At 40.4% G+C, this 132,500-nt stretch overlaps 13 protein-coding genes across 17 annotated transcripts in view; 2 read left to right on the top strand and 11 right to left on the bottom strand.

Moving 5' to 3' along the window:
- Positions 1-10,866, bottom strand: part of LOC146313644 (phosphatidylinositol 4-kinase beta-like) — a 15,944-nt gene extending 5,078 nt beyond the window's left edge. The window contains exons 1-5 of one of the 2 annotated variants that reach the window (XM_084739568.1): positions 10,346-10,866; positions 8,783-9,372; positions 7,974-8,402; positions 2,077-2,304; positions 781-1,044 (exon numbers count right to left, since the gene is read on the bottom strand). In XM_084739568.1, the coding sequence (XP_084595694.1) occupies positions 781-1,044; positions 2,077-2,304; positions 7,974-8,402; positions 8,783-9,372; positions 10,346-10,832 (1,998 nt within the window). In that variant the 5' untranslated portion in view covers positions 10,833-10,866. The remainder of the gene's footprint in view (positions 1-780; positions 1,045-2,076; positions 2,305-7,973; positions 8,403-8,782; positions 9,373-10,345) is intronic. The other variant, XM_084739569.1, reaches the window with a different exon arrangement.
- Positions 10,867-29,452: 18,586 nt separating this feature from the next.
- Positions 29,453-38,551, bottom strand: rfx5 (regulatory factor X, 5). The gene is made up of 11 exons (XM_084739581.1): positions 38,003-38,551; positions 36,078-36,232; positions 35,545-35,578; positions 35,366-35,448; positions 35,107-35,229; positions 34,886-35,002; positions 34,272-34,350; positions 33,801-33,999; positions 33,625-33,707; positions 33,381-33,527; positions 29,453-32,116 (listed from the first exon to the last, which is right to left on the bottom strand). Exons 2-11 carry the CDS (start codon positions 36,197-36,199, stop codon positions 30,971-30,973), a joined length of 2,133 nt encoding a protein of 710 aa, XP_084595707.1. The 5' UTR covers positions 36,200-36,232; positions 38,003-38,551; the 3' UTR covers positions 29,453-30,970.
- A 183-nt stretch (positions 38,552-38,734) lies between these two features.
- On the bottom strand, positions 38,735-44,585 carry psmb4 (proteasome 20S subunit beta 4). The gene is made up of 8 exons (XM_084739639.1): positions 44,425-44,585; positions 43,110-43,236; positions 42,945-43,024; positions 42,705-42,851; positions 42,466-42,547; positions 40,210-40,326; positions 39,892-39,980; positions 38,735-38,893 (listed from the first exon to the last, which is right to left on the bottom strand). The coding sequence occupies exons 1-8, from the start codon at positions 44,553-44,555 to the stop codon at positions 38,881-38,883; spliced, it is 786 nt and encodes a 261-aa protein (XP_084595765.1). The 5' UTR covers positions 44,556-44,585; the 3' UTR covers positions 38,735-38,880.
- Positions 44,586-45,325: 740 nt separating this feature from the next.
- Positions 45,326-50,396, bottom strand: LOC146313641 (saxitoxin and tetrodotoxin-binding protein 1-like). The gene is made up of 6 exons (XM_084739648.1): positions 50,165-50,396; positions 48,594-48,736; positions 47,465-47,541; positions 47,078-47,203; positions 46,840-46,959; positions 45,326-45,461 (listed from the first exon to the last, which is right to left on the bottom strand). The coding sequence occupies exons 1-6, from the start codon at positions 50,285-50,287 to the stop codon at positions 45,412-45,414; spliced, it is 639 nt and encodes a 212-aa protein (XP_084595774.1). The 5' UTR covers positions 50,288-50,396; the 3' UTR covers positions 45,326-45,411.
- Positions 50,397-51,589: 1,193 nt separating this feature from the next.
- Positions 51,590-55,119, bottom strand: LOC146313640 (saxitoxin and tetrodotoxin-binding protein 1-like). Its single transcript, XM_084739646.1, has 6 exons — positions 54,924-55,119; positions 52,982-53,127; positions 52,775-52,860; positions 52,052-52,177; positions 51,818-51,937; positions 51,590-51,699 (listed from the first exon to the last, which is right to left on the bottom strand). Exons 1-6 carry the CDS (start codon positions 55,038-55,040, stop codon positions 51,650-51,652), a joined length of 645 nt encoding a protein of 214 aa, XP_084595772.1. The 5' UTR covers positions 55,041-55,119; the 3' UTR covers positions 51,590-51,649.
- A 3,353-nt stretch (positions 55,120-58,472) lies between these two features.
- On the bottom strand, positions 58,473-62,833 carry LOC146313639 (uncharacterized). The gene is made up of 6 exons (XM_084739649.1): positions 62,357-62,833; positions 60,696-60,841; positions 59,294-59,358; positions 58,871-59,032; positions 58,684-58,788; positions 58,473-58,589 (listed from the first exon to the last, which is right to left on the bottom strand). Exons 1-6 carry the CDS (start codon positions 62,474-62,476, stop codon positions 58,549-58,551), a joined length of 639 nt encoding a protein of 212 aa, XP_084595775.1. The 5' UTR covers positions 62,477-62,833; the 3' UTR covers positions 58,473-58,548.
- A 77-nt stretch (positions 62,834-62,910) lies between these two features.
- Positions 62,911-66,586, bottom strand: LOC146313638 (uncharacterized). Its single transcript, XM_084739647.1, has 6 exons — positions 66,413-66,586; positions 64,965-65,110; positions 63,738-63,802; positions 63,364-63,528; positions 63,177-63,281; positions 62,911-63,082 (listed from the first exon to the last, which is right to left on the bottom strand). The coding sequence occupies exons 1-6, from the start codon at positions 66,530-66,532 to the stop codon at positions 63,042-63,044; spliced, it is 642 nt and encodes a 213-aa protein (XP_084595773.1). The 5' UTR covers positions 66,533-66,586; the 3' UTR covers positions 62,911-63,041.
- Positions 66,587-69,898: 3,312 nt separating this feature from the next.
- On the top strand, positions 69,899-110,857 carry LOC146313635 (butyrophilin-like protein 2). 3 transcript variants are annotated; one of them, XM_084739620.1, is made up of 10 exons: positions 69,899-71,023; positions 72,388-72,729; positions 72,824-72,934; positions 73,901-74,224; positions 90,101-90,424; positions 105,632-105,955; positions 107,178-107,507; positions 108,693-109,016; positions 109,574-109,934; positions 110,093-110,857. In XM_084739620.1, the coding sequence occupies exons 1-10, from the start codon at positions 70,987-70,989 to the stop codon at positions 110,178-110,180; spliced, it is 2,565 nt and encodes an 854-aa protein (XP_084595746.1). In that variant the 5' UTR covers positions 69,899-70,986; the 3' UTR covers positions 110,181-110,857. The 3 variants fall into 3 exon arrangements, with proteins under 3 accessions (XP_084595746.1, XP_084595745.1, XP_084595747.1); XM_084739621.1 differs by lacking the exons at positions 69,899-71,023; positions 72,388-72,729; positions 72,824-72,934; ... (1 more) ...; positions 90,101-90,424; positions 108,693-109,016 and adding exons at positions 102,671-102,710; positions 104,088-104,429; positions 104,531-104,641 and having other exon boundaries at positions 109,574-109,930; positions 110,089-110,857; XM_084739619.1 differs by lacking the exons at positions 90,101-90,424; positions 105,632-105,955; positions 107,178-107,507; ... (1 more) ...; positions 109,574-109,934; positions 110,093-110,857 and adding exons at positions 74,782-75,126; positions 75,351-76,715 and having other exon boundaries at positions 69,905-71,023.
- LOC146313637 (uncharacterized) lies at positions 77,673-82,818 on the bottom strand. The gene is made up of 6 exons (XM_084739654.1): positions 82,624-82,818; positions 81,146-81,282; positions 80,176-80,240; positions 79,738-79,902; positions 79,549-79,653; positions 77,673-77,796 (listed from the first exon to the last, which is right to left on the bottom strand). Exons 1-6 carry the CDS (start codon positions 82,741-82,743, stop codon positions 77,756-77,758), a joined length of 633 nt encoding a protein of 210 aa, XP_084595780.1. The 5' UTR covers positions 82,744-82,818; the 3' UTR covers positions 77,673-77,755.
- LOC146313636 (uncharacterized) lies at positions 94,099-98,290 on the bottom strand. Its single transcript, XM_084739652.1, has 6 exons — positions 98,121-98,290; positions 96,620-96,756; positions 95,659-95,723; positions 95,221-95,385; positions 95,032-95,136; positions 94,099-94,222 (listed from the first exon to the last, which is right to left on the bottom strand). Exons 1-6 carry the CDS (start codon positions 98,238-98,240, stop codon positions 94,182-94,184), a joined length of 633 nt encoding a protein of 210 aa, XP_084595778.1. The 5' UTR covers positions 98,241-98,290; the 3' UTR covers positions 94,099-94,181.
- Positions 110,858-112,313: 1,456 nt separating the features above from the next.
- On the bottom strand, positions 112,314-116,557 carry LOC146313634 (uncharacterized). The gene is made up of 6 exons (XM_084739653.1): positions 116,398-116,557; positions 114,879-115,015; positions 113,910-113,974; positions 113,472-113,636; positions 113,283-113,387; positions 112,314-112,437 (listed from the first exon to the last, which is right to left on the bottom strand). Exons 1-6 carry the CDS (start codon positions 116,515-116,517, stop codon positions 112,397-112,399), a joined length of 633 nt encoding a protein of 210 aa, XP_084595779.1. The 5' UTR covers positions 116,518-116,557; the 3' UTR covers positions 112,314-112,396.
- Positions 116,558-118,400: 1,843 nt separating this feature from the next.
- On the top strand, positions 118,401-126,741 carry LOC146313633 (uncharacterized). 2 transcript variants are annotated; one of them, XM_084739623.1, is made up of 7 exons: positions 118,401-118,462; positions 120,730-120,779; positions 122,144-122,488; positions 122,576-122,677; positions 123,648-123,971; positions 124,529-124,867; positions 125,133-126,741. In XM_084739623.1, the coding sequence occupies exons 2-7, from the start codon at positions 120,743-120,745 to the stop codon at positions 125,222-125,224; spliced, it is 1,239 nt and encodes a 412-aa protein (XP_084595749.1). In that variant the 5' UTR covers positions 118,401-118,462; positions 120,730-120,742; the 3' UTR covers positions 125,225-126,741. The 2 variants fall into 2 exon arrangements, with proteins under 2 accessions (XP_084595749.1, XP_084595748.1); XM_084739622.1 differs by having other exon boundaries at positions 118,411-118,462; positions 119,412-120,779.
- A 1,015-nt stretch (positions 126,742-127,756) lies between these two features.
- Positions 127,757-131,937, bottom strand: LOC146313632 (uncharacterized). Its single transcript, XM_084739651.1, has 6 exons — positions 131,771-131,937; positions 130,273-130,409; positions 129,311-129,375; positions 128,873-129,037; positions 128,684-128,788; positions 127,757-127,880 (listed from the first exon to the last, which is right to left on the bottom strand). The coding sequence occupies exons 1-6, from the start codon at positions 131,888-131,890 to the stop codon at positions 127,840-127,842; spliced, it is 633 nt and encodes a 210-aa protein (XP_084595777.1). The 5' UTR covers positions 131,891-131,937; the 3' UTR covers positions 127,757-127,839.
- Between the last annotated feature and the right edge of the window lie 563 nt (positions 131,938-132,500).

Here is a 132,500-nt window from a genome sequence, read left to right as displayed (position 1 = left end):
ACACACACACACACACACACACACACACACGGGTTATAAATTATATGAACAAACCAAAGATCTTCACTCTGAATAAAAATCTATAATTATTTTGACTGATAATTGAATTCTGATGTGATTTTTCATGTCAGAAGGAAACAGATGATTTTTCAGTTTCATTGTAAAACATGAGAACAGTGACTTTGATGTTTTCACAGAATGACGTGTCGTCATTTAAAATGATATTTTGACTCTGACCTTTGACCTTTGACAAACATTACACGTCCTGTGATTTCAAACTGCAGCAGACTGTCGTACTTTAGAAAACATGAATGAACGTGAATTTTTCAGCCGTGTGGTTCACAAACATTTTCCGTTAGAGCGCCCCCCTACCTGTACCTACAGAGAACTGACCCCCCAGCCTGAACTCACTCTTCATCCAGGTGCTGGAAAACCTTGGAAACTCTTGAATCTGAATGTTTTCAAGGTTTGAAAAGTGCTTGGTTTTGAATAAAATGCTTGAAACTGTAATCAGATTACTTTGATCATAAATCGCTGCCTGACTGATTTAGTTAGTTCACTTTTTAGATAAAGAAATAAAACTGATCAGATATTTGCTGAGCCAGATTGTACAGGAAGTTAAATAAGAATTTCTCTGATTAAACGTGTTATTTGATAATGGATCAATAGTCTAGAATTGATATTAATTGTTTGTTTTGTCTTTTTAATTTCTTATTCATATAAATGATGGTGCTGCACTGTCAAACCACCACAGAAGAAGAGTTTGTGTCTCCGTCTCACCTCCACCTGCAGCTGTCCGATGTCGTCGGTGGCCCACGCCTCGTCGTCGTTGTCGTAGTTCGGGACGGTGGAGAAACTTCCCGCTCTGTGCTCTGATGTCATCACGCTGTTAGCGTTAGCATTAGCCGCGGCGACGCCACCACCGCAGTCCAGGTTCTCTGCGGAGCGAGCGGTCCGGATCCTGGTCTCTGGGATCCTGACAGGAACCGGAGACGTCTCGAAGCTCTCGCACTCCAACACCTCCACATAGATGATGTACGGAGCCTGAGGAGGAGGAGGAGGAAGAGGAAGACGAAGAGGAGGAAGAGGAAGAGGAAGGGGAGAAAGAGGAGGAAGAGGAAGAGGAGCAGGAAGAGGAAGAGGAGGAGGAGGAGGAGGAAGAGGAGGAGGAAGAGGAGGAGGAGGAGGAGGAGGAAGAGGAGGAGGAGGAAGAGGAAGAGGAAGGGGAGAAAGAGGAGGAGGAGGAAGAGGAAGACGAAGGCGAGAAAGAGGAGGAGGAGGAAGAAGAGGAGGAAGAGGAGAGTTACTGTCTGTACATGTGACATCAGACAGATTTGTTGTTTTTGACAGAGCTAACAGTTTCCCTCTGTTTCCAGTCTTTGTGCTAAGCTAGGCTAATCATAGATACTGGATGTCAGTGAATGCATCACTGAGGCCCTGAAGTGTTCAAAAACAGGTAAACAAACGTGGGAGGAGCAACTCTGACTGTAAACAACCAAGTTTACCTGCAGGTGTCTGATGATGTAAACATGTTGTTTATAAGTTCGACCAGAATCAAAAGATTTCAGGACTGAAGAAAAACAACAACAACACAAACATGAAATAATAAAGATAAATATTAAATGAATAAAACAGAGTTCAGGAGCTTCAGGCTCATTTGTCACAAAGTCTTCTCCCTTATTTGATCTGTTTTGATTATTTCTTTATTGGTTTTGTTTAATATGTAAGATATTTATTTATAAGGTACTTTATTAATTATTTAGTTTGTTACTATTTTTGTTACATATCTTACTTACTATTTTTAATTTATTAATTTATCATTTTATATTTATTTTGTCCCTTTTTTTATTGATTTTTATTTATTTATTATTTTATTAAAAGTTAATTTTATTTCATCCCTTCATTTGATTTCTATCTTATTTACATTATTTGGAGTCACAGCTTCAGTCCACAAGGGTTCAAGGTTTAAGAACTGAGTCTGTCTGCACTTAAACTTCAGCTCAGGTTTAGTTTCCTGTCAGGTGTGTGTGTGTGTGTGTGTGTGTGTGTGTGTGTGTGTGTGTGTGTGTGTGTCACCTTGTCCTTGGAGTTGAGAACCACCGCCTGTGTGTGAGGGATCCTGCAGACGTGATGTTGGTGCTCGGCGGTCGGCAGCCAAACTCGAGCTGGCAGTTTGTGGTTGAGCAGCGACAGTTCTGAGATCAGCCGCTGAGTCTTCTGCTCTTTGGTCGGCAGCGTCGCCAAACGCTTCCCGATGACCAGCAGAGACTTGACGAACTCCCGCTGGGGACGCAGACGCTCCGGCTGAGACACAGAGAGACACAGAGAGTTGGAGTTTAAATACAGAAGAAAAAGAAAAGTCCACAGCATCATTATTATTATTATTATTATTATTATTATCATTATTATTATTATTATTATTGTTGTTGTTATTATTATTATTATTAGATCCTTCAAATGCCAAAATGCAACAATCAGCTGAAAACGAATCTGCAGATATTTAGATGATTGATTCATTTTTTTCAGTCATTTCTTGAGAAAAAAATACCAAAACAAAATGTTCACAGTGAACTCTGAACGTCTCTGATAGAAAAATAAAGTCAAAAGCATCTTTTCAAGAAATAAAACATAATCTTTTTTTTTTTTTTTTAAACTTGAACATCTTTAGGATGAAATTTAAATGTCAGACGTGTCATTTAAACAAACTACAGTTCATCAGTTTGTCCAGCAGGAGGCAGACTGTCTCCACCTGAACAACCAGGTCAACATGGTGTCCAGTTACCGTGGAGACGGAGACAGCAGCCTCATGATGGTGTGTTCACTGACCAGCCCTGTTTACAGGTGAACTTGTGTCGCTCCCGGACCTGTCGTCTCTATGACCTCATTATGACCTCATTATGACATCACATGAACCTGAAGGTTTCAAATGAAGCTGAGACCTTCACACGTCTCATCCTCATCTTCACCAGAACTGAGACACAAAAAATAAATAAACCTGAGAAAATAAAGCAGAAAGGAAGAAGCTGAAACTTTCTGTTTGTTCTGAGTTTCTGTCTCGTCTTAAATGTGAAGGACGTCTGTAGTTTGTGGACGGACGCAGAGAGACGTTTGAATTAAACTGAAACTTTAAATGAGTTCAAACTCTAAAATGTTGAAAGTTTTAGGTTTTGGTTCAGAGGAGATAAAACTCTCCGTCTGTCTCCGCCTGCAGCTTGTTAAACATTTTCCGTTGTCACATGACCGAGCTGCTGTTTCAGCATCACATGGTCTGAAGTCCTCCTCCTCCCTGTCCCCCCTCGTCCCTCCTGGTCCAGAAACCAGGTCTGAGAGGAGGAGGAGGAGGAGGAGGAGGATCAGCTCCGCCTGCCGACACATGGAAACGTTTCAGAGACGTTTGGGAGGAAATCAAAGACGGGACAGATGTTTACGTGACCCAGATTCTGCTGCAGGAATCCCCCGAAAACACAAAGAGTCGAGAGAGAGAAGACGGACTGGACGGGCTGAGCCTGAACGCACCGAGGAGACGCTTTACGCTTTAAGATGAAGAGTTTAATAAAAAGTTTGACTTTTTAAATTCCTGAACAAACTGAGACTGAACAGAGTTTAAACTTTAGAACAAGAGTTTAACACAGTTTGACTTTTTAAAAAGTCTTAAAGAAGCAAGAAAATAATTCATCTGAAAAGAAAAGTCTTTGGATCTGGAGCTGCAATGATTAATCAATTAATCAATTATTAAATTAATCACCAATGATTCTGTTAATTGATTAAAATTTTTAATGACAGGGTCCAAATTCTCTGATTTCAGTTTCTTAATGTGAATATTTTCTGGTTTCTTTCCTCTCTGACAGAAAACTGATGATCTTTGAGTTGTGGACAAAAAGAGACATTTGAGGACGTCATCTGGGACTTTAGGAAACACTGAGGAGCTTCCCTCCCTCCTCCTCCTCCTCCTCCTGTCCTCTCCGTCACCTCCTCCCCTCTGTCTCCGTGGTAACCCTCCACCAGTCCAGGACACAGAGGAGTCAGATGTCTGCTGCGTCTCTGCAGCAGGTTTTTTATTTCACTGCAGGTTTTTTTTCTTCTTCTCTTTTTTCCTGATAAACAAACCGACCGTCTGTTTCTGTCTTTACATCAAACTTTAATCTGTTCATGACGTTATTCAATCAGATGAAACAGAGACAAAGACAAGACCAACAGCTCTGGTTTTAGAGACAGGGACAGTCCACTGGTTCTAAACCTAGGGCTCAGGCCCCTCCAAAGGGTCACCACAGAAATCTGAGAGGACACAAATCTGTTCTCATCTAAATCTCTAATCTTTGAGTTTTAGTGAAATACTTCAGTTTCAGGGCTGACACTTTATGTAAATAAATAAATAAATAAATAAATAAATAAATAAATAAATAAGGCTATGAACTGAATAAAGACATAAATAAATACTAATAAACTAATAAACACTTTAATTTATTTAAAGGGTTTTTATTTCATAATTCCACAATTATTCAGTCATTCATCTATTTATTTATTTATTTCATGGTCATGTTTATTTATTTATGTAACTAACTAATGATTATTGCCATTGTTGATTAATCTGCTGATAATTTTTTCAATCAGTTGATTAATTAATTCTGTCACAAACTTGTCAGTTGAAGAATATTTCAATCTGTTGATAATTTTCTCCACTCATCAATTAGTTGTTTGGTCCATTGAATGTTGATCAGAGTCCAAGATGACGTCCTCAAATGTCTCGTTTTGTCCACAACAACAACAACAACCACCACCGAGCGTTCACATTGTTGTTGACTAAAAGTTCATGAACACAATGAAGCCTTAAGAATCACACCTGAATGCATCATTAGTCTGCTGTTACCGTGCTGTTAGCCTGCCGTTAGCCTGCCGTTAGCGTGCTGTTAGCCTGCCGTTAGCCTGCCATTAGCGTGCTGTTAGCGTGCTGTTAGCCTGCCGGTTAGACTTGTCCAGCCTGAGCTGAGCAGAGAGAAGGAGGCAGCTGGAGGGTTTCACCTGCTCTCATTATTTTATTTAACAGTCAGGGTTTCCCATGAAAATGTCAGAAAATGTTTTCAGCCTCTAAAACATGATGATTTCCTGTTTTTCTTTATTTATTATCTTATTAAACTGAACATCTTTGAGCTTGAGACAAAATGAGACATTTCAAGACGCCATGTTGGACATGTTTCACTGTTTTCTGACCTTTTATAGACATCATGTCTCTGGATTAAACATTACTTTGGTCTTCTATGATAACAGCTGATAAATAAAGCTACCTGTTCAGGGGGAAGTAAAACTGCACCTCAGGTGAGTAGATCTGTGATCCATTTGTCTGGTAGTTCAGTTTTATCAGGCAGGTTTTAATCTCTTCAGAGTCTTTTTGTTCAGATATTTTAATCAGTTGAACTCAGAGCTTCAGTCTCTCTGTCATCAGTCAGGAAAACAGCTGATTCACAGACAAATAAATGCTGCAGATTTTATTTTCACAGTTAAACAGATTTTCTCCATAAAAAGGTCACAAGTTCAACATCAGTGTTCCACTTTTATTCTCCGTCTCTCTGCTGTGGTTTAGTTTTTCCACCATCTGACCGACTGAGAGGAAAATCTGATGAAACCTCAGCAGACCGACACGTTTCTCTCTCCTCTTTTTAATTCTCAGGTTTTATTTAATCCAGATGAAAAAAAACATTCAGGTTTCTTTCTCTGTTTGTGAACGAGGAGCCAAACGTGGCTCTCAGCCAATCACATCGCACTCTGACTCTGGCTCCCAGCCAACAGAAAGCCTCGATCTGCATGTGACTGAAGAGCCGGCCAAGAATGTGACAATACACACACACACACACACACACACACGCACGCACACACACACACACACACACACACACACACACACACACACACACACACACACACACACACACACCTCCTTTCTCCCTCTCATTAAACAAACTCCTCTCCAGTCGTCTTCAGAGTCACAGACCAGTTTAAATTCTCAGCAGAGGCTCTGATTGGTCAAATTAAGCAGTTAACATTTTGTCTGCTCCAGATGTTTCAGAGTTTGACCATCAGGAGGAACAGAAACACTCTGAACCTCTGCAGCTGTGCAGAGACGACCCCACATGTCCAGAGAGAAGACCGACGTCTCACAGACCAAAACAAACATGGCCGACAACAACCAGCAACGTTTTATGTGCTGAAAAGATCCTGCAGGAACAGAGTCTGCAGAGAGAACTGGAACACAGCCAGCTGTCCCCCCCCTGAGACACGCCTGTAACATCACACACACTGAACAGGTGTGTGTGTGTGTGTGTTTAAACAGGTGATGAATGCAGACAGGTTCAGTGGCTCATCACGTGTCGCTGACAAAGATACAGAGACAGCTTCTTTTTCCAACAGAGGAGTGACGTGAGAAAGAAAAGAAAGAAGACAAACAAAAATCACAGTGAGATAAGATCAGTGAAAAGAAAAGGAACCTCCAGGTTCTGTCACCATCACAGTCTGAAACACCAAACCTGACATTTAAAAAAGTTCAACTGATCAGTCAGTGATGTGAAAATATGAACTGTGAAACACCTCCGCTGTGTTCCATCAGTACTTCCACTTCCTCTTATTCACTCGCCGACACAAACAAATGTCACACTGAGGCTACAGAGAGAGCAGAGCTGCAGAGCTGCAGGGCCACAGAGCTGCAGAGCTGCAGGGCCACAGAGCTGCAGAGCCACAGAGCTGCAGAGCTGCAGAGCTGCAGGGCCACAGAGCCACAGAGCCACAGAGCTGCAGGGCCACAGAGCTGCAGAGCCACAGAGCCGCAGGGTCACAGAGCCACAGAGCTGCAGGGCCGCAGGGCCACAGAGCCACAGAGCTGCAGGGCCACAGAGCTGCAGGGCCACAGAGCTGCAGGGCCACAGGGCCACAGAGCTGCAGGGCCGCAGAGCCGCAGAGCCACAGAGCCGCAGAGCCACAGAGCCACAGAGCTGCAGAGCTGCAGGGCCACAGAGCTGCAGGGCCACAGAGCTGCAGGGCCACAGAGCCGCAGAGCCACAGAGCCGCAGGGCCACAGAGCTGCAGGGCCACAGAGCTGCAGGGCCACAGAGCTGCAGAGCTGCAGGGCCACAGAGCTGCAGGGCCACAGAGCCACAGAGCTGCAGAGCCACAGAGCTGCAGGGCCACAGAGCTACAGGGCCACAGAGCTGCAGGGCCACAGAGCTGCAGGGCCACAGAGCCACAGAGCTGCAGGGCCACAGAGCTGCAGGGCCACAGAGCTGCAGGGTCACAGAGCCACAGAGCTGCAGGGCCACAGAGCCACAGAGCTGCAGGGCCACAGAGCCGCAGGGTCACAGAGCTGCAGGGCCACAGAGCTGCAGGGCCACAGAGCTACAGGGCCACAGAGCTACAGAGCTACAGGGTTGTATAATGATGGATGTATTTTCTTGCATCAAATCCAGTGACTACAGTGCATTGTGGGTAAGTGATCAGCTGTCTGAGGGACGATCTCATCAAATTCACATCCGTTTTAGAGGTAGAGGTTTGTAGAGGTTCTGAAAAGTAAAATTTCTTCTTTTTTTGTTACACATGAAAAACTGAGCAGTAAACTGCAGTAATAAATTTTCATTGACAGGATTTAATGTCATCTGACTTCATTCATTAAAGTTCCTGTATTATCTATAAGAATTTAATTATTGTGATTTCAATAAAATTTGATTAATTATTCAGCTCTATTGAATATTTACAAATTTACTTACAAATCTTAAAGAACAGCTGATCTCCTGTTTGTAGTCACGTTTAAACAAACCTGCACTACTGAAGCTGTAAAAACGGTGTGACGCTTCAGATCACCAACCAGGAAAAATCTAAACTACACCTTCATCCAATCAGATCCTCTCCTCTTTTCTTGTTGTCATGACAACAGTGAAACACAAAAACACAAAAACACAAATAACGACAAAATAAAAGCATGTGGTTCTCACCTCCTCGTGCACAGCTTCCACTTTGGGGTTACTTCCTGTCCGTCGGAGGACAGATCCTGGCCCGCTGCACGCCGTGGTGGCGTCCGACTTGGACCTCTGGTGGGTCCTCCTGGACGGGGACACAAACACCTCCACCTCCGCCGGCACGGGGGCCGCGTCGGGGGCGGGGCCGGCCGTGGACTCCACATTGCTGCTGTGGTGTCTGCGGTGACAGCGGCGGTGGGACGGCGAGGACGCGGGGCTCTCAGAGACAGAGACCGACGGCGCTCTGGGAGCGTCGGAGGGTTTGAGTTCGTCCGACAGGATGAGTTTCCTCAGTTTGGTTCCTCTGGAGTGACGCTGGGTGGAGATGTGCATGTCGGAGGAGTACGCGCCCAACAGCCACGCCGTCAGCAGGGAGAAGGTGATGCTGCCTCTGCACCGATGGATCTGAGACACACAGACAGAAAATATTACACTTCTTATTTAAGTTGTAAATATTATTTGCAGTTGTTATTTTATGGAAAATGTGTCTATCATTTATCAAATCATGAGATCAATGTCTTGTTTTGTCCACAACTCAAAGATCATCAGTTTCTTGTCAGAGGAAAGAAACCAGAAAATATTCACATTTAAGAAAGTTTCAATTAAAAACAACTCTGATTGATGATGAATTAATTATCGAAACCATTGACGATTAATTCAATAATTGAGGACGACTTATCATAGCAGCTCTAATAAATACAGAATCAAATCAATGAAATGAATCAGTGGTGAATGATCAATGATCAATAATCAGCTGTTTGTGTCTGACTGATCATGTGACTCACCAGGTACGGTCTGATGGCGTCTCCCACCTCCGTGTCCATGTGCACGTACATGTTGAGCAGCTGTGGCAGGTAGAAGTCCACCTCGCCGTCCAGGAAGCTGAAGAGGCGGTTCCCGATGTACGCCTGCACGCCCGGCTCCTTCGACTTGTACAGGTAGGAGATCGCCATGGAAACGTCAAACAGTTTGGACTCGAACAGACGCAGCAGCCACGACTGTTTAGACGAGGACGAGGAGGACGCTGCCGGCAGTAAAGACGAGTCCGGCCGGGCTGAAGGTCGAGGGTCCTGGTGGGGAGAACCGCCTGGTTTCTCTCCGTCCTTCACAGAACTCCCGTCCTCGTCCTCCTCGTCCTCCTCTTTGATGGAGCTGGTCTCGGGGCTGATGTGCCACTGAGGACTGGAGCTCTCAGTTAGCTCGCCGTACTGCTGCTGCTGCTGCTGCTGCTGCTGATGATGATGATGATGATGATGATTGTCCTGTTGTTGCTGTTTGTTGTCCAGTTGCTGCTGCTCAGGAACGTCTCTGTTCTGCAGCTGAACCTTCAGGAGAACCTCCTGACAGGCCTTCAAGGCCACTTCAGGGTCGATCACTGGAAGAGGAAAACAAGAGGAGATCAAAATGATCGTTAACTAAATCTGGAAAAGACGAAGCAAATTTCCCTAAAATAAAGACGGACTTTTCGATCTTTGTTGAACATCTTTGATGCTCCTCTCAACGCTTCGCTAAACTTTCCCAGTAAGTTCTTGGAACTGTTGAGTTCCTCCACAGACTCAGATTTTCTGCTGAGGGTTACACGGTCCTTCAATTTTTTTTTACTTTGAAGAAGGCTTAATTTACCCAGAGTTCATTGTGCTGTAGTCCTACTACAGACAGTCAGGAACTAAACTGCTTTGTGTCACAGATGAATTTATATTTGAAGAGTTCAGCTTCTTCAGCTTTGAGTGAGACGATGTTTTCACTGAGTCACTACTGTGACTGACACACTGAATTTATTATTATTACATCCATAAATGATGTCACTGTTAGACCGTAAACTGTAGCGCTGCTTCCACGTCCTGTTTACAGTTTGAGATTTCTCTGATCAATCATTTATTAGCCACATCAGAAACTGGAAACTGTGCTATCTGGTAAAGTGATCTTAAGACCAGTTTAATCACTTCTGGGATTCTTGGATTAAAGATACTGGGGACATTTCCTGGAGTTCAGACTGGGCTGGGCGAGGACTTTGCAGCAGGGCGTGAACTGAACAACCCGCTAACAGACACCTGCTGTGTCAATATTCAACAAGATTCAGTAAACGATCGGTCAAGTTTACCCGCCCCCGTTTATACGTTGGGTTTTCACAAGAAGTGGATCACAAATCAACACAACAAGAAACTCTGCTGATTAAACATCTTTGGAACGTGGACCATCAGCAGCCGTTGCAGACCGGTCAGAGAAAATCTAACCTGCTTCGTTTGGAGACGACGTCAGACCTGGACGATCCCGTCTGACATCAGCAGGATTAGAAGACAACTGACGGGACATAATATGACAGTAATTAACGTCTCTGTCTTCGTTACCTTGGTCAACGCCCAGGTCCATCTCCATGGCGTCTTCTGAGATGACATCCAGTGGGGGGCTGGGTCCTCGCGGGTCGCCGCCGCTCGACGTGCCGCTGCTGCCAATGCCCTCGCTGGCGCTGCTGCCGAGGCTGCCGGTGCTGCCGATGCTCCCACTGGGGGAGGAGCTGCGAGGGCTGGCGCTCGGCGAGGACGGCTGCTCGCTGTGGGGGGGCGGGGGCAGCTGCAGCTGGGGGCGGGGATGGTGATGGTGATGATGATGATGGTGGTGGTGGTGGTGGTGGTGGGCGGGGCAGTCAGAGGAGCTCTCAGAACAAGAGGAAGATGATGAAGAGGAGGAGGAAGAGGAGGCACTGGAGGGGGAGGAGGGGCAGGAGAAGGTGGTGGGGGAGGAGGAGGAGGCTGGTGGAGGGGGCGGGGCTGAGTGTGAGGGGCTAAGGTGGAGCGGCCGCAGAGCCGGGGACAAGGAGACCTCGGCGTCGGCCATCTTGGACGAGCAGGCCTACAGAGACAGAGAGAGAGGAAGTGTGGGTACACGGAGGGAGTTCACTTCTGGGAAATTACTGGAAGAACCTGTTCACACTGCAGCATAATCTCACTTAACCAGACGACACATTCTGCTTGTTTACATTTCTTTAAACCAATCACAAACATCTTGGGCGGAGCTAAGCTGAGGATGCAGCGATGGTGCTGCTGCGAAACAGTTTTGAGGGAGAACTGGTCTACATGTCTGGAGGCGAGTTCTGCTGTTTACATTCGTACTGTTAGCGTCCCACGCGCTGACGGTGGCAGGAATGAAGAATTTATAGATGCAAACAGCCATAAAACTCACAAACAGAAGAAGAAGAAGATGGAGGGCAGGAATCAGAAATAAGGCTGCATGATACTGTCATTATTTTGACTGACACTGCAGATGATTGGTGGGAATAATCATTTATGTGTTACAAGTAAAAACTAATCAGAAATATTTGATAGATTAAAAGGCACATTAAAAAGAGCGTTGGCAGGGTTCTACATTAACCACGTCCTCCTGTCCTGATGGCAACAAAAAGTGACTGTCTGTCCTCCACGTTTTATCTGAGACTCTTCATCAACACAAAGTTACAAACGTCCCGATTCCTTCAAACCTTTCAGTTCAACATCGTCTGAAAACAGTGAAGCGACAGACGTGTCAGAGTCTGAGTTCACTGAGCGACACAATTCTTACAGAAGAACCACAAACACACACAGTGATAACCTTCATCTCCTCTTCCTCAGTACAGGAGGCGTTATTTGTTCCCAGCCTTCATCCTCTCATGGACAGTCACAGATGTTCTACTGCGCTGCTCATCATCACACAACACACTTCGACTGAGTATCACTTCATACTGCAGTCTGTTTAAACAGACAGCAGATGATTCAACGCTCATTAAAACAAAATATGACTTCTGATGACTGTCTGAAGTATGAGAGTCTGTTTCAGGGTTAATAAATGATGTGATGTCAGACCTGATGCCTCAGTCACACTTTGATCCTGTTTCACAAACATCTCTGATGCTGCTGTCAAAAAAAACAAAGAAAGAGTTTCTCAAAATGTTCAAATGCTCCTTTAAAATCTGAAGGACTTTGTGTTTTGATGCAGGTTTGTTCAGCTGTTCTGTAAACAACACAAACACAAACGTGGAGAACGTCTGCAGCATCTGAGCTGATCTGTTTGTTTGCATGTTCATGTGACTTCACTTTGTCTCCCAGCCCTGCATCACTCTGTGTGTGTGTGTGTGTGTGTGTGTGTGTGTGTGTGTGTGTGTGTGTGTGTGTGTGTGTGTGTTATGTAACGTCCTCCTGCCTGCACACCAACCTGTCATCATCACAGCTCAACAGGAAGTGGATTATATCCGCCGCATCCAATCACAGAGCTGCTTCTTCCTCCACACTGATAAATAAAAACAGTCTGACGAGGAGCTGAACGCTCTGCGACCGACACACTGTGAGGAACCTCTGCTGTGTGTGACATCACTGTGAGTGACGCGGGTCGTCATCATCATCATCATCATCATCATCCTCCTCTCAGTGAGAAGAGGAGGAGTCTATTTTTATCTCCTCTGGTTTCACTTTGTTCTCAGATCACCGTCCAGCAGCTGATCCAGTTTCTGTCTGTCTGACCTCCTGACACTCAACTCTGTTTCCATGACGATAACTTTAAAAAAGATCCCGTTTCCGTGACGACGATGACTCCACACAGACGGGAACCTGCTGCCTCCTCAGCTGCAGGATGAAGGAAACCCGCAGCGTTTTAAAACCAACTCACTTATTTTTCACGATCAGTTAATCAGCTGAGGATTCATCAATTAATTGTTTATTCCATAAAATATTTTTTAAAATGTGAATGTATTTATTTATCATTTGACTGACATCATCAGCTCAATATCTGCCTCTTATCTCTTTATCAGTGTTTATGTTGCCTGATGTGCGTCATTATGAAAACTGTTTCACGCAGATTCTTTCTGTATCTTTCTTTATATTCGATCCATTTTTCCTGATTCCCCTTTTCCAGGTTTAATATAAACAGAATTTTCTCTATTTGTGTTTTTATAATTATTAAAAATATTGGTGGAAGTTTACTGTAGTTTACTGTTTCAGAGCTCTGATGTCATTTTATGGATTTTATGATTTTAAAGGTGTATTGATATGAAATTATTAATCTATGCCCTTACTTTAAAGATAAACCTTTATTTTAAAAATAACAGTATGTCTGTCTCATAAACGTCTGTGAGAGTTATGGAGTCATAAAACTGTCCAATCATAATTTATTCATTAAATACTCAACTCTGATTGGTCAATTCCAGCATTCTGAGGTCTGTTATTTCTTCATCGCAGACTGTTGCTATGAACACAGTTCCTTTTTAAAAATCAATATTTTGTTTCAGTTTATTGATTTATTTTGGAAAGTAACCGTGTAATAAAGAGGATAATGTACAGAGAGCAGCTCATTATCGTCAAATAAACCCTGACAGGCTTCACTTCATCCCTCACATGTATCATCATCTGAACTGAATCAGATCAAAATCATATCATGGTAGACTTTGTGATATCGATAAATATCGTATTGTTTTCCAAAGAATTATTTTAGTATGATATGTAATGAAACCCGTCTGTTACGCTCCTAGAAGATATTCTATAATCAGCATATTATATTCTGTATAAAGAACACTGGTCGATTTATTGATTTAGGAATGTTTTTACTTCCTAATATTAGTATCAGCATCGGCCACAAAAGTCCAGTATCAGTCAGGATCGTCTTCAAATGTCTTCTTCTGTCCAACCAACAGTCCAAAACCCAACGACTCCTCTTTACCATGGCTGAACAATTTATAGAAATTTTTATTGAAAACTCAAATCTGGTCTACTGCAATTTTCAAATAGCAGGATCCACAATATTTATTCAAAGTGAAATGAGTCAAAATATGATTTGAAATGAAATATTGTGAGACTGCAGAGAAAACAACTGAAAAAACAACTCACCCTCATCTGAATGTGTTTTTCAATCAACATGATCTTTTCCTCTGATATCAGTTATAAGATCAAGACATTTAAGAAGCTGCAACCAGACAATAACTGACTGAAACATTCACTGATGATTATCAAACTATTTTCTTTTGATCAACAGATTGATTGATTGATTACTTGAACACTGAAGCTCTACTGAAAGAATAAAGCAATCAAACAGCTGCAGACTGAATCTGCTCCTCATCAGCTCATTGATCAGATCTCTGTAGAAACAGTGTGTGTTCACTGATCTGGAGTCTGCTTTTATAAACTCCAGTTGGCTCAAACGTTTTGACTCCACTCTGCAGTCTGATGGGGACGAAACACGTTTCAGTTTGGATCCAGATGTGAAACATAAACGGAGATATTTTGGCACAGAGCCACAGACAGAAACAGAGTTCCACCCTGAAACATGTTGTTCACATTTCAAACTGCTGTGCAGGCGTCCTCTACTGCAGTAAAAGTACTAATACACACTGTGAAAATACTCCAATACAAGTCCTGCAGTCAAGAGCTGACTGAAGTAAAAGTATGTCAGTTTTATTTATGTTCCCGCTGCGTACGTTTAACGTACTTTATCTACAGCAAAGCATCATGGTCCTTCACAAACAGGAAGCTCAGTTTAAAATGTGTCACCTGTCTGCTAAACCACCTGACTGAGCAAATATACAACTTACTTTACTTTTGAGTCAGATTTATTATGAAAGTAATGTGATTACAGTATCAAAGTCTTTACCTAAAAACCTCTCCAGGATTTCCAGCACCTGGAAATATGGAAATCTCCATCAGATCATCGATCTGTTGACATTTAAAAATCCTCCTGATGACATCATCATCATCATCATCATCAACTTTATCTGACACACGTGTGAAGAGCAGAGAGAGAATGATGTCATCACACAGCAGAGTGTGTGTGTGTGTGTGTGTGTGTGTGTGTGAGTGAGATGGTTTCCAGATGTGAGGTGTGGGTGGAGGCTGGAATCACTGAGCACACACACACACACACACACACACACACACACACAGTGTTTATAGAGGGCTCGTGTGTGAGTTTGTGTGTGAGTTTGTGTGTGTGTTGTGTTTGTCATGTTGCTTTTGAGTGTCTGTAAACATTCAGACATTCAACAGAGAGAAATCTGAGAACTTCAGTCAGTAATAAACAGTCATAATATAATATAATATAATATAATATAATAATCTATTATATTATATTATATTATATTACATATTCGCCTGTGAGCTCCACCTGTTTTCACATTTGGACCTGTTTTTCAACTACTGATCAATCTGGCAATATTTTTTTCCACTAATCAATTAGTTGTTTGGTCCATAAAATGTAAAAAAATGTTTCTCAAAGTCCAAGATGACGTCCTCAAATGTCTTGTTTTGTCCAAAACTCAAAGATCATCATTTTACTGTAAGAGAGGAAAGAAACCAAAGAATATTCACATTTAAGAAACTGAAGTCTCAATCAATCTCAAAGTGATAAACCAGTTATCAAAATAGTTGGCAATTAATTTAATAATTGATTGATTGTTGCAGAAAATGTGTGTGTGAAGCTCCTGCAGGATGAAAAAACATGAACTTAATCATCAATCAGATAATCTGTTATCAATAAATCTGAATCTGATCATTTATCTGTTAGAAAATGAAATACAGTCAACTTCAGCATGACATCATCATCATCATCATCAGCAGCAGCAGCATCATCATCCTCCATGTGGACACACACACACATCTGCAGCTCTGTCCAATCAGGAGCCATCAGCTATGTAAACAGGAAATCACTGTAGCATGACATTGTTGTTTATGTTATTTTAGTGAAATAAAGTAATTTGATTCTTTATTAAACAGCACTAATTAAGTTTCAAGTGGTCAGGACGTGTCGACTGTACTCCAGATTTCCTCTGTTACTGTAAACCAGTCGTTCCCAAACACTGGGTCGGGACCCACAGGTGGGTCACAGGAGGTTTTGTTTGGGCCCTTAAATAAATCAAAGACTGTGGAAGAAGTTTGAGTTTTATATCAGCAGTACACTTTTTATAAAGTGTGAGAGGATAAAAAATGAGAGCCTGCTAATTTCACCTAAATGCACTGAATTTATTTATGAAACAGACTAAAATGTCCAACACTGTAGGAACTCAGAATTTAAAGGAAACTTACTTCAAGAGATTTTTGAGCCCAAACTCAAGTTTAAAAAAGTTTTACAAAGTTTGAAAGTTTTACAATCAAATAATGTTTTGTTGAGAAAATTTACTTTTCTTCTTTCTATAGACTTCAGTCTTTGAGTTTTACAAACCCCCAAAATTGTATTTCAAAGAAATGTGAATAATGATTAATATTTACTTTTTTTTCCAATCAAAACCATTTAATATTCAAGCACCGAAACACTGACAAATCAGGTTCAATACTTTTTTTTGAGTTTCTAAACTTCAAAGATTCAAGTTTATCTAAAGAAGAAGAGTAAATATTCTCAGTTAGCGACACGACTGTTAAATCTGCAGTTTTTAAAAGAACTTAACTCTACAGGACAACTAGTCTGTGAACTGCAGCCTGTTTGACTTTCAGTACTTTAGTCAAAACCAATTTTAGCAAACGCTAACATTAGCATGAGGCTAAAAATGAGGCTGAATTTGAACTGAAGATCAGCTGGACTGAACGCAGGAAAACTGACCTACATTTAGTGAAACAACAAATTATTTTTGAGTTGTTTTTTTTTTTACATAAAGAGTCTGTAAAAGTTGTTTTCTGGTGACATCATTTGTTTTGTGTTATCTGAACAAACAAACAGTTCAGAGCTCAGATAAAGTGATGTGAACAGAGTGTCAGTGAACGCAGCATCTGCACTGATAACTGACTGGTAAGTGTGTGACGTGTGCAGTTCAGGGCAAAGTGTGAAGTTTATCATCACAACATCACAGCTGACTGACACACACACACACACACACACACACACACACACACACACACACACACACCTCTTCATCTACTGAGTCACATAATTTTAAAAGTAAAACCAATAAAATAAGAAATAAAATCAGAGTATAAGGCAGATGAGGTCTCACTCTGTTACAGATGTCATTGAATTTTAAATTACTGATCATTTAGACTCGAGCTGAATCAATAATCAGAAAAATATCTACCAGCTGTTTAGAAAGTTAATGAGTTGTATCACTGTTATGTTTTGATGGGAACCCCCTGGAACCTCCTGTGGAACCTCCGGGGGTTCCCGTACTTCACTTTCAGAAACTACCGGTGTCCGTTACACGCTGCCTCGCTCAAACCTTCCTGTTCCTCTTGAGATCATCATCATCATCATCATCATCAGCTGCTGCTGCAGCTCAACCACAGACTAACTCTTCTTACACACTGAAAGAAAAGCAGCTATAAAGGGACATTACACCTAAACTTTTATTGTTTGTCTGTGTTCACTCTCACATTCTTATGTTGTATCATCTCACTTTCAGATCACTTTCATTATCTCTTAGTCTGTCAATCATTTTTATGATTCATCAATTAGATGTTTGGTCCTTAAAATACCAGAAAAAGGTTGAAAAATTAATCCTGTCGGGTTGTTTTCACTTTTGGACCTAAATTTCAATTAGTGATCAATCTGGTAATACATTTTCTACTAATCAATTACTTATTTGGTCCATAAAATGTCAGAAAATGTTGATCAAAGTCCAAGATGAAATCTGAGAATTTGGACAATTTCCTTTACAAAAAACCCCCTTCCAAACTGATTAATCGATTATCAAATTAGTTGGTGATTAATTTAATAATTAATTGACTAAATGTTTCAGCTAATTGTTGTAGATGTATTACTAAAACAATGTTAATATGAGCAGCGGCAGTTAAAGAGTTAAAACAAGAAAACTGACCAAAAAGTCACGACTGAGATCATAAAGCAGCATTTAGGCGCCATTATTATTCTATTATCTAATATTATCTCAGTGTTATCGAAACATTAGAGTGATTTAATCACCACAAACAACATTAATCCAGATGTGAATTCATCACATGACAGTTTAAAAATCCAGATGTTCATATCTGAGGTAATTTAAAGAAAAACTCCTACAGATTAGAAGCTGAAATCAGAGCTGAAGTGACGGAATCAGAGGATTTTAAAGATGTTTAACAGTCAGTTCACAGGAGGAGGAGGAGGAGGAGGAGGAGGAGGAGGAGCAGAGGAGCCGCTCCCTGCTGATGAAAACAAACCGGAGGAAGGAGGAGGAGGAGGAGGAGAGCCGGGCTGCAGCAGGCCCGCAGCCCGCAGCCCGGAGGCTCCAGCACCGGAGAACTCCGGAGAACAACCGGAGAACACGGCGGCTAACAGCTAACAGGCTAACAGTTAGCTAAACCGAGTCCGAACCGACAGAAACACCGACACGCAGACAAACACCAGCCGGAGGAGGAGCTCACCTATCCGGGGACTGAAGCGTCTTCACTCCGGTTTCACGGTCCCGACTCTCGGCCTGTAATCCCGTTCGTGTCCCGGTAGTTTTCCGGGTTAGGTCGAGGTGTTTAATCCAGGGTTTAGTCCGGGTCTCGGTCCTGGTTCTAGTCCGAGTCTTCAGGCTGTGACTTGGTCCATCTGGTCCGGTTTCTAAGGTCTGGATCTGCTCGGATCAGATCGACTCTGCTGCAGCTTTAAAGAGGCTGTGACGCAACATCCGTCAAAACCGCCGCAGCGCGAGACCTCCCGAACATCCGGGAACTACGTACAAAATAAAAGCACCAAATTAAAACCGACGATATGAACATGAAATGTGATTTTTCTATTCTCCTTTTTCTGTCTGTTATTTGAGTGTCTGTTTTTGTTGTTGTTGTTGTTGTTGTTTGTTAAAGAGAGATCACACAAAAATTGCATTAGCAAAGTCATCAATATTTCTGTATTTGTGCATTTATTTAATTACTGTTTAAAGAAACTTAAATATAAATTTATATTTACAACATTTAAACTTCACACGATAATAAATCGTTGTATTTAATAGTTTCAGCTCCATTTTTTAATATACATGTTCATATGTTGTACAAATGCCAAAATAAAAAATAAGTATCTCAATAAATAAATTTATATGAAACCAAAAATACCATTAAAAATAAGTGTAGGCGATTTTATTTAATTTATAAAAATGTGGCATAATGAATATTTCTCTTTAAATTTTGCTTATGTACATATTTACCTTTGCATTAATTCCCTTTTTTTACTTTCCCATTTACATTTCATAAAAATGAAAATTATAATACAACAAATTAATCCTTCCACTGCATTCTTCAATATAATGGACAATCATTTTGAACTCTATGACTGGTAATTTTACCTATTAATATTAGTAATGTGACTCAGTATTATCAGTTTATCAGTATTGATTGATAAGCCACTGACTGATTAATGACGATTAATCAAGAAAATAATCAGCATATTAATCATCAGTGAAAAAGTAAGTCTGAAAGGTAAAACTCCATGAGTTATCTGTACATAAAAATAAATTCAAATACATGCAGTGAAAAACATTCAGAAAGTAAATTAAAGATGTGATAAGCTGACAGATGTTAATCTTTACTGCAGGTTTCATCACAACTTTGAGTCACCAAACAAAACGATGGGAATATTGTAATTAAACTAAATCAGTTAAGAAAAAATAATTTAAATTAATGTGTTAATTTAAATAATATTGATAGACATATTTCTTCATATTTGCGTTTTAGAGTTTTATTTAATTCCTTTCAGCCTGACAACAATTTCGCCATTTTCACAAAGCTTTTATATTGAAGAGGTCACTGTATCAGTTCCTGTTTCACTCCAGGTAATTGGACGAAATTTCTGGTTTTGGTTCTGTTTCCGTTTGGACCAAAACATTCCGCCTGCCTTCATGTGAAGGATTTCCTGAAGAAGAAAAAAATGTTTCTGTTTCATCTGAATCCTGTCAGATTTATATTTTATTTTTTATCAGCTGGATTTTGTTAATATTTGATTCTTTTTTTCTATTTGTGAAAATCTTTTTCTTTTTTAGGTTTTATTTGAACCTCAGCTGATGAAAACAGTACAAATTATTATTTTTTTATTATTTATTATTATTTTCATGAAATTATATTAACATGAACATATTCTTTATATGCAATTTATTAATAATATTATAATCTGTGTCTAGATCTTATTTATCGTCACTTCTATCACAGTAACAGTACAGTACAGATATACAGACTGCAGTACACACAGTACTATTATCTGTTTGTACTTCAGGACTGAATGAGACACTTGAGCACCTCCTGGTGGCTGACAGAGGAAACAACAGAGGGGGAGAAAGAGGAAGAAAGGAAAAGAGGGAAGGAAAGAAAAATAAGAGTACAACGAAAAGAAAGTAAAGGAAATGGGGAAACGAAAAGGAGTAAAATTGCATGAAATAACAAGAAGAAAGAGAAAAGGAAAAGGTCCAAAAAATAGAGGAAGAGAGGGACAGAAAAACAAAAGGAAAGGAAGAGAGGGAAAAGAGGACAAGGAAAGGAAAGAAAGAAGAGGAAAACAAAGGAAGAGGGAAATTAAGAGTGAAAGAAAGGAAGAGAACGGAAAAGAATTGAGAGAAAAATAAGAAAATGGCATGAAAGGGAGAAGAAAGTGTGGAAGCCCAGGACTGTCAACTTTTTAATCTCATAATTGACCACAGGGATAAACTTTTTCTTTCAGTGGCAGAAATGACCTTCCATAAGAAAGAGAGAAAAGGAAAAGATGAGAAAAAAATGGAGGAGGGACAGGAAACAATGAAATTATAGACACATGATGGAGATGAAGTAAAGGAAAACTAGCAAAGAGAACAAAGAGAAAAAAGGACGAGTGAGGAAAAGACAAAAGACAAGAAACAGAGTCGTTGGTGTTTTTTCTGCCAGTGAACGTCACCTCCTTTATTCCAGTCGTCAGTGTAGGAAAATAGATTCACATTAATGTTCGGAGTCTGGCTTCTGTCCTCTGTCACTTTTCTGTTTCTCTTCACAACAAACAAACAAACAAATAAACAAACAAACAAAACAAAATAGAACAGGCTCCAGGAAACAAAAAACTCACACAGGTAAAGTAAAGGTGCATTTCACTGATTATTGTGGTTTAAAAACCAAAGGGCAAAAGGGGGGGGGGCATTTCTTTTGGACTGATCGATGTCGACCGTCAACATTTAACTTTAACAGCAAAGTGCAAAAAAATACAAAAGCCAGCAGATTACAGGGAACAAAAAACAAACGTTTAAAGTTAATAATGTACAAAAACAGTCACAGAAAACCATGCAGGAAGCCGGCAGCGTCTTCCACAAAGAAAAGATACTTTTAAAAGATCTTCATAGCAACAGTAATAATAATAATAATCATAATCATAATAAAATCTGCACATCAACAAGCTGTACAACAGTATGAAAGAGCAGAGACAGACGTCAACAACGAGACAATAAATTAAAAATAAGATTCTGTAAAAACATTGATGGCAAAACAACTTGATTGCAATTCTTGTATTTGCACTGAGTGAACAGAAAATGGCAGCATGAAGCTCCAAATATTGCTGCTTGATGTCAGAAGCCCACTCAGGGTCTCACTATGGACGACCAAGGACTTCATTACCCAGAGTTCCTCAGCCTGAGAGGTAGCAATGCCTGGAAGGCTTCACTCAGGGAAGAAAAAAATATTTTTTTCTCAGTATAAATTGGTGTTTTTCTTAAATTTTCAGGACTTCAAACGTCAGAATTCAGTGATTTTAGGAAATTAAAAACTCTGAGTGGGTCTCTGACAGGAAACAGGGCTACTTTCAGTTTAGACTGGGAGTTCACCATCATCATCATCATCATCATCATCATCATCATCATCACAATGACTGCAGCGCGTGACCAGGATCAGCTCAGGTGAACAAACGTCTCGTCATCTCATCACCTGAACTGTGGATTCACCTTCACCACGGTCAGAACTAATTCATTTGTTTAGAACAGTGATTCCCAAACACTGGGTTGTGACCCACAAGTGGGTCACAGGAGATTTTATTCAGGTCATTAAATAAAAGACTTTGGAAGAAATTCTGCAACGTTTTCTGCTTTTAGTTTATTTCAAAACTTAAGAGTTTGAATTGGGCTCAAAACAATGAGATAGCTGAAGTATTTAAGGTATGAATACAACAAGATAATATACGGTGATACAGAAATGGCAGCAAAAATGGTCAGGAACTTTTATTTATACATAAAGGAACTCTTCAAAAGATCTATTGAAAAGGCAGTTGTAAATTTAGTCACGATGGTTTGTCATATCTAAGAAGTGGGTTTTTGGTTCTTCAATTTTCTGTCTGTTGACTTCTGGTGAGAATTAATCAACGGAGACTGAATTTAATTTAAACTCTTCTGGTCATTCACAGGTTGGTGTCAGAGGAGGGTCATCGAGGTCAAGACACGAGAGAGTCGTCACCACCAAGTTAATCAAGTCATGAGTTGACTGAACATCTTCTCACGTGACTGTCATGTGACCTGAATGAGCGTGAGGTCGCAACCACCTGAATGAGGTTTAGTTCAGAGACGTCTTTTTGAGTCTGTTCACACCTGGTATTAACATGTGTCGAGGCCAGTCCAATCAAAAGTGAGCGGCTCTGAGACACAAAGACCCAAACTGAATGTGGTGTTTCTGGGGGCTGGGTCTGACTCATCACCGTACAAAAACAAAACTTTTTTCACAGGTTTTGGTGAATCTGGATCATATTTTAGAAAATATTTTCTGATGTCCTCTGGCTGCTCCGCCTCAATTCTCTGTGATTCCTGAAAATTTTCTGATCGACAGACAGCTTTAATTGTTGCTAAAGTCACCCCTAACTGCTGCTAACTGTAGCTACCGTTAGCTGTAGTAGTTTTCCTATTAGCTTCAAAGCTTACATAAACCTGTATTGGCTTTATTACACCTCCTCTGGCGGTGTAAACTTCCTGTGCTGGCGGTGTACACACCAACACTCCTCCAGAGCTCCCTGTCCAACCTTACTTGGGTATGTTTACAAACAAATCTATTTGGGTTGGTTAAGGAAAAGACTGTGGTTTATGATTAACATAGACCCTTTCACAATGTTAGAAAGGCTTTGTGGCATCACAAGGACATGTCATTCAGGCAAGAAATACTAGCCAATCATAAGGCGGAACAGTCTTGTGAAGGAAAAAAAGCATCCAGGCAGTCATCAAAAGGAGTGCATGGCTAACTGAGCTGACTAGCTAACTGTGGCTACAGTTGGCAGTTACTTTAGTAACAAGTAAACAGAGAATTGAGGCAGAGCAGCCGGAGGACATCACACATGTTTTCTATGCACTCCATCTAAGATAATCCATGTTGTCTGTTTTGGTGCCGTTGGCAGCTTCCTCTTACACAGAAGACATCAGTTATGTAGGCGGTCCCTCAATGTGGCCCAGGATGCAAACACTACAAAAGATGTGGTCAAATGGGTCCCAGACCACCAAGACAAGATGTATTGGTGGTTGGTGGTTGTTTAAACAGTGTTTTGTTTTTTTTTAGTACTGTTACTTGTTGATACCCGGTGTAAACAGGCTCATAAAATAAAACAAAAATCAAGTTCCCTCTGACTTTGTACCTCTATAAGTCACCTGACTGATGATCACTGTAGTTGTTGTAAAAAAATCTTTGAGGTGTTTTGCTTTGATCTAGCTGACTTGAAGGTGAATAAACATGAAGCTGTTCTGAATGTAATTTTAACTTCAATAAATCAAATTAATTTGTAAAATTATAATGAAATGAGATTCAACAAAACAGTTGAAGTAAAAAATGATGCACGTAGCACCTTTAAATGCCACAGACAGATCCAGTACAGGAAGTGACGTCAGAGGACGCTGTGTCATTGAATCTGATCCATCAAGGTCAGCGCACACCTACCCGAATCCCGATCCTTTATTCTTTGATTATCTGACCCGTTTCTGTTTTTTTTTTTTTGAGCAGCACGGCTCCACAGTGAAAAGATTCCCAAGACTGCCTCCACCTTCAAACCTGAGTTCCCACTGCAGGGCCAAACTGGGTCAAACTGGAGGTTTCCTGACTTCACACTTCAACCATTTTACAAACTCATTTCAGATCTGGACTTTCTCACTGCTGTTACACATCTGGACTTTTCTGCAGGGAACTCAGTTAAAGGCCAAAACTGGGTCACACTGGCGCTTCTTGCCATCACTGACTTTCACTAAGCAGCTAAAAAGTTTTTTGCAGTGAAATCCACAAGTCCAGTCAGACCAGTCAGACCAGGACATGGGCCAAACCGGGACTTAATGTCACCTCTGACATTCTATTAATCATTTATTGTTCTCTCTTTAAATTCTGACTTCCAAAGTACTTCTGATCTTCCAGGATTCCTCCAAATGTTTACTCAGTCTTTGATGGAAACTCCTCCTGGCCCAGTTATCCCAGTTTCAGAGCTAAATTGAGACAAACTGGCACTTCTTACAATAACTGACTCTCTCTACAACATTTCCTAAACTACTTGTAGATCTGGACTATCACAGACTCTCTTTAGGGAATTCCAAACATCCAGTAAGTCTATCCTTTCTTTCCATGATCTTAACTTCTAGTGCTGCTGATCTTTCAGGCTCCTTCCAAACATCCACACAGTTATTGAAGGATTTACCACTTTGGCCAGTTAAACAGCCAAACTGAACCATTTCTTTCAGTCTTTTTGGATGCGGATTTCAAGCCCCTGGACTTCAACCCCGCCTTCCAAACTTTCAACCAATGTCCACAGGAAATACTGCATATCCATTTGGCCCAGTTAGTGGTCCAAACTGGTCCAGACTGAGGCGTCCTCCCATCACTGACCTACACTGAAGCATTTCTTGGACCCATTTTAGAACTATTTCATTCATTTTCATGTCCAAAACCTTTTCCATCTTATTTTATCTTTCCAGTTTTGCCCAGTTTAGCTCAGCAGGTCCTGAAGAGGGAACATGTCAGGTTTCACTCTGAGCCTTTTACATCAACTCTGGATTCCCAAGAAGACACTCAAAGCAACATTTCACTTTGATATCGTGGCTGGGATACATCCCAACATCTCAAAAACTTTCTGGATGATTTTGTCTTAGGGTGCTGTCATGTCACACTACAACTTTTCAAACAAGCTGTGAAGCTCTGACACAGTATAAAAAAGTCATTTGGACAGTATGAAATCATCAGAGAACAATTAAGTTAGAGGTCCTGCTGATGACAGGGCAACTTGTTGGGTAACATGGCAAACAACTTTGCCATGACAGCTGCTCTCATTTCTTTGACCCTGCAGGAGGAAGGCCTCAGTGTTTCCGTCATCTCATCTATCTTTCTGAAGGTCAATCTGACAATCAACAAGTCAAGATTAGCAAGTCCCTAGCTGAGACCAACAAGTCCTACTGTCAAAGCCAACAAGTCCCATATCAAGTTAAAGTCAAGAATGACAAGTCCAAAGTTGTGACCAATAAGTCCCAAGTACAGTTCAAACAAAGTGCTCGTTGTATCACCCAACAGAACCTAAAATCTCCTTACCACTGCTGGAATTAAGAAAAGTTAAATACCTTAACAAGTCCAAAGTCAAGAAGAGGTTCCCTACTACGTCCAAAGTCATGACCAACAAGTCTATAGTCAAGTCCCATGTTGTGAACAAGTCCCAAGTAAAGTTCAAACAAAGCGCTTGTCAAATTATCCAACAGTACCCAGAAATCCCCATTCCATTGTTGGAATTAATAATATCATTACACACAATTGCGAGTCCCTGACCATGTCCTAAGCCGAGAATAGAAAGTCCCCTGCTATGTAAGTCAAGACCAACAAGTCCCAAGTCAAGACCAACCAGTTCTCAGTCACATTCCAAGTCAAGACCAACAACTTCCAAATGAAGATCAAGAAGTCCCAGACCGAGACCAACAAGCCCCATTGTTAAACAACAACAAGTCCCACATAAAGAACAAGTCCCAAGTCAAGCTTCAGTCGAGACTGACATGTCCGAAGTTGTGACCAGCAATTCCCAAGTACAGTTCAAACAAAGTGCTTGTTGTAACATTGAACAGAACCTAAAATCACTTTACCACTGTTGGAATCAATAAAAGTTAAATACATTAACAAGTCCCAAGTCAAGACGGGGTTCCCTGCAAACTGCCTAGTTAAGTCCATGTCCTAAAACTTGTTTCAAGTCTTAAATAGGCTTTCACCTCCTGCGCGTGAAGTCTTGAGTCAAGTTCAAGCTGTCAAGTCTTTTCTGATTTTGTCGAGTCTTTAGTCACCAGAGTCATGACTCAAGTCCAAGTCACTGAGGCCTTTACAAAAGTGGTTTGTTACTGTATATGTTGCCCATCAAGTGAAATGTTGCTTTAAACTGTCTGTCTAGTTTAGTCTCTCCTATCCCTCCTGTTACTGCACCTTTAATATAACAGAATGTTTCCCTCTGTATTCACACTGTTAAACTCTACTAAACAATTTAAACAAGGATTATTATTTTGACCAAATTTTTTGCATTAAAAAATAACTCTGGCACCGCTCAGTCGGTCTCTAGCCGAGTGCAAGCATAAAGCAGAACGTTACATCACTCATAAATACTTGTCAATGTATTTTCTCAATGCATATAACAATAAATTCATAACATACAAGGACTTTCTCTTGTTTTAACTTTTTAACAGTGCAACTTTTCATTTGTTTCAGTTCTGCCTGAAAAGGGCTGAGGCTCAGCGGTTAAAGGGAGACAGAGACATCATTTTCCCTCCAGCTTGAAGAACTGTACATGTATTGGCACTTCACTTTAGTGATAAAAATGACATGTTAGCATCTTTAGCTCTACTTTTAATTAGAAGTTACAGGCAGTGCTGCACTCAATTCCTGGCAAAGGACAAGCACTTAAACTCACTTTCCCATCATGCAACAGGTATCATTTTAACAGTCATAAAACGTCTCGGTGTCCCTTTAACCGACCTGAAGCTCTCGTTGTCACAGGACGGAGGGAAACAAGGACACACACACTCAGAACACACACACACACGGCTGTATTCACACCTCAATGTGTGAGTGTCAACAAAAAGTGTTTTTGTACAAATCTGTGATCACAGGATGGAAAACAGCAAAGGCCAACAGCGGCGCTGAGCCCCGCGGTCTGTAGCACCAACGATGAAGAAGACGCCCTCACACGGAGCGAGAGGCAGTTTGGCAGAGGTGAAGAACAACCGTCAGCAATGTGACATCACCATGGCGACAGAGAGTCAAACTCCTCCACAGGAGAAGATGAAGAGGAGGAGAAAATAATTTTGTTTGTTGTCTGACTAACAAATATAAGAACATTTATTTTTGGTTTGAATGATGAGAAAAAGAGATTAGGAACTAAAAAAATCAGGAACATTAAATGTCCTGCTACTTCTTAAAACTTCTTAAACTCCCAGTATATTTTGTTTTTAGGTTAGTTGATTAATCAATTCATAGATCGACTTAAAAATAATCAGCAACTATTTTAATAATAGTTAATATGATTCTTAAGCCAAAATGTCATGAGGATTCATTTCCTTTGTCTTAAGTGATAATAAACTGAATCTCTTTGGCTTTTTGACTGATAGTCAAATAAAATAAATTTAGCTTCAGGAAATTGTGAAGGACAATTTCCACCAACAGAATAAATAATCATCAGATTATATTTTTTAAAGTATTTTCTTTAAAATTGTGTATCTTATGAAATGGGGAAGTTTGTATAAACTGAACTGGGTTCTCCAATTGTCTTAAACCAATTAGTTTGAAAAGGTGTGACACAAAGTTAGCTTTAAAAAGTCACATTAAAAAATAGAAAATGAATTCAATAACTGGTTTTATTTTTTGGGATTCCAACTTTCATATAATTTCTACATGAATTCATCTGATTATTTTCTCAATTTAAAGTATCACTTTATAAAATGTCTAAAATCTTCAAATGTCTTTCTTTTCTCAGATGAGCGGTCTGACACCCGGCTGACGTACACGTGTCGTTTTATTTTGGTGGACATGTCACATTGCTGATGCAGACAGTGCTTCAGTGGTGATGAAGAGTTAGTGCAAAGGGTGCATGGCAACATACAACAACAGCTAAGCCAGCTAGCAGGCTAATCACTAAAGTTCAGTGCTACAGAAGCTAATTTTCTGCAAATATCCCTCATGAATACATTACTTTTTTTTTACTGCATCTTAACATGTTTTTAGCGCTACGTGGCAGCTAACTTTGTGCTTTGCTCTTTGTGCCTGAGCTGTCGCCATTTTCTTCAACAGGAAAGGACAAACTTCAAACTTCTACCTGTGTTTCTGTTGCCTCGAAGGCTGCAGTTAGACGCCACAAATCAAATCGTCATCCCAGCGAGCGCCGCTGGAGGCAGATAAAGTGTGACGGACTGAGGGGAGACATTTTGAGGCAAAGTAAGTGCTAATGTCTGTCTCACAAGTTTGGCATCGAAAGCACTCGGGGTTAAAAAAGTTAAAAAGGCCGATGAGGAAAAGAAAAAAAACAAAACAGCGTCAGGTCTCAGTGTGGTCAGCAGGGCCTCAATCTGTCTGTGACATACTGTCAAAGCTGACATCAAATTTCTGGACAGATTCATACAATCTTATTGACTTATTCTTTGATCAGATAGTTCCTGATCTGAAGAAATTTCTCTGGGTTCAGACTCATTTCAAACTTCTTGTACGACCAATTTGGTGTAGAGATATTCTGATATAATTTTTCCTTCCCAATACATGAACTTCTTGCTGTTGTTTTTGTGTTTTAATGGCGGGGCGGTATACAACTAACTTATTAAATTATATCAACTAATGTATAAATGTAATATGATTGCTATCATTGTAGTATGGCTGACCCTGATACTGCTAGGGGTGGGGGAAATTTCCGATTCTTAGATGCATCGCGATTCGGACGTGGACGAATCTGAATCGATTCACAAACGTCCAAATTTCGATTATTTAAATCTGTTAATTAAAGTGATACAGAAGCTTCTAAATAATGTGGAACTAAGAAGCGCGGTACGCGTCATCGCCGGGACACTTTGGGACGCGCACCTGGAGCGACACGCGCACAGTGGAAAACAAACATGGCCGACCGGCAGCCACCTCGCCATGAGGTCCGAACAGCTCCTTCTAATTTAAAAGCAGCTGCGTGGAAACACTTCGGCTTCTACAACGTCGACGGCGGAAGCGAACTGGACAAGAGCCACGTTATATGTAAGCTGTGTCGAGCTAAAATAAAATACTTTGGCAACACAACAAACATGAGAAGCCATAACTCGATTCCACCCGACGGAGGAGTCGGGGAGACGGCAGGCTGCTGTTGCTGCGGCTACTAGTGGCTACTGTTGGTACTTTCCAGTTTGCACATATTTCCAATAGTTTAATAAAATATAATCGAAATGAATTCTTATTACAAATGCGCTGTTTTTAAAAATTGCAAGTGACGAATGCTTATTCAGTGAGACAAAAAGAAATGTGTTTGTGAAAAAGTGCATCAATATACATAAAGATGCATCAATAATCGTTTTATAATCGAATCGTAGCCCCTGAATCGTAATCGTAATCGAATCGGCAGGTGCCCAAAGATTCCCACCCCTAGATGCTGCTATCCTGGAGAAATTTGGGAAAGTGGCAGGGTCCCATTTTGGGGCAGGACAATAAAGTCTACTGCGATTTTCAAATCGCAGGAGGCGCAATACATTTTAAATGGAAAATGTGTGTCAAACTAAATTTTAAATATTGTTATGCTGCAGAAATATCCAGAAAGTAACGGTAGGAGCTCTGGGTGAACAGGAACTAGATCAAAAATGGAACCAGTTGCTACCTGGTACAGTAGTAAGATGAAATTTGCACTAGCACAGAAATATTGGAAATGATGCGACAGGGAAACAGGCCTTTGAATGACAGACAAACATGGCTGCCACCGAACAGACTGGGACCCAACGTGATGTGTATTTGAGCGATTTTAAATAATGTCATTTTAAATAAGTTTTAGAGAAAATGATAAAGTTTCTGATCATTCACCTCAACTAACCTGAATAAATAAATGACTGAATTTTATATGAACGAGGCTAATTTTATTCTAATATTTCTGGGTGTTAAGTAGTTAGAAAAGCCTTGAAATGTCGTCTCATCCCTCTCTGTCTCACACACACACACACACACACACACACACACACACACACGTTCATGATCAGAGATATCTACTAAACCAACACTGATACAAACACAACAAACCAAAGCTGTTTAGAACAGAAGAACTCTTTAAGAGGAGAGCAGAGCCGATCTTCGATTCACATTCAATCCAAAACTCAAACTGAACACGGTCTCTATCCTCACCTCCAGACTTTTTGTTGAGTGAAACATCCCATTTTATTGCCCTGCAATCGCAGCTCTGCCAAAAATGTGCAGCTTTGTGAAAAGCTGTCAGCACAACAATCTAAAACTGAGTTTCCATGAAGTGAAGTGAAGGTGAATCGAGGTCGAACTCTGTTAAAGAGGTCGTTTTTTTCATATTTAGCTCGAAGAACCTTCACAAGGCTCTGACCCGTAGTACCTACTGTATCTGTCCACGTCAGGCTGAACTCTGGGGCGTCTGGGGCCTGATTCAATACTGAACACGTCTCTTTATCCTCTAGCTCTGATGTCTTCCCTCCTTCCTTTATGTCACTCTTTCCTCTTTGTCTGTTTTTCTTCTGAAGCAGCAGAAGCGACGGAGCAGACGACCAAACCTCAGCACAGAAAACGAGAAGTCTGGAGATGAAGGATACGAGGAGGCAAGGAAGCGAGGAAGGAAAGAAGGAAGGTTTGATTTCAGGCCCGGCCACTTTTCCGCTTTCAGCCACAGTCGACAGACAGACAGACAGACAGACATGCAGTTAAAGATCACAGGTTTCTAAAAGCGTCCAGTCTGTTCACAAGTGCAATGGGAGCTGATGGAAGGACAGTTGAGGTTTTGGCTTCATTTATCCTCCTTGATTGGCTCTCTGGTGTCACCAATCTGGGATTTCCACCAATCAGAGAGAGGAGAGGGGAGGCGGGGGCAGGGCTTTGCAGCAGTGAGGTAAAAGCTGAGTGAGGGAGGAGGGCTGATAAAAAGACAAGGAAGAAGAAGACGAGTGAGGGAAGCTAGTGTCCCTCTCTCTTTGAGGAGGTGCTGCTGCTCTCCTCAGCCTCCTCCTCCTCAATCTTCACCACGGTGACAGAGGGTGAGGATTCTGGAGCAGCAGAAGAAGAGGAAGTGGAGGTGGAAGGCAGCGGCGGGTTGACGTGCAGCTCCACCGGCGTCAGCGTGATCTCCACCTCACCATGCTCCTCGTGCAGCGTGGGCAGAGGAAGAGGAGGAGGGTGGAGGTGTGCCGCGGGTGGAGGAGCAGTGGCGGTGCTGTTGTTATTGCTCGGCCTCGGAGCTTTCTGGATGACCTCCACCATTGGGGTCCGCCCCGATGGCGTCAGCTCCCAGCTGGGCGTCCCTGGACTCTGGAACAGCAGCAGCGGCCGGCTGTGGCGGTCCGGCTCCACCGGCCCACCCGGCTGACACTGCACCACCACGCCACGGTGCTCCATCAGCCGCTGAGCTGGGTCCGACACCGCCGGCAGCGGACTGAGAACCAGCCCTGGCTGGTCCTGGATCACCAGCTCCAGCACAGGCTGCGAGGAGGAAGAGGAGGAGGAGGAAGAAGCTTTCTGGATGACTCCTCCACTCAGGGAGGTGATGATGGGAGGGTGGGAGGTCGGAGCAGGAGGGGAGGGCTGAGGAGGAGGAGCAGCAGGAGGGGGAGGAGGCAGGGTGTCCTCCGGCCGAGGTTTTCTTGGTCGTCCACGTTTCCGTTTCACCGGAGGAGCATTGGTGGCAGAGCCGCCGGACACGCCTACAGCGCCACCTGGCGCCACCACCTCCAGGGGGCGCTTGCTGGTGTTCCCTCGTGCCTTCTGGACAACAGAGGTGGGGGCTGCAGGGGCGTGCTGCTGCTGAGGAGGAGGTGGTGGCGGGGCAACTTTCTCCCTCTCATAGGACAGACAGCCCTGAGGCAGGATCATCACTGGGACAGGTCCACCCTGCTGCTGGGGCAGTGTCGCCATGGCGATGACCTTTACCCCACCGCCACTGGCTGCGGCGGCAGCGGCTGGGCCTCCGGGTCCAGACGCCCCACCAACACCTGAGGCATCTTTGGGAGCCAGCGAGGGCGGAGAGGAGCGGACCGAGAGCTGGGCCTTATCGGGGATAGAGCTCCGAGGGAGGATTCTGGGTAATTGCTTCATAAAGGCCTCCACCTGCAGCACATCAATCATTTATGTTAGTGGTGGATCTGTTTATTAGTAACTGAGGAAAGAAAGAAACCTCGTTAATAACTTCACCAAGAAAATTTAAAGCCTCTGGAAATTTGGCTTGAAATAGTAAAATTAATATATGATATCTTAATTTAACCATCAATATCAATTTAAGTGCGTGCTATATTTAACATAATATTTAATATTTTCATCGCTGTACCTTGCATCAGACAGCCGTCGGACAAAAACAGTAGAACACAGAAGTATGTACTGAACAGCAGCTCAGGACTCTGCCTTCTTTGAGTGCCAGGGTGGCACCTTAGAAATGGTACCATCTAGGGACTTTATAGCTCTGTTGGGTGACTTTTATGCTTATGTTGCCAATGATGGAGAAACCTGGATGGGGTTGACTGGGGGGACTGACTTGCCTGATCTGGAATCAGAGTGGTGTCAGAACACCGTATCATCAGACTTGCGGTTGAATGTCTTGAACAAAAAGTGAAGAGAGGAGCAGAGCTGTCAACTCCGCTGATCACCACCTGGTGGTAAGTCGGATCAGATGGCCAGGGAGGAGGCCGGACCGATCGGGTAAACCCAAACATGTAGTGAGTGTGGAGGCCCTTGCCTGTGAGGTCTTCAACTCCAACCTCAGCTTCAGTTCAGCTGTCTTGACTGACCCACCTCTTCAGTATCACATGGAGGTCAGGAACAGTACCTGTTGAATGGAAGACCCAGGTGGTGGTTCCCATTTTCGGAGGGTGTGCTCCAATCGTCTGGGTATCTGCTCTGGTTTTTTCATCATGTGCTTTACGCTTTATATTCTGGAATATGACATATAATTTGTCTGTGTTCTCTAGAGCTACATAGTGGAAACAGCAAGTGATGTTAAATTCTGTCACGCAGTGACCAAAAGTCATCTAAATTCAAAATCCCATCAACCAGTTGGTGTCCTGTAACCAGTCCCCCTGGCTGACACGTGCAAGAGTGCATCGGTCCAATCATGCAGTTTGCAGCTTCAATTTGATTCTGATATTGTGGTTCTAACAATTCAAACCCAAAACGTGGAAACTTGATTGCCAAAATGTAATCTATTTTGATGACTTTGACTTTTTAGATGTCTACTATCGTGTGTAGACTCTACCCTACTGCAGTCAGAGGGCTGGTCATCAAATTTCCAGATGCTTTAAAATAAAGAGGCCAATTTTAACCATTTTAACAAACAGGTGAGGTTGAATACAGATGGAGATGTGCGGAGGTTTCAACCTACAGCAGGACGCAGAGAGGAGGAGGAGGAGGAGGAAGAGGACGGAGGAGCAGGCTGAGTGTCTAGAGAGGAAGGTTTGGCTGCTGCAGCTGATTTGTCTCCAGACGGCAGCTTCAGTGAAGATGAGGATGAAGAGTCTCCGAGTTCTCTCTAAAAAAAAAAAAAGACAGACAGGAAGTAGTGAGCAGCAGTGACATCATAGTGTGTATATGATCAGTGATTGGACAGAAACCTGTGATGCCATCACCTTCTGATCAGCAGCTGCATCGCTGTCAGCTTTAGAGATGACAGGTGTCTTCTTGATGACCTTGTGGGGTTTGGCTGGACCTCCTGCAGACACACAGACAGACGACAACAGCTGTCAATCATCTCAGAACACACACACACACACACACACACACGCACACACACACGCACACACACCTGCGAGTGCTGCAGAGGTGACCAGCTCAGCCTGGCTGCAGCGAGGGTTCACGATGTGCTCCTGGATCAGGTAGCGAGCGATCTCCACCACCGTGTCAAAGGAACGCTTCAGGATCTTCTGCGCCCAATCACAAATCAGCTCGCATGCTGCCTCTGTCACTTCCTGTTTGTATGTCTGGACCAACTCGGTCAGCTCCGCCTGGAGACGAAGGGGAGGAGGAAGAGAAGGAGATGTCAGTGGAGCTACAGGTGCAGTTTCTTTGTCTGTTCAACCATGATGGCTGTGCTGTAGTCCAGTGATGATGTCATTTTGTAGGCCAACATAGAGGTCAGCTCAGTCAGAGCTCCAACAGCAGGTTGTTGATGATAAAAAACATTTCACTGGTTGTATTCATGGGTCAAGAGAACCTGAAACCCAGCAGAGTCCGACTCTGTGTGTGTGTGTGTGTGTGTGTGTGTGTGTGTGTGTACCGGGTCGTTCTTCAGGTCCAGGTTGGGCAGCAGAGGCATGTTGAGAACCGTCTTCCTCCTGATGCCGCTGTAACAGTACGTATCAGCCAGACAGGTTAAGGAATTAAACGAGTAGGCTCATTCATAAAACTGTGCTTCAAAACTAAAACCCTGCTCACTACACTCCCAAAATTAACCTTAAATACTAAATAGATAATAGATGAAATAGATATGGTCATTATCATAAATCTTATGAGGTATATTAGGCTTCATGAATGAACCACTCTCACATTTGTTTTTAAGTGGTTTGTATGAGTGATTTAGGAGAATCTGCCTCATTCACCAGTTTTCTTGTATATTGCATTTTTTTTCCAGGTAAAAAACACAGTTAATGAGTCTAGACCTGTCACAGAGTATCAATCGATAATTGATAAGGAGGGCTTTAACTTTGTTTTTAGAAGTCTCACTGTGGGAGGTGACAAACATGACTTTCAAGGAACCAGACGTTCATATGAAACCAGTCTGAACCAGAAGTTCATGAGAAGTGAGCTACAGATTGACACATATTCAAACCAACAGGAGCCCTGACTGTAGGACAGTCCTAATGGACACTGTGTCCAGCAGCTAAAGGATATTTGGACTGTCCTCTGCCTCCAAGCCGTCGGGCCTTGATGTTGGGGAAAATGTCTCTGATGATCTTTCCAAAGTTGGCGGCGCTCAGAGGACGATGCTGCAGGTTCTCACAGTATCTCCTGCAGGACAGACGGAGACACAAACAGACAGGAGGACAGTCAGGGATCACATGACCCAACAAATACCCCCAGAGACTGACGTGTATGTGTGTGTGTCCTCTGACTTGTACGTCTCGTAGACGTCCTGTTTGGGCAGGCAGGTGTCCGAGTGCTCCTCCAGGTGACTGCGGATCCAGTTACAGGTGTGGAGCTGATCAGCTGTGTTGAACGAACTGGAGTCACCGCCACTGCATGCGCACACACACACGCACACACACACACACACACACACACACACACACACACACACACACACAGAGTGAGTGAGCAGGACACACACATGTCTGTCTTCCTGATATGTGACTGAGCAGCAGCAGGGCTGACCTCTTGTCTCCGGAGCTGGGTCCAGAGGGCAGCTGGAGGTACAGATACAGCTTGTCGTTGTCAGAGAAACGCTGAACATCTTGCTATTAAAACACACAACAGAACCAATCACAGGTGAGCACTAACATGACATCACTGCATCAGTAAACTGACATGAAATTAGAGAGTTTGGTTCTTACCAGGATCTGATCCACTTTGGTCTGAACACTCTTCCTGTAAGACACAGAACAGACCAATCAGAGACCAGCTCATAGAGTCACAGTGTTAAACTTTAAGCTCTAAGCTTTAAGCTCTCTCAGATTGTGATCAAGTTTAAGTTCATCCATAAATTCAATCGCACCCAACTGTCACCTGGACTTAATTTATTCACTACATCAGTCCTAAAAATAGAATTTAATTTAACCACTTGTTTGTATTCATTAAATCAGTGTTTGTCAAACTTTTTACACCATGTACCACCTCAGGAAATACTGGGCTGTCCAAGTACAACCATTATGTCCAACAGTAAAAAGGACCAGGACTTTGCAGGGCTGTTTTGGGGGATTGTTTCAGCCTTAAATACCTGATTTCACGGCAGCATTTAGGTGCTTTTTTGCAATAAAGTTGCAGAAGGATAAGACAATTGCAAAAAAAAAAAATATATATATGTAAACATCTGTTTATATTCAGAAATAAATGTAAATGCTGTTATTTGACAGTGAAGTGGACTCACGAGATGTTACTCTTGAGTTTCTGCAGCAGCATGCTGGGCTCCGTGTCGCCCTCCCCCGCCTCCAGACTGGCCTCCCCCCGCCGGGAGGCTTCAGTCCGCTGGTGCCGCTGGTCCTCTGACATCTGGACCAACTAACCAGTGCTGAGAAACACCATCTGACAACAACACACAAACACACACACACACACATAAAAACACTAAAGCATCTCCATGGCAACCAAGTAAACTAGTGCTGCAACATTAATCATGAAAATATAGAAATTGTAATAAGGTCTGCAGGATGTGCAATATTTGATAAAATCCTATTTCTGTTCGTAAATGTATTTGTAGGGCTGCAACTAATTATTATTTCCATTATCAATTAATGTGTCAATCATTTTTATGATTAATCAATTAATTGCTTGGTCCATAAAATATCCAAACATGAAAACAAGCAGAGCACACGGATGTATCCAAACACAGTAGCGCTTAAATCATAAAGTTGAGCCCGTTGAGGCCCGATGCCAAAAAATTCTGTCCCAAACCAACCTGAAGCCAAGCCTCATTAGCATATGTCAGCCCGAACCTGATTACAGCCCGACATTTTTCTTAACAAGCAAGAGTTTTCAGATAGGGACAATACATGCAAGGAAGTGACTAAATTGGGGAAAAATGAAAACAATAATAAATAAATAAATAATTACAGTAGAGCCTGAACCCAGTGTCAGCCCATCAGGTTCTACTGGGTTCAGGTCCAGATCTCACACAGTCCATCAACACTTCTGACACAGAACTTTTCACCACAAAAGTTTCCACACAGAAAATCCATGTGAATCAATAAAGAATCGTATCAATAAGCACAATTGTTAATGGTATTGGTGATTCCCATCCCTAATCATGATACAATATAATATCAATATACTGCCCATCCCTAATCCATAATAATTCTATAACTGCATCACATCCCTCTGAGTCAAACTGAGACATGGAGGAGGAGGAAGTTATAATATGATGAGTTTAACAACGTTATAGCAGCTTGAGGAACCAGAAAACCGCATTTTAAAATCTATAGATGACTGAGGAAGTAGCAGAATTATTATGATATAGATGACAGTTTCTCTCAGCACAGAGACAGTAACGCTGCTGTCAGACAGACAGGTCACTCCCACCTGTCTCACTCTCTGCTGTCTCTGCAGTAACACTAAGTTTTTTACATTAAACCTGATTTTAGCGCTCAGCCTGCAGCAGGTTCCTGTCTGACAGGCGCTAACAGAGGCCCGCTGCCTGCTGGGTACTGACACATGCCGGCTGTCACGGTGCCGTTAAACATTACTACAACCGGAGCGCGCGCATGTGTGTATGTGAAACGAACACACACTCAGCACAGATACACACACCGGCTAATGTTAGCCGGAGATGTTCATGTAGCCTGTGTCATGTCTGTCTGTGTCCGTGTGTGTGTGTGTTTACAGCAGCGGGTAGAGCTGCTGGTCATGTGCTGCCATTTACTATTACAACACACACACACACACACACACACACACAGGGAGCAGCTCAACATGTTAGTTAGCTAACACACACACACGCAGCCTGTGTGTTAGCTGACTGAGCAGCGACACACACACGTCAGCTGGACGCTTCAAACACACATTTAACGATGATTCAACGTGTCCGCCGTGACGGACGCTCATCTTAGTTTTGCTAACGGTCACATTTGCTCCTACGTGGCTAGCTACGAGCTCGGTGCTAACCGCTGACTAGCCTAGCTAGTTGCTATCAGATAGCATTGGCTAGCAAGCACCGAAACAGCCCGTAAACATGTTATTACGCGCTGTTTGTCACTTCTAAATAATTCTCGGTAACAGTTAATTAATTGTGGTGTTAATATGTGATCGCTCCGCTGAGTCTCGTGTGAGTATTTATTTTAAAAAAGAAAAAGAAAGTACCTGAGCCAAGATACAGCAAAAATCCCCCTTCAGATTTTTTTGTGATTGGACGACTTTGTTATGTCTGCCTGACTACAAAGCCAGTGTCTATTCCGATTGGCGCGCTGTCACGAAGCTACCCGGATACCAAAAGCGTCTAAAATTCCATTCGTCGAGCAGAATTATTTTTCTGACAGGGATTATTCCGATTGGACTCGTTTTCCTGGTCTGCCCAGTTACAAAACAGATGAATTTATCTCGCAAAATCTGCATAGCAACAGCCGTCATGTTCAGACAGTGAAAGCGAAAGTACTTAAAATGCACATTTACACCAATTTCACATGTATGTGTTGAATAAATGTGATTATACAGTCAGACCAAGGCAGGGGAGTACAAACACTGTATGACGCGATACAGAAGTTAATTATAAGCATAAAATACAAGTTAGTACAAATCATTATCATTAAAATTGTACTTCTTTTGTGAGATTTTCACAAAATAAATCGCAACACGCTTTCTTATCAGGCCGATTTCTTGAATCATATGGTCCTAAAGAAATGTGAAAATGAAACACTTTAAAACACTCTGCACTCTTTGAATCACAGTGAACAATGACAGGTGGTTATACTGGTGTGACGTGTTATTAACTGTGAAGAACTGCAATCTGCAATTTCTAGTTCAGAGTTCTTAAGTATTGATCACGTTAATCTGTACAAAAAACAAACAAAAACACAAATAAAACCACAAAACAAGTTTTTTCTATTTATCACATTTATTTTCCATTATACAAAAGTTGCAGTGAACATAAGAAAAAACTAAACTGATAGATAAATGTGTGAGCAGTTGCTGTTTTTGAGTCAGCAGAGAATCAGCGATGCTTCATCAGTCGCAGCTCGTCTTCATTCAAACCCACTGCAGAGAAAAATCAATATTAAACACATCAATATCATCTCAACAAGGAACTTTTACTATGTCAACATTTATCAGAAACATCTGAAAAACGCCTTTAACACCTGCTCTTTAATGTTAATTAATATTAATTAATTAATTCAGAGGAAGCTAAAAATGATTACTGAGGCGAGTCTGGGGAAAAAATGTGGAGAGAAATGTTTCTGATAACACGGTTTTTAATTTGTTTGGTTCAAATTCTGTTAAATTTACTTATTCACCCACATTAAAGCTGTGTTAAAAAAAAAACACGCCCTCAATTATGCTGAACTTAAAGTCTTAGAATATTTTAAAACAGTTGCATGTAAATTTGTCAGTCATGTTTAACATGTTTATTTCTACTGTAAAGTTGGACATTTTAATACGGGAGTCTATGATGACTGACTCACTTTTGGAGCCTCAAGTGGCCATTTGAGGAACTGCACATTTTAAAACCTGTGCGTTTCATTTCTTTCTATAATTTCAGCCCCGGCGGTTCCTGTCTGATGAAAACCGGCTGGTGGCGTTAAAATGGCCATCATCATCTGAAGAATTGCTAACAGGATGTAGAATTATTGTGAAACCGTGGAAAACGACCACGACATTGGATCAAACTAAGTAAAGTCCCGCACAGTGAGTTATGACCGAGTCACATGTGGACTCTCAGGACTCGTTCCTGAAAGTTCCTGAGTCTCTCACACATCACAGAGAATGAATATCAGCTGATGAAGCTCGCTGTTCATGTGCAGAAGTCTTATTCTCTTTGGTTTTACTGTTTCTTTTCTTCATGTTTATTTACTTTTTAAAAATGTATTATACTTTGTTAATGTTTGCTGATAAATGTCAGTTTTGGTTCTGTTCTGTTGTATGATTATTGATATTAGTGGGGTTTTTTTTAGCCATGGACATACAGAGAAATGTCTTACAACGTTCATGTTATGACAAAATGTTGGACTGAAACTGCAGATGACCTTTGACCCTACCTGACCATGTGAGCAATGTCCCAGTTGGTTTCAGAAGACAGAGGACCAATAATCTCCACACCCTCTTCTGTTACTATGGCGATCTCGTGCTAAAATTAAAACACACCACTCATTAAAACAAAATGTCTCATTTAACAGATCAAAAAACAAACTTTATTATTTTGAATTGTAACTGATTAAAACAACTATTCCAAATAATTCATTTCCAAAAAAACAAATAATGTTCACAAGTTAGTGTTTCCCCATTAAAGGGTGTTTCTGTGGAGTTTTTCTGTCTCTGAGTGAAGGTGTGAAGGACAGACGGTGTCCTGAACTCACCCTGTTGTAGGAACGAGCGTCTCTGTAGTACAGAACTTTGAGGCAGCGTTCCACCAGGTCCCGAGCCTCCTGCTTAGTGATCTCCACCTTGTTCTCCACCACCTCTCTCATAAGAGGCTATACACACACACACACACACACACACACACACACACACACAGGTTAAACATAACCAAAGATCCTGTGTGAGGGAAGAAGCTCCACTCTGTACCATTTTTGTAGAATCAGTGTCTCTGTAGTTCAACAATTCAAACAGAGTGAGACCTCTCCTCTATAGATGATCTCACATGAGTTCTAGGAAAATCACATTCTGTCAGTTACTGTGACTTTATTTATTTCATCAGCTGTTCATATATTTATTTTGTATAAATTTTAAGGCTCAGAGATCAACAGGACTTATTGAGCTATAAATCAGTGGTCCCCAACCCCCGGGCCGCGGACCGGTACAGGTCCATGGATCAATTGGTACCAGGCCGCACAAGAAATAATTAATTTTTTCCGTTTTATTTATTATCTGAGTCTGAACGATCTTTTATTTTGAAAAATCTTTTATTTTGAAAAATGACCGGATTCTCTCGGTTACATCTCGGTCACTTGAGCGCAAAAATTTAACCCAGCTAGCACGACGCGTGAACAGAGGCATATTGGACATGTTTCTAACATAAGCGGGGATTTTGGGTGAGACTGAGCCTGCGTCTTCATTCACCAAGCTGGTGCACGATCACCTGTCTTTGCTTTTAAAAGAGTTCGAGCGTTACTTCCCAACCTCAAAGGACCCACGAACTGCCAAGGAATGGATCCACAACCCATTTGTCAACAAACCAGGTGAATCCAGGTGAATCCAGCATGTCTGTGCAAGAAGAAGATCAACTGCTGGAGATCGCAAATGACGGCGGCCTTAAAAGTGTGCTCGAGACCACAACTCTGCTGGTGTTCTGGATTAAAGTCATGGCAGAATACCCCGAGATCGCCACCACAGCACTGAAAACCCTGTCGCCATTTCCGACATCCTATCTGTGTGAAGCGGGATTTTCTGCAGTGACAGCAACCAAAACAAAACAACGGAATAGACTGGACATAAGCAACACACTTCAGGTGTCTTTGTCGTTACCATAGCAACCAGAATCAGAGAGTGTAAGGGCAGTGGTCGCCAACAGAGGGAGGTGAGCGAGAGGAGGAGAGGAGAGGAGGAGAGGAGCAGAGGAGGAGAGGAGAGGAGGAGAGCTTGTGAGTCTCGGCACACAAACATGCAGGAACCTTATCTGACGGTTCAAACTGGCAACTTTATTTCAGCTGTTGAAAAATAACATTCACAGAGAGTTTAATAATAATATTAAAAGTGGTGTGTAGGTTTATTTAGATAGAGAAAGAAATGTGGAATTGCTGGTTCTTGCCATTTATTTTTCCACATGAGTTTTTTTTTATTATTATTCATTTAATGGGCAGAGATGATTTTACCAGAGACTTTGATGTCATACTCATGTTATGTTGTTGGCACAATGTTACGAGGAAGCTGCTAATAAAGTTGCATACGAGTACACAGTGGATTCACGTTTATTGTTATGTTATAACAATCTATGCACCCACCCCCCCGGTCCACGGTAAAATTGTCAAGCGTTGACGGGTCCGTGGTTACAAAAAGGTTGGGGACCACTTCTATAAATGACAAATATTAAAAGATTTGTTGGTTTACATGACTGAGTGCATCGATGAAACAACAGATTATATTGAAAACTGGACACTTTTCAAGCAAATTCAAACATTTTCAAGTATTAACTAGGGCTGAACAGTGAATCAAAATTTGATCAAAATTGCAATATGGCCTACGCCAATTTTTAAATCGCAGGAAGAACAACGTGTTAAATGCAAAATGTGTGTCAATCTGATTCTGATTTAAATATTGTGCTTCAGAAGTGTCCCGACCTGCACATCGTATTTTTACTGACTGAAGAAAACATCTTTGTTTGATGCAGATCCAAAAATCACACCATAATGATGTTTAGAATGAAAATGAGAATAATGAGGAAAAAATCTGAATTCTTTCTAATATCACAAATCATATCATTAGTGCAACCACCGAAAATAATCCTGATCAGATATTTAATCAATATTATGATATTTATTATATGTTATATTATTCAATTTAAATATTTTTTAAAAATGTTTCAGGTTAAAAAGAAGCATTTCCAAACCTTCAGGTCTTTGTATGAACCCTGCAGAGTTTTACACCAGGAGGAGGAGATCTAAGTCACTCACCTGAGCCAGGTACGCTCCAAAGCCTGTGGCCACTGTGGGCGCCTCGTAGGCCACGCCCAGCTTGTCCACATAACCAAGGAAACTAGAGGGAGGCAAGATGGCCGACTGGTTAATGTAGCTCACTTTCAACAAAATTAAGAACAGGAAGAAGAACAGGACGGTTGATGATGCAGCTCTGTTAAACAGTGACATCAGAACAGAGCAGTAGTAGCAGAAGAGGAAACAGGAAGTGACGTCACCTCTCTCCATTGTAGAAACCTCCAATCACCACCGTGTTCCACAGAGGGTTCATCTTGCTGCGGCGGTTGTACATGACTCTGGTGAGCCAGGAGTGGACGGCCTTCGGACTGTAGCTGTGACCGTCGCCCAGCAGCTCCTCATCAATACTGAAAAACATAAAAACCCAGAGTGAACGTCCGAACACGAGCAGCTCCACCTGCAGGACGGGAGGTGAGGTTACTGTGATCGCAGCTGCTTACACCATCTGTTCGATGATCTGCTTCAGGTACTGGTAGTCTGCGTAGTCACCTGACGCTCCCAGGATGGTGTTACTGTTCACCTGAAACACATCACTGACTGTTAAATCCTTCTGTTTGTTTCCTCCTACAGCTGATGTTGTTCTGTCTGCAGTGTCTGTCCGTTACCTTCATGAGACGCGAGATGTTCCTGAAGCGAGCCAGAGAGCCATATGAACCCAACATGTCCGCTGCGATGATGACGCCGCCAGTAAACTTCACACCCAGCACCGACGTCCCAGTGACCATCGGATTTCTGCAGAGAGACAGAGAGACGAGGGACAGACGAGGTTTAGGAACTTATAATTCAAGAGGAACACTTCTGCAAAAAGACTTCAGTTTCAACTGAGGACAGAGAATCAAATCACACGTCAGGATGAGTATCATTTAAAAATCTACGATACCAGTACCAATAGATACTGATGTAATACCATGTTTTAAAGGTTCTTATTTATGAAAGAACACGAGGTGATTGGCTTCATGAACGATTTTGAAGATCAATCATAGAAAACTTTTGTCGTTTGAACATTTTGGAAACATCTGGAGTAACAAAGTCCACAACTCAACAAAATAATTTTGTTATTTTTTTCAACATTTTACTGCAGAAATGTTTCATATTAAAGCTTTAAATGACTGATATAATTTACATTCTTCATTAAACAAGCTGAATATTTATTTGTTGGTCTTAAATCTGATTTATCAACATGAATTAAAGCAGGGCTCAACGACTTAGAAGAACTATCTAACTGCAATTATTTTGACTGACATTGTTACTGTGATATTAGAGAAAAAGATCATTTTTCATCATTATTCTCACCAACATTGATAAACTCTGTAAAAAAGATTATGCTGTTTTTTTTCCCCAGGGATCTGTACTAAACAGTTTAAATCAATCAGTAACATTCAACTTTTTTCTAAAATCACTTTTACTTTTCAATAGTATTGCCAACATTACTTTTCTATAGTTTACTAAATTCATCTAACTTTTATTGTTATTTTATTAAACACTGATTTCTGCATTTACCCCTTAAAACACAATTAAAATAAATAAATAAAAGAATTTAACATTAACGTTAAACAGCAGGAGCTGAATAAATACTAAATGAACTAAGTTGAAACCAGCAGCAGCTGAGTGAAGCTAACACACACAGCTAGCTAACAGTTAGTCAGCACAACACACACAAACACCACAAACTGTCACATTTATCACTTATTAGTCATCAATAAAGATTTTATTCTATTAGTTATGTAAATTCATTAAGTCCCACAGTATCTGAGCTGAGCTGTAATAGTGTTAAACAAATATAAACCAGCAGTTAGCTTAGCATCAGTTAGCTCCTGTCTCTCCATGATGAGACAGCAGAGCGGCGGAGCTCAAACCGAAACCGACAGCGGAGCTCCGGATCAAACTGACGGTCAACAGTCCCGCTAGTGACGGACTCACAGTGTGTGTCTGACCGGCCCGCATGATGTCCCCAACCCGCTGCTGCTGCCGCTGCCGCCGGGGAAAGAATAAAACTGTCCGGGCTGTGGTCCGTTCTCCCAGAAACTCAGCTTCAGACCGGAGGACTCCATGTTGAATTTCTATAGGAAGTGACGACACAGCGTCTACTTGTTGGGATGACTGTTTGACGTCACGTCACGGAGCTGTACCGCCTCCTACCGCTGGGATGAAGAACTACAAAACTACCGCCTTTATTATTATTATTATTATTATTATTATTATTATTATTATTATTATTATTATTATTAGTATTGTTTCTTCACAGTAATGAAAATGTAATAATTAATAACATTAAGTATTTTAGTTCTTGGTCTTTTTTACTGGCTACTATTGTGGTTCGTTTGTGTTTGTGTGTGTGTGTGTGTGTGTGTGTGTGTGTGAGGTACTGAAACAGCCTGTAGTTGAGGACCACAGTCGGTGAAGGTGGTCTTTAAGACCATCTGCCGGTGGTTTTATTTGGTTTCAGTTTAAAAAGACTTGCAGCAACATCATCCTCACTGATAACTAGAGATGAATGGACAGGAAGCTTTTTGCAGAACTCATCACATTCAGCTCTATCATCTGTGAATATGGATGTATTCTTAATATACTGTATTTTTTAATGCATTTAAAAACCAGTCCGGATCCTGTCCACCTGCACGATCCAACCATTAACAACTCAAATAAGTGGAAAATTGCCAACCTGGCAACTCTGATCCTTTAAACTAAACGAAGCACTGATAAAAAATGAGTGACAGTTCGGAGCACCAAGACTTTATACTGTTAGTTAATACCAGCAAGAAGAACCAAAGAGATTTAACTGGATAAAATCAGAGTTGATGTGAAGAAACACACCTCCAGATTTGAATTTGTCCTTTTATTAGGTTTGTGAGTGACAGATCTGACAAATGTGGACACTCTGATGTTGGTTTGTTCCCACACGTTCACTCAGGACAGTTCAGACGTCTCAGCTGAAGCAGATTTTTCAGGACAAATATCTGTGAGGAGACAGGAAGACAATCATTATCTGTGTTTATTCATTTATGTCTGCTGAAACACCGAAGGACCAGTCCCACACATCAGCATTAGTTTTGTGGTCCTGGTTTGTCTGTAAAACAAAGGTCACCTGACCTGTTTGAACCAATGACAAACCACCTGAGCTGCAGGCACCGATCCAAGTCAAGGAATTTTCCTCCTTTATGCTAAAGGTAAGATGACCAGGTCAAGTCTGGGGTCAGTTATAAATCCTGAAAATATATTTCACCTCTCTCTGCCTCCTCTGTGTCTCTGGGTCGGTCAGAGCAGCCGTCCTGATAACATCGTCTCCCAGAGACAAAGGCCAGAGGAGGACATGTTTGTACTCGACTTCAGAGCAAACAGACAGACACAGAATCGGAGTAGAAGGTCAAGTCAGGAGGTTAAAGGTGGTTTAATACTCAGGTGGAAGTTCCCCAGTGATTCACTTCATGTTGTTCCTCTATTCTACTCAGTCAAAGTCCAATAACTGCTTCTGTATTAGACCAGTTCACAAGACATCCTTCACTAAATGACGTCACGAACAGGATTTCAGTTGAAGAACAGCTGGTTATTATGTCTGTCTTTGATGCAATCAAAAAGAAAATGTGTGTATTTTCTGCAGTTTGACTGCATCTAATGCTTCAGTCATGAGATAACCAACTAACTAACTCTCTTTTCTGCTTATTTTAAACATTTCCATTCGGCGAGAAGTTTGTATGACACATTAGTTCTGAACAACGTTCTCTGAGAATTTAGCCGGGACATTGTCCCCAGACACTGAACCCTGATCTTATCCAGGTCTTAGATGCTGCCAGATTACAAAAACTGCACACAGTTTCCTTAAATCAAAGTACAGATCAGTCGTTGCTCTATTTATAATCCTGTTTGTGATGGAATTTTCAGAAGAAAATCTTGTGAGCTGGTTAACTTATGTTTGAAAAAGTTTTAGGAGACCTTAATATATTATGCAGATGAATTTGCTGAAGTTTGACTGAGTAGAATACAGGAGTAACACTAAGTGTATCTCTGTGTAACTGGGATCCTCCTGTATTTAACCTCTGTACTGTAAACTTTTCCTGAGTCGACCTCAGTCATGTTTGTCACATGCAACACTTTCTCCTCCAGGGCTGCATCAGACTGTTTGTTCAAAGCTAAAGTACAATCATTTCTGCTTAAAGGAGGAAATTCCTTCACAGTTCAGACGTTTGGAGACAAGCTGTCAGAGGGATTCATCCTGTTCGGGTCACCAGTGTATCACAGGAAACTCAAATATAGAAGAACTGTAGCGTTTGAGGTCGAGCTGAGCTGCAGAGTCCTAAAAAAAAAATTCGACATTGAATGTGGTTGACAGAAACTGACCTGCAGCTCCGTCGTAGCTGAACGGTTTGTCGACAGGGAATCCCAGACACTCGGCCAGTTTCTGATGGTCGCTGTGGGCGGCTTTCAGCTGCTCCACATCCTGATGGTGACCGTGTCTCTCTGACACACAAACAGAAAACACACAGGTCACTCAGAGTCATTTCATTCGTTAGAATATTTGTGAATAAGTTGTCATAGTTTTAGTAAAAGAAAATATTTGTGTGTGTGTTGAGGTTACTGTAGATGAGCAGGTAATGTCCCAAGATTCCTCTGTAAGTCATCACCAGACAGTCGGAGCAGCTCTCAAAGAAATACATTTCACCTGAATCATTCAACTGACTAACTTCTCCATTGCCCTCATACACTAACACACACACACACACACACACACACACACACACACACACACACACACAGAGTTAGTAACAATGACAGAAGATACACAAAAGTAGGTTTGAACAGTTTTTATTGGCTGTGCTTTTATGATACGACTGATAATGTGATACAATATGATGCAATACAAGACAATGCAAGGACAAGGATAAGGACATAAAATGTGTGTGTGTGTGTGTGTGTGTGTGTGTGTGTGTGTGTGTGTGTGTGTGTGTGTGTTAATGTGACTCACTGCCACTGCCAAAGCTCAGTGCGTTGTTGTCAGAGGGCATCGACATGTTGAGGACGTACCTGGAACACGACTGATCCCTGAAAATGACACAAACCGGTTAAATCAACAACAACGACCTGCTGACTCACGTCTTTTAACTTTCAGTCCCTGAATTCATCAAAATTCAACCTGTGAATTCTCTGTGACATGCAATGTTCTGCAACTTCTTTGCAGATTTGACCAATCACCATCACGACTTCCTGCTGTTCCACCAATCACAGCAGCCTCCCGTGCAAACATCATACATGTATGTTTCAATCTACTGACATAATGTTTCATTCATTTTTTAAAATCTTGTCACAGTTACTGAAAAGAACACAAGCTTTCTGGTTTTCACTGTTTATCGAAGCTCCATATATATTCTATCATTTATTGTTTGCTTGAGTTTGAGGTCCATTTTTAAATGAAGCAGATTTTGTTTGTAATCTCCAGCCTCTTGGCTCAGTTCACTCAGAAGACTTAGACTTTCTCATGCTCTTACAACTACAGTGCAAAAACCACCTAAAACATCACAATGTGCATCGCAGTTTATTTTATAAAAGCTAACGTGAAATCTGAGCTGATCTTCATGACGGTGGCGCCCTCATGCAGACTGAAGGTCACGTAGTTTTTTTAGTCCATAAAACCAGTTTCACAGGAAAACAGAGCTGCAGAATCTCTCAAATACTGGAAGTGAATGGGGACCAGTTTTCAACATGATAAACAACCGAAAAACAACAAAACAAAACAAAACAAAAACCTTTTTTATCAAACTATTGATGCTGAATCAGTTGTTCCTGCTGCACCGGACATCAGGTCTCGCTGATGAAGATCCAGCTTCCTGTCTCCCTCCAGCTCCAGGATGAATCACTACCAAATCTAGATGACTATTGATCCCATCAACTCTTCAGATCATACTGGATCGTATCTCGAGGGCAGGAGCTACGTTGTTGTCATAAATCTGAGGGGTTCCAGGTGATATCTGGATCTCCCTGAGGCTCGGTTCTGTCGCTCTCAGGTCTGTTTGTTAGATATGAATCCACCAGCAGCAGCCGACTGACTTAAACCAACCTGAACCGCTGTTAAAATCATCAATGACATGAGAACTCACTGTAACATGATCCTCTCGTTGAACTCGATGGTCTTGTTGTCAGGGAGGAGGCGGAGCTTAATGTGGGAGCCAGAGAGGTTTGCAAGCAAGTTGTAGCTGTTTTGGTCAACGACGGACCAGACCAGAACCCAGTCCCCGAAGACCTGCAGGAGAAGGACGGGGACGGGTCAGAGCCGGACAAGATTTCTCTGAGCATTTTGAAGGTTTTCAAAGTGAAGACTTTATATTCTATTCTTTAAGACTAAAAACGTATTTTCCTCCATGGTGTCCCCCAAGGCTCAGTTCTGGGTCTCTTCCTGTTCATATCGTCCACATTCATAACATTAAACTTTCACTTCTATGCAGACGATCCTCAGCTTTATGTTCCTGTCGTCCCCAAACTAAATGATTACAGATTTCATTGATCTAATGTGTAACATGAAGCAGGAAACATCATGACGAGGACGTTTCAACAACGTGACTAGTTGTTATGTTGTAATTGTAATTTTTATAGCGAAGTTGTGACAACATCATAAATGATCTGTTTCAATCCCCACGCTGCAGGGACGTACTGTGTTTGTGTACATGTATGTATGGAAACATGACAGTTACAGCTGTTTTTACAGGTGGAGATGCATCCGATATTAATAATTATTAACCAGTTTTCATCATTTGTACTACTGTCAAAATCTTTAATGAGCTCATTTCGAAGCACTTATTGCAATACATCGATCTCTTCAATATTTTATCTCCCAATCAGGTTTTACACTTAGTTTTTCTTCCACCTCAGCTCCTCGAATAAAATCTACTGATGTGTTCATGTTCTTTAATGGAGGAAAACTCACAGATGCAATTTTATTGTAAAATTTATTGGAAAAAAAGGAATTTAAAATCCCACAAGGGATCATTAAAGTTCTGCTTTTCTTTAAAGACTAAACACTCATTATTCAGACTTGGGAACATTCACACATTATTTCGAGGTGGTTAGCCTGATGCTAACCTGACAGTCACTATAAACAGCACAGATTAGCTAACACAAACATTTGTTTATGTTACCATTTATAGCAACTTGTTACCAAGTAAACAAAGTGTGCAGCTCCTTTAAACCTGCTGAGAGGCTGAGAAGCTGAATAGATTGTGTGGTTATTAAAGCTGGACAGTGTAGTGATGTCACTGTGGTGCCTGACAGTGTAGTGATGTCACTGTGGTGCCTGACAGTGTAGTGATGTCACTGTGGTGCCTGACAGTGTAGTGATGTCACTGTGGTGCCTGACAGTGTAGTGATGTCACTGTGGTGCCTGACAGTGTAGTGATGTCACTGTGGTGCGTTTGCAGTCAGATTGTCAAGAGTTTGTTGATGTGTTTGTGGTTCTTTTTCACCACGTGGCAGAAATTGTTTGTGTTAGAAGTTTGTAATGCAACTAAGTCAGAACTACAAGTCAGAGGCTGATGTGAACATTTTTTTTTTATCATTTTGTAAGGGTAATCTGATTACTTTTAGACAAACAAAAAGGACAAAAACATTAAATGATTAGTCTGTGCAGAGACTCGTCCCCCTCAGGAGAGACAGTTGGACTGACAGACAGACTCACCTTGTGCAGGTCTGCTGTCGGCAGTGTTTTGTTCAGACCGTCACAGTCCTCCGGCGCTGCGTTGGTGCCGATCGCCGCCAGCAGCAGCAGCAGCAGCAGCGTCGCTCGCTTCACGAAACTCATCCTGCTCCGAGACAAAAAACACACCCTGCTCTGATCTCTGTCAGGACAGCAGGGGGAACGGGGGAACCACGTCAGTTTATACCGTCCTCGGGCCCCCAGTGGCCCCCGAATCAGTCCAAAGTGTTTGTGTGCTCAGTGAGTTCTCAAACTCTGATTGAACCTTGGCCTCCACACTACATCTGTTATATTCAGTTTGGTTTATTTTATGTGTAAAACGACTCAGCGACAGAAAGAAAAGGTCACAGCCTGAGTTCTCACATGTTGTGGACATAATGTGGACATAAGTCATTTAAGGACGTCATCTTGGACTTTGGGAAACAATCATCAACATTTTTCACCATTTTCTGACATTTAATGGAGTGAAGTGTGACATTAAAACTGAATTAAGACAAGAATAATTAAAAACCAGACACGTAAAGATCAAGGAACGTTTTATTTGAACAGCTCAAACGTGCTTTTGTTTGCTCTCCATCTCTGAACTGCGTCAGTGTTTGACCCGTGCAGGTTAGCATCTTCTTCTCAAACACTCATCGTCTTCTTTTCGTCCAGTTCTGGTCTCACAAAGGTTTCCAGGGCAGCTGTCCTCCGCTCTGCATGAGCCTGGTTCGTATGATAAAAGGACGGTTTGTCCAGATGTTCGTCCTCTGGACTGGACAGCAGTCGAGGGACCAGGCTCTCCACCCCAGACTCACAAAATATTTCATCCATTTTCAGTTTAGGTGGACGCTACATTTAGAATATTTTCACCTCTTTACTTTTGTAACTTTACATAAAGACTTTAACAGGGTTCCCGTTTTAAAACGTGTCAGATGGAAACATTAAAACTTCTCAGCTGACTCAAGTCAAGTTAGCATTAGCATTAGCTTACATCAGACAGCTACACTTATGAAATCTGCTTGTGAGTCATTTCTTTAGTGATAAAAGTCACCGTCATCAGCTGGAAATAAGAATCTGCTTTTGTTTAACTTCTTTAAGGAATCACAGACCTCGTGTTTCAACAATTTCTACCAAAGTCGATCTTAAATCTGCCACCATTATCACAGTGAACTGCATAAATGCAGTGTGAGAATGAAAAGTTTGGCAGCCTTCCTCTCTGTTCCTCCCTGTTCCTCTGTGTTCCTCCATGTTCCTCCATGTTCCTCTCTGTTCCTGTCTGTTCCTGCAGCAACACAACCGTAAACTTCAGGCTGATGACTAAATTTGCAGTGTGGACTTTGGGTTTCCATCAGTTTTCTGAGCCTGAGAGACTTTGCAGTCGACCCCCTCCCACCACCAGGTGATGTAAAGAAACACACCTCCAGGTTTTAGTATTTTCTTTTATTAGATTTGTGAATGTCATAATTGATGATGTTGTTTGTTCTCTCAGGACTGTTCAGAGGTCGCAGCTGGAGAAGATTTCTCAGGACAAAAATCTGTGAGGAGACAAGAGGACAATAATTATCCAGGTTTATTCATGTATTTCATCTACAGAGACAGTGAGGTTCATCCTGTTCGGGACGCCGATGTTTAAGAGGACAATCAGAAACTGACCTGCAGCTCCATCGTAGCTGAACGGTTTGTCGACAGGGAGTCCCAGACACTCGGCCAGTTTCTGATGGTCGCTGTGGGCGGCTTTCAGCTGCTCCACATCCTGATGGTGACCGTGTCTCTCTGACACACAAACAGAAAACACACAGGTCACTCAGTCATTTCATTTGTTAGAATATTTGTGAATAAGTTGTCATAGTTTTAGTAAAAGAAAATATTTGTGTGTGTTGAGTTTACTGTAGGTGAGCAGGTATTGTCCCACGTTTCCTCTGTAGACCATCACCAGACAGTCGGAGCAGCTCTCGAAGACGTCCACCACACCTGAGTCATTGTACTGAGAAGAAACTCCGTTCTTCTCAAAAGCTAAAACACACAAACAACACAAGTCAATAAGTAACCAAACGCACTACAACCTTCTGCTCCCTAATTAGCTGGTAAAGGTGTAAAAACAAAGCAAAAAGTCATACTCGTAAATTTTGCCTTGTAGCTTTGTCACTTCAGGGTCACAAAAAGAGATGGGAAGTTTGAGTGTCTGTCTCTCAGACTTTGTGAAACCTAATTGTTAAAAACATTTCTGTACAAACTTTAATTACAAATACACAAAACTTACAACTACAAAACCTTTGTACACATGTGCAAAAAATATCTCCGCACACAAAACTCTTTCAGATATGCACAAATTATTTCTACAGTTAAATTTTTTATCTGTGTGCACCAAACTTTTTTCACATATGTACAAATCATTTCTACAGCTGCAAAACATAATTACACATTCACAGACTTTTATATATGACTGAATAATTTTGCACATGCCCACAAAAAGTGATACACACCTGCAGGCTGTGAATTATTTGTGATCATTTGTGCAAAATACAAAAGAATCTTATTTGACTCCATACAGGAAGGTCATTGCAGAAACAAAATGACAGATATGTGTGTGTGCATGTAATTGTGACTCACTTCCATCGACGGTGTGCAGCGTGTGGTCATCAGATGTCTCAGAGGGCATCGACATGTTGATGAAGTACCTGGCGCACGACTTGTCACTGAAAACGACAGCAACACAAACCAGTTAGACGAGAACAACCTGCTGACGTCACATGACTGAGTGGACTCATGCTGAACATGATAATCTGATTTAAAGTTCTGTATCGTGTGAACGCTCACTGGAACAGGTTCCTCTCGTTATACACAATGGTGTTGTTGTCAGGGCGGAGGCTGAGCTCGACGCGGGAGCTGGAGAGGTTTGCCAGCAGTTCTGTGCTGAGCCCAGAATCAGAGACGGACCAGACGAGAACCCAGTCCCCGAAAATCTGCAGGAGGAGGAGGGGGACAGGTCAGAGACACACCTGAGGACAAGTTTGTCTCCTGATACTGATGTTTGCCTCATTGTGAGCATGTTGGTATGCTAATGTTAGCATTGTCACTACGAGCATGTTAGCATGCTAATGTTAGCATTGTCACTACGAGCATGTTAGCATACTAATATTAGCATTGTCACTTTGAGAATGTTAGTATGCTAATGTTAGCATTGTCACTACGAGCATGTTAGCATGCTAATGTTAGCATTGTCACTACGAGCATGTTAGCATACTAATATTAGCATTGTCACTGTGAGCATGTTAGTATGCTAATGTTAGCATTGTCACTGTGAGCATGTTGGTATGCTAATGTTAGCATTGTCACTGTGAGCATGTTAGCATGCTAACGTTAGCATTGTCACTGTGAGCATGTTAGCATGCTAATGTTAGCATTGTCACTTTGAGAATGTTAGCATGCTAATGTTAGCATTGTCACTGTGAGCATGTTGGCTGATGTGATTGTATGAGCTGTTAGCTAAGGTGATTAGCCGTAGTGCTAACCTTGTAGCCACACCAGATAACCAGTAAATTATCTATTTTGTTGTGTTAGATATTTCTAGCAGTTATGAAAACAACATTTCTCATGTTCTATCTTACTTTGGTTAAATTTGAGAACTTTTGTGCAAACAAAAAGCTCAGTAGAGAACTGTGAGACTGTGTGGATCAGAATCATTCTTATGTTCTCTTGTATCAAACATGTTTTTAACCAGGATCAGACTCAGACTGACACATCACCCAGACAGCACGCATACGTCCGGCCGACGTCGGCCTCAGATCGTGCGTCGGCATTCTGCTCCTGACGTCTGTAAATGCATCTGAGAAGCATCGGCCCACAGCAGGGGGCGGGTTTATGTGCTCCATTTCAAAGTCGGCGATAGGTCGGCTGTGGATCGATACATTGCATTTTATCCAGTTGGTGTCTTGTTGTGGTGCTTTTTAACGCCTTTAATAGCTAAAGAGCATAGAGGCTAATACTATTAGCTACAGGTCTCTTATCAACTACGGTGGCTCTCTAAGGTCAGACAACGGCCGGGAAAAAAGGCACAGCTACGTTTTCCTTCCTTGGTGTGTCTATTTGTACGTGTTTATTTGTGAAGTATGGGTATAATACTGTATAGTATAAGTTAATTGAACAACATGGGCTCATGTGTTTTGTCTTTTTCTCCCCTTTGCAGGCTCATAAGTCTGCCAGCAGTCCAGACCGTGCTGTCCGTGTGCGTCTCCCGACCGGCCACCTGTATGTTTTTATATGTTCTGTCTTGGTTATCTTTTCTGTGCTGGAGTTGTCTGAATAAATGTATGATCATTAACTTGAATCATTTGTGTCTCTTTATTTTATTCACACACAAAATTAAGAAGCTATTTTGATGGTCAAGCATATTGTTCTTTTTATTGTCATTTTGCCATATTCCTGTCACATTATAAGTAAATAGGTGTTAATTTGGACCACAGATAGTGAGATATCTGCTGATAGAATGATTCGACTTGAATAAATAAAGGTCGTAGAAGCTGTAGAGAGGCTGCGCTGTGCAGCTTTGATTCATCGTCCAAACATCGTCTGGAGAACATTTTTGACCAAATGCCAATGAGCAAACTCTCTATATGACGTCTTGCAACTTTATTCATCGAGCCGACGTCGGCCAGACGTGTGTGTTCTATCTGGGCAGACTGTTGGTTGTCTCAGGCTGAATGTGCAGAGACTCGTCCCCCTCAGGAGAGACAGTTGGACAGACCACCAACAGACTCACCTTGTGCAGGTCTGCTGTCGGCAGTGTTTTGTTCAGACCGTCACAGTCCTCCGGCGCTGCGTTGGTGCCGATCGCCGCCAGCAGCAGCAGCAGCATCGCTCGCTTCACGACACTCATCCTGCTCCGAGACAAAAACCTAAAAACAAACACACCCCCGCTCTGAGCTCTGTCAGGACAGCAGAGTGAGACGAGGGACGCAGGTCAGTTTATACTGTCTTCGGGCCCCCCGGGGGCCCCTGAATCAGTCCAAAGTGTGTGTGTGCTCAGTGTGTTTTCAAACTGCGACTGAACCTTTGCCTCCACACTGAGTCTGTTTACATTCTGTTTGTTTTACTGAAGTGTAAAAAGGTTTAAGACACGTGTAATTCTGTGAACTGGGGATGAATGAGCTTCTTCTCCACAGTCAGTGTGTTTCCTCCAGTGGATGACAGTCGACACGCCCACAGTTTACAACACGTGTTTTAGATACTTAAAACAGTATCAGTTTAAATGTACACTATATTTATAATATTTTCACCACTTTATCTTGATGTCAGTCTTTTCTGAGAGGAAAGCACAAACAAACCAAACTCCATTCACAAAATCAGTGATTTTATCTGACAGATCACAGGAGTTGTTGGTCTGCTGCCGCCTCCATCTGTTAGTTTGTTTTGTTTTTGTGTGACTTCAGTGTTTTAAAGGGTTAATTCAGACTGACTGAAGTCTCACAGTAACACAAACACACTAACAGATGGAGGCAGCAGCAGAACAACAACTCCTGTGTTCTCTGAGCTAAAATCACTGATTTCACACATGGAGTTTGGTTTAGAAATCACATTGTGGAATTCATTCATTTTTGAGAATTGAGACAAACTCTCTGATTATGCTGGAAAATAAATTTTAAACCATCAAACTTTTGACTATTAAACCCTGTAACATTCAAACCATTTACAGTTAAAGGTCATTAAAGGTCATAATGTTGACTTTTTTAATCTCATAATTCTGATTTACTGCAGAGATATTTCTTATTTCACAGAGCAACTTTACAAATAAAAAAAAAAATAAAAAAAATAAACCAAAACAATGTTCACCACCAAAAGAAAAAAATAATTAGAATTTTGGTATTAATCATTTTAAAAGTTATTTTTTGTTGGTAGGACAGGATTTGTCCAGTTTAATAAATTATAATAAATCTTTATTTTTTCTCTTGAGTCAGTCTGGATGTTTTTCAGTCGTTTTGGGTTAAAATCCAAAAGGTTACATGTACCAGTGTCTGCCCACACACACACACACACACACACACACACACACACACACACACACTCACACACACACACACACACACACACACACACACACACACACACACACACACACACTCACACACACACACACACACACACAGACACACACACACACACTCACACACACACACACACACACACACACACACTCACACACACACACACACACACTCACACACACACACACACACACACACACAGACTTTGACCTGCTCTCCTGATAAACACGCTGATGGTTTTTCAGCTCACAGGAATAAACTTTGATCTTTATTGTTTATAATAAAGTTTTCTGTTATTAATTAAGAAATAAATCGTCTCAACAAGCAGCTGAACACTTCAGCTGTACTTTTTAAATAACTGGAACGACTCACAAACTGATAAATCAATAAATATCAGCTATAATAAAATCTGATCATGTCAAAGAATTTAATTTGAATTCTTCAGCGAGATACTCGATGAAAGTCAAAATATATTTGTGGAGTTTTCTGAAGCCAAGAAGTTTCATTTCCTCTCATTTCAAGACGTTAACAGAACTGAACTGATTTGAAGAATAAAAACACATGATTTCATGTTCAGCACACTCAGTATATAATAAATAATATATATTTTTAATCTCTTAAAGTATTTGTCTTTTATTTTCCTCCATGAAAAATCATGAGTTTATAAACTCAAAGAAAACTGTAATGTCTGTCAACATTTTAATCAAATGTTAATTTTTCAGTTTGTGTTTACTGTGAGGTTTTATCAAATGATTTCTACTTATTTTTAGAGCTCACATGCTGAGTCACTCACCGTTTGTTATATAATGTATCCTCCAACCTAAAATTTATTTAATCATGAAATCATGTAGAAGTAATCAGCTGTTTTTTTTTAATTATTATTTTAAAAATGTTCTTCTTCTTATTGCTTATTTTCTGATGTTGCTGTCGTTTTTCTTTTGTTTTTTTTTTTATGTATTTCTTCCTTCTTTACCCTTCACTTTTGTTCCCAATATGAAAAAAAACAAGAAGGGAAAATAAAGGGAAAAAAGGTGAGTGAAGAAAGAGAAAAGTGTAAGAAGTAAAGAGAAACGGGGAGGAGAAAGGGAAAAGAAAAGAATTGAAAAAATATAATAAAATATATAAAAAACCTAAATAATGGGAACAGAAATAAAGAACAGAGGAGGGAAGGAAGTGATTTTTTTTTTTTATCAAATGAAAATGAACCTGATCTTTTCTTTATAAACAAACATCATCAGCTCCACACATTAACAGACATTTATATATGATCCATTTCATAAATAAAAACATTTCAGAAATATTTCACAGAAAAGGACAAAAGTCGTCATCGAGGCGTTTTGTTGCTTTTAGTCAAACAGTCCAGAAATCTGTCAGCTGATTTTCACCACAATCAACACCAAATATTAATAATTATCTTCAGGTTTAATGTCACTTCATACTGTGAGGAGGATTTCAGTCTCACTGTGTAATAATCAGGTGAATTATCATCATCACTCTTTATGAATATTTCTTCTGTGCAAAGATGGAAATTCAACTGCTGAGTCTCCGTTTGTTGGACAGACGCGTCCTATTTCTTATATTTCTTCTGAGTTCATGTGTTTATTTTTTATCTTTCTTCTGTTTTAACTCTTCATATTTCTATATTTCCTCTTGCAATCTTTTTATTTTTTATTGATGCATCTTCATATTTTTGCAGTCCACTTTGCTGCTGTGACGCTGTAAATGTACCTGCTGTTGGACAAATAAAGGAATGTCTCGTCAGCTTCATGTCCGGCTGAGACGAGACAAAGGACACGTCTCAGGAGACAAATTTAAGAAGTACGAGAAAATGATCAAAATCACATATTTGAGCTCATTAATGTCCAGGAGACACAAAGACGAGATCATATTTTGAACTTTTCCTGTCCTCTGAGTGGACAGAAGGATCATCTTCACTTTAAAGAGTTTGTTGACTTTAGAGATTTTTAAAAAGAAATTTTCAACACATTTCACTCATGATCGCTCGATTATTTCCTGACATACATCACTGTACTTTTCTATTTTATTCATATTTTGTTTTATGTTTTTCTTTGTTTTGATTGGATCGTTTGTTTACTGACTGGTTTGTTGTTTTGCTCATTGTTTGTTTTCTGAAATGATGTTAGTTTTATTAGTATTAATATTTTCCACTTGTTTTTTTCCTACAGGGAGGGAGATTTTATTGTAGTTTTATATGTGTGCAAAAAAACTGATTGCAAAAAATCCTAAATAAAAACAGAGACCACAAGTTTGATGTTTTCAGTCAGTTTTTGTCTTTTTACTTCCAGTTTCAGTTTGGAGTTTTTGTCAGAGTTGTTTTGTTGTTCAGGAAAGCGGCATTATGACTTCATCTTCCTGACAGAAAGCTGCAGAGAGACAGACAGACATAAAGACGTCAGTTGTGTCTGATACTTGTCACACATGTCAGTGTTTAATCAGACAGGTTTACAGGTGAAGCACCTTCTTTGGGGTCGTAGAGGAACTGTGGTTCTCCAGAGAACCCGAGGCAGCTCGCCTGCTTCTTGAAATGTTCCAGGTCTGAGTCCTTCACGCTCGAGTCTTTGGCTGGAAACAAATAAAATGCGTGTTGCGTTGCTTTGTTTCAGACATAAACTGAGTTATTTCCTTCGTCTGACTCGCTTCTTACCCATCAGATAAAAAGCGTGGATGGTGACGTCGGCCTCAGAAGCGGCGCTGCTGATGTTCAGAGCGTGAAAGAACTTGTTGAGGTTGATGGTGCTGTTGCTGCTGATGAGCACACAGCCGTCGCAGCTCGGCAACACGTGGATCAACGACTTGATGTTGGCGACTGACGACAGAATCAGAGAAATGAAAACAAAACCTCATTCTCCATCTGACACACGGACTGAATATTTAGCTCTCAGACTGAAAACATCTCGACTTCTGATCAACTTTGTAGAAACAGATTCAGACATAATCAAACCAGGTCAGCAGACAGATGGATGGTTTTCACTTCACTGCAGTTTGTTTGAATCACAGATAATCAAAGTTGAAACAGAGTCTGCAGCCTCGCCAGCAGCTCAGTGTCACATGACATCAGGTAACTTACCCGACATGGTCGCCGTGTCGCCGTCAATAGTCACGTTGACTCTTGAGCCTAAACAGGTTCCATTTCTGGGAAAAGACGGAGGAAGAGTTGAGTTCATGGACCAAAAGTTGACTTAGGACCAAAGTCACTTGAAAGTGAACTTTGAGTAAAGATTATTTTATTTCTAAGGTCAAGATGCTGAACCTTCAAGCCAACACAGACAATAAATCATGTGATTACTATTAATTAAAATATATACTCTGAGCTTTTACTTCCATGTCAACAGATAAATCTCCATGACGACGGAGCATCCTCTGATGGAGCTGTTGTTGGGCCAAAAGTCTTCTTCTTTTATAACCTACTTTATTTACCTGTGTTTTTTTAATATAAATATTATCTCTGCCACCATGAATTGTAATGTTCACTTTTATGCAAATGACATTATTTGATATCCCATCGACTCTTCACTTAATCTAAAAATTTCAAATTTGGATTCTTGGATTCTTTCAAATTCTTCCTCTTTTTCGCGCTGAAAATCGAAATTTTTAAAGTTCATACTTATGTATTTGGAATTTCACTTGTGAATGTAAATGTAAACTGAAGTGCACCTTTTTAGAAGAGGTATGACTTCTAAAGTACCCAACTGATTAAAATTATGATTGACAGACTGACAGTTAATCTTCTGAAGTTGTGGAAATGTCAATAAAAACCTCCACACGTGCTTCTGAATAATGCACAGCTTGTCACATCTGCATCGAGACCTGCAGTACTGTTTATTTTATGCTATCAAATGAACTAATCTTAGCGAGAAAGCTAGTTGGCTAACATACAGGCAGCAGGCTTAGGGTTATTTTTTTTCAGGTTAGAGTAACAGTCTCTATACTGTCTGTACTCGCCTCTGTCTGCAGGGATTATCAGAGGTGACGATGCTAACTTTGTCCCTGGGATCTGTTAGCTTTAGCTTTAGCTTCAGTCTGGTAGCATGATATCATAGCTTAAATGTAGCCATCAAGTGAATGTTAGTTAGCTGATAAAATCAAAGCTGCTTTTTGTCTCTGAAATTAAGGAACCATTTCGTTTAAAGAATAGTACGAGTTACGATGGTAAATCTGTCAGTGCGTCAGTGGTAGGATGGAAAACTTCATGGGTGTAGTGACAGGTGTGGATTAGCAAAAGGTGACTCAATGTATGTCAACGTAGATCTGATTCAAAATGTTTTAGTTTGACAGATGGATAAAACGGAGCGTCATCTGCATAGAGGCGAAGCTGCAGGTTACAATGAAGAAATCTGTGAGACCTAAGAAGACAAACTGATCACTTCTAGCAGGCTTTAACACTGTTAAATATGATTTAGAGGGATTCTTTGATTAAATGTTGTCTTAAATGTAATAAAAGTGTGATTCCCTGAAGTTGAAGAACCCACATCTTGTTCGCTTGATACAGGACAACTTCACTGGTGCTGGACGGTGACGAGGTGAAGTTCATCCAGGAGCTGGAGGTTAACTTCAGGACGTTGTTATATTCATCATTATCAGTGTAACCTGCGATGAAGTTCACCCTGCCATAAAACTGCACACACATGAAGTCAGTCACAGTCAGTAATGGAAGTACGTAACATTGAAAATCAAAAACTGTTCTGGTCAGAATCAAAATCTTATTCATTTATTCTTTAATCAGATTCTCCATATTTTTTTTTTTATCATTTTGACTTTGCTCTTAATCAGAATGTTCATTTTAAGATCTATGGATTAACTCGCGTTCCCTGAAGCTCATTGTGAACCCGTCTATGTCTTCTTATTTTAAAATCTGAACAGTGTGTCCTTTAAAAAACAGGAAAACGCCGCTCCATGGATTTCAGACACATGTTTTGTTGGTAAGTGACACAACTGCTTTCTGCTGCCTCGAGATCAGAACAGTGTGTCAACAGTCCACCTGACTGCACCTCATTTTAAGACCCAGATGCCCAGGATGTCCATACGCTATTTCACATAGAGCTGCAACTATCCACTTTACAGACCACCTGCATGTTAGCATCCGGTGTTAAATCTGCAGGACTTTTTCACCCACAACTTATTAAAATACGACAATTTTTACAGTTCAATTTGTATGTATTATTAACATTTTACAGTTTGCTTTGTTTATAGTGTGTATTAGTGTTTAGTTAAGATTTTTGACCAGTTTGATATATAGATAACTGTTAGCAACACTGGGAGAGGGAGGGAGACGAGTGGACACTTCTTGCAGCGCTGACACAGAGCTGCATGAACTCAGCAGACAACATGATGAAAACCACGGCGAAGTTTATGAGGAGGGCGATCAGCTGCACGGAATCATGTTTTACACAGAAATCCAGAGGGTTCGCCTTTAAACGGTCTCTGTGTTTTACAGTGACTGAGCAGAGCTGGTGTCTGTGTCTGCTGAGTGCATACAGCTCTGTGTCAGCGCTGTCCAAAGTGTCCATTCATGTTCCTCTGCCTCTCGACTCAAAACAGCTGAGAAACGTGGAGTTAATTCATAATTACTAACTAAACACTAATACAAACTCTTTGCAAAGCAAACAGTGAAGTATTGGCAATATGTACAAATGGAACTGTTAAAAGTGAAGTGATTTAATAACTTCTTGATGAAAAAGGCCGCTGGTGACCAGAGATGTTTACTGCAGATTTAACTCCAGAAGTAAAAAAAGTAGATATATGTCACACTACATTGTGCACATGGAGAATATTTATGTTTATATTTTTTCAGAAATTGCAGCTTGATAATCTTTACAAATTGGTTCTTAGACTTGACTGCAATGCTAATGCTAACACACTGAGGCTAAAGCTTCTACAGGAAACTTTCATGTTATGTTGGTTTTGGACAGATGCAGTGGTGTTTCCAACCCTCATAACCACAAACCACAAAATCTCCTGCTGCTTCTTTTTAACTGGCTAATGTTCGACTCACTGTGACTTTGTTGGTGAAAATGTAAACAGGCTGGTTTCATCAGATTTCACAGAGAACCTGAAGTTTAAGAATTTCACAAAGAGCTGAATACAGTTTGAATGTCTCAGAGCTGAGGGCAGGAACCAGAGGAGGACTCACCTCAGAGGGGTCGGCCAGAGACAAAGGTGTGATCAAAGGTTTGCATTCTTCAGGCGTCAGAGCCGAGACGCTCAGAAACAAGCCGGCGACCAGGAGGAGAGAAGCGAAGCACAGACTCATGATGCTGCAGCCGGAGACAACAGACGTCAGACGATGTGAGACCTCAGACTGATGATCAGACTTTATACAAGCTGCTGGACTGAACTCACTGTTTACATAAAAGAGCTGATTTCAAGTTCCTTTTTTTCTCTCTTCAGGGTTTGCCAGGATTTCATAAGAGAAGATAAACTTTATTGATCCACAGCAGAGAAACTCAGTACAAAGTACAAACTTAATGCTCTAATGTGGTTTACCCATAATGCTTTAGGGGTAAAAAAAAAAGATGTATAATGTTGCCATGGAGTCAGTGGACTGATTTATAGTTTATATTTGTTAACTTTTAGTCAAAGTGCTTCCAGTGTGTGTGTGTGTGTGTGTGTGTTTGTGTGTGTGTGTGTGTGTGATTCTCAGGTAAATTCTGATTCTGTTGTGTGGAACCTTCACAGTCAAAAACACACGGTCACAACATTTTATTCAGTTATTCAGAAAAATAAAAACAAAGACCACAAGTTTGATGTTTTCAGTCAGTTTTTGTCTTTTTACTTCCAGTTTCAGTTTGGAGTTTTTGTCAGAGTTGTTTTGTTGTTCAGGAAAGCGGCATTATGACTTCATCTTCCTGACAGAAAGCTGCAGAGAGACAGACAGACATAAAGACGTCAGTTGTGTCTGATACTTGTCACACATGTCAGTGTTTAATCAGACAGGTTTACAGGTGAAGCACCTTCTTTGGGGTCGTAGAGGAACTGTGGTTCTCCAGAGAACCCGAGGCAGCTCGCCTGCTTCTTGAAATGTTCCAGGTCTGAGTCCTTCACGCTCGAGTCTTTGGCTGGAAACAAATAAAATGCGTGTTGCGTTGCTTTGTTTCAGACATAAACTGAGTTATTTCCTTCGTCTGACTCGCTTCTTACCCATCAGATAAAAAGCGTGAGTGGTGACCTCTGCTTCAGAAGCGGCGCTGCTGACGTTCATAAGGCGAAGGAACTTGTCGAGGTTTCTGGCGGTGCTGTTGGCGCTGATGAGTACACAGCCGTCGCAGCTCGGCAACACGTGGAAGGACGACGTGATGTTGGCGACTGACGACAGAAAAATGAAAATAATAGACTGAAAACATAAGAACATAAGAACCGATTTTGTTTTTGAGCAAATGAAAGCACGTTGTCAGAGAGATGGATGTTCTGACTGATCAGGTTACAGTTTGTCTGAATCCGTGATAATAAAAGTTGAAACAGAGAATCATCGTCTACAGCAGCAGCTCAGCTTCACATCAGATCAGGTAACTTACTGGACGTTGTTGCCGTGTTGCCGTCTATAGTTACGCTGACTTTAGAGCCTAAACAGGTTCCATTCCTGAGAAAAGACAAAGGAAGAGTTGAGTTCATATTCTGGTTTTATGACTCCTCGTCCATGTTCAAGATGATTTCTGGGGGGTTGGAAAAGGGCTGAACCAAGTCTGGTAAAAGTAGGAGGGGGGTTCTGTTTCATTTGAAGAGGTTTGACTTTTATAATACCCAAATGATGAAAGTTATGTAGTGGCATGTCAATAAAAACCTCCACATGTGCTTCTGAACAATGTGCAGCTTGTCATGTTTGCATTAATTAGCACAACATGGTTTTATATTATTCCATAACATGAACTCATCTCAGCTAGCTAGCTAGTTGGCTAACATACAGGCAGCTGTGCATACTCCTGTCTACATGGATTATCAGGGGTGATGATGCTAACTTTGTCCCTGGGACCTGTTAGCTTTAGCCTCAGTCTGATAGCATGATATTATAGCTTAGATGTAGCCATCAAGTTGATGTTAGTTAGCTTGCTAAGCTCAGCTGATAAAATCACAGCTGCTTTTTGTCTGTTTCTGTCTGAATTTAAGGATTTTAATGTGACAGACAGATAAAACAGAACATCATCTGCATAGAGGTGAACAAACGTCTAATTTTCTAACCTAATATTCATTGGCAACGCAATTATTTCACTTTCAAAGCACAAAATTAATTGAACATTAGTAAAATTAGTTATGAAATATATTTCCACATCTTCATACTGTTTTAACTAAGTTTTATGAGGAACTGAAAAAAGTTTTGCATTTGAAATAGATCCCATTTATAGGATTCAGACACCATTTTACAACAACTTTTTTTTACAAGTTAAACAGATGAAGTGAAACAGAAAGTGAAGTGAAAAACTACATGTTGTTTGCAGTTTGAGTTCAGCAGGAATCTGTCAGCTCTCTGCCTGCTGTAGAATATATTGATCACTTTTCAATAATGTGAAATCAAAGTCCTGTGTTGCAAACAGAATGTTATTTGCATTCAGAAGGTTTGAGTGTGACAGAGAGATAAATCAGATGATCATCTGCATAGAGGAGGAGCTGGACGTTATGATGAGGTCATCTGTGAACCAGGAGCAGCAGACAGACACAAGGGAAGTTAGAAACATGGACCAAAGAAAATAGATATATAAATAATATAAATATTAGGGGAATTTTTAGTCGATTATGATAAAACTGACATCTTGTTTGCCTGAAACATGATGACATCATCAGTGCTGGACGGTGACGAGGTGACGTTCATCCAGGAGCTGGAGGTTATCTTCAGGATGTTGTTATATTCATCAGTATCAGTGTAACCTGCAATGAAGTTCAGCCTGCCGTACAACTGCACACACACACACACACACACACACACACACACACACACACACACACACAGAGTCAGTTAGTGACATGATGGAATACTTTAACCATTTAAATTATGTTATTCAGGGAAACTGCTTGTCTGTTCGCTTGTGTTCAGACATTTAAAGTCTGAACTTATTGAAGGAAAAAGACGTACGGCAGCTCTGAAGGGACAAACTACCTCCAACACAGAGAGCTTTTAAATCATCATGTTCTGAAGAACCATTTTCATCCAAAGAACATGCTGTGGAAGAAAGAGTTCCTCAAGTATTGTTCAAATGTTTAAAGAACTATTTTATGAAGGGTTCTTTGTACCATAATATAAAAAGGTTCTCAGTAGGATGTGGGTTCTAGATGAAACCCTTGGAATATAGAAAAGGTTCTTGATAGAACTCCCTGGGAGGATTCCTGTTTGAACCTTCAGAAGGTGGAAAGATTCTAGATTTCACCCTCAGAGAGGATTCTGGGTAGAACCATATCTCCTTTAGAACCTCTCATACAGACCTTTTCAGGTACCAGATTTAATGGAAGTTGCAGGTTTGTATTTCCTTTGTATTTTTGATTGACAGGTGAGCCTGAATGAGGCTTCAGTGTCTGTAGGCGGGTTTGATAAGTCTGGTCCAGCTGAGGATCTGTTCTCTGTCCCCGTTAATAAAATGATGGACCGCAGGCAGGAACCGAAGCGACGGCTGCTGCAGAGAACCAACAGCCTCAGTAGACGGGACACATCCTCTACCAACAGAGCTGCAGGGACACCAAGTTACTGCCAAGACTATTGATTAAAGATCCATCAATACTTTTGTAATTGGTTGAATTCTTAATGGCAGTTAATCAATAACATCCTCACTTCAAACCTGCTGCTGCATTTTCTTCTTCTTTTGTTTGCTTGATTTTATGTCATTGTTTTCATTGGACGGTTTGTGATCTGATCACCTGATTGGTCACAAAAATGCAGATGAAAGGTTGAAGTATCAATATTAATTCAAATTGTACTCAATACTCAATTATGTTTTTAAAAGTAACTAAGTAGATTACATCTTGTAATGCAAAGTAGGAGTAAAAATACAGATTTGAAAATCTAAATCAAATCTAAATAAATAAAAAAAACTAATGACAGTAATCTGAGTATTTGTTATTTCTTTTTTTAAATTATTTTACTGGTGAGAATAACAGAAACAGACGATGTTCCCTCTGAGGGTTTCATTAAGTGGAACATCAGTATTAATCAGTTACAGACTTGAAACCAGCTCGAACGTCTCAGTGTCAGTTCTAAAGGACTCACCACCGACTGGTCTTCCAGAGACAAAGGTGTGATCAAAGGTTTGCATTCTTCAGGCGTCAGAGCCGAGACGCTCAGAAACAAGCCGGCGACCAGGAGGAGAGAAGCGAAGCACAGACTCATGATGCTGCAGCCGGAGACAACAGACGTCAGACGATGTGAGACCTCAGACTGATGATCAGACTTTATACAAGCTGCTGGACTGAACTCACTGTTTACATAAAAGAGCTGATTTCAAGTTCCTTTTTTTTTTTTTCTCTTCAGGGTTTGCCAGGATTTCATAAGAGAAGATAAACTTTATTGATCCACAGCAGAGAAACTCAGGTGTTGCAGCACAACGACAGAAAGAAGTACAGAGACAGTCAATATAGAAAAGACAGACAGAAATAATAAAAGATAATAAAATGATACAATACAAAATACATAAAAGAGGATTTGGAGACAAAATTACAGGTGAAGTGAGAAAATGTAAAATATAAATAAGATGTTTGTTAGAATATGTGTAATATAACGGATGGAAGCAGCCACACTGTGCTGAAAAATGTCAAACAGGTGAGTTCATGATGTCACTGAATAAATGAGTCATGAGCCGATTGTTGCTGTAGATGGAAGTGAATCAGAAAAGAGTTTCAGTGACGGTGAGCTGAAGGTTTTACTGTGAAAAAACATCATCCTCCCATAAAACAGCAGATTTTAGAATGGAGTTTGGTTTAACAGTGTGTCCACTTTAAAGCAGCAGAGGGGATTTTAATGTGAATAACTGACACAAAATGAGATGAGCTACTTTCTGACAGTTTTTCTTCATCTCTCTGCTCCGAGGAACGAACCGCATCAAAGTAGAACCACAGATGGAATGAAAGTAGAGACCAGAACAGTAAAATAAAGTGTCTTATGACATTAAATGAGACACATGTCTGAAACACATGACCTGGACATTCAGTCAGGTAGCTGTAGGTATCAGGTTCCTCCACTTTGAAGGACGCAGACTGAAGAGAACCTTTGATTTGTTCCGTGTCAGGACACCAATCACTGATCAGCTCATTCTTGAGAACCCGGACAAAACTGAACTTTGAGCAGGTTTGAATTTTTACTCTTCAGTTATGCTAGAAAACATATTTTAAAATCTCAAACTCTCTTAAACCTTTGTTTGTTTGTTTCCACCCAGAAAGGGGCGGAGCATGATGCAGGAGCACCTGCATACCTGGAATACCTGGATTGGTTGGTCTCACCAACTCTGATCACAATTTTTTGGTGAAAGTTTATTCTCTCAGAAATACTGTATCTGTAATTTATGAAATGATTGTTTTGCTTTAATTGATTTAATTTCTAAACTGTTTCTGTGTCAGAAAACACAACTTCAGACGATTTAAAAATCTGTTAAAATCCTTCAAAACTCTCAAACTAACAATATCTACTGATAACAGAGAGGCAAATGTGTTATTATGATCATCTGTGTTAAACACTGATCCTCTCAGATCATTTTTAAAAACTGTCTGTAGACGTTTCTTCTGTGGTGTCTGATGTGACACACAGAGATAATGATGGATGAAATCAATCAGATCAATTTCACATCAACATGTAATAATAATGATACAGTATAGCTGTGAAATATCATGATGTATTATGACACAGTATATAATACAACAGCATAACATATAGTAGGATGACTTTATAAAGTAGAACAGAAGAAAATCGAGTGTTAAAATGATGCTGCTGAGTTTGTGCATCAATCATTTACTGGTTTTTTTAATTGACTCATCAAAGACTCACAAATACACTGAGTGTACAACACACACACACACACACACACACACACACACACACACACACACGCACACACACACACACACACACACACACACACACACAGAGTTAAACAATGTAATGTGTTGTTTTGTTGTTGTTTGTTTTTCTCTGGTGATTCTTTTTTGCAGTTAAATCTGTCGACTGTGAACACGTGACTGAACCATAAAGTTTTTATTGATGGACTTTGATCTGCAGAGACAGGAAGACATCAAACATTAATGAGACTCAAGGACAGGAGTGGACACACACTTCAGCTGCTGTCCAACAGAGACACACAGACAGACAGACAGGTGAGTGGACACACCTGAGGAGGGACGACATGCAGACATGAGACAGATCAGCAGCTCTGATGTTGATTTAACATGTGAAGTTATTTTCTGTCCCTTCAGGACGTCTCTGCTTGTTTCTGGGACTAAAATGTTTGATTTCACTGCAGTTTTTCTGAAACATTCACATGTTTTTACAGTGAAACTGTGGCAGCAGCTGGAAACAACAAAGACAAATAAAGTTGTCTTTTTTGTAGAATTGATTCTAAATCAACTTGTTTCAGCAGAATAAATCTGCTGCCGTCTGTTCTGTCTGTTCTCACAGAACTAAAAGTCTCAGGATACAAAACTGTTAAAGCAAATATAGAAGCTGCGCTGTGATTGGACGACCCCGGTGTGTAAAACACTTCAGTGAGAGTTTGATGATTTTCAGGTGAAAAGGTGGAATGAATAGTTTTATAAGTGAGGAGGTTTTAGAAGCAAAGGTCTGATTCATGCTGATAAAAACTGGATGAACAGGTGTGAAAAACAAACACACCCAGTGTCAGGTGACAGTTTCTCTCTCTGTGTCTGTCCTCACAACTTAACATGTCCTGAAGTGTTTGACTTGGAGCAGGTCCAGCACCCTGTGTCCTCATCAACTCACACACTTTGACACAAAGAGTCCTCAAAGGTTCTCATCTGTTCTTCTTACTATGAGAACAGAACATCATCTGGTGTGTCAGTGGTGTTCTACATGTTCTAGGAGAGTTTTTATTAGAATCATTGTGATGTTTTGACCTGTGTGTCAGCAGGTTTTCACCACACAGTAAATCTGTGTCTCTGATTGGACAGAGGACAGTGTCAGTGTTGCAGGAATATAAGAACCATGTTGATGAGACATTCTGAGTCTCAGTGATTCAAAAATATGTCCTGATGCTGAAAAACACTTCATCACTTTTCTTCTTCTGTTTGGGATCATCCTGCTCTTCTTTGGAACTTCAGCTCCCATCATGCTTTGAGGCATGTCAGCAGGAAATATAATGTTGCCATAGAGACAGTGAGTCAGCTGTGGGCTTCACCTGAGCCTGTTGATTTAAGACTCTGTTTGTTTACATGTTGGTGAATTTTCATCTTGAAAAGTCTTGTTTCATCAGCTGCTGTCACTTCCTGTTTATACTGTTACCATGGAAACAGACAACCACTGATACTGAAGGAAACTCCCAAACATGATGATGATGATGATGATGATGATGACGATGATGACGATGATGACGATGATGACGATGATGATGATGATGATGATGATGTGATGATGATGATGATGATGAGGCTGATGTGATGATGATGATGATGACGATGATGACGATGATGACGATGATGATGATGATGATGATGACGACGATGATGGTGATGATGATGATGATGATGATGATGATGGTGATGGTGATGATGGTGATGATGATGATGATGATTTGTCAGAGATGGAGATCAGAGCATCATGACTCCACATCTGTATTGATTTGATTGATAAAGTTTAAAGTTACAGGGACAGTGAACATTAATGAACATCTGTGTAAATGAGACACTTTAGTTCCTGATCAGGTGGAATGAGAGACACAAAGAAACATCAAATACATTCAAACAGGAACAAGGATACGACACATACAGCAGCAGAACACACAAGAACACAGACAGTGTTCCCATGAAGAGCAGAACACTCCACACAAGAACACATGAGGTGCTTAGAACAAGAACATGAGAACAAGAGAACATGAAAGATGAAACAAAGCTTCAGATGATTGGAGGAAGAGACAGAGTCTGGTCTCACACTTGATTGTCTTTTAAAGATGATTTTAAATGTATTTTAAATGAATGATCTGTGTCTCAGTCTCAGATGAGTGTTGGCAGACTGTTCCACGTCAGAGCTGCTCCCTCGTCCTTCTGTCCCCTGTGTTTGTCCACTACAGCAGCCATGAAGGACCAAAACACACAAATGGACACAAGACGACTGTGTTGGTGTCAGATTTAGTTTGTGTAACAGCAGCATGTTAGCGGTTAGTTCAGCAGACAAACACATGTGTCTCAGTCACGTCTGTGTCAAACTGCTGAGCCTGACTTCCTGTACAAACCCACTTCCTCTTTATTTTAAAGTGAAACTGTTTGCAGTGAAGTTTTGTCCGAGTGTCTGTCTGATCAGGAGGCTGTGAACTGACGTCCTCAGAGCGTCTGTCCGATCGGGAGGCTGTGAACTGACGTCCTCAGAGCGTCTGTCCGATCAGGAGGCTGTGAACTGACGTCCTCAGAGCGTCTGTCCGATCAGGAGGCCGTGAACTGACGTCCTCAGAGCGTCTGTCCGATCAGGAGGCTGTGAACCGACGTCCTCAGAGTGTCTGTCCGATCGGGAGGCTGTGAACTGACGTCCTCAGAGCGTCTGTCCGATCAGGAGGCTGTGAACTGACGTCCTCAGAGCGTCCGTCAGTGTTTGTTGAGTGACTTTGTGGTTGTTGTAGTTTTTACAGGAAGATGAAGATGTTGCTGGTGTCTGTGATCCTCCTGCACGGTAAGATGACCTTCCTCCCTCTGATCTGATCATCACCTCAGTCCATCATCATGTCTTTAATCTGTATTTCTGTCTTCTTAACTCCACCAGTCTGTTGAAGCTCCATCACCATGTTTTCTTCACATACAAACATGAAGAACATATTTTCAGTCTTTCTGTAAATCATGATGAATGTAGACGACTGTCCAGTCAGACTGTCCTCAGTTCTGCTCTTCAGGGGACGTATTACACACATTTATCATCTCAAGTCTTACAGCTACAATATGGAACATTTACACTTTCAAATGCTTCAAAATGTCTCACCTGTTATTTACACTCTACAAAAATATCAACTCTTTTGTTTTTGCTCCCATTTTTCATGAGTTAAAGTCAAAGATCTCAGACTTCTTCTGTTTATTTCTGTCAAATGTCTTCAAATCTGTGTTAGTGAGCACTTCTCCTTTGCCAAGATGCTCCGCCCACCTGACAGGTGTGGCCTATAGAGACGCTGATTGAACAGCAGGATTATTGATCAGGTGTGTTTGGACTGATCACAATAAAAGGACCTTTGATGTGGAAAAAAGACATTTATTAGACACTGAACTACGGCTGTTTCACATAGAGCTACAGATACCAAAGACATGACCCGCCTACTCTGTCTCTGATTGGCTGACCCTGATATTCTTACTCTAACTCTAACCAATCACTCTTCATGTCTCAACCTAACAACCCAAACCACAGCAACAAGTTCCAGCCAATCAGAAGCCGCCTGCAGCTGATCTACAGTATTTTTTCTGCACATTTCTGACTGTATGCTGGAGGAGCTCTCATGGTTGATTCACAGTTTAAAAAGAAAAATCCTTGAGAACCTGTTTTATCTCCTGCTCTGTTTTAGAGCGACTCCTCGCTCCTCTTAACCGGCCGCTCGGAGCCACAAGTCCTCAACAACTGCTAGGCTAAAAACAAGGAGCAGCTCGTCTGTTGAAGGACACATTTTGGTCTTTGTTGTGGCTCAAAAACTGACATCCATAGAAAAGTTTGTCCTCATCTTAAAGCGGAGCATCTGCAGATTAATTCCACAGCTGATATGTTGTGATCCACTAAAGTTGGACACCAGAGCAGATCAATAAATCCCTGTTTTGTTCTCTTCACCACGATCTCTCTGTGTCTGTGCAGTCGCCATATTCGAGCCTTCAAGGTCTGCTAGTAAACTAATGAGAGACGCAGACTTCACTACAAAATCAACTGGAACTCACTTCATTCTCAACTCATTTTCAGGACATTAATGCTGAAAATAAAAGACAAAATGTTTGGATCATTTTCTGATCTAAAGTCATGAAATAAAGCTGCTGTGACTGAACCCCTCTGTCTGTGTGACCTCACAGTTTCCCAGCATGCCTCAGCTGTGGAGCTGTATGAGGGGGAGGAGTTTGTCCTGCTGCCCTGTGAGTTTCACACCTTTGAACTGTACGACCCCACAGTGGTGTGGAGACGAGACGATCTCCGTCCTTCAACCGTCCACCAGCGTCAGCAGGAAGGTGATGAACTTAAAGACCAAAACCAGCTTTACAGCGGCCGAACATCCATGATGACTGACGCTCTGGAAACTGGAGACCTCAGCCTCAATCTGACAAAACTCCGCCTCTCTGACAGCGGCACCTACACCTGCACCGTCAGATCGTTTAGAGGACAACGGACAGTGAGAGACGTCCAGCTGCAGGTCAAAGGTCAGAAACAAACACTAAAACCTACTGTAGATACAGGTCAAAGGTCAGAGGTCAGAGGTCAGAGGTCATGTTCTTTATGTTTCTGTTCCCACAGAACGATTTCCATACTGGGCCAAAGTTCTCCTGGTTCTCCTGGTTCTCCTGGTTGTTGTTCTTGTTGTTTCTGGGGGTCTTTTGTTTCATTTCCGTCAGTATTTCATGTCAGGTACGTCACTACTACTACACTACCCATCATGCCAATGGTTATCATCTTTAATCAGGACAGTGAGGTCTAGGATGGGAAGAACTGACCTTAAAATCCTGTCAACAAGAGAAAAACCTCGTAGTTTTCTTTGATTCAAATCTTAGTTTTGAAGCACATATTAGAAATAGAACCCAAACTGTATGTTCTCATCTTAAGAACATGAGCAGACTGTTTGAAACCGACACAGAGACTCTGATGCTTTTATTTCCTGCAGAGTTGATTCCTGTAACGCTCCACTTCCTGGTCTTCATAAGAAAAACGCTGCTCAGTTACGGTTCTTACAAACTCAGCTGCTCGTGTTCTGACGAGGAACACAAAGACAGACACATTACACCAATTTTAAAGTCTCATCATTGACTTCCTGTGAGCTTCAGAATTGATTTTCAGATCATTTTACTGCTTCATAAAGATTTATCAGATTTGTTTTGATCATATGAACCCTGTAGAACCCTCAGGTTCTCTGGTAGTGGTTCTTTAATTTAAGAAAAACCCACAGTGAGGCATCATTTCATTGTTCTGGTCCACATCTGTGGAACCTGAAGACCTGAGGAGAGAGAGTTGATATTTTTAAAAGGAAACTCAACACCAACCTTTTTAGTCTGGCTTTAAATTGAACTTTATCTCTGGACTTATTTTGGATTTATTATTATTGTGTATTTATCTATTGATTTATTTTATTAATATGTATTTCTAGCTGGAATATTCTTTTATTTTGTTACTTATTTATTTCATTTTAATTTATTTATCGATTTATTTATTGATTGATTTAAAATTGTTCTCTATACTGAGTGTTTATTGTTTTTATTGTGTGAAGAACTTTGTGTTTGTATGAAAAGTGCTGCATAAATAAAGATTGATTGATTGATTGATTGATTGATTGATTGATGCTGTCTGTCCAGCTGATGTTGTGGTTTGTTGTCCTCTCAGTCTACAGGGTGGAGGTGGATTCAGGGGTGGAGTCTGTCCAGCTGCCCTGCAAAACCACAGTTCACCTGCCTGAGGACGTCTCAGTGAAGTGGACAGACAGAGGCAACTGGACGGTCCACGTGTATCAGAACAGTTCTGATCAGCCTGAAGAACAGGACAGATATTACAGAGGTCGAACAGAGATGAAGAGAAACCTGAGAACTGGAGACGTCAGTCTGACCCTGAAATACCCCACAGACACAGACAGAGACACCTTCACCTGCACCGTCTGCAGCAGGGAGGGACGGACACTGATGAAGAAACGAGTGGAGCTCTGGGTCAAAGGTCAGTGCTGTAGATGAACAGATGAACTTTATTTGTCCAACAGATCAACGTTGACAGAAATGTAGAAGTGAGCGAAGTGAATCCTGTGGATTCAGTGACGTTGATACAGAAACAATGAGACATTTGTTTGATGAATGTTTGTGTGTCCAAGTGTTGAGGACTGATGTTGGACATGTGTTTGAAATGCTGTGTGGAGCTGAGATTCATTTACAGAACAGAGATGAAAACAAACATGTTTTCATGTCAAATCTTCTCTTCAATGTTCAACTCTACATCCAGAAATGTCAAAGAGACAAAGAGACACACAGCAGCTCAACACTGACATGAGACATTACTGTGAAGCAGGACATGGACAGAAACATCACAGCTCCATCAACACTCTGATCATGTCCAACACCTGGACAACCTGCTTTACTTCCTGTAGTTCTGTCCCCTGTTACCTGCTGCTCTCATCTGCTTCTGTCCTTCAACTTTCTCTACAACTTTGGAACAATTCAATAAAGTTATTCAAAACTGCTGCTGCTGTCTGTCCAGCTGATGGTTTGTTGTCCTCTTAGTCTGTCAGGTGGAGGTGGACGAGGGGGAGGAGTCTGTCCTGCTGCCCTTCAAGACTGTAGGTGACCTGCCTGAGGACACTAGAGTGGAGTGGGAACGCTTGGAACCGAAATACATGATGGTCCACATGTATAAGAACGGCTCTGACAGACCTGAAGAACAGGACGAGTTTTTCAGAGACCGAACAGAGATGAAGGACGACCCGCTGAGAACTAGAGACGTCAGTCTGATCCTGAAATCCCCCAAAAAGACCGACACAGGAGAGTACTGGTGCTCCGTCTCCAGCAGGGAGGAGGGAGACATCTGGAACATCTGGAGACTTAAAACAGTGAAGCTCAAAGTAAAAGGTCAGTTTGAAGATACAGCTGTGTTTGTCTCTGATTGGTTGGTGTCTTGTCTCTGATTGGTTGGTGTCTTGTCTCTGATTGGTTGTTCTCTTGTCTCTGATTGGTTGGTGTCTTACCTCTGATTGGTTGGTGTCTTGTCTCTGATTGGTTGATCTCTTGTCTTTGATCGGTTGGTCTCTTGTCTCTGATTGGTTGTCTCTGTCTGTCCTCTGTCTCCTCTGCAGAAAGAACTCAGATCAAAGATGAAACAGTGGACATCAGGAACAGAAGCAGCTCCACTGATCCAACTCCTCTGATGGCTGATCAATCAGTCTGATTGGCCTGTTGCTTGATCTTTGATTATTGATCTGATCTGACTTTGGATCAGAGAGAAAATGGAGGTGAAGGAGCTGATGGAGGACGGATGAAGACAGGAGGACACTTTGTCAGCTTCTTCTTCACTCTGACTCCTCCTGCTGACTCTCACACACAGTCCACACACTCACTATTGATTACTATTGATCACAGTCGATCATTCTGCTTCCTCCCGTCGTCGCTCCTCCGTCGTCCAGCCGCTGACCAGAGATCAGCTGAGCTCCTCCATCCTCCAGGATGCTCCACCCACTTTAACAGGTGGAGGAGAGGAGCCACAGCTGGATCCTCTGAGGACACAAACAGCTGTTCAGTCTCAGGCTGCGTGTTGATTGGTCGGCTGATTTGATGGACAGTTAAAGTGTCAATTCTAATATTAATATGAGGAGATCAGAGTCAAAGGGCCGACTGGTCAAACTAGAGGACAAAGTCTTCAAAATAAAAGCCTGCTCTGTGCATCACTAGCAGCCCGCTGTAGGAGGAATTAATGATGAAAATATCTGATACAGATGTTCTTCCTGCTTGATGTCAACGTTGCTGCTGAAAAGACGTTTGAACTGATTGTGAGACTGAAAATGATCATGAGCTTCTTTATTGATTATTAATTAAATACTTTATTGGTTCAATTACCTTAAAATTAGCTCTGTGTTAGCAGCTAATCAGTGTAGTTAGCATGAGCATGGCTAAATGTTTAGCTTAGCATTAACACACACACACACACACACACACACACACACACACACACACACACAGAGTTTGTGCATCATGTACTTACATGCTCTGATCTGAGGTCAGCTGAAGTGTTGACTCAGCACTCAGGTGGATCATTGACAGTTTTGTTACGAGTGTTTGTTAAATCTGACGTGACGTGTTCGTATGAAGCTTTTGTACAAAGAAAAGATAAAAATATGAAAATGTTCCTGCATGAGGCTCGTTAGTCTTCATTATTTTCATTTTATTTTATTTAATTTTATTTTACTTTATTGTGTTCAACAGTATCTGTTGTTATATTATTGTTTTGTTTTTATTTTTTTTATGGGTTTGATTAGTTTTTTATTTCATTTTTGTCTTTTTTCCTTCTAGTTTATTCTTCTCATTCTCGATGTTTTAAATGTATTTTATTTAACAGTTTTATTCCTTGTTTGGACTCTTTACTTGAAATCGATCATTCAGTCTTTTTCAGTCTTTCACGTCTTTTCTGTCATTTATCTGTGAAACACTTTGACTTCAGTTAACTTTCATTAAAGTTTAATAAAGTTTGACTGATTCAATCCAGATTAAAACACAAACAGGAAAAAAAGAAAAACAAGAATTAATAACTTTAGGAAACACTGATCAACATGTTTCACCATCTTATAATCAAACAACTTATTGATTATTGGAGAAAATGATCAATAGATTGATTGATGATGATGAATGCCTGTTTTTAAACTGAGTTTGCTTTACAGATGTCTGTCCTCCACAGCTGCAAAGATTAACTGATTATCAATCAGTTATTAACTAACCCAACTATTCTGATAACTGATTGATCAGTTTAAGTAATCTATTACAAAAGAAGAAGTCAAAATTCTCTGATTTCATGACACGATCAGCTGCTACAGACGTTCTGCAGATATTACATTTACAAGAACTTTGTGTTCGGAACAAAGATACGAAAATACAACTACGACCAAAAACAAAAGGTTTTTCAAAGTTTGTCATAAAAAGTTTATCACAAACAAACAAATATTAAAATGATGGATCCAGTTTGTGTGAGAGATTAAAGAAGCTGAGGGAGATCCTGTCAAAATAAAAGACTGTAGAAATAAGATCCTGTCAAAATAAGAGACTGTCAAAATAAGATCCTGTCAAAATAAGATCCTGTCAAAATAAGAGACTGTAGAAATAAGATCCTGTCAAAATAAGAGACTGTCAAAATAAGATCCTGTCAAAATAAGAGACTGTCAAAATAAGATCCTGTCAAAATAAGATCCTGTCAAAATAAGAGACTGTAGAAATAAGATCCTGTCAAAATAAGAGACTGTCAAAATAAGATCCTGTCAAAATAAGAGACTGTAGAAATAAGATCGTGTCAAAACCACAGATGAAGATCAGTGTATTGTGTGTGTGTGTGTGTGTGTGTGTGTGTGTGTGTGTGTGTGTGTGTGTGTGTTCAGATGTGAACAGTTTATCTGATTACAAATGGAGACCACACATTCTATGTTTTCAGTTCCTGTTTGTATTTTTACTTCCAGTTTCAGGTTGGAACATTTGTTTATCATGAAAGTTGTTTGGTTCTTCAGTACTCCACTTTCATGACCTCGTCCTCCTTACAGAAACCTGTAGAAAGAAAGACAGACAGAAAGACATCAGTTCTGTCCACAGCTGGGAAAAGTAACTAAGTACAAGTACTTTGTCTTTGAAGTAAAGTAAAGGTACCTGACAGACTTATTACTTTAGTTTGAATTAATCTGAGGGGAATTATTATTATTTATATTTCTAAGTTTGTGTCATTGTGCGTCACTGTTCCAACATCAAAACTGATTCAAACCCAGTGGACGGAACAATTATACAAAGAAAAGATCATTTCTTGATGGATCCATCAATTAAACAAACATAACAAGATGAAAACCACATGATGAGGAAAAAAAGACATAAGACGAAAAAGACAAGAAGATGAAAACCACATAAGACAACAAAAAAGTTGTAGCAGGAAGAAAAAGAAATAAGATTTAAAAAAAGATGACAAGACAGAAGAGATGCAACAAGACAATAAAGACACAACAACAAAATGAAGAAGATGAAAAAGACGTACCAAGAAGAAAAAACGAGACAAAAAACAAGATGAAAGAGACGTAAGAAGAGTAAAAACTAGACTTGCAACGATTTCAACTTTCTTAGCCGATTCCGATTTCCGATTTTTGAGGGGTCTGACCTACTGATTCCGATTTTGGCCGGTTCCGATTTTCAGTCTTTCTAAGAACTGTAATTGACAGCATTCACAAACATTTTTGCAACTTTTCTTGTAAATATGTTCATAATAAGACACTGACTATTAAATATTAATTTAATACTTTCTCCAAAATCATCCAGATTACAACCAGGCCTTATTATAATTTTATATTAAGATTATGAATTGGGTGAACGTGATCTCGCGAGATCATCTCGCGGGATTTCGCGGGACGCGATTTCACGTGATCTTTTGTGGAAGCGGATGTAAACAAACCGGAGACTAACGCGGTGCAACAGTTTGAAGTAAAACTTTGCCGTGAGAAAAACAAACACAGAAGTTAAAGGAGTCTGGATGAGAAAATGTTTGAGGAGACACATCAACACAGGTTGTTTATTCTTCAGTCAGAACAGGAAGTGAGATTTTAACTGTCCCTCTGTGAACAGCAGTCTGCTGCTAGCTTGCTAGCATTAGCCTGAAGTGCGAGAGAGTTTACGGCTGTTTTGCGACACTGTCAGCTGCTCTGTCTCGTTGTAGACTGTCTGTCTTCTGTCTTCTCTTTATCCTGTTCTTGGAATCTGTCTCTGACATCATCTTCATGCAGACGTGTGTCAGAGTGTGTAGCTGTGATCAGCGCTGTGTTGACGTCACGGTCAGTTTGTCTGCTGCGCGCATGACGTGACCATCGTGCAGAACATGTGTGTAACAATGACAGGCACAGAACCGGATTTGTGAGGCTGACCGGCTGGTCACCGGTCAAGGCCAGTCACGTGAAAACCGGCCCGATTCCGAGCATTGCCGATTAATCGGTGCAAGTCTAGTAAAAACTACATAAAGGATGTAAAGAGACGGGAGAAGGAGACTGGACTGTGGAGAAAAGGTGAGGTCGAGTCGTCTTTGAAGGACATTTCTACTGACTGTTTCTGGGCAGAGGACGACTTTTTACTTTTATAGTTGAAGAACATTTGAGAACCTGAACTTCTTCACTTTTACTGCAGTGAACAAATGAAATCCGAAGGTTTTTACACAAAGATCTGTCCGTCTGCTGGAGTGCAGGACGTGTGGACACGTCTGGTTCTGTCTCATACTTGTCCCACTTGTTGATGTCAGTGTTTAATCAGACAGGTTTACAGGTGAAGCACCTTGTTCGTGGTCGTAGTGGAAGTTTGGTTCTCCGGAGAACCCGAGGCAGCTCGCCTGCTGCTTGAAATGTTCCAGGTCTGAGTCCTTCACTGTCGTCTCTTTGGCTGGAAGCAAAAACAAAAATGCATGTTGTACTGCGGTGGTTTCAGACAAAGTGAGTTATTTTCTCTGCGTGTGTCGTTCCTTACCCATCAGATATAAACCATGAGCGACGGCGACGTCCTCAGGAACGTCGACGTGGATGTTCAGAGCCTCGAGCAACTTGTCGAGGCCTGTGGAGGTGCTGTTACCACTGAGGAGCATACAGCCGTCACAGGTGGGCAGCAGGTGGAAAGATGAGGACATGTTTCCACCTGAGGACAGAATCAGAAAAAATTACATAAAACTAAATGATTCTACGTCTGAAACAAACTGAATATTTGTCTTTGGACTGAAAACATAAGAACATGTGATGTAAATTCTGATCAACTTTGTAGAAACAGATTCAGACATAATCAAACCAGGTCAGCAGACAGATGGATGGTTTTCACTTCACTGCAGTTTGTTTGAATCACAGATAATCAAAGCTGAAACAGAGTCTGCAGCCTCGCCAGCAGCTCAGTGTCACATGACATCAGGTAACTTACCTGACATGGTCGTCGTGTCGCCGTCAATAGTCACCTTGATCGTTGAGCCAAAGCAGGTTCCATTTCTGTGAAAAGATGGAGGAAGAGTTGAGTTCATGTTCTGTTTGAGGACCAGTTTTCTAAATTCATCGCTCCATCTTCATCCATACAAATATAAATCTAACCTCTAATGTATTTATGTATGACGTTATGTCACAAAAACCTGATTGATATCATATTTTTATTTTCATACTTTACTTCAGTACTCAGGCTATGCAGTTCCTGTCCTTCCTAATTTTGTCCCTGGGACCTGTTAGCTTTAGCTTCAGGCTGCTAGTGTGCTAATATATCTGAAATGTAGGTATCCAGTTAACGTTGGTTAGCTAGCTAAGTGCAGCAGATAAAAGAAACAAAACTGTGAGTTATGATGTTAAATCTGTCGCTGTTGATGTCAAATACAAACGTGAAAGAGTGAAAGAGTGAAAGAGTGAAAGAGTGAAAGCAAAGGGGTGATGAAAGTCTGCTGCCTTTAAGTTGATTGAAAACATTTTAGTGTGACAGACGGATAAAACAGAGCATCATCTGCACAGAGAAAATGTTTTATTTCATATTCATTCATAATGAAACTGATTCACCTTCAAATCCTCTGAACCTCATGATTTTCTTACATTAAGAACAGGATTATTTTTTAATCTGGATCTGAAAAAGCACAGATTCTGTTTTGCAGTGGAAATAGAAACTACAGTATTCAAACTGAAAGGAAACGACAAACTCCAGGTTCTATGCAGGAGTTTATGTGGAACCTCTCAGCGCTGATTCAGCAGGTTGACTGTAAAGTTTTAATAATGTGCAGTAAATGAAATGACAAGTTGATGAAATCAAAGTCCTGTGTTGCAAACAGACTGTTGTCTCCATTGAAAAGGTTTGACAGAGAGATGAAGCAGAGGATCATCAGCGTAGAGGAGGAACTGTAGAACTGTTCTCTACTCACATGTTGTTCTCCTCATACATGGTGATTTCATGGTTTGAGGAGTTGAAGTTCATCCAGTTGCTGACGGTGGTCTTCAGGATGTTGTTGTACAGCTCACTGTCAGTGTAACCTGCGATGAAGTTCACTCTGCCGCTGAACTGCACACACAGGAAGTCAGTCAGTCACAGTCATCAGTGGAAAAACAGATGATTCATGTGAGAAATGTTCACGTAGCACCGAGTATCAGAACCTCTTCTGCTCACAGTCATGATCCTGTTCACTTATTCTTCAATCAGACAGTTGAACATCAGATTCTTTTAACATTTGTTTACTGGCTCTAAATCTGTTGAATAAAATCTTAAAATCATCGTTTTCTCCTGAAGTGTCTGACCTTGTAGTTTTAAATTTCATTTGACTTTATTTATTTTATCCTTGACTTTATTGTTTTAAATGTTTACATTGTTTCTGTTCTTGTATTCAGAGCTTTGTGTTGTATTTTATGGATGAACTGTGCTATATAAATAAAGTTATTATCATTTTGTATTATTGTAAGTGAATGATGAGAGAAAAGGATGTTTCAGAGTAAAGAAAACATTTATGATCCTCAGATGTTGATTTTGTTCACGTATTGAAACATAAACCTGGACGTACTTTCTGTTAAAGGTGATCAGCTCATAGTGTTTATACATCAGTGTGAATAATGAATGTAATCAATTATAGTTGAAATTTAACTTTAAACTCGTGAAAATAAAATAAACATGTTCTGTTATTTCATTTTTACAGTTCAACACTTTTTATTTTGACACAAAGACTGAAGGCAAAGAGAAACTACATTAGAAGTTTATTGAAGAAATGACTTTGGAATCAAGTGAAGCTACTTTTCTTCTAGAGAGAAAATCGTTCCTACATTTTTATCTTCAGCTGGATTTTTGATTTTTAATTTTATTTTTTAATGTGGTTTGAGTTCCACCAGCTGAGTGTCATTAAGTTCCGTCATACTGGAGAACGTCGCAGTAGAACTGCAACTAATGTTGATCTAAACTCATTTCATCAACTCAAACTCAATGAATTTATCGATTATTTTCTCGATCCATTGATTATTGATCATTGATTAATTAATCCTGTAACAATCCTGTCACTTGAAAAATAGATCCAAGCTGTTTTTCAAGTCTTTCCTGCAATCATTATTTTCATTTACAATCAATCAGTTTTTTGCTCCAAAAAATGTCTGAAAATGTCGATCAGTGTTTCTAAAGTCCAAGATGACGTCATCAAATGTCTTGTTTTGTCCTCAACTCAAAGACATTCAGTTTTCTTTCAGAGAGGAATAAAGAAACCAGAAAATATTCACATTTAAGAAGCTGAAATCAGAGAGGTTTTACTTTTAGATTATTCAAACTGATTGATCAATTATCAGAGAATAGCTGTGATTTGGGGCTGAACTGTCCTGGATTTTTTAAAACATGCATCTTTAAGAAGAATGAATGTAAAGGACTCACCACCGACTGGTCTTCCAGAGACAAAGGTGTGATCAAAGGTTTGCATTCTTCAGGCGTCAGAGCCGAGACGCTCAGAAACAAGCCGGCGACCAGGAGGAGAGAAGCGAAGCACAGACTCATGATGCTGCAGCCGGAGACAACAGACGTCAGACGATGTGAGACCTCAGACTGATGATCAGACTTTATACAAGCTGCTGGACTGAACTCACTGTTTACATAAAAGAGCTGATTTCAAGTTCCTTTTTTTTCTCTCTTCAGGGTTTGCCAGGATTTCATAAGAGAAGATAAACTTTATTGATCCACAGCAGAGAAACTCAGGTGTTGCAGCACAACGACAGAAAGAAGTACAGAGACAGTCAATATAGAAAAGACAGACAGAAATAATAAAAGATAATAAAATGATACAATACAAAATACATAAAAGAGGATTTGGAGACAAAATTACAGGTGAAGTGAGAAAATGTAAAATATAAATAAGATGTTTGTTAGAATATGTGTAATATAACGGATGGAAGCAGCCACACTGTGCTGAAAAATGTCAAACAGGTGAGTTCATGATGTCACTGAATAAATGAGTCATGAGCCGATTGTTGCTGTAGATGGAAGTGAATCAGAAAAGAGTTTCAGTGACGGTGAGCTGAAGGTTTTACTGTGAAAAAACATCATCCTCCCATAAAACAGCAGATTTTAGAATGGAGTTTGGTTTAACAGTGTGTCCACTTTAAAGCAGCAGAGGGGATTTTAATGTGAATAACTGACACAAAATGAGATGAGCTACTTTCTGACAGTTTTTCTTCATCTCTCTGCTCCAAGGAACGAACCGCATCAAAGTAGAACCACAGATGGAATGAAAGTAGAGACCAGAACAGTAAAATAAAGTGTCTTATGACATTAAATGAGACACATGTCTGAAACACATGACCTGGACATTCAGTCAGGTAGCTGTAGGTATCAGGTTCCTCCACTTTGAAGGACGCAGACTGAAGAGAACCTTTGATTTGTTCCGTGTCAGGACACCAATCACTGATCAGCTCATTCTTGAGAACCCGGACAAAACTGAACTTTGAGCAGGTTTGAATTTTTACTCTTCAGTTATGCTAGAAAACATATTTTAAAATCTTAAACTCTCTTAAACCTTTGTTTGTTTGTTTCCACCCAGAAAGGGGCGGAGCATGACGCAGGAGCACCTGCATACCCGGAATACCTGGATTGGTTGGTCTCACCAACTCTGATCACAATTTTTTGGTGAAAGTTTATTCTCTCAGAAATACTGTATCTGTAATTTATGAAATGATTGTTTTGCTTTAATTGATTTAATTTCTAAACTGTTTCTGTGTCAGAAAACACAAGAATTCACAACTTCAGATGATTTAAAAATCTGTTAAAATCCTTCAAAACTCTCAAACTAACAATATCTACTGATAACAGAGAGGCAAATGTGTTATTATGATCATCTGTGTTAAACACTGATCCTCTCAGATCATTTTTAAAAACTGTCTGTAGACGTTTCTTCTGTGGTGTCTGATGTGACACACAGAGATAATGATGGATGAAATCAATCAGATCAATTTCACATCAACATGTAATAATAATGATACAGTATGAGATACAGTATAGCTGTGAAATATCATGATGTATTATGACACAGTATATAATACAACAGCATAACATATAGTAGGATGACTTTATAAAGTAGAACAGAAGAAAATCGAGTGTTAAAATGATGCTGCTGAGTTTGTGCATCAATCATTTACTGTTTTTTTTAATTGACTCATCAAAGACTCACAAATACACTGAGTGTACAACACACACACACACACACACACACACACACACACACACACACACACACACACACACACACACACACAGAGTTAAACAATGTAATGTGTTGTTTTGTTGTTTGTTTTTCTCTGGTGATTCTTTTTTGCATTTAAATCTGTCGACTGTGAACACGTGACTGAACCATAAAGTTTTTATTGATGGACTTTGACCTGCAGAGACAGGAAGACATCAAACATTAATGAGACTCAAGGACAGGAGTGGACACACACCTCAGCTGCTGTCCAACAGAGACACACAGACACACAGACAGACAGGTGAGTGGACACACCTGAGGAGGGACGACATGCAGACATGAGACAGATCAGCAGCTCTGATGTTGATTTAACATGTGAAGTTATTTTCTGTCCCTTCAGGACGTCTCTGCTTGTTTCTGGGACTAAAATGTTTGATTTCACTGCAGTTTTTCTGAAACATTCACATGTTTTTACAGTGAAACTGTGGCAGCAGCTGGAAACAACAAAGACAAATAAAGTTGTCTTTTTTGTAGAATTGATTCTAAATCAACTTGTTTCAGGAGAATAAATCTGCTGCCGTCTGTTCTGTCTGTTCTCACAGAACTAAAAGTCTCAGGATACAAAACTGTTAAAGCAAATATAGAAGCTGCGCTGTGATTGGACGACCCCGGTGTGTAAAACGCTTCAGTGAGAGTTTGATGATTTTCAGGTGAAAAGGTGGAATGAATAGTTTTATAAGTGAGGAGGTTTTAGAAGCAAAGGTCTGATTCATGCTGATAAAAACTGGATGAACAGGTGTGAAAAACAAACACACCCAGTGTCAGGTGACAGTTTCTCTCTCTGTGTCTGTCCTCACAACTTAACATGTCCTGAAGTGTTTGACTTGGAGCAGGTCCAGCACCCTGTGTCCTCATCAACTCACACACTTTGACACAAAGAGTCCTCAAAGGTTCTCATCTGTTCTTCTTACTATGAGAACAGAACATCATCTGGTGTGTCAGTGGTGTTCTACATGTTCTAGGAGAGTTTTTATTAGAATCATTGTGATGTTTTGACCTGTGTGTCAGCAGGTTTTCACCACACAGTAAATCTGTGTCTCTGATTGGACAGAGGACAGTGTCAGTGTTGCAGGAATATAAGAACCATGTTGATGAGACATTCTGAGTCTCAGTGATTCAAAAATATGTCCTGATGCTGAAAAACACTTCATCACTTTTCTTCTTCTGTTTGGGATCATCCTGCTCTTCTTTGGAACTTCAGCTCCCATCATGCTTTGAGGCGTGTCAGCAGGAAATATAATGTTGCCATGGAGACAGTGAGTCAGCTGTGGGCTTCACCTGAGCCTGTTGATTTGAGACTCTGTTTGTTTACATGTTGGTGAATTTTCATCTTGAAAAGTCTTGTTTCATCAGCTGCTGTCACTTCCTGTTTACACTGTTACCATGGAAACAGACAACCACTGATCCTGAAGGAAACTTGATGATGATGATGATGATGATGATGATGATGATGATGATGATGATGATGATGATGATGGTGATGACGATGATGATGATGATGATGATGATGATGGTGATGATGATGGTGATGATGATGATGATGATGATGATGATGATGATGATGATGATGATGATTTGTCAGAGATGGAGATCAGAGCATCATGACTCCACATCTGTATTGATTTGATTGATAAAGTTTAAAGTTACAGGGACAGTGAACATTAATGAACATCTGTGTAAATGAGACACTTTAGTTCCTGATCAGGTGGAATGAGAGACACAAAGAAACATCAAATACATTCAAACAGGAACAAGGATACGACACATACAGCAGCAGAACACACAAGAACACAGACAGTGTTCCCATGAAGAGCAGAACACTCCACACAAGAACACATGAGGTGCTTAGAACAAGAACATGAGAACAAGAGAACATGAAAGATGAAACAAAGCTTCAGATGATTGGAGGAAGAGACAGAGTCTGGTCTCACACTTGATTGTCTTTTAAAGATGATTTTAAATGTATTTTAAATGAATGATCTGTGTCTCAGTCTCAGATGAGTGTTGGCAGACTGTTCCACGTCAGAGCTGCTCCCTCGTCCTTCTGTCCCCTGTGTTTGTCCACTACAGCAGCCATGAAGGACCAAAACACACAAACGGAGACAAGACGACTGTGTTGGTGTCAGATTTAGTTTGTGTAACAGCAGCATGTTAGCGGTTAGTTCAGCAGACAAACACATGTGTCTCAGTCACGTCTGTGTCAAACTGCTGAGCCTGACTTCCTGTACAAACCCACTTCCTCTTTATTTTAAAGTGAAACTGTTTGCAGTGAAGTTTTGTCCGAGTGTCTGTCTGATCAGGAGGCTGTGAACTGATGTCCTCAGAGCGTCTGTCCGATCAGGAGGCTGTGAACTGACGTCCTCAGAGCGTCTGTCCGATCAGGAGGCTGTGAACTGACGTCCTCGGAGCGTCTGTCCGATCAGGAGGCTGTGAACTGACGTCCTCGGAGCGTCTGTCCGATCAGGAGGCTGTGAACTGATGTCCTCAGAGCGTCTGTCCGATCAGGAGGCTGTGAACTGATGTCCTCGGAGTGTCTGTCCGATCAGGAGGCTGTGAACTGATGTCCTCGGAGCGTCTGTCCGATCAGGAGGCTGTGAACTGATGTCCTCGGAGCGTCTGTCCGATCAGGAGGCTGTGAACTGACGTCCTCAGAGCGTCTGTCAGTGTTTGTTGAGTGACTTTGTGGTTGTTGTAGTTTTTACAGGAAGATGAAGATGTTGGTGGTGTCTGTGATCCTCCTGCACGGTAAGATGACCTTCCTCCCTCTGATCTGATCATCACCTCAGTCCATCATCATGTCTTTAATCTGTATTTCTGTCTTCTTAACTCCACCAGTCTGTTGAAGCTCCATCACCATGTTTTCTTCACATACAAACATGAAGAACATATTTTCAATCTTTCTGTAAATCATGATGAATGTAGACGACTGTCCAGTCAGACTGTCCTCAGTTCTGCTCTTCAGGGGACGTATTACACACATTTATCATCTCAAGTCTTACAGCTACAATATGGAACATTTACACTTTCAAATGCTTCAAAATGTCTCACCTGTTATTTACACTCTACAAAAATATCAACTCTTTTGTTTTTGCTCCCATTTTTCATGAGTTAAAGTCAAAGATCTCAGATTTCTTCTGTTTATTTCTGTCAAATGTCTTCAAATCTGTGTTAGTGAGCACTTCTCCTTTGCCAAGATGCTCCGCCCACCTGACAGGTGTGGCCTATAGAGACGCTGATTGAACAGCAGGATTATTGATCAGGTGTGTTTGGACTGATCACAATAAAAGGACCTTTGATGTGGAAAAAAGACATTTATTAGACACTGAACTACGGCTGTTTCACATAGAGCTACAGATACCAAAGACATGACCCGCCTACTCTGTCTCTGATTGGCTGACCCTGATATTCTTACTCTAACTCTAACCAATCACTCTTCATGTCTCAACCTAACAACCCAAACCACAGCAACAAGTTCCAGCCAATCAGAAGCCGCCTGCAGCTGATCTACAGTATTTTTTCTGCACATTTCTGACTGTATGCTGGAGGAGCTCTCATGGTTGATTCACAGTTTAAAAAGAAAAATCCTTGAGAACCTGTTTTATCTCCTGCTCTGTTTTAGAGCGACTCCTCGCTCCTCTTAACCGGCCGCTCGGAGCCACAAGTCCTCAACAACTGCTAGGCTAAAAACAAGGAGCAGCTCGTCTGTTGAAGGACACATTTTGGTCTTTGTTGTGGCTCAAAAACTGACATCCATAGAAAAGTTTGTCCTCATCTTAAAGCGGAGCATCTGCAGATTAATTCCACAGCTGATATGTTGTGATCCACTAAAGTTGGACACCAGAGCAGATCAATAAATCCCTGTTTTGTTCTCTTCACCACGATCTCTCTGTGTCTGTGCAGTCGCCATATTCGAGCCTTCAAGGTCTGCTAGTAAACTAATGAGAGACGCAGACTTCACTACAAAATCAACTGGAACTCACTTCATTCTCAACTCATTTTCAGGACATTAATGCTGAAAATAAAAGACAAAATGTTTGGATCATTTTCTGATCTAAAGTCATGAAATAAAGCTGCTGTGACTGAACCCCTCTGTCTGTGTGACCTCACAGTTTCCCAGCATGCCTCAGCTGTGGAGCTGTATGAGGGGGAGGAGTTTGTCCTGCTGCCCTGTGAGTTTCACACCTTTGAAATGGACGACCCCACAGTGGTGTGGAGACGAGACGATCTCCGTCCTTCAACCGTCCACCAGCGTCAGCAGGAAGGTGATGAACTTAAAGACCAAAACCAGCTTTACAGCGGCCGAACATCCATGATGACTGACGCTCTGGAAACTGGAGACCTCAGCCTCAATCTGACAAAACTCCGCCTCTCTGACAGCGGCACCTACACCTGCACCGTCAGATCGTTTAGAGGACAACGGACAGTGAGAGACGTCCAGCTGCAGGTCAAAGGTCAGAAACAAACACTAAAACCTACTGTAGATACAGGTCAAAGGTCAGAGGTCAGAGGTCATGTTCTTTATGTTTCTGTTCCCACAGAACGATTTCCATACTGGGCCAAAGTTCTCCTGGTTCTCCTGGTTCTCCTGGTTGTTGTTCTTGTTGTTTCTGGGGGTCTTTTGTTTCATTTCCGTCAGTATTTCATGTCAGGTACGTCACTACTACTACACTACCCATCATGCCAATGGTTATCATCTTTAATCAGGACAGTGAGGTCTAGGATGGGAAGAACTGACCTTAAAATCCTGTCAACAAGAGAAAAACCTCGTAGTTTTCTTTGATTCAAATCTTAGTTTTGAAGCACATATTAGAAATAGAACCCAAACTGTATGTTCTCATCTTAAGAACATGAGCAGACTGTTTGAAACCGACACAGAGACTCTGATGCTTTTATTTCCTGCAGAGTTGATTCCTGTAACGCTCCACTTCCTGGTCTTCATAAGAAAAACGCTGCTCAGTTACGGTTCTTACAAACTCAGCTGCTCGTGTTCTGACGAGGAACACAAAGACAGACACATTACACCAATTTTAAAGTCTCATCATTGACTTCCTGTGAGCTTCAGAATTGATTTTCAGATCATTTTACTGCTTCATAAAGATTTATCAGATTTGTTTTGATCATATGAACCCTGTAGAACCCTCAGGTTCTCTGGTAGTGGTTCTTTAATTTAAGAAAAACCCACAGTGAGGCATCATTTCATTGTTCTGGTCCACATCTGTGGAACCTGAAGACCTGAGGAGAGAGAGTTGATATTTTTAAAAGGAAACTCAACACCAACCTTTTTAGTCTGGCTTTAAATTGAACTTTATCTCTGGACTTATTTTGGATTTATTATTATTGTGTATTTATCTATTGATTTATTTTATTAATATGTATTTCTAGCTGGAATATTCTTTTATTTTGTTACTTATTTATTTCATTTTAATTTATTTATTGATTTATTTATTGATTGATTTAAAATTGTTCTCTATACTGAGTGTTTATTGTTTTTATTGTGTGAAGAACTTTGTGTTTGTATGAAAAGTGCTGCATAAATAAAGATTGATTGATTGATTGATTGATTGATTGATTGATTGCTGCTGTCTGTCCAGCTGATGTTGTGGTTTGTTGTCCTCTCAGTCTACAGGGTGGAGGTGGATTCAGGGGTGGAGTCTGTCCAGCTGCCCTGCAAAACCACAGTTCACCTGCCTGAGGACGTCTCAGTGAAGTGGACGGACAGAGACAACAGGACGGTCCACGTGTATCAGAACAGTTCTGATCAGCCTGGAGAACAGTTCAGATATTTCAGAGGTCGAACAGAGATGAAGAGAAACCTGAGAACTGGAGACGTCAGTCTGACCCTGAAATACCCCACAGACATAGACAGAGGCACCTTCACCTGCACCGTCTGCAGCAGGGAGGGACGGACACTGATGGAGAAAGAAGTGGAGCTCGAGGTCAAAGGTCAGTGCTGTAGATGAACAGATGAACTTTATTTGTCCAACAGATCAACGTTGACAGAAATGTAGAAGTGAGCGAAGTGAATCCTGTGGATTCAGTGACGTTGCTACAGAAACAATGAGACATTTGTTTGATGAATGTTTGTGTGTCCAAGTGTTGAGGACTGATGTTGGACATGTGTTTGAAATGCTGTGTGGAGCTGAGATTCATTTACAGAACAGAGATGAAAACAAACATGTTTTCATGTCAAATCTTCTCTTCAATGTTCAACTCTACATCCAGAAATGTCAAAGAGACAAAGAGACACACAGCAGCTCAACACTGACATGAGACATTACTGTGAAGCAGGACATGGACAGAAACATCACAGCTCCATCAACACTCTGATCATGTCCAACACCTGGACAACCTGCTTTACTTCCTGTAGTTCTGTCCCCTGTTACCTGCTGCTCTCATCTGCTTCTGTCCTTCAACTTTCTCTACAACTTTGGAACAATTCAATAAAGTTATTCAAAACTGCTGCTGCTGTCTGTCCAGCTGATGGTTTGTTGTCCTCTCAGACTGTCAGGTGGAGGTGGACGAGGGGGAGGAGTCTGTCCAGCTGCCCTTCAAGACTGTAGGTGACCTGCCTCAGAACACTAGAGTGAAGTGGGAACGCTTGGAACCCAAACCCACATTGACGGTCCACATGTATGAGAACGGCTCTGACAGACCTGAAGAACAGAACAAGTTTTTCAGAGACCGAACAGAGATGAAGGACGACCTGCTGAGAACTGGAGACGTCAGTCTGATCCTGAAATCCCCCAAAGAGACAGACACAGGAGAGTACAGGTGTTATGTCCGCAGCTGGGAGGGAAACATCTGGAGACTGAAAACAGTGAAGCTCAAAGTAAAAGGTCAGTTTGAAGATACAGCTGTGTTTGTCTCTGATTGGTTGGTCTCTTGTCTCTGATTGGTTGGTGTCTTGTCTCTGATTGGTTGGTCTCTTGTCTCTGATTGGTTGGTCTCTTGTCTCTGATTGGTTGGTGTCTTGTCTCTGATTGGTTGGTGTCTTGTCTCTGATTGGTTGGTCTCTTGTCTCTGATTGGTTGGTCTCTTGTCTCTGATTGGTTGTCTCTGTCTGTCCTCTGTCTCTGCAGAAAGAACTCAGATCAAAGATGAAACAGTGGACATCAGGAACAGAAGCAGCTCCACTGATCCAACTCCTCTGATGGCTGATCAATCAGTCTGATTGGTCTGTTGCTTGATCTTTGATTATTGATCTGATCTGACTTTGGATCAGAGAGATAATGAAGATGAAGGAGCTGATGGAGGACGGATGAAGACAGGAGGACACTTTGTCAGCTTCTTCTTCACTCTGACTCCTCCTGCTGACTCTCACACACAGTCCACACACTCACTATTGATTACTATTGATCACAGTCGATCATTCTGCTTCCTCCCGTCGTCGCTCCTCCGTCGTCCAGCCGCTGACCAGAGATCAGCTGAGCTCCTCCATCCTCCAGGATGCTCCACCCACTTTAACAGGTGGAGGAGAGGAGCCACAGCTGGATCCTCTGAGGACACAAACAGCTGTTCAGTCTCAGGCTGCGTGTTGATTGGTCGGCTGATTTGATGGACAGTTAAAGTGTCAATTCTAATATTAATATGAGGAGATCAGAGTCAAAGGGCCGACTGGTCAAACTAGAGGACAAAGTCTTCAAAATAAAAGCCTGCTCTGTGCATCACTAGCAGCCCGCTGTAGGAGGAATTAATGATGAAAATATCTGATACAAATGTTCTTCCTGCTTGATGTCAACGTTGCTGCTGAAAAGACGTTTGAACTGACTGTGAGACTGAAAATGATCATGAGCTTCTTTATTGATTATTAATTAAATACTTTATTGGTTCAATTACCTTAAAATTAGCTCTGTGTTAGCAGCTAATCAGTGTAGTTAGCATAAGCATGGCTAAATGTTTAGCTTAGCATTAACACACACACACACACACACACACACACAGAGTTTGTGCATCATGTACTTACATGCTCTGATCTGAGGTCAGCTGAAGTGTTGACTCAGATACACTCAGGTGGATCATTGACAGTTTTCTTACGAGTGAAAATCTGACATGACGTGTTTGTACGAAACTTTTGTACGAAGAAAAGTCTGAGAAATTTAAGATAAAAATATGAAAATGTTCCTGCATGAGGCTCGTTAGTCTTCAATATTTTCATTTTATTTCATTTCATTTTACTTTATTGTGTTCAACAGTATCTGTTGGTATATTATGTTTTTTTTATTATTGTTTTGTTTTTATTCTTTTTATTGGTTTTATTAGTTTTTTATTTTGTTCTTGTTGTGTTTTCCTTCTAGTTTATTCTTCTCATTCTCGATGTTTTAAATGTATTTTATTCAACAGTTTTATTCCTTGTTTGGACTCTTTACTTGAAATCGATCATTCAGTCTTTATTTCAGTCTTTTTCAGTCTTTCACATCTTTTCTGTCATTTATCTGTGAAACACTTTGACTTCAGTTAACTTTCATATTGATCATTTTCTCCATTAATCAATAAGTTGTTTGATTATAAGATGGTGAAACATGTTGATCATTCATTTTCTGTAACCTGAATGGTCGTGGGGGGTGGAGCCTATCCCAGGGGTTCACCCTGGACAAGTCGCCAGTTCATCACAGGACTGACACACAGAGACAGACGACCACTGACACTCACACCTATGGACAATTTAGTTAACCTGCATGCATGTCTGTGGGAGGAAGCTGGAGAACCCTGAGAGAACCCACGCAGACACGGGGAGAACATGCAAACTCCACACAGAAAGACCCTGATCCAGCCGGGGGATCGAACTCAGGACCTTCTTGCTGTGAGGCGGCAGCGCCGACCACTGAACCACCGTGACGCCCTCAAAATGTTGATCAGTGTTTCCCAAAGTTATTAATTCGTTTTTTTCCTCAGTTTGTTTTAATCTGGATTGAATCAGTCAAACTTTATTAAACTGCTGAGTTTACTTTACAGATGTCTGTCCTCCACAGCTGCAAAGATTAACTGATTATCAATCAGTTATTAACTAACCCAACTATTCTGATAACTGATTGATCAGTTTAAGTAATCTATTACAAAAGAAAGTCAAAATTCTCTGATTTCATGACACGATCAGCTGCTACAGAAGTTCTGCAGATATTACATTTACAAGAATGTTGTGTTCGGAACAAAGACACGAAAATACAACTACGACCAAAAACAAAAGGTTTTTCAAAGTTTGTCACAAAAAGTTTATCACAATTAAACAAATATTAAAATGATGGATCCAGTTTGTGTGAGAGATTAAAGAAGCTGAGGGAGATCCTGTCAAAATAAGAGACTGTAGAAATAAGATCCTGTCAAAATAAGATCCTGTCAAAATAAGAGACTGTAGAAATAAGATCCTGTCAAAATAAGAGACTGTAGAAGTAAGATCCTGTCAAAATAAGAGACTGTAGAAATAAGATCCTGTCAAAATAAGAGACTGTAGAAATAAAATCCTGTCAAAATAAGATCCTGTCAAAATAAGATCCTGTAAAAACCACAGATGAAGATCAGTGTATCGTGAGTGTGTGTGTGTGTGTGTGTGTGTGTGTGTGTGTGTGTGTGTGTGTGTTCAGATGTGAACAGTTTATCTGATTACAAATGGAGACCACACATTCTATGTTTTCAGTTCCTGTTTGTATTTTTACTTCCAGTTTCAGGTTGGAACATTTGTTTATCATGAAAGTTGTTTGGTTCTTCAGTACTCCACTTTCATGACCTCGTCCTCCTTACAGAAACCTGTAGAAAGAAAGACAGACAGAAAGACATCAGTTCTGTCCACAGCTGGGAAAAGTAACTAAGTACAAATACTTTGTCTTTGAAGTAAAGTAAAGATACCTGACAGACTTATTACTTTAGTTTGAATTCATCTGAGGGGAATTATTATTATTTATATTTATATTTCTAAGTTTGTGTCATTGTGCGTCACTGTTCCAACATCAAAACTAATTCAAACCCAGTGGACGGAACAATTATACAAAGAAAAGATGATTTCTTGATGGATCCATCAATTAAACAAACATAACAAGATGAAAACCACATGATGAGGAAAAAAAGGTGTAGCAAGACGAAAAAGACAAGAAGATGAAAACCACACAAGACAACAAAAAAGTTGTAGCAGGAAGAGAAAGAAATAAGATTTAAAAAAAGATGACAAGACAGGAGAGATGCAACAAGACAATAAAGACAACAACAAAACAAACAAGATGAAAAAGACGTAAGAAGAGTAAAAACTACATAAAGGATGTAAAGAGACGGGAGAAGGAGACTGGACTGTGGAGAAAAGGTGAGGTCGAGTCGTCTTTGAAGGACATTTCTACTGACTGTTTCTGGGCAGAGGACGACTTTTTACTTTTATAGTTGAAGAACATTTGAGAACCTGAACTTCTTCACTTTTACTGCAGTGAACAAATGAAGTCCGAAGGTTTTTACACAAAGATCTGTCCGTCTGCTGGAGTGCAGGACGTGTGGACACGTCTGGTTCTGTCTCATACTTGTCCCACTTGTTGATGTCAGTGTTTAATCAGACAGGTTTACAGGTGAAGCACCTTGTTCGTGGTCGTAGTGGAAGTTTGGTTCTCCGGAGAACCCGAGGCAGCTCGCCTGCTGCTTGAAATGTTCCAGGTCTGAGTCCTTCACTGTCGTCTCTTTGGCTGGAGTCAAAAACAAAAATGCATGTTGTACTGCGGTGGTTTCAGACAAAGTGAGTTATTTTCTCTGCGTGTGTCGTTCCTTACCCATCAGATATAAACCATGAGCGACGGCGACGTCCTCAGGAACGTCGACGTGGATGTTCAGAGCCTCGAGCAACTTGTCGAGGCCTGTGGAGGTGCTGTTACCACTGAGGAGCATACAGCCGTCACAGGTGGGCAGCAGGTGGAAAGATGAGGACATGTTTCCACCTGAGGACAGAATCAGAAAAAATTACATAAAACTAAATGATTCTACGTCTGAAACAAACTGAATATTTGTCTTTGGACTGAAAACATAAGAACATGTGATGTAAATTCTGATCAACTTTGTAGAAACAGATTCAGACATAATCAAACCAGGTCAGCAGACAGATGGATGGTTTTCACTTCACTGCAGTTTGTTTGAATCACAGATAATCAAAGCTGAAACAGAGTCTGCAGCCTCGCCAGCAGCTCAGTGTCACATGACATCAGGTAACTTACCCGACATGGTCGCCGTGTCGCCGTCAATAGTCACCTTGATCGTTGAGCCAAAGCAGGTTCCATTTCTGTGAAAAGACGGAGGAAGAGTTGAGTTCATGTTCTGTTTGAGGACCAGTTTTCTAAATTCATCGCTCCATCTTCATCCATACAAATATAAATCTAACCTCTAATGTATTTATGTATGACGTTATGTCACAAAAACCTGACTGATATCATATTTTTATTATCATACTTTACTTCAGTACTCAGGCTATGCAGTTCCTGTCCTTCCTAATTTGTCCCTGGGACCTGTTAGCTTTAGCTTCAGGCTGCTAGTGTGCTAATTTATCTGAAATGTAGGTATCCAGTTAACGTTGGTTAGCTAGCTAAGTGCAGCAGATAAAAGAAACAAAACTGTGAGTTATGATGTTAAATCTGTCAGTGTTGATGTCAAATACAAACGTGAAAGAGTGAAAGAGTGAAAGAGTGAAAGCAAAGGGGTGATGAAAGTCTGCTGCCTTTAAGTTGATTGAAAACATTTTAGTGTGACAGACGGATAAAACAGAGCATCATCTGCACAGAGAAAATGTTTTATTTCATATTCATTCATAATGAAACTGATTCACCTTCAAATCCTCTGAACCTCATGATTTTCTTACATTAAGAACAGGATTATTTTTTAATCTGGATCTGAAAAAGCACAGATTCTGTTTTGCAGTGGAAATAGAAACTACAGTATTCAAACTGAAAGGAAACGACAAACTCCAGGTTCTATGCAGGAGTTTATGTGGAACCTCTCAGCGCTGATTCAGCAGGTTGACTGTAAGGTTTTAATAATGTGCAGTAAATGAAATGACAAGTTGATGAAATCAAAGTCCTGTGTTGCAAACAGACTGTTGTCTCCATTGAAAAGGTTTGACAGAGAGATGAAGCAGAGGATCATCAGCGTAGAGGAGGAACTGTAGAACTGTTCTCTACTCACATGTTGTTCTCCTCATACATGGTGATTTCATGGTTTGAGGAGTTGAAGTTCATCCAGTTGCTGACGGTGGTCTTCAGGATGTTGTTGTACAGCTCACTGTCAGTGTAACCTGCGATGAAGTTCACTCTGCCGCTGAACTGCACACACAGGAAGTCAGTCAGTCACAGTCATCAGTGGAAAAACAGATGATTCATGTGAGAAATGTTCACGTAGCACCGAGTATCAGAACCTCTTCTGCTCACAGTCATGATCCTGTTCACTTATTCTTCAATCAGACAGTTGAACATCAGATTTTTTTAACATTTGTTTACTGGCTCTAAATCTGTTGAATAAAATCTTAAAATCATCGTTTTCTCCTGAAGTGTCTGACCTTGTAGTTTTAAATTTCATTTGACTTTATTTATTTTATCCTTGACTTTATTGTTTTAAATGTTTACATTGTTTCTGTTCTTGTATTCAGAGCTTTGTGTTGTATTTTATGGATGAACTGTGCTATATAAATAAAGTTATTATCATTTTGTATTATTGTAAGTGAATGATGAGAGAAAAGGATGTTTCAGAGTAAAGAAAACATTTATGATCCTCAGATGTTGATTTTGTTCACGTATTGAAACATAAACCTGGACGTACTTTCTGTTAAAGGTGATCAGCTCATAGTGTTTATACATCAGTGTGAATAATGAATGTAATCAATTATAGTTGAAATTTAACTTTAAACTCGTGAAAATAAAATAAACATGTTCTGTTATTTCATTTTTACAGTTCAACATTTTTTATTTTGACACAAAGACTGAAGGCAAAGAGAAACTACATTAGAAGTTTATTGAAGAAATGACTTTGGAATCAAGTGAAGCTACTTTTCTTCTAGAGAGAAAATCGTTCCTACATTTTTATCTTCAGCTGGATTTTTGATTTTTAATTTTATTTTTTTAATGTGGTTTGAGTTCCATCAGCTGAGTGTCATTAAGTTCCATCATACTGGAGAACGTCGCAGTAGAACTGCAACTAATGTTGATCTAAACTCATTTCATCAACTCAAACTCAATGAATTTATTGATTATTTTCTCGATCCATTGATTATTGATCATTGATTAATTAATCCTGTAACAATCCTGTCACTTGAAAAATAGATCCAAGCTGTTTTTCAAGTCTTTCCTGCAATCATTATTTTCATTTACAATCAATCAGTTTTTTCTACTAATCGATCAGTTTTTTGCTCCAAAAAATGTCTGAAAATGTCGATCAGTGTTTCTAAAGTCCAAGATGACGTCATCAAATGTCTTGTTTTGTCCTCAACTCAAAGACATTCAGTTTTCTTTCAGAGAGGAATAAAGAAACCAGAAAATATTCACATTTAAGAAGCTGAAATCAGAGAGGTTTTACTTTTAGATTATTCAAACTGATTGATCAGTTATCAGAGAATAGCTGTGATTTGGGGCTGAACTGTCCTGGATTTTTTTAAAACATGCATCTTTAAGAAGAATGAATGTAAAGGACTCACCACCGACTGGTCTTCCAGAGACAAAGGTGTGATCAAAGGTTTGCATTCTTCAGGCGTCAGAGCCGAGACGCTCAGAAACAAGCCGGCGACCAGGAGGAGAGAAGCGAAGCACAGACTCATGATGCTGCAGCCGGAGACAACAGACGTCAGACGATGTGAGACCTCAGACTGATGATCAGACTTTATACAAGCTGCTGGACTGAACTCACTGTTTACATAAAAGAGCTGATTTCAAGTTCCTTTTTTTTTTTTTCTCTTCAGGGTTTGCCAGGATTTCATAAGAGAAGATAAACTTTATTGATCCACAGCAGAGAAACTCAGGTGTTGCAGCACAACGACAGAAAGAAGTACAGAGACAGTCAATATAGAAAAGACAGACAGAAATAATAAAAGATAATAAAATGATACAATACAAAATACATAAAAGAGGATTTGGAGACAAAATTACAGGTGAAGTGAGAAAATGTAAAATATAAATAAGATGTATGTTAGAATATGTGTAATATAACGGATGGAAGCAGCCACACTGTGCTGAAAAATGTCAAACAGGTGAGTTCATGATGTCACTGAATAAATGAGTCATGAGCCGATTGTTGCTGTAGATGGAAGTGAATCAGAAAAGAGTTTCAGTGACGGTGAGCTGAAGGTTTTACTGTGAAAAAACATCATCCTCCCATAAAACAGCAGATTTTAGAATGGAGTTTGGTTTAACAGTGTGTCCACTTTAAAGCAGCAGAGGGGATTTTAATGTGAATAACTGACACAAAATGAGATGAGCTACTTTCTGACAGTTTTTCTTCATCTCTCTGCTCCGAGGAACGAACCGCATCAAAGTAGAACCACAGATGGAATGAAAGTAGAGACCAGAACAGTAAAATAAAGTGTCTTATGACATTAAATGAGACACATGTCTGAAACACATGACCTGGACATTCAGTCAGGTAGCTGTAGGTATCAGGTTCCTCCACTTTGAAGGACGCAGACTGAAGAGAACCTTTGATTTGTTCCGTGTCAGGACACCAATCACTGATCAGCTCATTCTTGAGAACCCAGACAAAAATGAACTTTGAGCAGGTTTGAATTTTTACTCTTCAGTTATGCTAGAAAACATATTTTAAAATCTCAAACTCTCTTAAACCTTTGTTTGTTTGTTTCCACCCAGAAAGGGGCGGAGCATGACGCAGGAGCACCTGCATACCTGGAATACCTGGATTGGTTGGTCTCACCAACTCTGATCACAATTTTTTGGTGAAAGTTTATTCTCTCAGAAATACTGTATCTGTAATTTATGAAATGATTGTTTTGCTTTAATTGATTTAATTTCTAAACTGTTTCTGTGTCAGAAAACAGACAAGAATTCACAACTTCAGACGATTTAAAAATCTGTTAAAATCCTTCAAAACTCTCAAACTAACAATATCTACTGATAACAGAGAGGCAAATGTGTTATTATGATCATCTGTGTTAAACACTGATCCTCTCAGATCATTTTTAAAAACTGTCTGTAGACGTTTCTTCTGTGGTGTCTGATGTGACACACAGAGATAATGATGGATGAAATCAATCAGATCAATTTAACATCAACATGTAATAATAATGATACAGTATAGCTGTGAAATATCATGATGTATTATGACACAGTATATAATACAACAGCATAACATATAGTAGGATAACTTTATAAAGTAGAACAGAAGAAAATCGATTGTTAAAATGATGCTGCTGAGTTTGTGCATCAATCATTTACTGGTTTTTTTAATTGACTCATCAAAGACTCACAAATACACTGAGTGTACAACACACACACACACACACACACACGCACACACACACACACACACACACACACACACACACACACACACACACACACACACAGAGTTAAACAATGTAATGTGTTGTTTTGTTGTTGTTTGTTTTTCTCTGGTGATTCTTTTTTGCAGTTAAATCTGTCGACTGTGAACACGTGACTGAACCATAAAGTTTTTATTGATGGACTTTGATCTGCAGAGACAGGAAGACATCAAACATTAATGAGACTCAAGGACAGGAGTGGACACACACTTCAGCTGCTGTCCAACAGAGACACACAGACAGACAGGTGAGTGGACACACCTGAGGAGGGACGACATGCAGACATGAGACAGATCAGCAGGTCTGATGTTGATTTAACATGTGAAGTTATTTTCTGTCCTTTCAGGACGTCTCTGCTTGTTTCTGGGACTAAAATGTTTGATTTCACTGCAGTTTTTCTGAAACATTCACATGTTTTTACAGTGAAACTGTGGCAGCAGCTGGAAACAACAAAGACAAATAAAGTTGTCTTTTTTGTAGAATTGATTCTAAATCAACTTGTTTCAGGAGAATAAATCTGCTGCCGTCTGTTCTGTCTGTTCTCACAGAACTAAAAGTCTCAGGATACAAAACTGTTAAAGCAAATATAGAAGCTGCGCTGTGATTGGACGACCCCGGTGTGTAAAACACTTCAGTGAGAGTTTGATGATTTTCAGGTGAAAAGGTGGAATGAATAGTTTTATAAGTGAGGAGGTTTTAGAAGCAAAGGTCTGATTCATGCTGATAAAAACTGGATGAACAGGTGTGAAAAACAAACACACCCAGTGTCAGGTGACAGTTTCTCTCTCTGTGTCTGTCCTCACAACTTAACATGTCCTGAAGTGTTTGACTTGGAGCAGGTCCAGCACCCTGTGTCCTCATCAACTCACACACTTTGACACAAAGAGTCCTCAAAGGTTCTCATCTGTTCTTCTTACTATGAGAACAGAACATCATCTGGTGTGTCAGTGGTGTTCTACATGTTCTAGGAGAGTTTTTATTAGAATCATTGTGATGTTTTGACCTGTGTGTCAGCAGGTTTTCACCACACAGTAAATCTGTGTCTCTGATTGGACAGAGGACAGTGTCAGTGTTGCAGGAATATAAGAACCATGTTGATGAGACATTCTGAGTCTCAGTGATTCAAAAATATGTCCTGATGCTGAAAAACACTTCATCACTTTTCTTCTTCTGTTTGGGATCATCCTGCTCTTCTTTGGAACTTCAACTCCCATCATGCTTTGAGGCGTGTCAGCAGGAAATATACTGTTGCCATGGAGACAGTGAGTCAGCTGTGGGCTTCACCTGAGCCTGTTGATTTGAGACTCTGTTTGTTTGCATGTTGGTGAATTTTCATCTTGAAAAGTCTTGTTTCATCAGCTGCTGTCACTTCCTGTTTACACTGTTACCATGGAAACAGACAACCACTGATACTGAAGGAAACTCCCAAACATGATGATGATGATGATGATGATGATGACGATGATGACGATGATGACGATGATGATGATGATGATGATGTGATGATGATGATGATGATGAGGCTGATGTGATGATGATGATGATGATGATGATGACGATGATGACGATGATGATGATGATGATGATGTGATGATGATGATGATGATGAGGCTGATGTGATGATGATGATGATGATGATGATGACGATGATGACGATGATGACGATGATGAGGCTGATGTGATGATGATGATGATGATGATGACGATGATGACGATGATGATGGTGATGGTGATGATGGTGATGATGATGATGATGATGATGATGATGATGATGATGATGATGATGATGGTGATGATGATGATGATGATGATTTGTCAGAGATGGAGATCAGAGCATCATGACTCCACATCTGTATTGATTTGATTGATAAAGTTTAAAGTTACAGGGACAGTGAACATTAATGAACATCTGTGTAAATGAGACACTTTAGTTCCTGATCAGGTGGAATGAGAGACACAAAGAAACATCAAATACATTCAAACAGGAACAAGGATACGACACATACAGCAGCAGAACACACAAGAACACAGACAGTGTTCCCATGAAGAGCAGAACACTCCACACAAGAACACATGAGGTGCTTAGAACAAGAACATTAGAACAAGAGAACATGAAAGATGAAACAAAGCTTCAGATGATTGGAGGAAGAGACAGAGTCTGGTCTCACACTTGATTGTCTTTTAAAGATGATTTTAAATGTATTTTAAATGAATGATCTGTGTCTCAGTCTCAGATGAGTGTTGGCAGACTGTTCCACGTCAGAGCTGCTCCCTCGTCCTTCTGTCCCCTGTGTTTGTCCACTACAGCAGCCATGAAGGACCAAAACACACAAACGGAGACAAGACGACTGTGTTGGTGTCAGATTTAGTTTGTGTAACAGCAGCATGTTAGCGGTTAGTTCAGCAGACAAACACATGTGTCTCAGTCACGTCTGTGTGAAACTGCTGAGCCTGACTTCCTGTACAAACCCACTTCCTCTTTATTTTAAAGTGAAACTGTTTGCAGTGAAGTTTTGTCCGAGTGTCTGTCCGATCAGGAGGCTGTGAACTGACGTCCTCAGAGTGTCTGTCCGATCAGGAGGCTGTGAACCGACGTCCTCAGAGTGTCTGTCCGATCAGGAGGCTGTGAACTGACGTCCTCAGAGTGTCCGTCAGTGTTTGTTGAGTGACTTTGTGGTTGTTGTAGTTTTTACAGGAAGATGAAGATGTTGCTGGTGTCTGTGATCCTCCTGCACGGTAAGATGACCTTCCTCCCTCTGATCTGATCATCACCTCAGTCCATCATCATGTCTTTAATCTGTCTTTCTGTCTTCTTAACTCCACCAGTCTGTTGAAGTTCCATCACCATGTTTTCTTCACATACAAACATGAAGAACATATTTTCAATCTTTCTGTAAATCATGATGAATGTAGACGACTGTCCAGTCAGACTGTCCTCAGTTCTGCTCTTCAGGGGACGTATTACACACATTTATCATCTCAAGTCTTACAGCTACAATATGGAACATTTACACTTTCAAATGCTTCAAAATGTCTCACCTGTTATTTACACTCTACAAAAATATCAACTCTTTTGTTTTTGCTCCCATTTTTCATGAGTTAAAGTCAAAGATCTCAGATTTCTTCTGTTTATTTCTGTCAAATGTCTTCAAATCTGTGTTAGTGAGCACTTCTCCTTTGCCAAGATGCTCCGCCCACCTGACAGGTGTGGCCTATAGAGACGCTGATTGAACAGCGGGATTATTGATCAGGTGTGTTTGGACTGATCACAATAAAAAGACCTTTGATGTGGAAAAAAGACATTTATTAGACACTGAACTACGGCTGTTTCACATAGAGCTACAGATACCAAAGACATGACCCGCCTGCTCTGTCTCTGATTGGCTGACCCTGATATTCTTACTCTAACTCTAACCAATCACTCTTCATGTCTCAACCTAACAACCCAAACCACAGCAACAAGTTCCAGCCAATCAGAAGCCGCCTGCAGCTGATCTACAGTATTTTTTCTGCACATTTCTGACTGTATGCTGGAGGAGCTCTCATGGTTGATTCACAGTTTAAAAAGAAAAATCCTTGAGAACCTGTTTTATCTCCTGCTGTGTTTTAGAGCGACTCCTCGCTCCTCTTAACCGGCCGCTCAGAGCCACAAGTCCTCAACAACTGCTAGGCTAAAAACAAGGAGCAGCTCGTCTGTTGAAGGACACATTTTGGTCTTTGTTGTGGCTCAAAAACTGACATCCATAGAAAAGTTTGTCCTCAAAGTTTGTCCTCATCTTAAAGCGGAGCATCTGCAGATTAATTCCACAGCTGATATGTTGTGATCCACTAAAGTTGGACACCAGAGCAGATCAATAAATCCCTGTTTTGTTCTCTTCACCACGATCTCTCTGTGTCTGTGCAGTCGCCATATTCGAGCCTTCAAGGTCTGCTAGTAAACTAATGAGAGACGCAGACTTCACTACAAAATCAACTGGAACTCACTTCATTCTCAACTCATTTTCAGGACATTAATGCTGAAAATAAAAGACAAAATGTTTGGATCATTTTCTGATCTAAAGTCATGAAATAAAGCTGCTGTGACTGAACCCCTCTGTCTGTGTGACCTCACAGTTTCCCAGCATGCCTCAGCTGTGGAGCTGTATGAGGGGGAGGAGTTTGTCCTGCTGCCCTGTGAGTTTCCCACTGATGAACTGTACGACCCCACAGTGGTGTGGAGACGAGACGACCTCCGTCCTTCAACCGTCCACCAGCGTCAGCAGGAAGGTGATGAACTTAAAGACCAAAACCAGCTTTACAGCGGCCGAACATCCATGATGACTGACGCTCTGGAAACTGGAGACCTCAGCCTCAATCTGACAAAACTCCGCCTCTCTGACAGCGGCACCTACACCTGCACCGTCAGAGCGTTTGGATGGGGACAGACAGTGAGAGACGTCCAGCTGCAGGTCAAAGGTCAGAAACAAACACTAAAACCTACTGTAGATACAGGTCAAAGGTCAAAGGTCAGAGGTCAGAGGTCAGAGGTCATGTTCTTTATGTTTCTGTTCCCACAGAACGATTTCCATACTGGGCCAAAGTTCTCCTGGTTCTCCTGGTTCTCCTGGTTGTTGTTCTTGTTGTTTCTGGGGGTCTTTTGTTTCATTTCCGTCAGTATTTCATGTCAGGTACGTCACTACTACTACACTACCCATCATGCCAATGGTTATCATCTTTAATCAGGACAGTGAGGTCTAGGATGGGAAGAACTGACCTTAAAATCCTGTCAACAAGAGAAAAACCTCGTAGTTTTCTTTGATTCAAATCTTAGTTTTGAAGCACATATTAGAAATAGAACCCAAACTGTATGTTCTCATCTTAAGAACATGAGCAGACTGTTTGAAACCGACACAGAGACTCTGATGCTTTTATTTCCTGCAGAGTTGATTCCTGTAACGCTCCACTTCCTGGTCTTCATAAGAAAAACGCTGCTCAGTTACGGTTCTTACAAACTCAGCTGCTCGTGTTCTGACGAGGAACACAAAGACAGACACATTACACCAATTTTAAAGTCTCATCATTGACTTCCTGTGAGCTTCAGAATTGATTTTCAGATCATTTTACTGCTTCATAAAGATTTATCAGATTTGTTTTGATCATATGAACCCTGTAGAACCCTCAGGTTCTCTGGTAGTGGTTCTTTAATTTAAGAAAAACCCACAGTGAGGCATCATTTCATTGTTCTGGTCCACATCTGTGGAACCTGAAGACCTGAGGAGAGAGAGTTGATATTTTTAAAAGGAAACTCAACACCAACCTTTTTAGTCTGGCTTTAAATTGAACTTTATCTCTGGACTTATTTTGGATTTATTATTATTGTGTATTTATCTATTGATTTATTTTATTAATATGTATTTCTAGCTGGAATATTCTTTTATTTTGTTACTTATTTATTTCATTTTAATTTATTTATCGATTTATTTATTGATTGATTTCAAATTGTTCTCTATACTGAGTGTTTATTGTTTTTATTGTGTGAAGAACTTTGTGTTTGTATGAAAAGTGCTGCATAAATAAAGATTGATTGATTGATTGATTGATTGATTGATTGATTGATTGATTGATTGATTGATTGCTGCTGTCTGTCCAGCTGATGTTGTGGTTTGTTGTCCTCTCAGTCTACAGGGTGGAGGTGGATTCAGGGGTGGAGTCTGTCCAGCTGCCCTGCAAAACCACAGTTCACCTGCCTGAGGACGTCTCAGTGAAGTGGACGGGCAGATACAGAGAGAAGGTCCACGTGTATCAGAACAGTTCTGATCAGCCTGAAGAACAGTCCAGTTATTTCAGAGGTCGAACAGAGATGAAGAGAAACCTGAGAACTGGAGACGTCAGTCTGACCCTGAAATACCCCACAGACAAAGACAGAGACACCTTCACCTGCACCGTCTACAGCAGGGAGGGACGGACACTGATGGAGAAACGAGTGAAGCTCTGGGTCAAAGGTCAGTGCTGTAGATGAACAGATGAACTTTATTTGTCCAACAGATCAACGTTGACAGAAATGTAGAAGTGAGCGAAGTGAATCCTGTGGATTCAGTGACGTTGATACAGAAACAATGAGACATGTCCATCCTGTACCAAAGTTCTCCTGGTTCTCCTGGTTCTCCTGGTTGTTGTTCTTGTTGTTTCTGGGGGTCTTTTGTTTCATTTCCGTCAGTATTTCATGTCAGGTACGTCACTACTACTACACTACCCATCATGCCAATGGTTATCATCTTTAATCAGGACAGTGAGGTCTAGGATGGGAAGAACTGACCTTAAAATCCTGTCAACAAGAGAAAAACCTCGTAGTTTTCTTTGATTCAAATCTTAGTTTTGAAGCACATATTAGAAATAGAACCCAAACTGTATGTTCTCATCTTAAGAACATGAGCAGACTGTTTGAAACCGACACAGAGACTCTGATGCTTTTATTTCCTGCAGAGTTGATTCCTGTAACGCTCCACTTCCTGGTCTTCATAAGAAAAACACTGCTCAGTTACGGTTCTTACAAACTCAGCTGCTCGTGTTCTGACGAGGAACACAAAGACAGACACATTACACCAATTTTAAAGTCTCATCATTGACTTCCTGTGAGCTTCAGAATTGATTTTCAGATCATTTTACTGCTTCATAAAGATTTATCAGATTTGTTTTGATCATATGAACCCTGTAGAACCCTCAGGTTCTCTGGTAGTGGTTCTTTAATTTAAGAAAAACCCACAGTGAGGCATCATTTCATTGTTCTGGTCCACATCTGTGGAACCTGAAGACCTGAGGAGAGAGAGTTGATATTTTTAAAAGGAAACTCAACACCAACCTTTTTAGTCTGGCTTTAAATTGAACTTTATCTCTGGACTTATTTTGGATTTATTATTATTGTGTATTTATCTATTGATTTATTTTATTAATATGTATTTCTAGCTGGAATATTCTTTTATTTTGTTACTTATTTATTTCATTTTAATTTATTTATTGATTTATTTATTGATTGATTTAAAATTGTTCTCTATACTGAGTGTTTATTGTTTTTATTGTGTGAAGAACTTTGTGTTTGTATGAAAAGTGCTGCATAAATAAAGATTGATTGATTGATTGATTGATTGATTGATTGATTGATTGATTGATTGATTGATTGATTGCTGCTGTCTGTCCAGCTGATGTTGTGGTTTGTTGTCCTCTCAGTCTACAGGGTGGAGGTGGATTCAGGGGTGGAGTCTGTCCAGCTGCCCTGCAAAACCACAGTTCACCTGCCTGAGGACGTCTCAGTGAAGTGGACGGACAGATACGGAGACAAGGTCCACGTGTATCAGAACAGTTCTGATCAGCCTGAAGAACAGTCCAGTTATTACAGAGGTCGAACAGAGATGAAGAGAAACCTGAGAACTGGAGACGTCAGTCTGACCCTGAAATACCCCACAGACGAAGACGAAGACAGAGGCATCTTCACCTGCACCGTCTACAGCAGGGAGGGACGGACACTGATGAAGAAACGAGTGGAGCTCGAGGTCAAAGGTCAGTGCTGTAGATGAACAGATGAACTTTATTTGTCCAACAGATCAACGTTGACAGAAATGTAGAAGTGAGCGAAGTGAATCCTGTGGATTCAGTGACGTTGATACAGAAACAATGAGACATGTCCATCCTGTACCAAAGTTCTCCTGGTTCTCCTGGTTCTCCTGGTTGTTGTTCTTGTTGTTTCTGGGGGTCTTTTGTTTCATTTCCGTCAGTATTTCATGTCAGGTACGTCACTACTACTACACTACCCATCATGCCAATGGTTATCATCTTTAATCAGGACAGTGAGGTCTAGGATGGGAAGAACTGACCTTAAAATCCTGTCAACAAGAGAAAAACCTCGTAGTTTTCTTTGATTCAAATCTTAGTTTTGAAGCACATATTAGAAATAGAACCCAAACTGTATGTTCTCATCTTAAGAACATGAGCAGACTGTTTGAAACCGACACAGAGACTCTGATGCTTTTATTTCCTGCAGAGTTGATTCCTGTAACGCTCCACTTCCTGGTCTTCATAAGAAAAACGCTGCTCAGTTACGGTTCTTACAAACTCAGCTGCTCGTGTTCTGACGAGGAACACAAAGACAGACACATTACACCAATTTTAAAGTCTCATCATTGACTTCCTGTGAGCTTCAGAATTGATTTTCAGATCATTTTACTGCTTCATAAAGATTTATCAGATTTGTTTTGATCATATGAACCCTGTAGAACCCTCAGGTTCTCTGGTAGTGGTTCTTTAATTTAAGAAAAACCCACAGTGAGGCATCATTTCATTGTTCTGGTCCACATCTGTGGAACCTGAAGACCTGAGGAGAGAGAGTTGATATTTTTAAAAGGAAACTCAACACCAACCTTTTTAGTCTTATTTTGGATTTCTTATTATTGTGTATTTATTTATTGATTTATTTTATTAATATGTATTTCTAGCTGGAATATTCTTTTATTTTGTTATTTATTTATTTCATTTTAATTTATTTATTAACTCATTTATTGATTGATTTAAAATTGTTCTCTATACTGAGTGTTTATTGTTTTTATTGTGTGAAGAACTTTGTGTTTGTATGAAAAGTGCTGCATAAATAAATATTGATTGATTGATTGATTGATTGATTGATTGATTGATTGATTGATTGATTGATGCTGTCTGTCCAGCTGATGTTGTGGTTTGTTGTCCTCTCAGTCTACAGGGTGGAGGTGGATTCAGGGGTGGAGTCTGTCCAGCTGCCCTGCAAAACCACAGTTCACCTGCCTGAGGACGTCTCAGTGAAGTGGACGGACAGAGACAACTGGACGGTCCACGTGTATCAGAACAGTTCTGATCAGCCTGAAGAACAGTTCATGTTTTACAGAGGTCGAACAGAGATGAAGAGAAACCTGAGAACTGGAGACGTCAGTCTGACCCTGAAATACCCCACAGACAGAGACAGAGACACCTTCACCTGCACCGTCTGCAGCAGGGCGGGACGGACACTGATGAAGAAACGAGTGGAGCTCTGGGTCAAAGGTCAGTGCTGTAGATGAACAGATGAACTTTATTTGTCCAACAGATCAACGTTGACAGAAATGTAGAAGTGAGCGAAGTGAATCCTGTGGATTCAGTGACGTTGATACAGAAACAATGAGACATTTGTTTGATGAATGTTTGTGTGTCCAAGTGTTGAGGACTGATGTTGGACATGTGTTTGAAATGCTGTGTGGAGCTGAGATTCATTTACAGAACAGAGATGAAAACAAACATGTTTTCATGTCAAATCTTCTCTTCAATGTTCAACTCTACATCCAGAAATGTCAAAGAGACAAAGAGACACACAGCAGCTCAACACTGACATGAGACATTACTGTGAAGCAGGACATGGACAGAAACATCACAGCTCCATCAACACTCTGATCATGTCCAACACCTGGACAACCTGCTTTACTTCCTGTAGTTCTGTCCCCTGTTACCTGCTGCTCTCATCTGCTTCTGTCCTTCAACTTTCTCTGCAACTTTGGAACAATTCAATAAAGTTATTCAAAACTGCTGCTGCTGTCTGTCCAGCTGATGGTTTGTTGTCCTCTCAGTCTGTCAGGTGGAGGTGGACGAGGGGGAGGAGTCTGTCCTGCTGCCCTTCAAGACTGTAGGTGACCTGCCTCAGAACACTGTAGTTAAGTGGGAACGCTTGGAACCCAAACCCACATTGACGGTCCACATGTATGAGAACGGCTCTGACAGACCTGAAGAACAGGACGAGTTTTTCAGAGACCGAACAGAGATGAAGGACGACCTGCTGAGAACTAGAGACTTCAGTCTGATCCTGAAATCCCCCAAAGAGACAGACACAGGAGAGTACAGGTGCTACGTCTACGACCGGAACATCTGGAACATCTGGAACATCTGGAACATCTGGAGACTGAAAACAGTGAAGCTCAAAGTAAAAGGTCAGTTTGAAGATACAGCTGTGTTTGTCTCTGATTGGTTGGTGTCTTGTCTCTGATTGGTTGGTCTCTTGTCTCTGATTGGTTGGTGTCTTGTCTCTGATTGGTTGGTCTCTTGTCTCTGATTGGTTGTCTCTGTCTGTCCTCTGTCTCCTCTGCAGAGAGAACTCAGATCAAAGATGAAACAGTGGACATCAGGAACAGAAGCAGCTCCACTGATCCAACTCCTCTGATGGCTGATCAATCAGTCTGATTGGTCTGTTGCTAGATCTTTGATTATTGATCTGATCTGACTTTGGATCAGAGAGAAAATGGAGGTGAAGGAGCTGATGGAGGACGGATGAAGACAGGAGGACACTTTGTCAGCTTCTTCTTCACTCTGACTCCTCCTGCTGACTCTCACACACAGTCCACACACTCACTATTGATTACTATTGATTCCAGTCGATCATTCTGCTTCCTCCCGTCGTCGCTCCTCCGTCGTCCAGCCGCTGACCAGAGATCAGCTGAGCTCCTCCATCCTCCAAGATGCTCCACCCACTTTAACAGGTGGAGGAGAGGAGCCACAGCTGGATCCTCTGAGGACACAAACAGCTGTTCAGTCTCAGGCTGCGTGTTGATTGGTCGGCTGATTTGATGGACAGTTAAAGTGTCAATTCTAATATTAATATGAGGAGATCAGAGTCAAAGGGCCGACTGGTCAAACTAGAGGACAAAGTCTTCAAAATAAAAGCCTGCTCTGTGCATCACTAGCAGCCCGCTGTAGGAGGAATTAATGATGAAAATATCTGATACAAATGTTCTTCCTGCTTGATGTCAACGTTGCTGCTGAAAAGACGTTTGAACTGATTGTGAGACTGAAAATGATCATGAGCTTCTTTATTGATTATTAATTACTTTATTTTTTATATTTTTATATTAGCAGCTAATCAGTGTAGTTAGCATGAGCATGGCTAAATGTTTAGCTTAGTATTAACACACACACACACACACACACACACACACACACACACACACACACAGTTTGTGCATCATGTACTTACATGCTCTGATCTGAGGTCAGCTGAAGTGTTGACTCAGCACTCAGGTGGATCATTGACAGTTTTGTTACGAGTGTTTGTTAAATCTGACGTGACGTGTTCATATGAAGCTTTTGTACAAAGAAAAGATAAAAATATGAAAATGTTCCTATATGAGGCTCGTTAGTCTTCATTATTTTCATTTTATTTTATTTTATTTTATTTTACTTTATTGTGTTCAACAGTATCTGTTGTTATATTATTGTTTTGTTTTTATTTTTTTCATGGGTGTGATTAGTTTTTTATTTTGTTCTTGTTGTGTTTTCCTTCTAGTTTATTCTTCTCATTCTCGATGTTTTAAATGTATTTTATTCAACAGTTTTATTCCTTGTTTGGACTCTTTACTTGAAATCGATCATTCAGTCTTTATTTCAGTCTTTTTCAGTCTTTCACGTCTTTTCTGTCATTTATCTGTGAAACACTTTGACTTCAGTTAACCTTCATTAAAGTTTAATAAAGTTTGACTGATTCAATCCAGATTAAAACACAACCTGAAGAAAAAACAAGAATGAATAACTTTAGGAAACACTGATCAACATGTTTCACCATCTTATAATCAAACAACTTATTGATTATTGGAGAAAATGATCAATAGATTGATTGATGATGATGAATGCCTGGTTTTAAACTACTGAGTTTGCTTTACAGATGTCTGTCCTCCACAGCTGCAAAGATTAACTGATTATCAATCAGTTATTAACTAACCCAACTATTCTGATAACTGATTGATCAGTTTAAGTAATCTATTACAAAAGAAGAAGTCAAAATTCTCTGATTTCATGACACGATCAGCTGCTACAGACGTTCTGCAGATATTACATTTACAAGAATGTTGTGTTCGGAACAAAGATACGAAAATACAACTACGACCAAAAACAAAAGGTTTTTCAAAGTTCGTCATAAAAAAGTTTATCACAAACAAACAAATATTAAATGATGGATCCAGTTTGTGTGAGAGATTAAAGAAGCTGAGGGAGATCCTGTCAAAATAAGAGACTGTAGAAATAAGATCCTGTCAAAATAAGAGACTGTAGAAATAAGATCCTGTCAAAATAAGAGACTGTAGAAATAAGATCCTGTCAAAATAAGAGACTGTAGAAATAAGATCCTGTCAAAATAAGAGACTGTCAAAATAAGATCCTGTCAAAATAAGAGACTGTAGAAATAAGATCGTGTCAAAACCACAGATGAAGATCAGTGTATTGTGTGTGTGTGTGTGTGTGTGTGTGTGTGTGTGTGTGTGTGTGTGTGTGTGTGTGTGTGTTCAGATGTGAACAGTTTATCTGATTACAAATGGAGACCACACATTTGATGTTTTCAGTTCCTGTTTGTATTTTTACTTCCTGTTTCAGGTTGGAACATTTGTTTATCTTGAAAGTTGTTTGGTTCTTCAGTACTCCACTTTCATGACCTCGTCCTCCTTACAGAAACCTGTAGAAAGAAAGACAGACAGAAAGACATCAGTTCTGTCCACAGCTGGGAAAAGTAACTAAGTACAAGTACTTTGTCTTTGAAGTAAAGTAAAGGTACCTGACAGACTTATTACTTTAGTTTGAATTAATCTGAGGGGAATTATTATTATTTATATTTCTAAGTTTGTGTCATTGTGCGTCACTGTCCCAACATCAAAACTGATTCAAACCCAGTGGACGGAACAATTATACAAAGAAAAGATAATTTCTTGATGGATCCATCAATTAAACAAACATAACAAGATGAAAACCACATGATGAGGAAAAAAAGACATAAGACGAAAAAGACAAGAAGATGAAAACCACATAAGACAACAAAAAAGTTGTAGCAGGAAGAAAAAGAAATAAGATTTAAAAAAAGATGACAAGACAGAAGAGATGCAACAAGACAATAAAGACACAACAACAAAATGAAGAAGATGAAAAAGACGTACCAAGAAGAAAAAACGAGACAAAAAACAAGATGAAAGAGACGAAGAAGAGTAAAAACTACATAAAGGATGTAAAGAGACGGGAGAAGGAGACTGGACTGTGGAGAAAAGGTGAGGTCGAGTCGTCTTTGAAGGACATTTCTACTGACTGTTACTGGGCAGAGGACGACTTTTTACTTTTATAGTTGAAGAACATTTGAGAACCTGAACTTCTTCACTTTTACTGCAGTGAACAAATGAAGTCCGAAGGTTTTTACACAAAGATCTGTCCGTCTGCTGGAGTGCAGGACGTGTGGACACGTCTGGTTCTGTCTCATACTTGTCCCACTTGTTGATGTCAGTGTTTAATCAGACAGGTTTACAGGTGAAGCACCTTGTTCGTGGTCGTAGTGGAAGTTTGGTTCTCCGGAGAACCCGAGGCAGCTCGCCTGCTGCTTGAAATGTTCCAGGTCTGAGTCCTTCACTGTCGTCTCTTTGGCTGGAGTCAAAAACAAAAATGCATGTTGTACTGCGGTGGTTTCAGACAAAGTGAGTTATTTTCTCTGCGCGTGTCGTTCCTTACCCATCAGATATAAACCATGAGCGACGGCGACGTCCTCAGGAACGTCGACGTGGATGTTCAGAGCCTCGAGCAACTTGTCGAGGCCTGTGGAGGTGCTGTTACCACTGAGGAGCATACAGCCGTCACAGGTGGGCAGCAGGTGGAAAGATGAGGACATGTTTCCACCTGAGGACAGAATCAGAAAAAATTACATAAAACAAAATGATTCTACGTCTGAAACAAACTGAATATTTGTCTTTGGACTGAAAACATAAGAACATGTGATGTAAATTCTGATCAACTTTGTAGAAACAGATTCAGACATAATCAAACCAGGTCAGCAGACAGATGGATGGTTTTCACTTCACTGCAGTTTGTTTGAATCACAGATAATCAAAGCTGAAACAGAGTCTGCAGCCTCGCCAGCAGCTCAGTGTCACATGACATCAGGTAACTTACCCGACATGGTCGCCGTGTCGCCGTCAATAGTCACCTTGATCGTTGAGCCAAAGCAGGTTCCATTTCTGGGAAAAGATGGAGGAAGAGTTGAGTTCATGTTCTGTTTGAGGACCAGTTTTCTAAATTCATCGCTCCATCTTCATCCATACAAATATAAATCTAACCTCTAATGTATTTATGTATGACGTTATGTCACAAAAACCTGATTGATATCATATTTTTATTATCATACTTTACTTCAGTACTCAGGCTATGCAGTTCCTGTCTTTTCTATTTTGTCCCTGGGACCTGTTAGCTTTAGCTTCAGGCTGCTAGTGTGCTAATATATCTGAAATGTAGGTATCCAGTTAACGTTGGTTAGCTAGCTAAGTGCAGCAGATAAAAGAAACAAAACTGTGAGTTATGACGTTAAATCTGTCGCTGTTGATGTCAAATACAAACGTGAAAGAGTGAAAGAGTGAAAGAGTGAAAGAGTGAAAGCAAAGGGGTGATGAAAGTCTGCTGCCTTTAAGTTGATTGAAAACATTTTAGTGTGACAGACGGATAAAACAGAGCATCATCTGCACAGAGAAAATGTTTTATTTCATATTCATTCATAATGAAACTGATTCACCTTCAAATCCTCTGAACCTCATGATTTTCTTACATTAAGAACAGGATTATTTTTTAATCTGGATCTGAAAAAGCACAGATTCTGTTTTGCAGTGGAAATAGAAACTACAGTATTCAAACTGAAAGGAAACGACAAACTCCAGGTTCTATGCAGGAGTTTATGTGGAACCTCTCAGCGCTGATTCAGCAGGTTGACTGTAAGGTTTTAATAATGTGCAGTAAATGAAATGACAAGTTGATGAAATCAAAGTCCTGTGTTGCAAACAGACTGTTGTCTCCATTGAAAAGGTTTGACAGAGAGATGAAGCAGAGGATCATCAGCGTGGAGGAGGAACTGTAGAACTGTTCTCTACTCACATGTTGTTCTCCTCATACATGGTGATTTCATGGTTTGATGAGTTGAAGTTCATCCAGTTGCTGACGGTGGTCTTCAGGATGTTGTTGTACAGCTCACTGTCAGTGTAACCTGCGATGAAGTTCACTCTGCCACTGAACTGCACACACAGGAAGTCAGTCAGTCACAGTCATCAGTGGAAAAACAGATGATTCATGTGAGAAATGTTCACGTAGCACCGAGTATCAGAACCTCTTCTGCTCACAGTCATGATCCTGTTCACTTATTCTTCAATCAGACAGTTGAACATCAGATTTTTTTAACATTTGTTTACTGGCTCTAAATCTGTTGAATAAAATCTTAAAATCATCGTTTTCTCCTGAAGTGTCTGACCTTGTAGTTTTAAATTTCATTTGACTTTATTTATTTTATCCTTGACTTTATTGTTTTAAATGTTTACATTGTTTCTGTTCTTGTATTCAGAGCTTTGTGTTGTATTTTATGGATGAACTGTGCTATATAAATAAAGTTATTATCATTTTGTATTATTGTAAGTGAATGATGAGAGAAAAGGATGTTTCAGAGTAAAGAAAACATTTATGATCCTCAGATGTTGATTTTGTTCACGTATTGAAACATAAACCTGGACGTACTTTCTGTTAAAGGTGATCAGCTCATAGTGTTTATACATCAGTGTGAATAATGAATGTAATCAATTATAGTTGAAATTTAACTTTAAACTCGTGAAAATAAAATAAACATGTTCTGTTATTTCATTTTTACAGTTCAACACTTTTTATTTTGACACAAAGACTGAAGGCAAAGAGAAACTACATTAGAAGTTTATTGAAGAAATGACTTTGGAATCAAGTGAAGCTACTTTTCTTCTAGAGAGAAAATCGTTCCTACATTTTTATCTTCAGCTGGATTTTTGATTTTTAATTTTATTTTTTAATGTGGTTTGAGTTCCATCAGCTGAGTGTCATTAAGTTCCGTCATACTGGAGAACGTCGCAGTAGAACTGCAACTAATGTTGATCTAAACTCATTTCATCAACTCAAACTCAATGAATTTATTGATTATTTTCTCGATCCATTGATTATTGATCATTGATTAATTAATCCTGTAACAATCCTGTCACTTGAAAAATAGATCCAAGCATGTGGAGCACATATGACCTGTTTTCAAAGTCTTTCCTGCAATGATTATTTTCATTTACAATTAATCTGTTTTTTCCACTAATCGATCAGTTTTTTGCTCCAAAAAATGTCTGAAAATGTCGATCAGTGTTTCTAAAGTCCAAGATGACGTCATCAAATGTCTTGTTTTGTCCTCAACTCAAAGACATTCAGTTTTCTTTCAGAGAGGAATAAAGAAACCAGAAAATATTCACATTTAAGAAGCTGAAATCAGAGAGGTTTTACTTTTAGATTATTCAAACTGATTGATCAGTTATCAGAGAATAGTTGTGATTTGGGGCTGAACTGTCCTGGATTTTTTTAAAACATGCATCTTTAAGAAGAATGAATGTAAAGGACTCACCACCGACTGGTCTTCCAGAGACAAAGGTGTGATCAAAGGTTTGCATTCTTCAGGCGTCAGAGCCGAGACGCTCAGAAACAAGCCGGCGACCAGGAGGAGAGAAGCGAAGTACAGACTCATGATGCTGCAGCCGGAGACAACAGACGTCAGACGATGTGAGACCTCAGACTGATGATCAGACTTTATACAAGCTGCTGGACTGAACTCACTGTTTACATAAAAGAGTTGATTTCAAGTTCCTTTTTTTTTTTTTTTTTGCCAGGATTTCATAAGAGAAGATAAACTTTATTGATCCACAGCAGAGAAACTCAGGTGTTGCAGCACAACGACAGAAAGAAGTACAGAGACAGTCAATATAGAAAAGACAGACAGAAATAATAAAAGATAATAAAATGATACAATACAAAATACATAAAAGAGGATTTGGAGACAAAATTATAGGTAATTTGTATTTATATTGTAAAATATAAATAAGATGTTTGTTAGAATATGTGTAATATAACGGATGGAAGCAGCCACACTGTGCTGAAAAATGTCAAACAGGTGAGTTCATGATGTCACTGAATAAATGAGTCATGAGCCGATTGTTGCTGTAGATGGAAGTGAATCAGAAAAGAGTTTCAGTGACGGTGAGCTGAAGGTTTTACTGTGAAAAAACATCATCCTCCCATAAAACAGCAGATTTTAGAATGGAGTTTGGTTTAACAGTGTGTCCACTTTAAAGCAGCAGAGGGGATTTTAATGTGAATAACTGACACAAAATGAGATGAGCTACTTTCTGACAGTTTTTCTTCATCTCTCTGCTCCGAGGAACGAACCGCATCAAAGTAGAACCACAGATGGAATGAAAGTAGAGACCAGAACAGTAAAATAAAGTGTCTTATGACATTAAATGAGACACATGTCTGAAACACATGACCTGGACATTCAGTCAGGTAGCTGTAGGTATCAGGTTCCTCCACTTTGAAGGACGCAGACTGAAGAGAACCTTTGATTTGTTCCGTGTCAGGACACCAATCACTGATCAGCTCATTCTTGAGAACCCGGACAAAAATGAACTTTGAGCAGGTTTGAATTTTTACTCTTCAATTATGCTAGAAAACATATTTTAAAATCTCAAACTCTCTTAAACCTTTGTTTGTTTGTTTCCACCCAAAAAGGGGCGGAGCATGACGCAGGAGCACCTGCATACCTGGAATACCTGGATTGGTTGGTCTCACCAACTCTGATCACAATTTTTTGGTGAAAGTTTATTCTCTCAGAAATACTGTATCTGTAATTTATGAAATGATTGTTTTGCTTTAATTGATTTAATTTCTAAACTGTTTCTGTGTCAGAAAACACAACTTCAGACGATTTAAAAATCTGTTAAAATCCTTCAAAACTCTCAAACTAACAATATCTACTGATAACAGAGAGGCAAATGTGTTATTATGATCATCTGTGTTAAACACTGATCCTCTCAGATCATTTTTAAAAACTGTCTGTAGACGTTTCTTCTGTGGTGTCTGATGTGACACACAGAGATAATGATGGATGAAATCAATCAGATCAATTTCACATCAACATGTAATAATAATGATACAGTATAGCTGTGAAATATCATGATGTATTATGACACAGTATATAATACAACAGCATAACATATAGTAGGATAACTTTATAAAGTAGAACAGAAGAAAATCAAGTGTTAAAATGATGCTGCTGAGTTTGTGCATCAATCATTTACTGGTTTTTTTAATTGACTCATCAAAGACTAACAAATACACTGAGTGTACAACACACACACACACACACACACACACACACACACACACACACACGCACACACACAGAGTTAAACAATGTAATGTGTTGTTTTATTGTTGTTTGTTTTTCTCTGGTGATTCTTTTTTGCAGTTAAATCTGTCGACTGTGAACATGTGACTGAACCATAAAGTTTTTATTGATGGACTTCGATCTGCAGAGACAGGAAGACATCAAACATTAATGAGACTCAAGGACAGGAGTGGACACACACTTCAGCTGCTGTCCAACAGAGACACACAGACAGACAGACAGACAGGTGAGTGGACACACCTGAGGAGGGACATGAGACAGATCAGCAGCTCTGATGTTGATTTAACATGTGAAGTTATTTTCTGTCCCTTCAGGACGTCTCTGGTTGTTTCTGGGACTAAAATGTTTGATTTCACTGCAGTTTTTCTGAAACATTCACATGTTTTTACAGTGAAACTGTGGCAGCAGCTGGAAACAACAAAGACAAATAAAGTTGTCTTTTTTGTAGAATTGATTCTAAATCAACTTGTTTCAGGAGAATAAATCTGCTGCAGTCTGTTCTGTCTGTTCTCACAGAACTAAAAGTCTCAGGATACAAAACTGTTAAAGCAAATATAGAAGCTGCGCTGTGATTGGACGACCCCGGTGTGTAAAACACTTCAGTGAGAGTTTGATGATTTTCAGGTGAAAAGGTGGAATGAATAGTTTTATAAGTGAGGAGGTTTTAGAAGCAAAGGTCTGATTCATGCTGATAAAAACTGGATGAACAGGTGTGAAAAACAAACACACCCAGTGTCAGGTGACAGTTTCTCTCTCTGTGTCTGTCCTCACAACTTAACATGTCCTGAAGTGTTTGACTTGGAGCAGGTCCAGCACCCTGTGTCCTCATCAACTCACACACTTTGACACAAAGAGTCCTCAAAGGTTCTCATCTGTTCTTCTTACTATGAGAACAGAACATCATCTGGTGTGTCAGTGGTGTTCTACATGTTCTAGCAGAGTTTTTATTAGAATCATTGTGATGTTTTGACCTGTGTGTCAGCAGGTTTTCACCACACAGTAAATCTGTGTCTCTGATTGGACAGAGGACAGTGTCAGTGTTGCAGGAATATAAGAACCATGTTGATGAGACATTCTGAGTCTCAGTGATTCAAAAATATGTCCTGATGCTGAAAAACACTTCATCACTTTTCTTCTTCTGTTTGGGATCGTCCTGCTCTTCTTTGGAACTTCAGCTCCCATCATGCTTTGAGGCGTGTCAGCAGGAAATATAATGTTGCCATGGAGACAGTGAGTCAGCTGTGGGCTTCACCTGAGCCTGTTGATTTTAGACTCTGTTTGTTTACATGTTGGTGAATTTTCATCTTGAAAAGTCTTGTTTCATCAGCTGCTGTCACTTCCTGTTTACACTGTTACCATGGAAACAGACAACCACTGATCCTGAAGGAAACTCCCAAACATGATGATGATGGTGATGATGGTGATGATGATGATGATGATGATGATGATGATGATGATGATGATGATGATGGTGATGATGATGGTGATGATGGTGATGATGATGGTGATGATGATGATGATGATGATGGTGATGATGGTGATGATGATGATGATGATGATGATGATGATGATGATGATTTGTCAGAGATGGAGATCAGAGCATCATGACTCCACATCTGTATTGATTTGATTGATAAAGTTTAAAGTTACAGGGACAGTGAACATTAATGAACATCTGTGTAAATGAGACACTTTAGTTCCTGATCAGGTGGAATGAGAGACACAAAGAAACATCAAATACATTCAAACAGGAACAAGGATACGACACATACAGCAGCAGAACACACAAGAACACAGACAGTGTTCCCATGAAGAGCAGAACACTCCACACAAGAACACATGAGGTGCTTAGAACAAGAACATGAGAACAAGAGAACATGAAAGATGAAACAAAGCTTCAGATGATTGGAGGAAGAGACAGAGTCTGGTCTCACACTTGATTGTCTTTTAAAGATGATTTTAAATGTATTTTAAATGAATGATCTGTGTCTCAGTCTCAGATGAGTGTTGGCAGACTGTTCCACGTCAGAGCTGCTCCCTCGTCCTTCTGTCCCCTGTGTTTGTCCACTACAGCAGCCATGAAGGACCAAAACACACAAACGGAGACAAGACGACTGTGTTGGTGTCAGATTTAGTTTGTGTAACAGCAGCATGTTAGCGGTTAGTTCAGCAGACAAACACATGTGTCTCAGTCACGTCTGTGTCAAACTGCTGAGCCTGACTTCCTGTACAAACCCACTTCCTCTTTATTTTAAAGTGAAACTGTTTGCAGTGAAGTTTTGTCCGAGTGTCTGTCTGATCAGGAGGCTGTGAACTGATGTCCTCAGAGCGTCTGTCCGATCAGGAGGCTGTGAACTGATGTCCTCAGAGCGTCTGTCCGATCAGGAGGCTGTGAACTGACGTCCTCAGAGCGTCCGTCCGATCAGGAGGCTGTGAACCGACGTCCTCAGAGCGTCTGTCAGTGTTTGTTGAGTGACTTTGTGGTTGTTGTAGTTTTTACAGGAAGATGAAGATGTTGCTGGTGTCTGTGATCCTCCTGCACGGTAAGATGACCTTCCTCCCTCTGATCTGATCATCACCTCAGTCCATCATCATGTCTTTAATCTGTATTTCTGTCTTCTTAACTCCACCAGTCTGTTGAAGCTCCATCACCATGTTTTCTTCACATACAAACATGAAGAACATATTTTCAGTCTTTCTGTAAATCATGATGAATGTAGACGACTGTCCAGTCAGACTGTCCTCAGTTCTGCTCTTCAGGGGACGTATTACACACATTTATCATCTCAAGTCTTACAGATACAATATGGAACATTTACACTTTCAAATGCTTCAAAATGTCTCACCTGTTATTTACACTCTACAAAAATATCAACTCTTTTGTTTTTGCTCCCATTTTTCATGAGTTAAAGTCAAAGATCTCAGACTTCTTCTGTTTATTTCTGTCAAATGTCTTCAAATCTGTGTTAGTGAGCACTTCTCCTTTGCCAAGATGCTCCGCCCACCTGACAGGTGTGGCCTATAGAGACGCTGATTGAACAGCAGGATTATTGATCAGGTGTGTTTGGACTGATCACAATAAAAGGACCTTTGATGTGGAAAAAAGACATTTATTAGACACTGAACTACGGCTGTTTCACATAGAGCTACAGATACCAAAGACATGACCCGCCTACTCTGTCTCTGATTGGCTGACCCTGATATTCTTACTCTAACTCTAACCAATCACTCTTCATGTCTCAACCTAACAACCCAAACCACGGCAACAAGTTCCAGCCAATCAGAAGCCGCCTGCAGCTGATCTACAGTATTTTTTCTGCACATTTCTGACTGTATGCTGGAGGAGCTCTCATGGTTGATTCACAGTTTAAAAAGAAAAATCCTTGAGAACCTGTTTTATCTCCTGCTCTGTTTTAGAGTGACTCCTCGCTCCTCTTAACCGGCCGCTCGGAGCCACAAGTCCTCAACAACTGCTAGGCTAAAAACAAGGAGCAGCTCGTCTGTTGAAGGACACATTTTGGTCTTTGTTGTGGCTCAAAAACTGACATCCATAGAAAAGTTTGTCCTCATCTTAAAGCGGAGAATCTGCAGATTAATTCCACAGCTGATATGTTGTGATCCACTAAAGTTGGACACCAGAGCAGATCAATAAATCCCTGTTTTGTTCTCTTCACCACGATCTCTCTGTGTCTGTGCAGTCGCCATATTCGAGCCTTCAAGGTCTGCTAGTAAACTAATGAGAGACGCAGACTTCACTACAAAATCAACTGGAACTCACTTCATTCTCAACTCATTTTCAGGACATTAATGCTGAAAATAAAAGACAAAATGTTTGGATCATTTTCTGATCTAAAGTCATGAAATAAAGCTGCTGTGACTGAACCCCTCTGTCTGTGTGACCTCACAGTTTCCCAGCATGCCTCAGCTGTGGAGCTGTATGAGGGGGAGGAGTTTGTCCTGCTGCCCTGTGAGTTTCCCACTGATGAACTGTACGACCCCACAGTGGTGTGGAGACGAGACGACCTCCGTCCTTCAACCGTCCACCAGCGTCAGCAGGAAGGTGATGAACTTAAAGACCAAAACCAGCTTTACAGCGGCCGAACATCCATGATGACTGACGCTCTGGAAACTGGAGACCTCAGCCTCAATCTGACAAAACTCCGCCTCTCTGACAGCGGCACCTACACCTGCACCGTCAGAGCGTTTAGATGGGGACAACGGACAGTGAGAGACGTCCAGCTGCAGGTCAAAGGTCAGAAACAAACATTAAAACCTACTGTAGATACAGGTCAAAGGTCAGAGGTCAGAGGTCATGTTCATTATGTTTCTGTTCCCACAGAACGATTTCCATACTGGGCCAAAGTTCTCCTGGTTCTCCTGGTTGTTGTTCTTGTTGTTTCTGGGGGTCTTTTGTTTCATTTCCGTCAGTATTTCATGTCAGGTACGTCACTACTACTACACTACCCATCATGCCAATGGTTATCATCTTTAATCAGGACAGTGAGGTCTAGGATGGGAAGAACTGACCTTAAAATCCTGTCAACAAGAGAAAAACCTCGTAGTTTTCTTTGATTCAAATCTTAGTTTTGAAGCACATATTAGAAATAGAACCCAAACTGTATGTTCTCATCTTAAGAACATGAGCAGACTGTTTGAAACCGACACAGAGACTCTGATGCTTTTATTTCCTGCAGAGTTGATTCCTGTAACGCTCCACTTCCTGGTCTTCATAAGAAAAACGCTGCTCAGTTACGGTTCTTACAAACTCAGCTGCTCGTGTTCTGACGAGGAACACAAAGACAGACACATTACACCAATTTTAAAGTCTCATCATTGACTTCCTGTGAGCTTCAGAATTGATTTTCAGATCATTTTACTGCTTCATAAAGATTGATCAGATTTGTTTTGATCATATGAACCCTGTAGAACCCTCAGGTTCTCTGGTAGTGGTTCTTTAATTTAAGAAAAACCCACAGTGAGGCATCATTTCATTGTTCTGGTCCACATCTGTGGAACCTGAAGACCTGAGGAGAGAGAGTTGATATTTTTAAAAGGAAACTCAACACCAACCTTTTTAGTCTGGCTTTAAATTGAACTTTATCTCTGGACTTATTTTGGATTTATTATTATTGTGTATTTATCTATTGATTTATTTTATTAATATGTATTTCTAGCTGGAATATTCTTTTATTTTGTTACTTATTTATTTCATTTTAATTTATTTATTGATTTATTTATTGATTGATTTAAAATTGTTCTCTATACTGAGTGTTTATTGTTTTTATTGTGTGAAGAACTTTGTGTTTGTATGAAAAGTGCTGCATAAATAAAGATTGATTGATTGATTGATTGATTGATTGATTGATTGCTGCTGTCTGTCCAGCTGATGTTGTGGTTTGTTGTCCTCTCAGTCTACAGGGTGGAGGTGGATTCAGGGGTGGAGTCTGTCCAGCTGCCCTGCAAAACCACAGTTCACCTGCCTGAGGACGTCTCAGTGGAGTGGACGGACAGAGACAGAGAGAAGGTCCACGTGTATCAGAACAGTTCTGATCAGCCTGAAAAACAGCACAGTGATTACAGAGGTCGAACAGAGATGAAGAGAAACCTGAGAACTGGAGACGTCAGTCTGACCCTGAAATACCCCACAGACAAAGACAGAGACACCTTCACCTGCACCGTCTGCAGCAGGGAGGGACGGACACTGATGGAGAAACGAGTGGAGCTCTGGGTCAAAGGTCAGTGCTGTAGATGAACAGATGAACTTTATTTGTCCAACAGATCAACGTTGACAGAAATGTAGAAGTGAGCGAAGTGAATCCTGTGGATTCAGTGACGTTGATACAGAAACAATGAGACATTTGTTTGATGAATGTTTGTGTGTCCAAGTGTTGAGGACTGATGTTGGACATGTGTTTGAAATGCTGTGTGGAGCTGAGATTCATTTACAGAACAGAGATGAAAACAAACATGTTTTCATGTCAAATCTTCTCTTCAATGTTCAACTCTACATCCAGAAATGTCAAAGAGACAAAGAGACACACAGCAGCTCAACACTGACATGAGACATTACTGTGAAGCAGGACATGGACAGAAACATCACAGCTCCATCAACACTCTGATCATGTCCAACACCTGGACAACCTGCTTTACTTCCTGTAGTTCTGTCCCCTGTTACCTGCTGCTCTCATCTGCTTCTGTCCTTCAACTTTCTCTACAACTTTGGAACAATTCAATAAAGTTATTCAAAACTGCTGCTGCTGTCTGTCCAGCTGATGGTTTGTTGTCCTCTCAGACTGTCAGGTGGAGGTGGACGAGGGGGAGGAGTCTGTCCTGCTGCCCTTCAAGACTGTAGGTGACCTGCCTGAGGACACTAAAGTGAAGTGGGAACGCTTGGAACCCAAACCCACATTGACGGTCCACATGTATGAGAACGGCTCTGACAGACCTGAAGAACAGAACAAGTTTTTCAGAGACCGAACAGAGATGAAGGACGACCTGCTGAAGACTGGAGACGTCAGTCTGATCCTGAAATCCCCCAAAGAGACAGACACAGGAGAGTACAGGTGCTCCGTCTACGACCGGTACAGCTGGAACATCTGGAGACTGAAAACAGTGAAGCTCAAAGTAAAAGGTCAGTTTGAAGATACAGCTGTGTTTGTCTCTGATTGGTTGGTCTCTTGTCTCTGATTGGTTGGTGTCTTGTCTCTGATTGGTTGGTCTCTTGTCTCTGATTGGTTGGTCTCTTGTCTCTGATTGGTTGGTGTCTTGTCTCTGATTGGTTGGTGTCTTGTCTCTGATTGGTTGGTGTCTTGTCTCTGATTGGTTGGTCTCTTGTCTCTGATTGGTTGGTCTCTTGTCTCTGATTGGTTGTCTCTGTCTGTCCTCTGTCTCTGCAGAAAGAACTCAGATCAAAGATGAAACAGTGGACATCAGGAACAGAAGCAGCTCCACTGATCCAACTCCTCTGATGGCTGATCAATCAGTCTGATTGGTCTGTTGCTTGATCTTTGATTATTGATCTGATCTGACTTTGGATCAGAGAGATAATGAAGATGAAGGAGCTGATGGAGGACGGATGAAGACAGGAGGACACTTTGTCAGCTTCTTCTTCCCTCTGACTCCTCCTGCTGACTCTCACACACAGTCCACACACTCACTATTGATTACTATTGATCACAGTCGATCATTCTGCTTCCTCCCGTCGTCGCTCCTCCGTCGTCCAGCCGCTGACCAGAGATCAGCTGAGCTCCTCCATCCTCCAGGATGCTCCACCCACTTTAACAGGTGGAGGAGAGGAGCCACAGCTGGATCCTCTGAGGACACAAACAGCTGTTCAGTCTCAGGCTGCGTGTTGATTGGTCGGCTGATTTGATGGACAGTTAAAGTGTCAATTCTAATATTAATATGAGGACATCAGAGTCAAAGGGCCGACTGGTCAAACTAGAGGACAAAGTCTTCAAAATAAAAGCCTGCTCTGTGCATCACTAGCAGCCCGCTGTAGGAGGAATTAATGATGAAAATATCTGATACAAATGTTCTTCCTGCTTGATGTCAACGTTGCTGCTGAAAAGACGTTTGAACTGACTGTGAGACTGAAAATGATCATGAGCTTCTTTATTGATTATTAATTAAATACTTTATTGGTTCAATTACCTTAAAATTAGCTCTGTGTTAGCAGCTAATCAGTGTAGTTAGCATAAGCATGGCTAAATGTTTAGCTTAGCATTAACACACACACACACACACACACACACACACACACACACACACAGAGTTTGTGCATCATGTACTTACATGCTCTGATCTGAGGTCAGCTGAAGTGTTGACTCAGATACACTCAGGTGGATCATTGACAGTTTTCTTACGAGTGAAAATCTGACATGACGTGTTCGTATGAAACTTTTGTACGAAGAAAAGTCTGAGAAATTTAAGATAAAAATATGAAAATGTTCCTGCATGAGGCTCGTTAGTCTTCAATATTTTCATTTTATTTCATTTCATTTTACTTTATTGTGTTCAACAGTATCTGTTGGTATATTATGTTTTTTTTATTATTGTTTTGTTTTTATTCTTTTTATTGGTTTTATTAGTTTTTTATTTTGTTCTTGTTGTGTTTTCCTTCTAGTTTATTCTTCTCATTCTCGATGTTTTAAATGTATTTTATTCAACAGTTTTATTCCTTGTTTGGACTCTTTACTTGAAATCGATCATTCAGTCTTTATTTCAGTCTTTTTCAGTCTTTCACATCTTTTCTGTCATTTATCTGTGAAACACTTTGACTTCAGTTAACTTTCATATTGATCATTTTCTCCATTAATCAATAAAATGTTTGATTATAAGATGGTGAAACATGTTGATCATTCATTTTCTGTAACCTGAATGGTCGTGGGGGGTGGAGTCTATCCCAGTTGACACTAGGTGAGAGGCGGGGTTCACCCTGGACAAGTCGCCAGTTCATCACAGGACTGACACACAGAGACAGACGACCACTGACACTCACACTCACACCTACAGACAACTTAGTTAACCTGCATGCATGTCTGTGGGAGGAAGCTGGAGAACCCTGAGAGAACCCACACAGACACGGGGAGAACATGCAAACTCCACACAGAATGACCCTGATCCAGCCGGGGGATCGAACTCAGGACCTTCTTGCTGTGAGGCGGCAGCGCCGACCACTGAACCACCGTGACGCCCTCAAAATGTTGATCAGTGTTTCCCAAACTTATTAATTCGTTTTTTTCCTCAGTTTGTTTTAATCTGGATTGAATCAGTCAAACTTTATTAAACTGCTGAGTTTGCTTTACAGATGTCTGTCCTCCACAGCTGCAAAGATTAACTGATTATCAATCAGTTATTAACCAACCCAACTATTCTGATAACTGATTGATCAGTTTAAGTAATCTATTACAAAAGAAGAAGTCAAAATTCTCTGATTTCATGACACGATCAGCTGCTACAGAAGTTCTGCAGATGTTACATTTACAAGAATGTTGTGTTCAGACCAAAGATACGAAAATACAACTACGACCAAAAACAAAAGGTTTTTCAAAGTTTGTCATAAAAAAGTTTATCACAATTAAACAAATATTAAATGATGGATCCAGTTTGTGTGAGAGATTAAAGAAGCTGAGGGAGATCCTGTCAAAATAAGAGACTGTAGAAATAAGATCCTGTCAAAATAAGATCCTGTCAAAATAAGAGACTGTAGAAATAAGATCCTGTCAAAATAAGAGACTGTAGAAATAAGATCCTGTCAAAATAAGAGACTGTAGAAATAAGATCCTGTCAAAATAAGAGACTGTAGAAATAAGATCCTCTCAAAATAAGAGACTGTAGAAATAAAATCCTGTCAAAATAAGATCCTGTCAAAATAAGATCCTGTAAAAACCACAGATGAAGATCAGTGTATCGTGAGTGTGTGTGTGTGTGTGTGTGTGTGTGTGTGTGTGTGTGTGTGTGTGTGTGTGTGTGTGTTCAGATGTGAACAGTTTATCTGATTACAAATGGAGACCACACATTTGATGTTTTCAGTTCCTGTTTGTATTTTTACTTCCTGTTTCAGGTTGGAACATTTGTTTATCATGAAAGTTGTTTGGTTCTTCAGTACTCCATTTTCATGACCTCGTCCTCCTTACAGAAACCTGTAGAAAGAAAGACAGACAGAAAGACATCAGTTCTGTCCACAGCTGGGAAAAGTAACTAAGTACAAATACTTTGTCTTTGAAGTAAAGTAAAGGTACCTGACAGACTTATTACTTTAGTTTGAATTCATCTGAGGGGAATTATTATTATTTATATTTATATTTCTAAGTTTGTGTCATTGTGCGTCACTGTTCAAACATCAAAACTGATTCAAACCCAGTGGACGGAACAATTATACAAAGAAAAGATGATTTCTTGATGGATCCATCAATTAAACAAACACAAGATGAAAACCACATGATGAGGAAAAAAAGACATAAGACGAAAAAGACAAGAAGATGAAAACCACACAAGACAACAAAAAAGTTGTAGCAGGAAGAGAAAGAAATAAGATTTAAAAAAAGATGACAAGACAGAAGAGATGCAACAAGACAATAAAGACAACAACAAAACAAACAAGATGAAAAAGACGTAAGAAGAGTAAAAACTACATAAAGGATGTAAAGAGACGGGAGAAGGAGACTGGACTGTGGAGAAAAGGTGAGGTCGAGTCGTCTTTGAAGGACATTTCTACTGACTGTTTCTGGGCAGAGGACGACTTTTTACTTTTATAGTTGAAGAACATTTGAGAACCTGAACTTCTTCACTTTTACTGCAGTGAACAAACGAAGTCCGAAGGTTTTTACACAAAGATCTGTCCGTCTGCTGGAGTGCAGGACGTGTGGACACGTCTGGTTCTGTCTCATACTTGTCCCACTTGTTGGTGTCAGTGTTTAATCAGACAGGTTTACAGGTGAAGCACCTTGTTCGTGGTCGTAGTGGAAGTTTGGTTCTCCGGAGAACCCGAGGCAGCTCGCCTGCTGCTTGAAATGTTCCAGGTCTGAGTCCTTCACTGTCGTCTCTTTGGCTGGAGTCAAAAACAAAAATGCATGTTGTACTGCGGTGGTTTCAGACAAAGTGAGTTATTTTCTCTGCGTGTGTCGTTCCTTACCCATCAGATATAAACCATGAGCGACGGCGACCTCCTCAGGAACGTCGACGTGGATGTTCAGAGCCTCGAGCAACTTGTCGAGGCCTGTGGAGGTGCTGTTACCACTGAGGAGCATACAGCCGTCACAGGTGGGCAGCAGGTGGAAAGATGAGGACATGTTTCCACCTGAGGACAGAATCAGAAAAAATTACATAAAACAACATGATTCTACGTCTGAAACAAACTGAATATTTGTCTTTGGACTGAAAACATAAGAACATGTGATGTAAATTCTGATCAACTTTGTAGAAACAGATTCAGACATAATCAAACCAGGTCAGCAGACAGATGGATGGTTTTCACGTCACTGCAGTTTGTTTGAATCACAGATAATCAAAGCTGAAACAGAGTCTGCAGCCTCGCCAGCAGCTCAGTGTCACATGACATCAGGTAACTTACCTGACATGGTCGCCGTGTCGCCGTCAATAGTCACCTTGATCGTTGAGCCAAAGCAGGTTCCATTTCTGTGAAAAGACGGAGGAAGAGTTGAGTTCATGTTCTGTTTGAGGACCAGTTTTCTAAATTCATCGCTCCATCTTCATCCATACAAATATAAATCTAACCTCTAATGTATTTATGTATGACGTTATGTCACAAAAACCTGATTGATATCATATTTTTATTTTCATACTTTACTTCAGTACTCAGGCTATGCAGTTCCTGTCTTTTCTATTTTTGTCCCTGGGACCTGTTAGCTTTAGCTTCAGGCTGCTAGTGTGCTAATTTATCTGAAATGTAGGTATCCAGTTAACGTTGGTTAGCTAGCTAAGTGCAGCAGATAAAAGAAACAAAACTGTGAGTTATGATGTTAAATCTGTCGCTGTTGATGTCAAATACAAACGTGAAAGAGTGAAAGAGTGAAAGAGTGAAAGCAAAGGGGTGATGAAAGTCTGCTGCCTTTAAGTTGATTGAAAACATTTTAGTGTGACAGACGGATAAAACAGAGCATCATCTGCACAGAGAAAATGTTTTATTTCATATTCATTCATAATGAAACTGATTCACCTTCAAATCCTCTGAACCTCATGATTTTCTTACATTAAGAACAGGATTATTTTTTAATCTGGATCTGAAAAAGCACAGATTCTGTTTTGCAGTGGAAATAGAAACTACAGTATTCAAACTGAAAGGAAACGACAAACTCCAGGTTCTATGCAGGAGTTTATGTGGAACCTCTCAGCGCTGATTCAGCAGGTTGACTGTAAGGTTTTAATAATGTGCAGTAAATGAAATGACAAGTTGATGAAATCAAAGTCCTGTGTTGCAAACAGACTGTTGTCTCCATTGAAAAGGTTTGACAGAGAGATGAAGCAGAGGATCATCAGCGTAGAGGAGGAACTGTAGAACTGTTCTCTACTCACATGTTGTTCTCCTCATACATGGTGATTTCATGGTTTGATGAGTTGAAGTTCATCCAGTTGCTGACGGTGGTCTTCAGGATGTTGTTGTACAGCTCACTGTCAGTGTAACCTGCGATGAAGTTCACTCTGCCACTGAACTGCACACACAGGAAGTCAGTCAGTCAGTCATCAGTGGAAAAACAGATGATTCATGTGAGAAATGTTCACGTAGCACCGAGTATCAGAACCTCTTCTGCTCACAGTCATGATCCTGTTCACTTATTCTTCAATCAGACAGTTGAACATCAGATTTTTTTAACATTTGTTTACTGGCTCTAAATCTGTTGAATAAAATCTTAAAATCATCGTTTTCTCCTGAAGTGTCTGACCTTGTAGTTTTAAATTTCATTTGACTTTATTTATTTTATCCTTGACTTTATTGTTTTAAATGTTTACATTGTTTCTGTTCTTGTATTCAGAGCTTTGTGTTGTATTTTATGGATGAACTGTGCTATATCAATAAAGTTATTATCATTTTGTATTATTGTAAGTGAATGATGAGAGAAAAGGATGTTTCAGAGTAAAGAAAACATTTATGATCCTCAGATGTTGATTTTGTTCACGTATTGAAACATAAACCTGGACGTACTTTCTGTTAAAGGTGATCAGCTCATAGTGTTTATACATCAGTGTGAATAATGAATGTAATCAATTATAGTTGAAATTTAACTTTAAACTCGTGAAAATAAAATAAACATGTTCTGTTATTTCATTTTTACAGTTCAACACTTTTTATTTTGACACAAAGACTGAAGGCAAAGAGAAACTACATTAGAAGTTTATTGAAGAAATGACTTTGGAATTAAGTGAAGCTACTTTTCTTCTAGAGAGAAAATCGTTCCTACATTTTTATCTTCAGCTGGATTTTTGATTTTTAATTTTATTTTTTAATGTGGTTTGAGTTCCACCAGCTGAGTGTCATTAAGTTCCATCATACTGGAGAACGTCGCAGTAGAACTGCAACTAATGTTGATCTAAACTCATTTCATCAACTCAAACTCAATGAATTTATCGATTATTTTCTCGATCCATTGATTATTGATCATTGATTAATTAATCCTGTAACAATCCTGTCACTTGAAAAATAGATCCAAGCATGTGGAGCACATACGACCTGCAATGATTATTTTCATTTACAATTAATCTGTTTTTTCCACTAATCGATCAGTTTTTTGCTCCAAAAAATGTCTGAAAATGTCGATCAGTGTTTCTAAAGTCCAAGATGACGTCATCAAATGTCTTGTTTTGTCCTCAACTCAAAGACATTCAGTTTTCTTTCAGAGAGGAATAAAGAAACCAGAAAATATTCACATTTAAGAAGCTGAAATCAGAGAGGTTTTACTTTTAGATTATTCAAACTGATTGATCAGTTATCAGAGAATAGTTGTGATTTGGGGCTGAACTGTCCTGGATTTTTTAAAACATGCATCTTTAAGAAGAATGAATGTAAAGGACTCACCACCGACTGGTCTTCCAGAGACAAAGGTGTGATCAAAGGTTTGCATTCTTCAGGCGTCAGAGCCGAGACGCTCAGAAACAAGCCGGCGACCAGGAGGAGAGAAGCGAAGCACAGACTCATGATGCTGCAGCCGGAGACAACAGACGTCAGACGATGTGAGACATCAGACTGATGATCAGACTTTATACAAGCTGCTGGACTGAACTCACTGTTTGCTTCAGTTTTCTGTCCTCAGTGTTTTTTTCTGTCCTCAGTTGTGTAATCAGTGTTTCACCATCAGCTGACCTCTGTGGTTCAGAGGAGATTCAGGGTTTGCTGTGGTTTCAGGGTTTCATAAGAGAAGATAAACTTTATTGATCACTTCAGTTGCACTACAGATACAGTCAGAATAAGAAAGAAAAGAAATACAGTCGAAAATGATCAATATGAAACAGTAAACATTATATTTATGTTTATATTTATATTTATATAATGTTATAGTAACTGGGACAAAACTGTATTTTGAGGAGGTTTTGATTTTTACTCCTCATTTTAATCCATAATTCTTATTGATCTTTGATTTAGAAGGACGACAGAGTCGACATGTTCTGGCTGAGACACGTGATAGAAATATTATTGAATGAATTTGTTAAAACAATATTTTTAGTATATATTTTAAAACACAGTTATTTATATTAATTTTTTTTCTTTATTTAAACAAAGAAGACAACCTCACTACAACACAACAAGA

The sequence above is a fragment of the Lutjanus erythropterus genome, chromosome 16, assembly GCF_056507025.1.
Source record: "Lutjanus erythropterus isolate fLutEry1 chromosome 16, fLutEry1.hap2, whole genome shotgun sequence".
Lineage (NCBI taxonomy): Eukaryota > Metazoa > Chordata > Actinopteri > Lutjaniformes > Lutjanidae > Lutjanus > Lutjanus erythropterus.
The sequence above is the reverse complement of the archived record's forward strand: the minus strand, read 5'-3'. Positions and strand labels throughout refer to the sequence as shown.

What these genes read in the sequence shown, in the direction of transcription:
- rfx5 (XM_084739581.1), bottom strand. Translation starts at nt 36,199, where the DNA reads ATGTCAGAGGACCAGCGGCACCAGCGGACTGAAGCCTCCCGGCGGGGG. An exon ending in CCAAAGTGGATCAGATCCTG is followed by an intron (nt 35,449 to 35,544) that starts GTAAGAACCAAA and finishes GTGTTTTAATAG; the next exon opens with CAAGATGTTCAGCGTTTCTC. An exon ending in CCCAGCTCCGGAGACAAGAG is followed by an intron (nt 35,230 to 35,365) that starts GTCAGCCCTGCT and finishes GTGCGCATGCAG; the next exon opens with TGGCGGTGACTCCAGTTCGT.
- psmb4 (XM_084739639.1), bottom strand. Translation starts at nt 44,555, where the DNA reads ATGGAGTCCTCCGGTCTGAAGCTGAGTTTCTGGGAGAACGGACCACAG. An exon ending in CAGATCATCGAACAGATGGT is followed by an intron (nt 42,852 to 42,944) that starts GTAAGCAGCTGC and finishes TATGTTTTTCAG; the next exon opens with TATTGATGAGGAGCTGCTGG. An exon ending in ACGCTCGTTCCTACAACAGG is followed by an intron (nt 39,981 to 40,209) that starts GTGAGTTCAGGA and finishes TTTTAATTTTAG; the next exon opens with CACGAGATCGCCATAGTAAC.
- LOC146313641 (XM_084739648.1), bottom strand. Translation starts at nt 50,287, where the DNA reads ATGAGTTTCGTGAAGCGAGCGACGCTGCTGCTGCTGCTGCTGCTGGCG. An exon ending in AACGAGAGGATCATGTTACA is followed by an intron (nt 47,542 to 48,593) that starts GTGAGTTCTCAT and finishes TGTCATTTTCAG; the next exon opens with GGATCAGTCGTGTTCCAGGT. An exon ending in ACTGAGCTTTGGCAGTGGCA is followed by an intron (nt 47,204 to 47,464) that starts GTGAGTCACATT and finishes TGTGTGTGTTAG; the next exon opens with TGTATGAGGGCAATGGAGAA.
- LOC146313640 (XM_084739646.1), bottom strand. Translation starts at nt 55,040, where the DNA reads ATGAGTGTCGTGAAGCGAGCGATGCTGCTGCTGCTGCTGGCGGCGATC. An exon ending in GCTGCACACCGTCGATGGAA is followed by an intron (nt 52,178 to 52,774) that starts GTGAGTCACAAT and finishes TGTGTGTTTTAG; the next exon opens with CTTTTGAGAAGAACGGAGTT. An exon ending in ACAATACCTGCTCACCTACA is followed by an intron (nt 51,938 to 52,051) that starts GTAAACTCAACA and finishes TTTGTGTGTCAG; the next exon opens with AGAGACACGGTCACCATCAG.
- LOC146313639 (XM_084739649.1), bottom strand. Translation starts at nt 62,476, where the DNA reads ATGAGTCTGTGCTTCGCTTCTCTCCTCCTGGTCGCCGGCTTGTTTCTG. An exon ending in CTCTGGCCGACCCCTCTGAG is followed by an intron (nt 60,842 to 62,356) that starts GTGAGTCCTCCT and finishes ATGTGTGTGCAG; the next exon opens with TTTTATGGCAGGGTGAACTT. An exon ending in CTGTATCAAGCGAACAAGAT is followed by an intron (nt 59,359 to 60,695) that starts GTGGGTTCTTCA and finishes GTCTTTTCCCAG; the next exon opens with AAATGGAACCTGTTTAGGCT.
- LOC146313638 (XM_084739647.1), bottom strand. Translation starts at nt 66,532, where the DNA reads ATGAGTCTGTGCTTCGCTTCTCTCCTCCTGGTCGCCGGCTTGTTTCTG. An exon ending in CAACACGGCAACAACGTCCA is followed by an intron (nt 63,529 to 63,737) that starts GTAAGTTACCTG and finishes TTCTGTCGTCAG; the next exon opens with TCGCCAACATCACGTCGTCC. An exon ending in CCTCTACGACCCCAAAGAAG is followed by an intron (nt 63,083 to 63,176) that starts GTGCTTCACCTG and finishes GTCTCTCTGCAG; the next exon opens with CTTTCTGTCAGGAAGATGAA.
- LOC146313635 (XM_084739620.1), top strand. Translation starts at nt 70,987, where the DNA reads ATGAAGATGTTGCTGGTGTCTGTGATCCTCCTGCACG. An exon ending in GTCTGTGATCCTCCTGCACG is followed by an intron (nt 71,024 to 72,387) that starts GTAAGATGACCT and finishes GTGACCTCACAG; the next exon opens with TTTCCCAGCATGCCTCAGCT. An exon ending in AGTGAAGCTCTGGGTCAAAG is followed by an intron (nt 105,956 to 107,177) that starts GTCAGTGCTGTA and finishes TTGTCCTCTCAG; the next exon opens with TCTACAGGGTGGAGGTGGAT.
- LOC146313637 (XM_084739654.1), bottom strand. Translation starts at nt 82,743, where the DNA reads ATGAGTCTGTGCTTCGCTTCTCTCCTCCTGGTCGCCGGCTTGTTTCTG. An exon ending in CTCTGGAAGACCAGTCGGTG is followed by an intron (nt 81,283 to 82,623) that starts GTGAGTCCTTTA and finishes CTGTGTGTGCAG; the next exon opens with TTCAGCGGCAGAGTGAACTT. An exon ending in CCACTACGACCACGAACAAG is followed by an intron (nt 77,797 to 79,548) that starts GTGCTTCACCTG and finishes TTCTTTCTACAG; the next exon opens with GTTTCTGTAAGGAGGACGAG.
- LOC146313636 (XM_084739652.1), bottom strand. Translation starts at nt 98,240, where the DNA reads ATGAGTCTGTGCTTCGCTTCTCTCCTCCTGGTCGCCGGCTTGTTTCTG. An exon ending in CTCTGGAAGACCAGTCGGTG is followed by an intron (nt 96,757 to 98,120) that starts GTGAGTCCTTTA and finishes CTGTGTGTGCAG; the next exon opens with TTCAGCGGCAGAGTGAACTT. An exon ending in CCACTACGACCACGAACAAG is followed by an intron (nt 94,223 to 95,031) that starts GTGCTTCACCTG and finishes TTCTTTCTACAG; the next exon opens with GTTTCTGTAAGGAGGACGAG.
- LOC146313634 (XM_084739653.1), bottom strand. Translation starts at nt 116,517, where the DNA reads ATGAGTCTGTACTTCGCTTCTCTCCTCCTGGTCGCCGGCTTGTTTCTG. An exon ending in CTCTGGAAGACCAGTCGGTG is followed by an intron (nt 115,016 to 116,397) that starts GTGAGTCCTTTA and finishes CTGTGTGTGCAG; the next exon opens with TTCAGTGGCAGAGTGAACTT. An exon ending in CGACACGGCGACCATGTCGG is followed by an intron (nt 113,637 to 113,909) that starts GTAAGTTACCTG and finishes TTCTGTCCTCAG; the next exon opens with GTGGAAACATGTCCTCATCT.
- LOC146313633 (XM_084739623.1), top strand. Translation starts at nt 120,743, where the DNA reads ATGAAGATGTTGCTGGTGTCTGTGATCCTCCTGCACG. An exon ending in GTCTGTGATCCTCCTGCACG is followed by an intron (nt 120,780 to 122,143) that starts GTAAGATGACCT and finishes GTGACCTCACAG; the next exon opens with TTTCCCAGCATGCCTCAGCT. An exon ending in CCGTCAGTATTTCATGTCAG is followed by an intron (nt 122,678 to 123,647) that starts GTACGTCACTAC and finishes TTGTCCTCTCAG; the next exon opens with TCTACAGGGTGGAGGTGGAT.
- LOC146313632 (XM_084739651.1), bottom strand. Translation starts at nt 131,890, where the DNA reads ATGAGTCTGTGCTTCGCTTCTCTCCTCCTGGTCGCCGGCTTGTTTCTG. An exon ending in TCATGGTTTATATCTGATGG is followed by an intron (nt 128,789 to 128,872) that starts GTAAGGAACGAC and finishes TTTTGACTCCAG; the next exon opens with CCAAAGAGACGACAGTGAAG. An exon ending in CCACTACGACCACGAACAAG is followed by an intron (nt 127,881 to 128,683) that starts GTGCTTCACCTG and finishes TTCTTTCTACAG; the next exon opens with GTTTCTGTAAGGAGGACGAG.